The 144,179-nt window shown below is 50.0% G+C and overlaps 1 protein-coding gene across 1 annotated transcript; it reads right to left on the minus strand.

Annotated features, from left to right (window-relative positions):
- Nucleotides 1–16,565: 16,565 nt before the first annotated feature.
- Nucleotides 16,566–97,212, minus strand: TSPEAR (thrombospondin type laminin G domain and EAR repeats). Its single transcript, XM_054040270.1, has 12 exons — nucleotides 96,986–97,212; nucleotides 80,788–81,008; nucleotides 80,279–80,517; nucleotides 78,202–78,292; nucleotides 69,323–69,479; nucleotides 65,182–65,313; nucleotides 53,431–53,663; nucleotides 36,594–36,780; nucleotides 28,007–28,236; nucleotides 23,713–23,900; nucleotides 19,331–19,432; nucleotides 16,566–17,890 (listed from the first exon to the last, which is right to left on the minus strand). Exons 1-12 carry the CDS (start codon nucleotides 97,077–97,079, stop codon nucleotides 17,737–17,739), a joined length of 2,028 nt encoding a protein of 675 aa, XP_053896245.1. The 5' UTR covers nucleotides 97,080–97,212; the 3' UTR covers nucleotides 16,566–17,736.
- Nucleotides 97,213–144,179: the final 46,967 nt, after the last annotated feature.

Here is a 144,179-nt window from a genome sequence, read left to right on the forward strand (position 1 = left end):
TACTGACCGTCTGTCTGCGGGGATAGCAAGTTATTGACCAGCTGTCTGTCTGGACAGTTTAGCTAGTTACTGTCTGTCTGTCTGGGGTGGGGAGGGGGAGCTAGTTACTGTCTGTCTTGGGGGGGTTAGCTAGTTTCTGTCTGTCTCGGGGGGAGGAGGGTTAGCTAGTTACTGTCTGTCTGGGGGGTGGGCAGTGCCGGCTCCAGGCACCAGCTTCTCAAGCAGGTGCTTGGGGCAGCCGCTCTGGAGGGGGCGGCACGTCCAGGTATTCGGTGGTAATTCGGCGGACGGTCCCTCACTCCACCTGGGAGCGAAGGACCTCCCGCCAAATTGCCGCCGCAGATCGCGATCGCGGCTTTTTTTGTTTGTTTGTTTGTTTTGTTTCGGCTGCTTGGGGCAGCCAAAACCCTGGAGCCAGCCCTGGGGGTGGGTTAGCTAGTTACTGTCTGTCTGGGGGGTGGGTTAGCTAGTTACTGTCTGTCTGGGGGGCGGGTTAGCTAGTTACTGTCTGCCTGTCTGTCTGGGGGGTGGGTTAGCTAGTTACTGTCTGTACAGGCTTTCTGGATGTAAAGTACAATAGGGGGCCTGTGGTGTTGTTGTTTGGTTTCACTCTGGGTGTGCAAGTTCCTGTTTCCACACTTGCAGTTTTCTTCTCCCCCCAGCAGTGCTGTGCATAGGGAGCCAGTGCAGGAAGCCGGCTCATCCCCTCCTGTGGACACTATCCCAGGAGAGGCTCTGGGAGAAGGACTCTCCCCAAGGCAGCTGTGGATAATGAGAGATGGTTGGGCTACAAAGGGAATAGCCGGCCCTCACCCCTGCCTATAGCTTTATTAGATTCTCGGTCACATCCCCAATGAACTAACGATGGAACAAACTAACAATGAGTGTGCGTGCTGCAGAAATAGGGGGCGACCCTGATTCCCTTCCATTGCCTCTGTTGAGGGAAAGATGGCTGTTCTGATGGTGTTCACGCTCCACTACAGCGATGGATGGCTTTGGTTAGCGAGCAGACCATGCGGAAAAGGGGCAATTCTCTTACATTCCCACCCAAGTGCCTCCTCTGCTCCGCGTACAGCACCTCAGGCAGGCACCAAAATGCTGTTGCTTTTCTAACCTTCCCTTTCTCAATAAAGTCATACTGAATTGCCGAGCTGCTCGGGTCTCGTCGTGTCACGTCATGTGTAGGAACGAGGATGGGCCTTGTGGGACCTGGAAGGGACAGGGGCACAATGGCCCAGGGTACGGTAAAGCAAAAAAGCCTGAAGTTTGCTGTGCAGTGTCTTTTAAAGTGTTTCAGACACTGAGCTGTAGTTGGCTCAATGGAGCAGAGCTGAAAGAGTGCATTTCTTCAATCTAAGACACATGCTCAGCCTGGAATCGATCCCTGGGAAAGGCAACCATGAAGTACTCACGAAGGAGTTTTTGCTGTAGAATGGTGTGCATTTGTAACCTTAGCAATGGCTGCTTGTAGCAATATTTAGCACCAGGTTAGCATGCACAGGCAGTCCGGCAGCTGGCATTCAGGTGCCGTGGTTTCAAATATAAATGACGACGGTGTTTGTTAGATTTTATGAAGCCATGAGGAGAGAGAGTCTCTTGTCTCAACAAGGGTGACCTGGAAAGGCGTGTAAAGAAAGAGTTGGCCTTGCCAGCCAATACGCGCGGTTGAGCGAGAGGAAAGAAGAGCTGGTGACGCAAGAGGAAGGAATAAAAGCAAGAGGGAGCAAGAACAAGACAAAGGTTTGAAAGAATGCAAACCCAAGGAAAGGAACTGTGAAGAAAAATGGAAGGCCTTTAATAATGGGGATTAGCTGCGCAAAGCATTAGAATTTCACTAGTTTGTATGCACACCCAAGACCCCCTTGCTTATTTGTAAATATTATCACTGCAGGAGACTCTAGTGGCCTCTGCCTGGGTCAGGGCCCCATTGTGCCAGGCACTGTACAAACATATAGAAGAGACACTTCCAGCTTCAATTAGCTTACTGTCTAAATGAGCAAAGAAACACACACAGCTAATGACTGCTGCTGCCTCACACCATAGGCTTCATTCATTCCCCGGTGGGCGTTTAGTTGTGCTGAGAACACTTCGGGCCTCCGTTGTGTGTGAATAGCACTACCAGAACAAACTAGCACCAAAGCAGCAGCAGCTGAACAGAGCAGCATGCTGGTCAAGCTTTATTTTGCTACAGTGATTAAGGCTTTGTAATCTCAGATCTCCTTATGGGGCTGATCCAAAACTCATTGGAGTCTTTCCATTCACCTCAATGGGCTTTAGATCTGGAGCTAAAAATCAGCCTGCTATTAAATGTTCTGTGCCAAGCAGCTGGATGTCTACTGATTATGGGGCAGGCGGGTTACTGAAGCGTGAAAAAAGAAAGTTCTGTGGAAGTGAACATAAGAACAGCCGTACCGGGTCAGACCAAAGGTCCGTCTAGCCCAGTATCCTATCTACCGACAGTGGCCAATGCCAGGTGTCCCTGAGGGAGTGAACCTAACAGGTAATGATCAAGTGATCTTTCTCCTGCCATCCATCTCCACCCTCTGACAGACAGAGGCTACGGACACCATTCCTTACCCGTCCTGGCTAATAGCCATTAATGGCCTTAATCTCCATGAATTTATCCAGTTCTCTTTTAAACGCTGTTATAATCCTAGTCTTCACAACCTCCACAGGCAAGGAGTTCCACAAGTTGACTGTGCGCTGCGTGAAGAACTTCCTTGTATTTGTTTTAAACCTGCTGCCTATTAATTTCATTTGATGACCCCTAGTTCTTGTATTATGGGAATAAGTAAATCACTTTTCCTTATCTACTTTCTCCACATCACTCATAATTTTATATACCTCTATCTTATCCCCCTTAGTCTCCTCTTTTCCAAGCTGAAAAGTCCTAGCCTCCTTAATCTCTCCTCATATGGGACCCTCTCCAAACTCCTAATCATTTTAGTTGCCCTTCTCTGAACCTTTTCTAGTGCCAGTATATCTTTTTTGAGATGAGGAGACCACATCTGTACGCAGTATTCAAGATGTGGGTGTACCATCGATTTATATAAGGGCAATAATATATTTTCCATCTTATTCTCTATCCCCTTTTTAATGATTCCTAACATCCTATTTGCTTTTTTGACCGCCTCTGCACACTGTGTGGACATCTTCAGAGAACTACCACGATGACTCCAAGATCTTTTTCCTGATTTGTTGTAGCTAAATTAGCCCCCATCATATTATATGTATAGTTGGGGTTATTTTTTCCAATGTGCATTACTTTACATTTATCCACATTAAATTTCATTTGCCATTTTGTTGCCCAATCACTTAGTTTTGTGAGATCTTTTTGAAGTTCTTTACAGTCTGCTTTGGTCTTAACTATCTTGAGCAGTTTAGTATCATCTGCAAACTTTGCCACCTCACTTTATACCCCTTTCTCCAGATCATTTATGAATAAGTTGAATAGGATTGGTCCAAGGACTGACCCTTGGGGAACACCACTTGTTACCCCTCTCCATTCTGAGAATTTACCATTAATTCCTACCCTTTGTTCCCTGTCTTTTAACCAGTTCTCAATCCATGAAAGGACCTTCCCTTTTATCCCATGACAACTTAATTTACATAAGAGCCTTTGCTGAGGGACCTTGTCAAAGGCTTTCTGGAAATCTAAATACACTATGTCCACTGGATCTCCCTTGTCCACATGTTTGTTGACCCCTTCAAAGAACTCTAATAGATTAGTAAGACACGATTTCCCTTTAGAGAAACCATGTTGACTTTTGCCCAACAATTTATGTTCTTCTATGTGTCTGACGATTTTATTCTTTACTATTGTTTCGACTAATTTGCCTGGTACCGACGTTAGATTTACCGGTCTGTAATTGCCGGGGTCACCTCTAGAGCCCTTTTTAAATATTGGCTTTACATTAGCTAACTTCCAGTCATTGGGTACAGAAGCTGATTTAAAGGACAGGTTACAAACCCTAGTTAATAGTGCCGCAATTTCACATTTGAGTTCTTTCAGAACTCTTGGGTGAATGTCATCTGGTCCCGGTGACTTGTTAATGTTAAGTTTATCAATTAATTCCAAAACCTCCTCTTGTGACACTTCAATCCATGACAGTTCCTCAGATTTGTCACCTACAAAAGCTGGCTCAGGTTTGGGAATCTCCCTAACATCCTCAGCCGTGAAAACTGAAGCAAAGAATTTGTTTAGTTTCTCCGCAATGACTTTATCGTCTTTAAGCGCTCCCTTTGTATCTCCATCATCAAGTGGCCCCACTGGTTGTTTAGCAGGCTTCCTGCTTCTGATGTACTTAAAAAACATTTTATTACCTTTGGAGTTTTTGGCTAGCTGTTCTTCAAACTCCTCTTTGGCTTTTCTTATTACATTTTTACACTTAAGTTGGCAGTGTTTATGCTCCTTCCTATTTACCTCGCTAGGATTTGACTTCCACTTTTTAAAGGAAATCCTTTTATCTCTTACTGCTTCTTTTACATGGTTGTTAAGCCACGGTGGCTCTTTTTTAGTTTTTTTACCATGTTTCTTAATTTGGGGTATACATTTAAGTTGGGGCTCTATTATGGTGTCTTTAAAAAGCGCCCATGCAGCTTGCAGGGATTTCACTTTAGTCACTGTACCTTTTAATTTCTGTTTAACTAACCCCTCATTTTTGCATAGTTCCTCTTTTTGAAATTAAATGCCACGGTGTTGGGCTGTGTAAGCAGTGCTGCCAATTATTAAGGTTGCCTGATACTTCCCGTTACAAGACCCTGTTTTCACTTCTTTATAACTTTGCCAAACTTCAGCTATTAGGCGTGAAATCTTCCTTGCCAAGGCTGCTGCGTGTCTGCCTCAGGCTGAATTTCTTTGGAAAATTTCAGCCAAAACAGTTCAGCCATTCCCAAGAACAAGCTTTGAGAAAAATGTGTTGTTTTGCCTATATTAAAAGCAATCCGGTGAGCTTTTGTTAGAACGGCTCTAGCATTTCAAAGTGCTGACCACACACTGTGTGCACCAGCCTCACAGAGTGACTGAGCATGCTTCAGCCCACAGCTACAGGGCCGATAGGCCTTTTTCTGTAATTGCTGCTTCCAGCTGCGGTAGGATGGGGCCGGGCATAGGAACTGAGGGCAGGGAGTCTCTCAATGAACCCTCCTGATGGCCCCCAGGCAATGTGGAGGAAGCCATCTGATTTGAATGCAGAAAGGACAAAAACCAGATCAGGGGGAGAAAAGTAGCTTGGGACAAGAAGTCTGGTGAGACTGAGACTGAGACTGGAGGGGGAGAGAGAAACTGGGACTGACTGCACAAGGAGACTGGGAGTTTGAATATTAACACCCAGTCACAGCTGCTTTCTTTACTCTTACTGTATCGTAGGTATAAAGGGGTCAGGGCTTTGAATACAGGGTCACCAAGAGGAGACATTTGAGACATACAGAGCTAGGGGCTAGTGCACTGGGCGCAGGGCCGGCTCCAGGGTTTTTGCCGCCCCAAGCAGTGCAAAAAAAAAAAAAAAAAAAAAAAAAAGCCGCGATCGCGATCTGCAGCGGCAATTCGGCGGAAGGTCCTTCGCTCAGAGCGGGAGTGAGGGACCGTCCACCGAATTGCCGCCGAATAGCTGGACGTGCCGCCCCTCTCCGGAGTGGCCGCCCCGAGCACCTGCTTGGCCTGCTGCTGGCCCAGCCAGTTCTGGGCATTGCTTTATAGCTCTGGACACATTCCCTTTCCTCTCCCTGATCCCAGCAAGCCGTGGCTCAGTGCAGCACCCCCAGCTGGGAATACACAAGGCAGGCCAACCACCCACCCCTCCCGCTCTCCTCACATGTCAGCAAGCCACTGACCCCACAATTGGACTATTTCTCTGGCAGCTCGGTGTTGCTAGGCAATGCTTTAGCCCCTCCTTCTTCTTCTGGTTTGGGCCAGTGATCATCTTGACTAGCCTCTTACGCTGTCTAGCTGCGTAGGTCCTTCTATGGCTCCTCTCCGAAGTGTGTGAGCGTCTCATACACATTGAGGGATTCATCAGCACAAACCTCCTTCTCATTCCACTGCAAGATTCAAAGGCTCATCGAGAGGATAGCAGCATCCTGCCTTCAGAAGGCCATTAACCCAGGATATATGGGGGCACGGCCCTCTAGGGGGAATTTTCAAGACAGCAAGGTCAGGGGAGAAGGAGCAGAATATGTTAGACTAATAGCAGCAAGACAGCACAAGTACTGAGAAGGACACAAATATAGTTGATTAATCAGTTTAACAACTGTAGTTCCAGTACATTACAGCTTCTGCATTCTTCTATCTATCCGTCCATCCAAGATTTTAGTGCCCAGCTTACGATGGGGCATAATCAATATATTCTGGATCAGGCACATTTTTCTCTGCGTGTCAAACCATATTTCCATATCTCACAGCACAGGCCGTTACCCAGCAGTTGTCTATTTTCCTTATCTTGCCTTTCCATCTACGTGGGGCCGATTTAGGGCTGTTGTTCTTGGCTCACAGTAATGGAGAGAAAATCAGATTGTCTGTTTCCACCAAGAGGAGGAAATTAAATGGAGGAATCAGTGAACTCCTGCAGCTGAACCCACTTTACACACCATCTACGGCTTTGCTAAGGGAATTTGTTCTCCGACAAATTGCAAACTCTGTCCCCGTCACAAAGCGTCAAGAGCTGCAGCCCTGTACTAAACGGAGGCTCAGATACATTGTTTCTGCAAGTGAGGTGGAAATGGTTTGTATTCTAACAGAGAGGGAACTGGTGTTTTCATGGATTTCCAAAATGTCCTCCCCCACCCACACAGTTATCACTGCGGCAGTGCCTTCCCGGGGGCTGGGAGTTTTGTAATACTCCAGCTTCATACAGAAATTGTATGAAATAGGCTTGCTGGAGGAGTTGTTTTTCCTTACAGCAGTGCTTAGGTTCATTACATTTTTCATTACATCAGTGCCTTGGCTAAGATCCAGTTCCCATTGTGCTAGGGGCTGCACAGACACCTAGTGAGAGATGGTCCCTGCAGAGAGGCAGGACATGGTTTGCCCAAGGTCCACAAAGCAGATCAGCAGCAGCACCTGTAGAGTACCCCGGAGCCCTGACTGCCAGGTCAGTGCTGTATGCGCAAGGGTCTAGACCATGCTGTGTGTGCCAAGTATGTACATAACCCTCAGTCCAGCAGAGATCTCCGAGTGTGTGAGTAGTCCCAGTCTGGAAAAGGAAGAACCAGTTCCCCCATGGGGGAAGGGATGGTGTCCTATGTGGGCGTGGTGATGGGGACACTAAGGTGTTTTGCCAAGCAGGGTTCAGTGAGAGCCCTCTCACAGATCACCCAGCAGCTGCAAGAAATATGGCACTGGATGGAGACAAAGGGTGGTCAGCTTCCCTAGGCTTCCCTCAGACTCTGCTTGGGAGAGACAGACCAGGGTGCTAGGAAGGGGGGATGGAACCATTTGGGGGTCATTCCCTGGGGTGCGCTGAGAACTGTTCCACTGGAGAGTTGCCAATTCTGAGCAATGAGCTAAGCCTGGCCCCGCAGTTGAGACAGCGAGGGTGGAGCAGCTATCCCTGGGCTCCCACCCACTACAGAGGTGCCAGGAACCCTCATGTCACCACAGCATCCGACTCGTGTGTGAAACTGGCAGAACTGTGCAATGACCCCCCCTGCATGCATCCCATGTTCGGAAGGACCATGGGACCTCCAGGTCTAAGCCTAGACTGCCTGAGCCAAAGGTCAATTAGTTTACTCAGAAACCTCTCTATACAGCCCCACCCCTAGAGTGGGCCAGAAATTCATGCCATGTTATACACTCAAAGCAGCTTGTCCTGAGCATCGGAGACCCACTGCAGTTCAACTCCCTGTCCAGGCCACTACTCACAAGGACAGCCCTGGGGGGCCACCTGCAGGGATTGAACCTGGGGCCTCAGCATCTGAACCCACCACTGCTCAAGGGGGTGCCTCTGAAACAGGGTTCTCACAGGTCCTGTACCACCCTGTACCAGCTCTCCCTGGTGGATGCTCACCAGACTACTGTACCCAGACCTACCCGCTGATCCCACATGCTCTGGCTTGCAGGGTCTGGGCAGACCAAGAGCCTTGCTTATTTCCTCCATATTGAGGACCCCCCCCCCCCCCGTGCAGCTTGTAACTCATGCACCTCTCACCCTCTGGGCAACCGTGAGCCCTGGCAGCCACAAGCCCTGAGAAATAAAACGGAACAAGTGCTGCTGATGCATCTAACAAAAATTGTGAGCAAGAGATTCCACCACTTTCCAGCTCACGTGTATGAAGTGAACACTCATACACGTTGGACACTCAACTAAATAGCAGTCCAGTTGCCCTACCTCCTGGGGCCGTAGCCTGCACTCAGGGCCCTATTGCACGAGGTGCTGTATAAACCCAGAGGACAGTCTCTGCTCCAGAGAGCTGCCAATCAACCTAAGCAAGAGAGCCAAAGGATGGATGGATTGTTATCCCCCATTGTACGGCTGGGGAACTGATGCCAAAGGGATAGGTGAGTAGCCCCAGGCCCCACGGGCAGACTGTGGCAGCCTTGCCAAAGAGATAATGGCAGGGCTTGGGCACCAATTGGGCTGGCAGGAACTGGGTGGGGCAAGGGCATGGCAGGACAGTGCTGTGTCACCCTGTGCCACTATAGCTTTTCTTTCTTCTTCGGCAACAGGGAAACCCCCACATGGCCTGAAGATTGTTCCCACATCAAAACCAGTCACATTTCCAAGGCCGAGTGACAGGCGATGAGAGAAGGGAGTGTTCCGCCTGCTCCCAGCCCCTGGTCCCAACTGGAAACAGCCCACTGCCCAGTCCAGCAGGAACCACACAGCTCTGTTGTGGGCTGCTGTGCTCAGCTCCCCACCCCAGGCCGCTCCTTGGCACTGCGTCACCATGGCCCAGAGCTCAGAGGTATCCATGGAAGTTAGGTGCCAAAAGGCCTTTGAGCGTCTGGGCTTGAGTCCCTGACGGTGCAGTGCTCTGCAGCACGCCCAAGCATGGTTCCCAGGGACCCAGGAGAGTCATTCCAGCAGGTTCCCCTCCTCCCTGTCACTGCTATACTGCCACACAGACTCCTATGGCTCTGCAGCCCTGCTGCCCCCAGACTCCTCTCCTGCTTGCTCCTTCGCTATCCACTATGGGACGCTCCGGTGACCAGCCAGGGGCCCTTCACAGGGCCATGACTGGCCAGCGATGAGGCAGCTTCTCAGGCTGGCCTTTGCGGGTTAGATTCTCCTCCAGGGATGTATGCATGAGAAAACAGCTCAGCCACTGCCGATGGGGCCGTCCTGGGCTCTTGACCGCCTTGGAGGCTGAGTCCTTCCAGCAGCCGTGTGGTTTGGAGCACCCTAGATGCAATCATAGCCACATGCCTACACACCACACTTCCATGTGCAGGGACAGACCGAGCTGTTGGCGTTTAGCGTAGCTGGAGCTCTGCTGCACTCCGACAGCTGTCCACACCTAGGGTCCGGGCCCCTTCAGCCCACCTAGCTGGCTGGGGTCCACTAGCACCACTTGGGCTCCTGGATGCACACCCGCGCTGTGTGGCACTGAAAGAGTTACACCGGTTTGTAATGCCCACGGTGCTCCACAGCCACTCAGTCTCCTTCATTCCAGCAGCCGTCCCCAGGGGCTGTGTAAGAAGCTTGCATTGAGGCAGTCGACACCAGCGGCCACTGGGGCATGTGCCTAGAGCCGCCGGGCTGTGATACTCACACAGGCTCTGTCACAGAGAGAAGGGTGCCTGGGATGCGGCCAAACCTGTCTCCTCATTAGTAGAGCAGCTGCTTTAGAGATGCACGCTGGAGCCAGGGGCTCCAGGCTGCTCACTAGTCCGCTCCAAACACACCAAGTTTCTGCTCAGAACAGGACCAGGAACTTCACCACACTAGGTCCTGGCAGCCAGTCCTTGGCCATCCACTGGTCATTGTTAGCACGGCTTGTTCCCTCTCCGGAGCGAGGACTGTAATGAGTGCACCAGGCACCATTCTGTGCCATTCACACTTGGGTGGAATGTTGCTGGGCCGCTCCTCAGCTGGCATAGGCTGGCACAGCCCCAATGGAGGTGTAGCCCAATAACTGTCCTCTTGGCTGCGGGCTGGAGGCAGCCTCACACATGCTCTGTTAGCAGAGGCATCCATCTGCCAGCTGAGTGAACCACGTAGGCAGCCTGCCTCTTAATGCAACTCTTTTACCAGTGCCCATGCAGATCCCACAGCTCATCTCTGGCATCTCATATGCAAAGTCCCTGAAATTTCTGCTCGTCTCTCACCCTAGCTGGGGTCACTTGTCTTCTGAGAGCTTGATCATACATGGGCCCAGCATGTTCCCTGCGCCTGCATTGCCACCTTCTGGGAACAATACGGCATATGCCCAGTTAATGCCTGGGCGTGAGCATGTGGCAGCTCATTGGAGGGTACCCTGAACTGCACACTACCATAGTGAGCTCCATATGACCATACCATACAACCCCTCGACCAAGCAAAAAAGAGGAAAAAAGAAAACCTCAGCCAGCCAATTATCAGCAGAGCTCAAACAACCGTCCAATCAGAGAGAGCAGAGAAAAAAAGTGGACCAGCTGAGAGCCCCCTGCAAGTTGTGCTTGCTCTGGGTGCCTGCCCTTGCTTGCCCACCCCTGGCTAGGGTCCTGCACACCGGGGGCTTTGCTGGAGAGGTCCACAGTGGGAGTGTGTCTGGCTAAGCTGGTTTGGCACATGTGGAACCCAGCCCCCCATTCCAGAGCGCTCTCAGCTCCGCTCCTCCCCAGCACGGAGGAGGGTTTGCCCACCTGGCCACTGGCTAGTACTTAATAGCATCATCCCTTCGCACTCACAGGGCAGAACATGCCAGAGCCAGGCTCATAAGACTTGCAAATCAGCTCAGGCTGAGGGCCCCTTAGGCCAGTGTCCCATCTGTGCTGGTGGTCAGTGCCGGCTGCGTACGAGGAAGGCACAAGAACCACTTTAACAGGCAACTGGGGACTAACCTGAGCAGTGAGCAAGCGTCTTGCTGAACTCAGGCAGGGCGAGGCTGGTTTCTCACCTGTACCAGGCCTGGATTAATCAATGGGCACTCACTGCCCGTGCTCAGGGCTCCCATCTAATGTCCCCGGACTGCTGGGGAAAAACAGTAACCCAAGTGGTGCTGTGACCCCAGGGCGCCACTCACTCCGATTTAGCCCAGCACCCCATGAGTGGTGCAGGGTTCTGTGGGTGCAGGGCTATGGGAGTGTGGGATGGGCCGTGGGCGCTAGTGGAGGGGGGCCAGGCAGGGGCAGCCCCAGTCTGGGACTGGAGCAGAGAGCTGAGGCGGTGGTGAGTGGTCAGAAGTGGTGGTGGGGGGTGTTGGGAGGCTGTAGCGTGAGGGGTTGGAGGCGTGATGGGATGGGGGCTGTTGGGGGGCTGTGGAGTGGGGGGTTGTGGTGTGAGGGGGTGGTGGAGTGGTGGGGGTGATTGGGGGATATTGGGGGGCTGTGGAGTGGTGAAGTTGGAGGTGTGGTGGTGAGTGGGGGACGTTGGGAGGCTGTGGAGTGGGGGGTTGGAGGAGTGGTGGGGTGGGGATGTTGGGGGCCTGTGGAGTGGGGGTTTGGAGGTGTGAGGGGGTGGTAGAGTGGTGGGGGTGAGTGGGGGATGTTGGGGGGCTGTGGAGTGGGGGGACTGGGGTGCGAGAAGGGTGCTGGGGTGAGTTCTGGAGGCTGTGGGGAGAATTGGGATGTTGGGGGCAGATGGAGCATTGTGGGGGTAATGGAAGAGGTTGGGTGGGTTGTTGGGGGCTGGGGACTGGGGTTGCAGGGTTGGGTTGCTGGGTTGGGTTGGGGGGCTGTCAGGGTAAATGGGGCTGAGGGAGATTGTTGGGGTATATGGGCTGGGAGGGCATGCAGGAGTGCAAGAGAGGGGTGGCTGGGCCAAACCTGAGCGGTGCTGTGCCCTGGTGCTCGCCCCCTCCTCCCCAACCATAACCACTAACCCTCCAAAGGCTCACACCGGCTGGTAGGGGCTGGCACGGGCATCCCAATGACATTCTGCCTAGACATTCCCTGTGGGGACCCCAATTTTCATAGCACACAGAGCCCCGCATTTATTTACCCTGGGCCTGCCTGCAGCAGGAGGGGTTCTCGCTCTTATCCATTCAGCCCTAGCAACATAGCTGTACTGGCTCTCAGTCTACATGGACACAGCCTCCCTGCATGCTACGCTGTAGCCAAAATACCCCCAGGCGCAGGGCCGGCTTTAGGCCAATTCCACCAATTCCCCCGAATCGGGCCCCGCGCCTAAGAGGGCCCCGCGCTCAGTGGCAGGGCCGCCCAGAGTGGGGGGCAAGTGGCAGAGAATCCCTTCCCTGGCTAGTGGCACCTTTTTAATTTTTACTCACCTGGCGGCGCTCTGGCTCTTTGGCGGCACTTTGGTGGCAGGTCCTTCAGTGCCGCCGAAGACCCGGAGCGAGTGAAAGACCCGCTGCCAAAGACTAGGAGCGCCGCCTGGTGAGTACAAACCCCACGTGTTTTTTTTACGTGTTTGTTTTTTTAGTCATCCCTGTCGGGGCCCCGTCGAAACTGTTCGAATCGGGCCCCACACTTCCTAAAGCCGGCCCTGCCCAGGCGGCACTGAGACGGCAGGAACAGCTGGTGGCAGCTACCTGCCAAAGCAGTCGGGGGAGAGACAGTCTGGCCTAGTGCTGAGGGCACAGGGCTGGAGCCTGAAGGGCTGCGTTCTAGTCCCAGCTGTGCCGATCCCCTGGAGCACATCACCCACCTGTCCATCCCTCTGCACCTGCCACCCCGGGGCCAGCTCGACCCTGAGGCTGGAGAGCGTTCATGGGGGGCAGCTGCAGTTCAGGGGGTGGCTTGAGGTTCTAGATCCTACGTCATCCCATATAGATTCTGGACAGGGACGCGACCAGAAGGCGCCTATGGAGGGGGCCCAGGACTCTCCCTCCCCTGCCCTGGTCCAGCTCTTGCCCCACATTCTCTCCCAGCCCCTCCCCTCACTGGCACTCTCCCCCTGTCCCCAGAGCCAAAATCACTCCCCTCCTGCTGCCCCACACCCAGCTCTGAGCTCCCCCCTGCACCGAGCCCTGTGCCACGCCCAGACCTGAGCGCAAGGGAGGCAGTCAGCCTGAAGAGCATCACCCCCAACAGCAGCCAGGCAGTTCTGGGAGCCCCCAACCCAGCCACCTTCTGCACCTCTGCTTCCCCGGGAAGCACCAAAAGCTGGACCCACCCCTCCCAGGGGCTGGGGGGTCCTGGTGCCCCCGCCCCACTTCTCCCCAAGGTCTGGGAGTGGCCACAGGTGCCAGGACTGCAAAGAGGGGTGGGGGAAGCAGGCATGAGGGGGGTTGCAACGCCACTCAATTTTGGCCTAGCTGCCCCGAGTGGCTGGCCAAATTTCCAGCTCCTGTCAGGGGTCAATGTGGGGGGGAGCCCTCTACCCCCTCCCCTTTGTTACATCCCTGCCTCTATAACAATTTAGCTAGTGCATGTTCTGGGCAACTCATCTTCAGGACCCAGCATCTAATTGCAACAGACTTCTAAAACCTGGAGTCAGACAAACTGCTAGTTGCAGCCGCAGCTGCTTGTCATAGTCGTAGTTTACATGTAGCAATGAAATAGCCCCATGCGGCGCTACGACCCAGAAGGTGGGAAAATAACCAATGCAAAACCAAGGGAAAACATGTCTGAGCTTTTTTTTTTTTTACTGTCTGAGCAAGGCAAAAGCGTCAGGCTTTTATGGTGAGCTGAACCCAAACCGTTCCCTTGGATTCGATTTGCGTCTGCTAATTGAATCGTCTCGTCCCCGTGGCAGGACTGTAAAATACAGTCTGGCCATTTGTCAGGGGCGGGAAGGGAAGATGAAATATAACCAGGGCACTGAGCTTTGGCGCCAGTTGAAACGGCTGCATGAGTTGTTCTGGGATGGTAATTGGAGGTGGGGGAAGGACAGGTGGGGAGTGTGCTGTGGGGAGCAGTGGGCGGTGGGCACAGTGGGCCGCACGCTTTGAGGACAGTCCTTTCTCAGCTGGAGCATTCGAAATGTTCTTTGCAGCTGGCTGGAAAGCACGGCTCTAAACCAGACATTACTGCTTAGGAAAGCCTGACTCAGCCACTCGGTGACACATTGGGATCCAGCCGCGCCCAGCCTCCTGGCCATCTCTGCTCTCCTCCCTTTCCCAGGCGATACAGACATAGTTGAGGGGAGGATAGAGCTCAGGGACTGAACCAGAGTGATCCCTCTCCTCATGTGGTAGCCCTTAGGAGGCTGGAGTTTCCAGGCAGAGAAGCATTCAAAGGAGCAGACTGGGGAGATATTCCAGCTTTGTCGATGGGTGTCTGATCCCTGGGAAGAAGACAGGGTAGGATTATAGGCTAAGGCCATGTCCACACTACAGCTGCTAAGCACAGGTCTGGTGCTGTGGCTGTGCTGTTATAGCACCATAGACTTGTCCTATCCCCATCCATGCAGTTACTCCACCTCTCCGAGAGGCAGGAGCTAGGTCAATGGAAGAATCCTTCCATCAACTGAACTGTGTCTACATGAGTGGCTAGGTCACCGGAACTACCGCGCACCACGTTTCACTGCCCTGCGCGCTGTAGCTAGGTTGATCTAATTTCTAAAAGTAGCCCAGGTCTAGGCAAGAGAGGGGGGAACCAGTCGCTGGCTGGGTTTGGGGCGTATGAAGGGGAAATGGAAAAGAATCAATGTGGGGCCAGTTTTAGTGGGCGTGGAATCACATGGCAGCGTGTGAAGGCAAGGCAGGCACTTGGCAGTGGGGCCCTAGCTAAGATGGCAGTGGGTTTCCAGGCTCTAGCAGTGCCACCAGCAGCAGTGGTCCTATCACTCATTATACACACCCTGAGCACCGGGCAGAATGGGTATCACAGCTATTCTGGAGCAAGCCAGGCAGCTGGGACAGGGCTGGGGCTACCAGGAGAGATCTGGAGCTGAGAGCTGGTCTAGTCAAGGCTCATTCTCTCAGCGCGATTTCCCACAGCCATTGTCGGCTGTGTGCTAAAGGCCGAGTGCTGCAGGCAGGACGAGGAGCTGCGAGAAACAGACGTAACCCTGCCAAGAGCCCTCCATCCTCAGCCGGCTGAAATAGCCCTGCAGTCGGGGGTGCTGGGTGCTGGCTGGGGGCACAGGAGAAGGCGTTTGTACTTGTGATGTGAGCGAGGCAGGGGCAGGGTCTCTGAGCCAAAAGCCGCATTCACCTCCCCACTGTGCCCCAGCAGCATGAAATACACGCTCCGGTTTAGATTCCAAAGCCGGCAGCTAAGGGGAGGGCTGGGTTTGGCTGTGAAGCACAAATGGGTTTTTCCTCAGTCTTTGTCCGTTGTCTTCTGCCCATGCACTGGGGGCCCGGGGGCCGGCACAGCCCCTTCTGCCCATGCACTGGGGGCCCGGGGGCCGGCACAGCCCCTTCTGCCCATGCACTAGGAGGCCGGGGGCTGGCACAGCCCCTTCTGCTCACACACTGGGGTTTGGGGACTGGCACAGCCCCTTCTGCTCACACACTGGGGTTTGGGGACTCGCACAGCCCCTTCTGCTCACACACTGGGGTTTGGGGACTGGCACAGCCCCTTCTGCCCATGCACTGGGGGTTTGGGGACTCGCACAGCCCCTTCTGCTCACACACTGGGGTTTGGGGACTCGCACAGCCCCTTCTGCTCACACACTGGGGTTTGGGGACTGGCACAGCCCCTTCTGCCCACACATTGGGGGCTTAGGTGCCAGCACAGCCCCTTCTGCTCATGCACTGGGGGCCCAGGACCTGGCACAGCCTCTTCTCCCCATGCACTGAGGGCTGGGGGGCTGGCACAGCCCCTTCTGCCTGAGCACTAGGGGCCCAGGGACCAGCACAGCCCCTTCTGCCCGAGCACTGGGAACCCAGAGGCCGGCACAGCCCCTTCTGCCCATGAACTGGGGACCCGGGGCCCGGCACAGCCCCTTCTGCTCATGCACTAGGAGCCCGGGGGCTGGCACAGCCCCTTCTGCTCACACACTGGGGCTTAGGGGCTGGCACAGCCTCTTCTGCTCATGCACTGGGGGCCCAGGACCTGGTACAGCCTCTTCTCCCCATGCACTGGGGTCCCGGGGCCTGCCACAGCCCCTTCTGCTGGAGCACTAGGGACCCAGGGGCTGGCACAGCCCCTTCTGCCCTGCACTAGGGGTCTAGGGGCCCGCACAGCCCTTTCTGCCCATGCACTAGGGGTCCAAGGGCCCCTTCTTATTTAGTCTTGCCCCATATTTTCTGCAGTATTTGTCCCCTTGTCAGGACTCCATCAGAATCTCTGTTCCTGGTGCTCCCGTCTCTCTAGGGGAATCCCCCCTTGGGGCACACTGGGGCTCCCCCAGAAGCACTCCCCAATGTGGGGGAGGACAATGGTCTTATGTTCATACAGGGCTTCTTCCCAAATCATCTCCAAGTGGTTCCATGCAGCCCCCCTGGAGGAAACAGGCCCGTTGTCAGAGCACTTAGTGCTGATGCCCGGGGGTGGCTCATTAGAGTGCAGCTTCTTTCCCCTCTAGCTCACACCTCAATTGTCTCCTCATGCTCCCCTCATATGCCCCTGCCGCCCGCATGCCCCCTCTCCTGGTGCTCAGCCTTCCAGAGTTGCTGCTTGGTGCACCAGGGGAGCCGGGGCAGGCTGGCTGGAGCTGTGATTAATAATGGTGATAACTCCGTGCATGCTCAGGGTTCAAAGGGGGCTCTGTCTCTGAGCCTACGGTGTGGTAGACCTCTGGTTGGCTAAGCAGAGGACCCCAAAGAAGGACGAGAAAAACAGGACAAAATTGCAACTGGAGCATTTTGCAATGTTTCCTCTGTGACTGTGAGTGAATATCTCACTAAAACAATTAAACAGATGCTTCCATGGGAAAATGACTTCGCCAGATTGGGGGGCAAGGGGCCAATGGTGCGAGGGTGATTTCCACCAGCTGAGGATCTGCCCTGCTACTCTAATGACTAAAATCCCTCTAAGTGCAAATCTCAGTGCAGCCGTAACTGTGGAACTGCCACCACTGCCTCCATCATTGTAAGTGATAAATCATTACATCTCCAATATACCTATTGATTTCTGCAATATAAACACGTCACTTACAGGAAATGACTGGAAACAACAACAACAATGGGAGGAGGTTAGACAGACACTGCACGCCACCTCAGGATTACAGGCAGGTGGACATGGAAACAAGAATCTATACACCTTGGAGGACATGGGCAGCATTACCAGAGGACATAACCATGCAAGGCTTGTGCATCAGACCAATCCAATGGAGGCTGGACATGCCTCAGAGCTGGTGTTCTCACCCACTGGGGTCTGCTGCAGAGTGAGCTAACAGATGGCTGCCTAGGATGGGTTTGAACGTAGAACTAGATTGTGCCCTCGGACCATCTCCACTGCTGCATGTTATCCAAGCTCAGAACGGCACCAGCCTGACAGCCGCCATCTGGCTCAAGCCGTAGCTGGGCTTGCATGGTGCCCCGGCCAGCTCCTGGATCGAGGAATGGGAAAGGTGCCATAGAACCACTTTCCCTGTCTGTCCAGGTCCTGCGCAGAGCACAGCTCAACCAACCCCAGGGATTTGGCGCTGAGGCTCTTCTTGTCTCGGCTTCAGACTTTCCCAGCAATCCTGAGTTGGCGTATTTCCTGCAGGGGGATAATTCTAACCTGGGCCGAGCCAGACAAGTTGCTTCTTTGCCTGGGTTTGCTCCGCTCCTGGCAGCAAACAGACATCACTGAATAGCTGATCAGACTGTTTTCAGCTTCAGCACCTTGGAGAGTGGTTCCCTGGCACTCGAGTACATGAGGTAGGAGCCCGCCATTGTGTGAAACGCTTCCCAGTCTCGACAGCCAAACGTCGGAAGATGATGAACCGCTACGAAGCCTTCATACCCTTGCCACCTGCAGCACAGAGGATATGCGTTAATACTCACAGCCTGGGTTTGCATCTCCAATGGGCACCTCCCCACGCTAGTGACTCTGAAGGGCTGTCTATGCTGCAGTCAGCGGTGGGACTGCAGCAGGTGTAGATGCACCCGAGCTAGCTCTGACCTAGCTAGTTCCAATAACAGCAGCAGTGAAGCCGCTGCAGCATGGGCCGAGCTACCTAAATCAAAGCTAGTTCAGGTATGTCCACACGTGCTGCAGTCACACCTCTGACTGCAGCCTAGACAAACCATTGCTAGTTCAAACTGACAGAAATGTTGTCCCGCAAAGATACATTGGCTAGATAGAGAAATGCCCCTCCCAGCCCCCATCACTCCATTGCAAGCTTCCTTATCTGGAAGGGTTGCGACTGGAACAGAACTAGAGGAAGAGCTCGCTGCTTGAGGCTTGGTGCTATAGTAGGCCTCTCCCCGTCAGGGATGTTTTGTGTAGTAGCAGACACTGGATTCATTCCCAGTCTGAATAGCTTCATAGCTCTGCCCCCCCTACAGACAATGAGGCACTGATGACTGGTCATGAGATACTGAACCTTTTCCCTCTAGGCTGGTGGTTGAAAAGTCACCCAGTAGTGACCTAGAATGATCACCTGATGGCTGGGTGTGGTGGCTTATGGGAAATGGATTTGGTGGCCTCAGTCCAGGCCCTAGTGAACAGGGTCAGCACCACCCCACAGGTCACTGAGAGCAGGTGGGCAGGCTCAGCAAAGGTCAACGGGCAGCCCAGCCATGGAGACTCTCGCCCTGGTGGTGGCACCTCCCGGTCAGGATTGCAGTGGGGCAGCACACAGAGCTCGCAGGGCTGCTGCCCATACTGCACTGGTCCCCAGCCTGACAGAGGCCTGCAGGATGCTCGCTCGGGTACATTTTACCAGTTCTGCATCCACTGTGAAAAGCCTGCGGAGAAAGGCCTCTGCATGGGGTCCCCTCTAATCACTGTCCGTGGGCACTGAACCCAACACATCTATTGGCCACAAGAGAGCAGTGGAAGGTGCTGTGTCTCTCCTTCTCTCCCTGCCTCCTCCTTTGGGTCCATTGCCTTGTTTTGCTACTTTTGGCTGAAATAGCCCAGCTCTGCATGGGTTAGAAAGATGCTTGCTTTGTACTAGGGCCCATTCAGAGGTATGGATCTGCAATCAGGTAATGAGAGTAGAAGGAAAGGGTGGAATAACTTCCCCTGTACATTTCCTGCTTGCTCTGCTTCTGGGCCACCTGCCCCCATGCAGAGCAGCCCAGATCCTGAGGAGGCAGAGCAGGGTGACAGGATGAAGTGAATCACTCCAGCCTTCTAAGCCGTCTCTCTCTGCATTTCCTCTGGCCCTTGACTGCAGACAATTGACAGTGCCTCTCCAACTGCCTGTGGCTCTAAGATGGGGCCATGCTGCTCGGGCATCATTACCTGTATATAATACTGTTCACAGAGAAGGTGAATCCATCAAAGGAGTTTGCTACCACCAGAAAATAATCTTCTCCCACTGAAAAGAATTCCCAGTCCAGAGCACTGTGATAGGGAGCAAGCACACAGATGGGTCATTAGAACCATCCCTAGAGAGGCTCACCAGGTCCCTTCGGGGCACCAGTCTGCATCCGGCCCAGGGCAGCACAGAGACACAAAGCTGTTACCATCTGCTGGCCATTTCCTGAGCTTTGTGATGAGTTGATGGCTCCAGTCCAGTTCCTAGTGTCCCCGGGAGAAAGGCCATGACCACAGCTGGCATGGCGTGGCCGCGGCAGCAGGAGGGGATGATGGGTATAAAGTACCCTCCTCCAAACAGGGTTGGTCACCCCAGATCAGGGTGGAGGCACATTGGTGGGACAGTTTGCTGTGCCACTGCCCACAATTCACCTGTTTTGTGGATAAATAGCTGCTAATTCAGCCCTTTCCACAAGCACTTCATTCATAGCAAGCCTGGCCTCCAGTAACAGCCAGCTATGGCCGGTCCATATGTGGGCGTGAGTTATACATGCCACAGAGTCATGTCAGCCCTGGCCAGGTGAAGCCTTGCCAACCCAGACAATGCGGGTCATTGCTGTGGCTATACTGTGACATCTAGCACCACAAGAGGTTAAGAGTTGAATGGATGACAACACCTTACCTCCTTTCAGCATGGTCAAATTGCACTGTAGTGTCCAGCCTCAGAGGAACTGATACAGGGAATGATTAGGGATCACAGCCAAGCTTTCCAATTGATATACGCTTGCTGCTAAATTCAGAACCACACATGACTGGGCTGGGCATTGAGGAAGACAGAACTGGGCCAATATGCTGTATACAGAAGAGGCAAAATCACCCCTCCCTTACAAGTGACTTACAAAAATTATGTCAGTTTGAGGGGAATGCAGCTCTTTCCACACAGAGGCAGGTTTTCCCCAAGCTGCCTTCAGTTATAATACATTTTGAAAAGAATCTTTTCAACAATTGATCCTCACACATTTTAGTTCCTATCATGTTCCAGAACCAGCTACCATTCAGCGAATTCCCAGCATGGGTCAGTGGAGAGGGAATGGGGTAGCCAGTGATTTTTTGTGAAGCTCCACATTTCTCAGCCAAGGTACAGTCGAGGTCCGGACTCCAGAGAAACATTTTTCACATCGCAATAACAATAATGATAAGAAGTAAATAACAAGATTTCGGGGTCCGTTCAAAAGCAGCTGGCGGTCTGGATTTGGCCTGCGGGCTGCCTATTGATTACCTCTGGGACAGGGCATGGGTGGGACACAACAGATATTGCTGGTGCTTGTTATCGGGCCTGATTTTAAGAAGTGCTGAGCAACCTCATCTCCCATTGACTTCTGTGGTGCTGGGCAGCCCGGACTATCAAGCCACTAAGCTTGCTGCCTCCGTTTCCCTATCTGTAAAGAGGGCTAAAGCCCTTAGCCAAGTGGCTTGAAACCAGTGGCTGAGAACAGCCAGACTGGCACTATTTGTTATTGCCACTCTCCAAGCTCCACCCTCAGAGGGATTGGCTGGCAGAGATTTCATGGAGCACCTCTCCGTGTGTCCTGCAGACAGCTCCAGAGAAGTCGACCTGAATGCTTTGCTCCGGGGAATGGAGTAGGACGCTGCCCGTGTACAGGCCAAAGCACCAAGGACTCACCCGCTTGCCTTTTCGGTAACGGCTGCTGGTTGAGAGAAGGAGCAGGATACAGCCAGCTACGGTGGGGGCCTGAAACACGCATCCTCGCTTTGGTCTTGGCTAAAAGAGGCATACTGCCTTTGAGCAGCTGAGGTCATGTTGGGCTAGGACCCCGTCTGAGCGGGCTGACAAACGATGGCCAAGTAGCTCACCTACGCCATGGTGCTGGTGGCACGGAAAGGCTGATTTCCCACAGGAGGAGGAGTTCAGTTAAAGACCTACCAAGGTGCAGGTGGCTCGCAGGTGTTACGCCAATGCAATGCTGGCAGCACTCATGAGGAAGGCTTGTTTGGGCTCAGTTTAAGACTGATGTGGAAGCAGCTGGCTGAGGGGAGAGCGGTCCTACCTGGCCCAGGGCTCTTACATTGCCAGCCAGGCTTTACGATGTATCCATCCCCCTACGGTCTGCACTCAGACCGAATGGGGAGAAGACTCCTTTCTGCTGAGCTACAAACGGCCTCTCGACACTCCCTTCTGTCCCCGGTCTCAGCACACACAAAGCTCCAGCACCAGGCCTTGAGGCTGCCTGATCGGGATCGGCACTCTGAAATCTACCCATGCCCTGCCAGCAGAAGGACCTGGGCCTCCCCACTAGCTCAGCCAGGAAGATCCACCTCAGCACAGAGAAATGTGTGGAGCAGAGCGAAGTGCCTGTATCTGGATGGGCCCTGGGTGTGGTGGGTCCCCACTGGGCACAGAGGGCCGGAGCAATGGACAGAGACAATGAAGGGGTGTTTTCTTTTGTTCTTGTCTGGCTTTGCTGGTGATACGGACTTTGTAACCGAGCTCTGCAAAGGACACTGGGCCTGGTTCTCCTCTGCCTTGCACCTTGGGCAGCCTGTTATATAGTGCAAAGGGGACATATAATGCAGCCACTGAAATCCAGTGTGGGGAGGGGAAAATTGGGCCCAAAGTGGGGGCGGGGGGGTTCCTCTAACCACCTTCTCCCAGTACTATGCTAGTAGAACTCCCAGAGAGTAACTATCTAGATAGCTTTCAAAGTAGCAGCCGTGTTAGTCTGTATCCGCAAAAAGAAGAACAGGAGTACTTGTGGCACCTTAGAGACTAACAAATTTATTTCAGCATAAGCTTTCATGGGCTACAGCTCTCTTCTTCAGATGCATAGAATAGAACACAGACAGAAGATATTATCACTTCAAAGTTTTTTCTTCTGCTGCTACTGATAGCTCATCTCAATTGATTGGCCTCTTACAATTGGTATGCGTACTTCCACCTTTTCATGTTCTCTGTATGTATAAATATCTTCTGTCTGTGTTCCATTCTATGCATCTGAAGAAGAGAGCTGTAGCCCACAAAAGCTTATGCTGAAATAAATTTGTTAGTCTCTAAGGTGCCACAAGTACTCCTGTTCTTTTATCTAGATAGCTGTTCAGCCTACGCTCCCAACTGCTAAACATCAGATAACCACTGTAGCCAGCTGTGTCCTCCTCTTACACAACATGGTTCATTGAAACAGGGCGGGAACAGACGCATTGGTGGAACCTTCATTGACAGACACGGGACTCTGCTTCTTCTGAGCACCACAGCCACCCCAGTCGTCAGTCTCCCTCCTTTGCTTGAATGGGAACATGCCTCAATTTCCAAATCTGGGGCCTGATCCTCAGCTGGCGTAAAGCAGCACAGCTATTGAAGTCCATGGAAGTTGGCTGTTTTAAGCGAGGTCAGGGTATGGGCCCTGGTGTTCCTACGTAGTGACTTCCTCTCGTCATGTTTCCCAAGGGGAGGGGGAGCGTAATCATAGGTGTAGTTTGGGGGGGCCTCTGGAGAGGCATAGGGGTCACATGCCATTCCTTCCCCCCTATTTCTGTGGGTGCTGAGCTACCCTGCAGGGCTTGCTCTGCTCGGCCTGGGGGGCAGGGAGAGAAGGGGCTTTGTCACTGCCCTCATTTCAGCCCCCCAGAAGGCATGGAGCAGGATTGAGTGAGCAGCTTTTCCTGGGTCCTAGTGCCCACCTCATTCCTCTACAACCATGAGTGCCAGTGGGGGGCAGGGGGGAGGGGACAGAGCAAGGGGGGGTGAGGAGAAGAGACAGTGGGAAAGGGAAGTCGGATGGGACGGGGGAAGAGAAGGGGAGAGGAAGAGGGAGGGGATGGGGAAGAAAAGGGGATACGGGAATGGACAGGGGGAAGCAGGAGCCCAGCATGTGATGTTCCCTGGGCAGCAGCAGCCCCAGCAAGGAGGCAATCGCAGCAGCAGTACAGCTGGGACCTCGCTGCAGCAGCCGGTGCCGGAGTGGCTGCCAGCAGCAACTGGGGCTCCCCCGTTATGCCGTCCTGTCCACCCCAGTACCAGCAGCCCAGGTACCACTGGGGGTGGAGGGAAGAGCCAGTGAACCAAGGGGACTGACTTCAGCATGCACATGTGTGTGCTTGTACATGGGTGTGCTTTGCCCCCCCAAATAGAGCAGTCAAACTACGTCTATGAGCGCAATTCCTGGCAGATTCGGATATTATGTGAATCCTTTGGTTAAATTCTCTGCCCTGTGCTATGCAGGAGGTCACGGTCCGTTCTGGTCTGAAAAAATCTACGAATATCTAACTCTGTGATCACTGGAAAGGACATTGAATTGGGAACTTTCTGGGACCCAGTACAGATGTTTTTGCACTGAAAAAAGAGTTGGTACCTGTAGGTGAGAAGATCCTGAAACTTGACAAACATCTGTGCCGTGATGTTCAGCTCATAGATGGAGGAGTTGATGGCGTAGTAGTTGTTCGGCACTACGGTTCCACTGTCGTAACTGTGACTGTTAGCCACAGCGAGGAAGATTCTGTCTCCAATGCGAAAGACCTCCCAGTCGGCAGCACCAAAAGTCTAGGATGAAGCGAAAAAGTGAACATGGGTAACATATCTTTAGATTGTAGTCAGGCTTTTCACACGGTCCTACATGACATTCTCATAAACAAACCAGGGAAATGGGGTCTAGATGAAATTACTATAAGGTGGGTGCCCAACTAGTTGAAAGACCATACTCAAGGAGTAGTTATCAATGGTTTGCTGTGGAGGATGTGCCTAGTGGGGTCCTGCAGGGGTCAATCCTGCATCTGGTATTAGTCAATATTTTCATTAATGACTCAGATAATGGACTGGAGAATGTGCTTATAAAATCTGTAGATGACACTGAGCTGGGAGGGGTTGCAAGCACTTTGCAGGACAGGATTCAAATTCAAAATGACCTTGCCGAATTGGAGAATTGGTCTGAAATCAGCAAGATGGAATTCAATAAAGACAAGTGCAAAATACTTTGCTTAGGAAGGAAAGATCAACTGCACAACTACAAAATGGGGAATAACTGGCCAGGTGGTAGTATTGCTGAAAAGGATTGGTGGTTGATAGTGGATCTCAAATTGATTATGAGTCAACAATGGATGCAGTTGCAAAAAAGACTAATATCATTATGGGGTGTATTAGCACGAGTGTCATATGTAGGACCCAGGAGATAATTGTCTCTCTCTACTTGTCACTGGTGAGGCCCCAGATGGATACTGTGTCCTGTTCTGGGTGCCACACTTAAGGAAAGATGTGGACAACTGGAGAGAGTCCAGAGGAGAGCAACAAAAATGATAAAAAGTTAAGAAAACCGAACTATGAAGAATGGTTAAAAAAACTGGGCATGTTTAGTCTTGAGAAAAGACAGCTCCGGGGAAACCCGATAAAAGTCTTCAGATATGTTAAAGGTTGTTATAAAAAGGAAGGCAATCAATTGTTCTCCATGTTCACTGAAGGTAGGACAAGGAGTAATGGGCTTAATCTCCAGCAAGAGATTTAGGTTAGATATTAGGAAAAACTTTCTAATTATAAGGGTAGTTAAGCTCTGGAATACGCTTCCAAGGGAGGTTGTAGAATCTCCATCCTTGGAGGTTTTTAAGAACAGGTTGGACAAACACCTGTGAGGGCTGGTCTAAGTTTACTTGGAACTGTGACAATACAGGGAAACTGGACTTGGTGACTTCTTGAGGTCCCTTCCAGCCCGACATTTCCATGATTCATGAATAATTTTTAATGGAGGTCTCAAACCTATTACACAGGTGTGCGTAGACCCGTGTTAGGCCACATTTCAGCAGAGCATTTAAGCACATGCTTTACTTCAAGTACCATGTGCATGCAGAACTGTAAGGGTACTTGGTTGAATAGGGATGGTTTACTGAATCAAGGCCTGAGAAACTGCATGGTGTTGCATGGGAGGACAAAGCATTGCACAGTGCGTCACCTCTCATCCCCAGCAGCTTCACACTGTGACGCTATTATACATGTATCAGGAACAGATGTCGTACGTGCTATTTCAGAGGTAGTGATCCAGAGGCTACAATTGTCACAAAATACTCTGACCAAAGCTGTGAAAGAGAAGAGATTTTGGCAGCTTCAGGGCAGGCTTTTGGGACACAGGTTCTCCTCCCCAACGCTAGCACAGTCTCTGGGTGACAACCTTTCCCCAACATGAAGCAGATAGGAAGCCCTACCTGTTAGAACGACACACTTAGGAAGATCAATGTCCAGGCAATTTGATTTTGAGGCCATAGTTTCCTTAGCTCTAGTTCTGAACTTTCTGTTCCTTTTGTTAGCCCCTGCTGCTTTAGGAAGGATAGGGATTTTCACAAATCTTAAGGGTAAATTTAAAAACCAAATTGGAAGTTTGCAATTTCCCATTAAAAAGAAATCAAGCTCTCCAGACATGGAGCAGTGTCTGAGAAATAGGACTGAAATGCATCTCCAACTTGTGAGAATGTACCTGCCACATTTCACTGGTTGCAATTTGGAGCTTGTTAAATACTCCTCTATGAAAGAGAGAACATACCCCAAGAGGGCAATCATGCCCTGCCAAAAACAACTTCCACACAGGAATTGGCTGTTATGGCCTGAAACAAGTCCTGCTGCTGGTAACTGGCGGAGAGCGGCAGTTTTCTGAATCCTCCAGTAGCTCTTTCCCATAGCAAAGTGTTCCAGTAAACCCAGATTTCCTCTCAGAACACTCGTTTCCCTGGCCCTCTGGGGACTTAAATCTCAGCACCATCATCGTGGATTTAAAAATCACAAGGAAGGGAGGGAAGGTGAAATTGTATAAATAATGAACCTTCCAAGGAGCCTTGAGCAGGGGTGTGGCAGCGCCATCAGGCGAATGATTTGCTGATTTCAGCCAGTTGTTTTCTCAGAAGGATACAGCAAGTGACCTCGGTGAGTCCCTTTCTTTTCTGGGCCCTGGCACTGTCTAATTAGGAACACAGGCTATTATTCAGTAGGCAGAACTTTTACTCTAGCTCCAGCGAGACCCCCGGTAGCTGCTGTCCTGGATGTCACCCTCGGAGAGCACAGGCTGCAGCTCTAAGGGCTGGGCGAGGAGAGCAGCCAAGCGTGGGTACTTGCTTTTCAAACGAGGACAATCTGGCAGATGAACACTCAGGAGCTGGGTCAAACCTATGCTGTGTTCTTGGTCTTGCTGTGAAGGCAGCTCCTGGAGATAGAAAGAAACTCCCAGCATTCAGCAGAGACTGCTCCAGTCAACGGGATGAGGGTGAAATTTAAGTCAATGGCAAAACTCCCACAGACTTCAGAGGGCTAGAGTTTCACCATCAGTGTCGGGTCCTGCTTGGCTAGCGGGCTGGGGATCACAGGGCCTGAGAGGGCAGAGGTGTGTATGGAGAGAAGGGCAGAGAGGTGGAACCGAACAGTTTGGTAGGGATGGGGAGAGCATTACGCTGCTGTCTCAACCAGGGCTGCTCTCTCCATCAGCCTGCCGAGCCCTGCTGCTCTGCTGATTTGGAGAGTGGCCTGCAAAGTGACTTGGGAGATCCCCACCCACCCAGCAATGTTTTCCTGGGCAAGATAATGCAGCAGGGGCTGTATAGGTCACTTTTTCTATATCCAGAGTGATTGGAAACTGCTGTGGAGAGTTTGGGCTTGTTTGTTGTTCACATGGTTTCTGCTGCATGTTTGAGTCAGCCCATGGCAGGATGCACGAGGAGCTGCTGTAAAGCTGTGAGGAAAGGCAGGCAGCATTCAAGGAGCTGCCTCCAGCTCTTCTCTTCTGCTGGTCTGTTCGGGTCTCGGCCTGTGAGCTCATCAGGGCATGGACATTGTCTTTCCAGCAGTCTCTAAAGTGCCTGCCACACTACTGGAACTGTACAGACAGCAAACATTAATATGTGCATTGACGAAAGCGGGTGTGTAATGGGGTTGGGGTTGAATCTGAGGTCATATAGTCCCTCTCCTTCCCCCCCCCCCCCCCCCGCCCAGCACTCTACTATTCCTCTCCCCTGCTGCCCCAAACCCCGTCCCAGGCTGGTGTCAGCTAGTGACACTGTCACTGCATATAAAAGAAACCTGAACTTGGCAAGTCTTTAGGGAAGAAAACCCCAGCAGTACCCCATGGGACTAGAGATACTTGTCTCTACACTTATTACCTAGCATTGTCTCGAATCCCTACAAGGCAGGAGACAGATTTCAGGCTATTACACTCAAGTAGCAAAAGACAAGAGAACAAAGCCAGGGAAGAGTGTAAGGTTTGTTAGAAGGAAGAAGCTTGATTAGTTTTCTATATTGATTTTTGTCTTCTGTGGCCGCGAAATAGGCTTCCGCAAGTTCCGCGATCAAAGGGGACACTCAGCAGCTTTCGCTTTTTTCACCAATTCACACACAAAGAGAGAGAGAGGCTGTTGGTCTGTCCCCAGGACATGAGACATGCACCTCCTCCTACAGCCAGATCCCACTGGCCCCAGGAGCCGCGCCTCCTCCTACAGCCAGATCCCACTGGCCCCAGGAGCCACGCCTCCTCCTAGAGCCAGATCCCAGTGACCTCCATGAGCCATGCACCTCCTCCTAGACCCAGATCCGGCTGGCCTCATTTAGCTGGGAAGTCCCATTAAAGTCACTGGATCTACTCAGTGCAAAAGGGAAGTCAAATCTGATTAATATCAACTTTTTACCGGGATTGACTGGAAGAGCTGAAAGGAGCCACCAAGCCAGATGTAGATGTGGGAGTCGATCTTCGTAGATGTGCCATTAAATGTGTTGGCCACGACCAGGAAAGAGTAAGGTCCAACAGTAAAAAATTCCCAGTCGTAGGCTCCAGAGGTAGGAATGGTCTGGTTGGCCTCGAAAAGTCCAGTCCTGGGGTTCCACCGATATATGACACTATTGATGTTGTGATTATCCCCTGGGAATGACAGAAACAGAAGAGGGCATTAGCAAACAGAATGCAGTCTGGTGATCAAAAGAAATGAGACAGTAACAGGACAGATTGAAGGAAATATATGAACGGGGGAAAGCAGCTAAGCTGTCTGTCCCTTAGGGACTAATTTCTTCCCAAGAAGTAAATGAATAGATGCTACAAATTCAATTCCCCTCAGCCAATGGCAGCATTAACCCAGCAAGGACAGCGAGGAGTAAGTAATACCTAAGTGGAAACCTCTCCTGGATATGTGGGGGCAATTCTAACAGTGCCTTGAGCCCTCTGCAGCTCAGTAGGGGTGCAGCTATAGAGTTTGGTGCATGGGCACCACTGAAATGTGGCACTTCAAAGGGAATGTCCCAGCTACTCCAGGCAGCTAGGGATGTACCATTCACCCTGGGTAACTGCCAGGTGAGACTGGACCAGTCTTGCTGTTTCCGAGAGACCTGAGGAAAGATTGCACAGGATGCATCAACAGAAAGGCAATCAGTTCCTCTCTGTGCGTGTACAGATACAGACACTACAGTGTAATCCTGCCTGTTCTCTCTCTCTCTCTCTCTCACACACACACACACACACACACCCAACTGGGATCTACCAGCTCTTACATCTAGGGGTGTGGCTACGCTTTGGGCTGGGGTGTGATTTCCAGCTCACAGAGACTAGCAGCTCTGCTAGTTCTCCCTCAGCTAGTGCACTGAAAATAGAATGCAGCTGGGCAGCGTGAGCTGTGGGAAGGGCTATCCACCCCACCTGTGTGCCCATCTGAGACCCTAGGCATGTACTTGGGGCAGCTAGACCGTCCTGCAGCTCATGCCAAGCTATCCCTATGCCACGGCACTCTCCTTAGGGCTGAGGGCAGCCAGACATAACACAGAGCAGCCCTGAGTCTGCTCTGAGTCATGCCAGGGGCTGGACAAGCCCCATCCTGACGCAAAGTTTGCTTAAAGTGGCCTTTGGACTCAGCTGAGCTGAGTGCCTCTGGGCTGCAGCCATGGCACTAGCCCCGTGTGAAAGCAAGAGAACTTCATGCCCAAATACCAAACCTGGTTCCAAAGCCCACCGCACAGGAGAAAAAAGTGAGAGGTGCTAGCGCTGTGACCAGGCATCGGGAGTGACACGCAGCTGTGTGCAATGGAGAACTGCTGTTTGGCCCAAACATTAACACTGGCTGCATTGCCAGCTTTCCCTTTCCCAGCAAAACACTTGAGAATAGAGCTTTCTACCCTCCCTTCCATCCTCCTCACCTCCCAAAGGAACATCCTGGGCAGCCTGATTTTTGGGCTTCTATTTCATCTCTCCTCTGTGGAGTTACCCAGCACCTTTCAGCTCGCACCCCCAGGGTCTCTTGGACCATAGTGCTGCCCGAACGTGTGAGTCACTCCAGCTTGCCTCTAGGACACAGCCTAATGCATACTAATGCATGCGTAAGGACTAGAGCTGGTCTGAAAAAATACAGCCTAACAGTGTTCCATCGCACATGCAGTTCCATCAAAATCTAAACATGTCACAAAATCATGTCGATTTCACCAACATTTCAGAGACAGGAAGAAAATAGTTCCAGCAATCCCAGTGTTCGGTCTCGGCATTTTCATAATGAAACATTTTCAGTTTTAACTTTTGAAATTACTTTTTTATGTTGTATTATATGATCTATTGTAATAGAAAATAAAAGTTGATCCTTTTGATTTTCATACTGTCATTGAGCTAAAACAAGTCTCTTTCCTGAATTTTCTTTTCTTACAAGTATGTGTGTAATGGAGGGCCCCTAGAAGTGCAGGGTTGATAGTTTTCATAGGCCACTGATTACCTCCTGTCAATATCTCCGATTGCTTTCTCTTGTGGTTCTGTGCGGGTCACACGGGATGGTTGGCTGTTTGCTTGATTTACACTGAGAAGGCTGAAATAAATCTTTCCATTTTATATTTGCAGCAGTGCAGCAATTCACACCTTCTCAGGCACATCAGTTTAAACCTGCATTTTTTATAGAATTTTTAATCGCTCATGTTTTAACTGCAAAGAAGTGGAGTTGTTGGCTGTACCGGTTACTTACTATAGAAGCATAAAAAGAGAGAGTGACAGATATACAAGAAAAAGAGGTCAAGGAGGTTTCAGTTATGGACATGATCATTTCTCAGGGGGAAATCAGATTTTAAATCATGATTGGAGGTCTTTCTAATAATATGCTCTAGCTGAATCGCAAGATATGGGCTGGATGCAGAAATCACTAAGACAAGCCTCTGGGCTATGGTATACAGGAGGTCAGACTACATGGTCTAACAGTTCCTTCTGACCTTCCAACCATTTCCTCACACCACCCTAATCCTTTAACAAACCTTGCTCTGTTCTATTACTAGTGGCACAACCACAAAGAAAAATGTGCTTTTCAGACAGACTCATCTATTTTCATGAAACTGATTAAACCAATGGCTAGTCACTCGTTTTGCTAGGGTTACCATACGTCCTCTTTTTCCCGGACATGTCCGGCTTTTCGGCACTCAAACCCCCGTCCGGGGGGAATTGCCAAAAAGCCGAACATGTCCGGGAAAATGGCGGCTCTGCTCCTCCCTGACTCTTCGGCTCTGCTCCTCCCCGACTCTTCGGCTCTGTTTAAGAGCCGGGCTGCCCGAGCGCTACCGGCTTTGGGCAGCCCCCGTGCCTCCGGACCCTGCGCCGCCGGAGCCCGGGAGGGGAAGTGCCCAGCTGGGGGCGCAGGGTCCAGAGGCATAGGGGCTGCCCAAAGCCCAAGCGCTACTGGCTTCACGGTTTGCTGGGCAGCCTCCAGACCCTGCGCCCCCGGCTGGGTGCTTCCCCTCCCGGGCTCCAGCTGCGCTGGGGAAGCGCCAGCTGGGGGCGCAGGGTCTGGGGGCTGCCCGGCAAACCCTGAAGCCGGTAGTCCTGGGGCAGCCCTTTCCCCCTGGCTGGGAGTGGGAGGGAGCGGAGTTAGGGTGGGGAAGGGGCGGGGCTAGGGGTGGGGAAATGGGCGGGGCTAGGGCCCGTGGAGGGTCCTCTTTTTTTATTTATTAGATATGGTAACCCTAGTTTTGCTTTACATGCAAAACCTTTGCCAAGCCTCTGAGTACAGTAACTCCTCTCTTAAAGTCATCCTGGTTAATATTGTTTCATTGTTACATTGCTGATCAATTGGAGAACAGGCTCATTTAAAGTTGCGCAATAACGTTGTTTGGCAACCGTCTGCTTTGTCCACTGCTTCCAGAAAGAGCAGCCCATTGCAGCTAGCTGGTGGGGGCTTGGAACCAGGGTGGACCAGCAGCCCACCTATCAGCTCCCCGCTCCCCTAAGTTCCCTGTGCAGAAGCCGCCCAGCAGGCTATCAATTCCTGGCAGTTCAGCTGTCCCTCCCCCCACTGCCATGTGCTGCTCCTGCCCTCTGCCTTGGAGCTGCTCCCGGGAGCCTGCTGTGTGTCGGGGAGAGAATAGGGGGGGCTAATGTCAGGGTGTCTCCTTCCCCCCTGCTCCTGCCCCCCATTTACCCCATCTCCATAGAGCGGGGGGGGACGGACACGACAGGGCTCAGGACGGAGGGCGCTTACTGGCAGCAGCTGCTGTCTCAACTTGCTGATCTACTTAAAAAGGCAATGTACTTAGAGTGCGGTCAGCGTACTTAAAGGGGCAATGCGCATCTCTCTCTCTCTCACACACACACAGACACACACACATACGGGGTGTGTTTCTCTGTCTGCCATGCTGTCTCCCCTCCCTCCATTTGTGCTGCCTTGTAGAGTGTGAGGCTACATTAACAACAATGGGTTAACCCTTGAGGGCTCAGCTGAATGCTAGTTCATCATTCAGCACTAAGGCATTCCCTGGGAAATATCCCACCCTCTAACTCCACCACCTCAACCAAGCTTCACAATCATCATTGCTGTGTACAGTATGAAATTGTTTGTTTAAAACTTATACTGTTTGTGTGTATATATATATATATTGTGACAAAGTTCCTCCTCTATCTTGGTGGGTCCTGCGCTTATTGGCGGATTTTTTTGCCTCAGAGATTCACCATGTGGGTTGGGGAACAACCCAGAGACCTTCCCCTTTGGAAGAACCCACAGTCCAGGTCAATTGGGAGGTTTGGGGGGAACCCGGGCCCGCCTTCTACTCCGGCTTCCAGCCCAGGGCCCTGTGGACTGCAGATGTCTATAGTCCCTCCTGTAACAGCTGCATGACAGCTACAACTCCCTGGGCTACTTCCCCATGGCTCCTCAGTCCTCCAGCAGCACACCCTCTCACTCTCAACTCCTTGTGCCTCTTGCTCCCAGCTCCTCACACTCGCACCACAAACTGAAGTGAGCTCCTTTTAAAACCCAGGTGCCCTGATTAGCCTGCCTTAATTGATTCTAGCAGCTTCTTAATTGGCTCCAGGTGTCCTAATTAGCCTGCCTGCCTTAACTGGTTCTAGCAGGTTCCTGATTACTCTAGTGCAGCCCCTGCTCTGGTCACTCAGGGAACAGAAAACTACTCATCCAGTGACCAGTATATTTGCCCTCTACCAGACTCCTGTACCCCACTGGTCTGGGTCTGTCACAATATATATATATATATATATATATTATATAAAATATAGTCTTTTGTCTGGTGAAATTTTTTTCCCTGGAACCTAACCCCCCTATTTATCATAGAATCAGAGAGTATCAGGGTTGGAAGGGACCTCAGGAGGTCATCTCGTCCAACACCTTGCTCAAAGCAGGACCAACACTAACTAATTCATCCAAGCCAGGGCTTTCTCAAGCCTGACCTTAAAAACATTAATTCTTATGGGGAAATTGGATTTGCTTAACATCGTTTTGCTTAAAGTCGCATTTTTCAGGAACAGAACTACAACGTTAAGCGAGGAGATATTGTATTACTTGCGGCCCTTTTGTGTTAAATAATTTGGATGCATTGTGGTTTTATACTAACATTCCCCTCTGGGTGGCAGCACACTGCAACTCTGTGGCTAGCCTCAGCATGTGGAATGAGTCCAAACTCCTGCATCCTGTTAGTACGGACACAAGCTAGCAGTCAGTGGGAGCTGAAGACCATCAGTGCTCAGTCCTGCAGGGTGCTGAGTACTTGGGACTCAGTCCAGGGGGACTTGACATTTGTGAAGAGTGCCACTGAAGCCAAGTCCCAGGCCCAGTCCCATTGAAGTTTAAAGGTAAGCACGTGTTTAAGTGCTTGGCTGGTGGTCAGCAACTCACAGGATCAAACATCCCCAGTGCTTTGGAAAACTAGCCCTTAGCTGATGACGTTTGGAGACGCGGCTGACACAAGGGGAAAGACCACACTGCTCTCAGAGGCCAAGAGAGAAGTGATGATGTGACAGCAACATGAACACTTTGGGGAAATAGTGTGTAAATAATGACGTTCACCCCATGCACAGCCAGCACAAAATCTGGGCACACAAGTCCCATGGAACCCCCATTCTGAGGAGTGAAGGGGTGCACAGTCATTATACCTAGAGACATTCCCCAGGGGAGGAGAATGATTGACAGCTGGAGTCTACCTATGGTAATTATCTGCTCCCGTTACCACAGCACCTGAGCACCTCCTAGTAGTTAACATATGTAGGGCAGGGCTGTTACGCTCACCTGACAGATGGGAAAACTGAGGCCCAGAGAGGCTAAGTGACTCGCCCAAAGTCCAACAGGCAGGCTGTGACAGCAGGGAACTGACCCCACATTTCCCACAGCTCAGTCTAACACCCTAACCACCAGACCTTGCACCTCCCTCACATTGTGACCATGATGGGAGGCCTTGAGGAATCCATCTGGGAAGCAGAGGCTTCCCCTGGGAATGAAACGGCATCCAAGGTCTCCTCCAACTCCTCAACGTCCCTGATTCCCCATTACAAACATGGGATCCATCGTTCAGATTCACCCTCCCATATTTGCTAGCTCTAGGTTTTCCATAGGCAACTGCTGTCTTTACTCCTGCAGCCCACAGAGCCTGTAGACTGGGCTCTCTCTCACCTGGCAGGTGTCTCTTACTATATCGCTCTCATTTTAGGACCCCACCAGGCCTTGCGTGTTGGTCAGACACAGGGCATAGAATTGTGACTACAGCACTCAGTGGAAGACCTGACTTCTATTCCTGGCTCTGCCAAGACCAGGCAAGGGACATCACTTCTCTGCGCCTTGGTTTCCCCACCCTTAAAATGTGGAGAATGATACCAGCTTCCTTTGTAAAGCACTTTGAGATCTACTGATGAAAAGTGCTGTATAAAGCCTAGCGAGCCATTACGGGAGATGCAGACTGTGTAAGAGGAAAGGTAATTTCAGAGACTATTTTAACCCATTGGGAAATCAAGTGTGTTTTCACTGCTCCCCAGTAGAAGTACTGTCTCTTTAAAACTCTTCTGAGGAGCCACATAATGCAGCCCATCCATTGAATCCATTGCAATATCCCTCCTGGCAGAACAAGCCTCTGATGGGGGTGGTAGGTGAGCTATTAGGGAGATATCACAATGCCCAGCCGGCTTGTATGGGGGTATCCAAATCCCCATTGGTAGATCATCACAGCTGCTGGTACAAAACGCCAGTGTGAACACGTGGAATGAAGTTAGGCCAGCATGGTATGCTCATGGCTGCTCCACATAGGATGGGGCTGGGGGTGGGGCATGCAAACACACTCGAATGAAGAAATGGCTCATGACTCGCAGTCCGAGCAGTCAATACAAGCAACAGTTAGTCAACTACCCCAGAGTATATAGCAAGAACATAAATGTACTCTGGAGAGTGTTACAAGGTAGCCCCTGTGCTCCCTATGGTTGCCCTAACTTGAGAGTTAAAGGGACACTTTTCTCTCAGGATGAGATGTGGCCAGGCTGACGATGCCCTTTTGATGCTGATACTTCACAATCATTAACGTCTGACAGATCAGCAGAAGGAACATCTTTAAAGGGCTGGTGTTTATAAGGCTCTTCTAGGTGCAGCAAAACACAATGTGGGTAACTCAACAGGTGAAAGATGCTTCGCCGGCCTGGTGTTTCAAAGACCCACTTGTACACTATCCGTTTTCTCCAGCATGAAGCAGGAACGCATGTCAAGGACCGCAGTAAGGCGAGTGGGATTGTGCCCTGCTATGGAACTGTGACAAACACGAGGATTAGCGAGAAGCAACAACTGCTGGGTGATTAGTGAGGAGTTTCATCAGAGTCCCTCTGAAGTGGAATCCTTCACTTTAACAGTGAGAAGGGAAATTGTAACTCAAATGTATCATTTCATATCTACAACCACTCCAGGATAAGAGGGAGAGGGATCTCTACAAGACAGAGATGCTGTTCCAGTGATGGGATAGAAGTGGACTCTGATGGAAGAGGTCACCTATGAATGACAAGGGATTAGGATCTCTTTGACCTAACAACCAAGGGAGCTCTGTTTGTGGATGGCTGGCAGGATTGGAAATTTCCCACATGGTAAAATGGATCATTGTGCACCTTCCTCCCAGCAATGACCACATTTTTTCCCATCACCACAGTTTGTTTGCTAACCGAAAATCACACCACCTTCTAGGAGGTGTTAGGGAGACTCATGATTAGTGGTTAAAGCACTGGAGCTGGAAGATCTGGTTTCTGTTTCTAAGCAACTGGCTTGTTGTGTGATTGTGGGCAAGACACTTAATCATGCTGAGCCTCGGTAAGATGGAGACAATATTTCTCTCTCTCCGAGTGATTTAATAATTTCTGCAGAGTGCTTTGCTATCTGTAAGTGGAAGGGGTAAGAAGGTTCTGCAGGTAAAAGAGAGGTTGTCTTATGGCCTTCATTTACATTAGCTGGGTCAGGCTAATTAATACCCCTGTCCCATGACAAGGATCAGTCTCCGCTGATTCCAGTAGCTACTGTTACGTCTTCTTCCACCCCCTTTCTCCTGACAAACAAATGGAAATGAATCACAATATCCAGCCAAAACCTGTCTCCAGTGCCCCCAAAGCACTGCTAGCTCCTGCCTTTGCTACAGACAGCACGCTGAGAATGCAAAAGGCTACTGTTTAAAACACTTTACTAGGCATCAGCCTTACCTGATACAAAAGCGTTTCCCCAGGGTTTGGATTTTATGGGTGAAATCCTTATCCTACTGAGATCACTGGCAGAACTCCCATTGATGGCACTGGGGCCAGGATCCCACCCCACATTCCTGCTGTGGAGGTGCCCGCACAATAATGGGGGGATTAACAACCCCTTGAGGTTGGTCCAGAACTTCCCCACCCTGAAAGGTGGCATTACAGGAAGGAGGGGTCCCTGAGTCCTCCTTCAACAGGCCCCAGCTGGCTGTCTCCCGCTAAACCACCTGCACTCAGCACCTACCGACCGAGCACTGCCAGGAAGAATAAGGGCGAGGTACCTTCTCTGTGGTTGGCAACCGCGAGGAAGGCCTCTCCCTCAATGTCAAAGGCCTCCCAGTCCCTAGCGCTGTGCGTGGCGATCCGCTGGTACGGGAAGAATTTCTCTGTTCTGTGGCTCCACTTGTAAATTACAGAGAACTGCTGACCCCTTTCATTCTGCTCAAAATTAGCCACTGCTAGGAAGATCTGAAAAATAACAAGCCAGGACATCTCAGTTTCTCCCCTTACAGGGAATGCTCAAGCGCAGGTGCAGTGAAAATGGGGCACGCTTTGGGACACAGGGCTGGGTGCGGCACATGGGCACCTCCCACTGGGTCACGGCAGGGCCTGGCAGCAGGGCTGCTATTGCTCCCTGGGGGGGCTGAAGGACAGTGCAGCTAAAGTGCACCCCCTGCTGGCCACACAGAGCAGCTCTCTCTTCCCCTTCCCGTCCCTGCGTCAGAGGGGAGGGAGAGGGAGGAGAGCCATGGAGGGAAGGGGTGGAAGAGAATGGACAGGGCATTCGGAGAGCTAGGAAGGCAGAGCAGAGCGGGTGAGCGTTGGGGCCCCTGTAAAGACTCTACCAAGGCTGCTTTGTGCCCCAACAGGGCCCTGTGGCACCAGCTGGAGGCATTCTGAGTCGGCCTAGTCTCAGTCTGCCCGTCTTTCCTTCCAGGTCCGTGAACCCAGGGCTCAGACTGGCCCTTGTCAATTATATCTTTGCTGTCTACTGGGTCCACGGGCGGAGGAGGGGAAGTGAGGTCTCCTGGTTAACAGTTACCACTGTATCACTCTGAAGGACACCCCAAATTCCTTGCAAGGTGATACTGCTCTGCACAGCTCTACCAGGTAACAGAAGAGCCCCCCACCCTCCGCCTTGACCCCAAATTCAAATAAAGCTTTTTTTCTGAGGTTCAGAAAAGCAACGTTCACTGGTTCCCCCCGCCTCTGAATCTGCAGCTTCTAGTTCGACCAATCAGACCCACGGCATCTGTCACTAGCTCAGATAAGCGTCCCTTCATTTTGGCACTCCCCTTAGCTAATACCAACTCCAAGCTGTCTAAGGTTAGCTTTTCAAAACCAGGCAAACCCGTGAAGCAGCCCATTCAAACGCTCGGCACTGCCACCAGCATCCGGCCTGCCATAGCACAGCTCTGACAGAAGCTTTCCTCACAGTCCTGGGCAACTCGACCAGAGTTAAGGGAATTGTCCCCAGGAAATCCTTTCCCACTGCAAGCAGCTCGGGGCAGGAACTGTCACTTACTATCTCTTTGCACGATATCTCGCACACGGGGCCCAACCTGGTTAGCCTCAAGGTGCTACCATGGCATAAATGTTTATGAAAATAAACAATAGTATTAACGCAGACAGCCCCCCAACCTGAAGCAAATACTCACCAGCAACCACACAACAAAAACACTAACCCAGGAACCTATCCTTGCAACAAAGCCCATTGCCAACTCTGTCCACATATCTATTTGGGGACACCATCATAGGACCTAATCACATCAGCCACACTATCAGAGGCTCTTTCTCCTGCACATCTACCAATGTGATATATGCCATCATGTGCCAGCAATGCCCCTCTGCCATGTACATTGGCCAAACTGGACAGTCTCTACGCAAAAGAATAAATGGACACAAATCTGACATCAGGAATCATAACATTCAAAAATCAGTAGGAGAACACTTCAGCCTCTCTGGTCACTCAGTAACAGACTTAAAGGTGTCAATTTTGCAACAGAAAAGCTTCAAAAACAGACTCCAACGAGAAACTGCTGAACTTGAATTAATATGCAAACTAGATACCATTAACTTAGGTTTGAATAGAGACTGGGAAAGGCTGAGTCATTGCACAGATTGAATCTATTTCCCCATGTTAAGTATCCTCACACCTCGTCAACTGTCTGAAATGGGCCATCTTGATTATCACTACAAAAGTTTTTTTTCTCCTGCTGATTATAGCTCATCTTAATTAATTAGCCTCTTAGAGTTGGTATGGCAACTTCCACCTTTTCATGTTCTGTATGTATATATATCTCCTTACTATATGTTCCATTCTATGCATCCGAAGAAGTGGGCTGTAGCCCACGAAAGCTTATGCTCAAATAAATTTGTTAGTCTCTAAGGTGCCACAAGTACTCCTGTTCTTTAAACAATAGTCTGTGGACTGATGGGGAATATTCTAAATGTAACCTGTCCTGCTTGGTTATGATTGGCCATATAAGTCACACAGTATTGCTTCTCTTCCCTGACTGGTTGAGCACAAAAGCCCTTCTAATATAAATACGTACACACATTTAAAATGTCCTTTCTGTGGCCACTCAGCATGCAACTTTGCCATTCTCTTTCTGCAAGCATTTTTGCCAGCTGAAGTCAATGGCTCCCATGTTTGTGGCAAGGAAGTACAAACAGGGCACGGAGGTGGTGGTGGTGGCAGAGAATTCATTTCAAAATTCAAACCCACGGGAGTGGAAATTGCTTTATGTTATTTGCCCAGCTCTAGCGCTGACTTTGCACCCCAATGGCACCCGCAGAGTATGCTTGGGTACCGTGCAATCCCGGTGGCTGACACGGCACCAGTCCGACATCCCTGTGGTAGAGGATAGACAGGAACATGGCTGTGGGCACCTCTTCCTTTCTGTTCCTGTTTTCCTGCTCTCCCCCCGTCTCTGTCATGTCCCTGGTTAGAAACCCATAGAATTCTACCATACAAGCAGGAATTCATTGGCCCGAACACCTTGCTAGTGTAGCATTTGGCCAATTAACTGTCTATATTAACATGCCACTTTGCCATAGACTTTTAGTTCTGCCTATATACAGTATTTCCTAAATCGTTACAGACAGGCCTAAATTTGGGGATGTCCAAAAATCCGCAGCTGAATTGCACATGGTATCTACTTGCCTGAATATGTGTGTGTATGCAAGTGTGTCTACCCCTTGCTCAATACACTCAATACACGAGTGTTTGTGTGATCACCAGCAGTGGGGTGCCTATGAGTATGTCTGCCACAACACCCACTGTCAGAGGAAGCTTGAACCACACTGGCTTTATGTAAAGGCTTTTCTGGGGTGCTCATAGAGCACCCCGTACACTTTAATGAATTTATCCTCACAGCACCTGAGCAAGGAGCAGTGAGGGCACTTAATAAACTCATTCTGTTTTGGAGCTATTCCAGACCTCAGGGACTAACCACTGGCTGTCCCCAGGACGAGAATGTAGCCCCCACAGGAAAGTGATATTATTCCCATAGGAAAATGAGGCATAAAGGAGCATCACACAGGGTGTTTTGTGGTAGAGCCGGGCACCTAATGTACAACTCCTGAGTCCATCTTTGGTGGGTCACCACCTCAGTCATAACACAGCTAGTTAACAATCCCACAAAGGCTCCGCCAGTTCTTAATTGCTCAGAAAGCACCCTGCCATGACAGCTATTGGCCTAGTGCTTCAGTATAGATCAGTGGTTCTCAACCTATTTACCGTTATGGACCGCATGTGCAACCCACAATGTGTTATCTGGGCTGCATCCAATACTGTTTGGGCCAGAGGATGTCACATGGGCTGCAGGCAGCTCTGTGCAGAATGGGCTGCAGGTTGACAACCACTGTTGTAGACACTACCTACGCTGATGGGAGGGGTTCTCCCGTTGCTGTAGGTATCCACCTCCGTGAGAGGCGGTAGCGAAGTTCCAGTGCTGTCTACACCAGGTTATTTTGGTCGGCACAGCTTCTCTCTTGGGGGTGTGGATTTTTCACCCCTCTGAGAGAAGTAGCTATGCCGATGTAAGTTCCCAGTATAGCCAAGCATAGCTCCAAACCACATGTCAAAGATTTGTCCTGGGTCTGGATAACTCAGTCTCTTTTCGGGGGTAAGCTGTACAGCACCATCAGAGCTGGACCGCCCAAGATGGCTGCTAATCATCGCCCTCCTTCTGTCCCTCTTCCCAGACATTCATTTGAGCTATAGTGTTGAATTGAGCCAAATAAACCTCCAACAGCTTTTAAGTTATTTGAGCTGGGACAGCCTGACCGCTCCCCTCTGGCCCTCTGCGCATTACAAACAGGGTAGCAAACTGTTGTAAATGTCCCCTGGCTGCCCAGTTCATCAGCCAGGCAACTGCCTTCTGCTGTGGTCAATGCCCCTTTGATTTCCTTCAGGGGACTGAATTGCTGCAACTCATCACAGTAGGCAAGTTCCAAATTGGCCAAAGCTTGTTTGGTCTACACTATCTCCTGGCAGAATTTCTGGCCTGTGGCAGTCAGGTTGTTGATCATCCTGTCAATCTGTTTGACCATTCCAGACTGGGTATGTCGCAGTTGGGTTTCCCAATCCATCTGGGCACTTGATAGTTGCTGTTTCAGAAGGGATCTCATCTCAGCGTGCAAGTCATCTCTGAACCCTTTCTGGGTATCCTCCAACTCTCGCTTTAGATCCTGCTTTAGGTCTCGTTTTAATTTGTGCTGGGGATTTTTGATTTCTGAAAGTAACTCCATCATTTGTTCCATCTTGGTTCAACAGGAACAGCAGCTCACAATCTCTCTAGTCTCCTTGGAAACTTGGTCCCGCTCCTACACGTGTGCTGCCCCTCTTTGATCCAAGCAGTTAGTCAAAGCTGGAAGGATACATCGATGGAGGCTCCTATTTTCTTTGCTGCCATCTTGTTTAGTTACAAGGAATGTACAAAGTCCTGCTTCTCCAAATACAGGAGGACCAAGAACAAAGGCAGTAGTTTCTTAGCTCACAGGCCCAAACCTCTTTAGCCAACAGACCCACGAGGTCTCTCTCTAGCTTTGCCAGTGAACTTAGGCTCCCTGCAGGGAGAACCATGTCAGTGTTGCTTCCCACAGGGCCCTGGACTGGGATATGTGGAGAGGGAAGGAACAGGGGTCCCCCTCGCACACCCACTTAAGGGCTGTTGCCCAGATGCAGGTGGAGAGCCGAAGATTCCAGATTAGGGTCAGGGACCAGCCCCTCTACCGTCCTAACAGAGAGCAAGGGGCTGGAAATTGGGTGTGCTAACTGCTAGGCTGCCTGGCTCTCCAAGCACCCTACCACCCTACCACAAAGCCTACAAATGACACACATCTGATCTGGAAGATCATAGGCTTAAAAGGACTGCAATTTTATTTTTAGCTGAACTTTGCTACAGAATGAAGGAAAAAAATAGCTTTCAGCAAAGCTCACTAACCCATCCAGTGCATGTGCCTCTCTCAGCAGGTTTGTTTAGAGTGAGCAGCCACTCAAAGGCACGCAACAGGGGATTCTGTTTCATCCTGCAGCAAGGATGGATTTAGGAAGAGAAAAATAATCGCCTGTTTGCAATCTGTATGCTAACGCATCCCTGATGGGATTGCTGTTGGAGTAGGTTAATGCAGGGGACAAACAACCTTGGCTGTTTTCTTTTAATAAAAGCTGTTATTTCTACTGTTAGAATATCTCCCATTGCAAAGATTTCCCCAGATACCAGGGAGAAGACAGAAAGTGCCTATGTAATCACAATGTTAATTTCCATCCAATACTTTACCTTTTCATTCTCCAATAGCTTTCCTCTCATAGGTTGTGTAGCTGTAACATACCCTGTTAAGAACCCTTGAATCAGTTATGTGGTAACTGACCCCTAATTGATTAGGATGCTCATATTGTTGGATTGTAATTTGCTGTCATGACTGAACCTCATGTGGGAAACAGCAGACATTTGGTGAATAATATCAGACTAACTTGATGTCTTTTTTTGGTGACATTACAAGTTTGGTTGATAAAGGTAGGCATCTGATTTGGTACCACATGACATTTTGATTAAAAAACTAGAACAATATAAAATCAACATGGCACACATTAAATAGATTAAAAACCGGCGAATAGATCTCAAAATATAGTTGTACACAGAGAATTGTCATTGAACAGGTGTGTTTCTAGAGGAGTCCCACAGGAATTGGTTCTTGGCAGGGGGGCTGGAATGGGGGGGCCAGGGGCTATGGCCCCTCCACTTTTAAAAGAGGGAGGCCTATGCCCTTCCGCCTTTTATCAGCCCTAAGGAAGAGCAACGGGGGGAGGGAAGAGACTGTGTACGGGAGCAGGGCTTCCGGGGAAGGGGTGGCGTGGGGGCAGGGGGGAAGGGGTGGCATGGGGGCAGGGGGAAGGGACGGCATGGGGGCAAGGGCTTGGGGAGAAGGGGCAGTGCAGAGGCAGGATCTCAGGGGGAAGGGGCAGTGCAGGGGGTGGAGCCTCAGGTGAAGGGTTGGCATGGGGGCAGGGCATCGGGGAAAGGGGAGGCGCAAATGCAGGGGCTCAACGGAAGGGGCAGTATGGGGGGTGGGCCACGGTTCAGGTGCCGGTGGCCCTCCCACTGTTTAGAAGCTTCCGCCACCCCTGGTTCTTGGCCCTATGCTATTTAACATTTTTATCAGTGACCTGGAAGAAAGCATAAAATCATCACTGATAAAGTTTGCAAATTACACAAAAATGGAGGGAGTGGTAAATAATGAGGAGGAGAGATCACTGATACGCAGCGATCTGGATCGCTTGGTACATTGTTTGCTTGCATCCAGTTTGTGTTGTAATATGGCTCAATGTAAATGTATACGTATAGGAACAAAGAATGCAGGCCATACTTACAGGATGGGGGACTCTCTCCTGGGAAGCAGTGACTCTGAAAAAGATTTGGGGGTCATGGTGGAGAATCAGCTGAATGTGAGCTCCCAGTGTGATGCTGTGGCCAAAAGGACCAATGTGATGCTGGGATGCAAAAACATCTATACTTGGCACTGCTGTGAGCATTGCTGCATCCTGAATCCAGGTCTGGTGCCCACAATTCAAGAGCGATGTTGAATCGTGAATGATTAAAGGATTAGAAACGTGCCTTATAGTGATAAGCTAAATAGCTTGAGCTCCTTGAGTCTAACAAAGAGCAGGTTAAGGGGTAACTTGATTACAGTCTATAAGCACCTACATGGGGAACAGATATTTATGATGACAGGTTTCAGAGTAACAGCCGTGTTAGTCTGTATCCGCAAAAAGAAGAACAGGAGTACTTGTGGCACCTTAGAGACTAACAAATTTATTAGAGCATAAGCTTTCGTGGACTACAGCCCACTTCTTCGGATGCATATAGAATGGAACATATATTGAGGAGATATATATACACACATACAGAGAGCATAAACAGGTGGGAGTTGTCTTACCAACTCTGAGAGGCCAATTAATTAAGAGAAAAAAAACTTTTGAAGTGATAATCAAGATAGCCCAGTACAGACAGTTTGATAAGAAGTGTGAGAGTACTTACAAGGGGAGATAGAGTCAATGTTTGTAATGGCTCAGCCATTCCCAGTCCTTATTCAACCCGGAGTTGATTGTGTCTAGTTTGCATATCAATTCTAGCTCTGCAGTCTCTCTTTGGAGTCTGTTTTTGAAGTTTTTCTGTTGTAATATAGCCACCCGCAGGTCTGTCACTGAATGACCAGACAGGTTAAAGTGTTCTCCCACTGGTTTTTGAGTATTTTGATTCCTGATGTCAGATTTGTGTCCATTAATTCTTTTGCGTAGAGACTGTCCGGTTTGGCCAATGTACATGGCAGAGGGGCATTGCTGGCACATGATGGCATATATCACATTGGTAGATGTGCAGGTGAACGAGCCCCTGATGGTATGGCTGATGTGATTAGGTCCTATGATGATGTCACTTGAATAGATATGTGGACAGAGTTGGCATCGGGGTTTGTTACAAGGATAGGTTCCTGGGTTAGTGGTTTTGTTCAGTGATGTGTGGTTGCTGGTGAGTATTTGCTTTAGGTTGGGGGGTTGTCTGTAAGCGAGGACAGGTCTGTCTCCCAAGATCTGTGAGAGTAAAGGATCATCTTTCAGGATAGGTTGTAGATCTCTGATGATGCGCTGGAGAGGTTTTAGTTGGGGGCTGAAGGTGACAGCTAGTGGTGTTCTGTTATTTTCTTTGTTGGGCCTGTCTTGTAGGAGGTGACTATTTATGATGGGCTCTTGAATCTAGCAGAGAAATGTGTAAAAAACTCCAGTGGCTGAAAGTTGAAGCCAGACAAATTCAGACGGGAAATAAGGCTTAATTTTTTAATAGTGATGGTAATTAAACCCTGGAACCAAAGATTTTGGCAGATTCTTCATCACTGGAAATTTTTAAATGAAGACAGACATTTTTTCTAAAAGCTCTGCTCTAGGAATTATTTTGGGAAAGTTTCCTGGCCTGTGTTATGCAGGAGGTCAGACTAGATGTTCCTACAGTGGTCCCGTCTGGCTTTGGAATCGCTGACAGTCATGCTTAGTCTGCATATGTGGGCAGGGCTGGATGATATCCAGAAGACACGGCCCCTCTATTAATATCTACCTAACAATGCAAAATATAGCGAGAAGCACTCTGTGATAGAAAAGATCTTAATGACAAGAGGTGGGAAAGTGAGAATCACTCGGGGTGAATATTGGGTTCTTTCTGTTCAATTCATTGTCTGCAGCTGAGGGAGGGTTTATTGAAAGTAAAAAACAAAATCCAACCCCCCATACTTTACTTGCAAGATAATTTACCTGTCAGTCCATGTGATGCTCAGAAGAACAGCATCTGTGGAATTCTACCTTGGTGGGGAAATACCTGGCTTCACCTGATAATGTCAAATCCCGTCTGGCTCTTTCTTCTTGCTCATGTGGGCAGAAGTCACTGTCACATAGGGGTTTGATCTAAAGCTCAGTGAAGTCACTGCAAAGCCTCCTCTTTGTTGGCTTCCTTGGGCACTGGATCTGATGCTACGACCATAAATCCAGCTCCTCACAACCAGACTAGTAGCAATCAGATTAGGAGCATTAACCTCGGAAATCCCCCTCAAACCATCTTGTTCAAGTGCCCCAGGTGTGCTGTCACCTCTCCCATTCTGCGTCACTCCCTCCACTTTGGGTGAAGGGGTGGTGAATGATGGGGCGGAAAGGCAGGGAGCTGGCTGCTAGGTTTTGTACAGCACAGATGGGAGAACTGCTGAACAGATAAATGAATACACCCTTTACCCAGAGGTCAGATTGTCCCATGAGCTGGTAAGGTAGGCTGTTGTCAGGGAGGCCTAGTAAAAATATTATTTGGCCTCTTGTAGATACTAGGCTACAGGTAGACTTAAAAAAATCAGCATTAACTTCCAAGGTCCGCACTTCAGAAACAACGGTGAAAACCAGGAGAGGACTCAGAGAAGAGCTACAAGAAAGATTCACGGTTATAAGAACATAAGAGTGGCTAGACTGGGTCAGACCAATCATCCATCTAGTTCTCTACCCTGTGTTCCTACCGTGGCCAGTGCCAGATGCGTCAGAGGGAATGAACAGAACAGGGCAATTATCAAGTGATCCATCCCAGTCTTCCAGTCCCAGCATCTGGGAAGCACACCTTCCTGAAGGCTGTTAAAAGCTGAAGGAGCTCAATCTCATTAGCTTATTGAAGAGAAGGTTCAGAGGCGACTTGATCATGGTCTACAAGTACTTAGAAGACGAGGAGCTTTCTGAGACTACCAGGCTTTGTAATCTAGCTGTCACGGGCAGAACAAGATCCACAGGCTGGATGTGGAAGTTAGAAAAATTCAAACTTGAAAAAATGCAGTTTGTTAACCGTGAAGAACCATTGGAGCATCTTACTGAGTTCCACAGGTTGACTGTGTGTTGGGTGAAGAAATACTTCCTTTTGTTTGTTTTAAACCTGCTGCCTATTAATTTCATTTGGTGACCCCTAGTTCTTGTGTTATGAGGAGGAGTAAATAACACTTCTTTATTTACTTTCTCCACACCAGTCATGATTTTATAGACCTCAATCATATCCCCCCTTAGTCATCTCTTTTCCAAGCTGAAAAGTCCCAATCTCATAATTAATCTCTCCTCATATGGAAACTGTTCCATACCCCTAATCATTTTTGTTGCCCTTTTCTGAACCTTTTCCAAGTCCAATATATCTTTTTTGAGATGGGGTGACCCCATCTGCACACAGTATTCAAGATGTGGGAGTTCCGTGGATTTATATAGAGGCAACATGGTATTTTCAGTCTTATTATCTATCCCTTTCCTAATGGCTCTCAACATAGCTTTTTTGACTGCTGCTGCACACTGAGTGGCTGTTTTCAGAGAACTAGCCACAATGACTCCAAGATTTCTTTCTTGAGTGGTACCAGTTAATTTAGACCCCTCATTGTATATGTATAGTTGGGATTATGTTTTCCAATGTGCATTATTTTGCATTTATCAGCATTGAATTTCATCTGCCATTTTGTTGCCCAGTCACCCAGTTTTGTGAGATCCCTTTGTAACTCTTCACAATCTGTTTTGGATTTAAGTGTTTGGAATAATTTAAATCAAATTCGGCGAATAGTTTCAGACAAAAAAAACCCTGATTTTGTTTCAGAAATGCCAACATGTTTTGTTTTGACATTTTCTAAGCGAACCACTTTGACATTTCATCTTGAAAAGACATTTTCAAACCAAAATGTCATTCTAAGTAACATTCAAAATGTTGCATTTGATCCACACAAAAAAGTTCAGCTTTTTAGCAAGAAAAAAAACAAACAAAAAAGAAATCAGTTTTGGTTTGAAGTGCACTGGGTTGGTTTTTTCTGATTTATTGGTTCAGCTACTGAACCAAAAAATCCATTGCTCACTCTAGTTTCCAAAATAAGGAAAAATAATTCCTTTTACTGCAAACTTTTCCTTTGATATAGCCCCGTTTATTTCCTTTGGTATAGCTCCTTGTATAGTCAGTATATCCCAAAGTCCCTTACAAGCAATAAGTTAGCTACTGGTACTCGTTCCAGAATAAGTGTATCCACATAGAGTGTTATTCATAGAATATAAGGCCAAATGGGACCATTAGAGCACCAAGTCTGACCTCCAGTATAACACAGGCCAGAGAATTTCACCCAGTTTTTCCTGAATGTGATTAAACCTGTGTCTGACCAGCTTTCAGAAAGGCAGCCAGGCTGGATTTGAAGATCGTGGGATAGACTGGATGGAGAATCCACCACTTCCCTTGGTAGTTAATGCCAGTGGTTAACCACTCTCATTGTCAACAACGTGTGCCTTGCTGCTCATTGAAACTTTGTCTGGCTTCAGCTTCCAGCCATTAATTCTTGCTATGCCATTTCCTGCTAGATTAAAGAGCCCCATGAAGGTCCTTAGACACTGTCATCTTCTGCTTGAAAAATTAAACAGATTGAGGTCTCTGGGAACATCTATACTGCAACCTCCCCCTGCCCCATTGCAGAAAGCCTCAAGGCCAGGTCAATTGGGCTTGTGGGGTTCACACTACAGGGCTCAATATAGCAGTGTAGACATTCCAGCCTGGGCTCAGAGATCCTCCCCGCTTGCTGGGCTTCAGAGCTCGGCTTCCAAATCTACGCTATTTTCTCCAGCCCTTGAATAATTTTTTGTGGCTCTTTTCTGCACCCTCTGCAATTTTTGAACATCCTTTTGAAAACATGAACACCAGAACTGGATGCAATATTCCAGTATTGTTCTCCCCGATGCCATGGATCAGTGTTTCCCAGATGGTGGGGTCCTGACATGCCAGTAGGTTGCAGGAAGGATCTAGATGGGTTGCATGTGCCTCAAAGGTGCTCTCACCCCACAGCCCATGCTCTCCCTTCCCCTGGGAGAGGCTTCATAACTTCTAATTTATATCAATTACTCTCTGTTTTCCATTTGTTATACACTGCCATTTTATTTCTAGGTACTGCCTTCACTAAACCAAGATGGGCTTTTAGTTAAAGTTGTCCTCTTTATTATGGAATCGTGGCTTTTTTTCCCCATCTAATAAATGCTTCTTAAAGAATTCCCACTTTTCATTCACATTTTTCTGTCTCAATGTTTCCTCCCAGTCAGTTTCGCTCCCAATTTTCCTCAGCTTTGGGGAAGTAGCCCCTTTGATGCCCCAAGTGTATATATCAACGATTGGGACGATCCTCTGTTTCCCCATGTTGAATGTAATCAGATCACATTCACTGGTCCTTAGGCAATGACCAATTTCCAGTCTAGTGATTAATTCATCTTTAGCCATCACAAGGAGGTCCAAATTAGAGTTACCTTATGTTGGGCGCTATACCTTTTGTGTCAAAAAATTATCATCTATAATTTTTTAGAAACTCTAAACATGTTTTACTGCTAGCTGCATGAGACCTCCAGCATATGTCTCCCAAACTGAAGTCCCCCGCAACAACAGTTTTTCTTTCCACATCTTACAGACAGTAAGGAGCTTAAGGAGTAACTCATCCTGTCCTCTGGTTGGATTTGGCAGTTTGGGAGAGATCCTCGCGAGCTCCCTCTTCTGGGCTTTGTTAGATAGCCCATTCAGCCAGAGGATGCAAGGTCCTGTGGTTCTGAGTTATCGATAACTCTAAAACAAGTAGTGGTGTCTTTAATGTAGAATGCCACCCCTCCACCTTCTTCCTGAGCACATTATAACCAATGATTTTAACATTCCAATACTGTGAATTGTCCCAGCAGGGTTAAGTCATGTCAATTATATCAAATTTATTCTCGGCAATGAGAATTTCCAGTTCCTTTTGCTTGTTACCCACACTCCTAGCATTGCTATATAAGCAATTGAAATTTGCTCATATTCTCTTCATGTTATTTGTCAGTGGTTCATGCCCAGCATTTTCTGCCATGAAAGACCACTGAGAAGATCACTTGGAAATTTACTGAAGTAGCTATCACAAGAGTAGACAAGCTCTACGTTTCCAGCCCCTGTGGTTGCAGAGAAAAGCTTGAACATGTAACTTGAATGCACCCGAGGCTCAGAAACCCAAAGGCAAATAAAAAGACCTCAATATTTATTTTAAAAATATCTCATGCTTTTTGGGGCCTGACTCATGATTTTTGAATACTTGGGGTGGCAGTACTGCATAAGGACATGGCATTTCTTCATCAGTTTGTTTGCCGTCAGGTTATAAGCAGCCTGCGGCGCATAAATCCTTTTGGGCTTGGCACTAAGCAAGCTGGAAATGATTCTGTAACACTCTTCCTGCACTTTAAGAAAACCGAGGCAATCCATGGATTCCAAGGCCAGAAGGGACACTTGTGATCATCCAGTCTAACCTCCTCTATAACACAGGCCAGAGACCTGCCCCCAAGTAATTCCTGTTTGAACTAGTTTTTTTTTTTTTTTAATCCAGTTGATTTTAAAATTGCCAGTGATGGAGAATCCACCCTGGTCCTTGGTAAATTGTGTCAGTGCTTACTTACCCCCACTGTTAAAAATGTGTGCCTCATTTCTAATCTGAAATTGTCTAGCTTCAACTTCCAGCCATTCGATCTTATTATCCCTTTCTCTGCTAGACTGAAAAGTTCATTATTAAATATTTGTTCCCCATATAGGTACTTACAGAGGGTGATCAAGTCAGCCCTGAACCTTCTCTTGGTTAAACTAAATAGATTGAACTCCTTGAGTCTATCACTATAAGGCAGGTTTTCTAATCTTTTAATCATTCTTGTGGCTCTTCTCAGACCCCTCTCCAACTGATCAACAAGACCATATCCCAAAAGCAACAATACATATTCCTTGATAAGTGATGATACCAGGTGCCTTTCAATGCATGTTCACTTTAAGAAAAATGGGATCACTGTGTCTTCTATGCAGGTTAAAGCTTCTAGCAACCCACGTGCAAAACTGGATGAGCTGCTGGCAAGAGGGCAGAGAATACAAGCAACAGAAAAGCTTGCATCAGCTTAAGACATGTGCTTTCAGTAGCAACCTAAAGGACTCTTCACTGACTTCCTCCTGTAACTTATATTTGACTATGTTTGGATCTCCTTTTGGAAGGTTGATACACTGTACTTGACAAGGCCAGTAGAAATACAGGTTTGCTCTAGGAAGGGCCCCAGAAATACAGCAGAAGTGAATATCTTCATAATTTTTAAAAGGACATTTTCAGAACCTATCCCAACTTTTCTTCCAGTAAGATGCTATTACATTTTCTGGACAGCTAGATCAACTATTTATTTTATTATTCCTATCACTAAGGCTTCCACAACTGAGACATCCAGTGTACCCAGAATTAACTGAAGAGTACATCCAGGATCCTTAAGAAAAAGGGGCCAGTTCTTTCCCTTGCACACTAGAAATTGGACAGGAGCAAGATCATGATGCAGGTGCTGTTGCAGTACCTGTTTACAATGGAATGAGAGTGGCAGAGAGGAAGAGGAGGAGAGGGAGGCACAGGCAGGCCACCGTGACTTTCATCCTCACCCTGGGATGGTGAATTCTGGCTCCACGGAGTTCTACACTTCAGCTGCACAAGGAGCTGGGATGTGATTGTTGGGGGGTTGGACTGGGAGGATTTGTGTATGGTCAGAGGAGATGAACAGAGGTTGGGGAGGTCATAAGCAGTGCACGTGTATAGTTTGGGGGGGGCTTTGTTTTCGACATGTGTTTCAATCATAGTACATTATGTCCATGAGTGTGAAAAGACATTTCTCAAGTGTTTGCAGACAGCCGGCTGGCTCTCTCACAAGTTGCGGGCCCAGCTCCCTACCTCTGCCTGCAGGCACCAGAGCAGAAGCCAGACAGCAACCGCCTGAGTACCACATTCCCAACAGCGGGATTCGAAGGGCCGGCTTAGCAAAAGAGCCCAGACCCAAATTTTCTCTGACTGGGGCCAGATTTTCAAAAAAGTTTGGCCCCCAGCAGGCTCCAGGGAGAGCCACAGAAGCTGCTGAGAACTTTTGAAGATTGTGTGGCTGAGCAGTGTTGGAAAATGCCCCTTCAGACAGGAAGCGCAAAGTGAGCGAGAGAACAAACACCCACCACAGCATCACCTGCACAGAGCTGCCAGCTCTCAGCCAAGAACAGCCCTGCTAACATTCCCTGGTGGACGCTTCCCTGGCTGAGTCTGTGGTCTCTGAACCCTGGGGCCCAGCTGTTATGGTGGGCATTGGTGCTGGTGAATTCCCGATGTGGTTCTCCTGCTCTCTCAATCTGCTAGGAAAGTGCTGCCGTTCTTCTACCAACGCTTCCCTCCCCAGATCAACATATATTTTCCTGAATCCGAATATTCATGATCATCATCCAAATGTCAGAACCTTCAGATCCAAACATCATCTAAATCCAAATGCGAGCCTCTTTGCCCATCCCCAACAGACAGCACGTGCGGACGGCAGAGCACGTAACATATGCATGCAGCCTGCACAGAAAGCTCCCATTAGGCCAGGAGCAAGGTGCCGAGCAGTGTGCAGAGCAAGAGGTCCGTGTGAAGGAGGTGGGGCTGAGATGTAATAACATAGGAATAATGCTACTACTGATCTGTATTCATTCACGAAGCTTGTATGTGACCAGGTCATGGGCAATGTGTACTTTAGGACTATATTAAATAGCAGAGGTAGCAGGAAGGGAACACAAATAGATAAGAAACCTCTGGGTAAACCCTTGCAAGGGGCCTGGACTAGTGAGCTAGGTTACACAGCTGTTTTGCCCAGGTTGGCACAGCTGGGTTGAAGGGACTGAAACAGATCAAAAGTGACTGCCGAGGAGGCAGTTGTCAGGGCCTGTTTGTGGAGAAACAGACTGACACAGAGACAGGCCCTGTGGGAGGGGTCTGTAGCAGCTGGTCCCTCCAACCGACCAATGTAAAGGCCTTTACTGTTTAAAATCCTCCAGCTGTGCTGTGTCCCTGCTGCTAAGAGGAAACAATTTGTTTTAAGAAGGCTGTTTGGTCACAGGGCACTGCAGCCCACAGCCCAGTCTAAGACTAGGATAGTCATGGGATTCCACACAGGGCAGGTGAAGGCATGAGGTCTGACACCAGGAGTGGGGTGCATTTGGGGAGACAAGAGCTGGGCCATGGGGGCAGCTGGCCCTGAACCATGACAGCCACACACAACATAAGGTGCGATTCCATTTACGAGTACATCAGAAAAGAGAAAGTGAGCTACAGCAGAAGCAATGTACAATGTACTGATTCTCCACTCCATCATCCACCACTTTTATGCTGGAAATAGACTGGACAATCCATGGAGTCACAACAGCATAAAACTAGTGCAGTGGAGAAGAGAATCTGGCTCCAGATCTAGTAAATGGAAGCACGTCCTGGCTAAGATTCTAGAAGGTTCATGTTACAGACATGGAGTTCTGCCCAGGTTTGGAAATCAATTTTACTTTTCTAGACAGTGGGGACTTTACATAGTTTTATGGAATCAAAGGGGCATGTGTCACACAACCCAGTTCTCAGGAAAGACAGTTATTAGACTGGGAAAGTCATACCCATTAGACTTATTAAAATCCATCCACGGTACAATTCTGCAGGATACATGACCCGCATGGGAACAGGACATTGCGACATTCACAAATATGATTTTAATAGAAAACTATTAATGTCTGAGCTGAGAGCAGACAGAGTCCACCAGAAATCAACAGCAACAAATTGTTGTTTTAGAGAGTCTTGAGAAGAAAATCATGGGCTTGGAGGCTTCATATAGACCTACATGCCATGAAGAATAGTAATTCAAGAAGGACTGACTGATGAGCTTTGAATGCTATGGAGAGACAAACAAGTATCTATTTCCTATGGAGTATCAGTAATCGATATCAGCTTAGCACAGAGTTTTGCTGCTTTGTACAATAGTAAAACAAAAAAAAGCAACATTCCCTTCCCAATCATCTATGTACAATTGCAAATTAGCCAAAGACATGGGGACAGCCCCATTATACCAGCACAACTCTGTTGAAATTAATGGAGCTACACCAGTTTACATCAGCTAAGAATCTAGCCCTAAAACATTAACCCTTTCAAGACTCAAATTTGGGTCAGCCCTTCAGAGAAGAAGCTGTCATCTAGCGTTTGCAATTTGACACAGTACCAAAGGAACCCTAAAAGCAGAATTACCTTTTTTCCTATGGTGAAATAGCACCAGGATTGAGCTTGGTAGGTGGGGATGTTTTGGTAAGACTGGAATTTCCCATCAGTCCATTTGTAGATAGCTGACCCAGGCGGAGTATACCGATTGGCTGTGGCTGCAAAAAACCCGACCTTTGGAATGACGAAGATCTCAATGCCCATGGTTTCAGAGTTGGTCATCAAGTTCTGATATTCTTCTACATAGTCCAGCCTCTCTTTGACTAGGAAATAACAAAAAAAAAGTATGGAAATGAAAAATAGATGCCTCCTTAATTCAACTGTGTTCCAAAGTTCAATGGAGGGCTATATTTTTGATTATTTCATATGCATGGCACTGAGTAGCCAAATTAAAAGCCCTGTGCTGAAGGGCTTAAAAAATCAAAGGGCAAGTTAATTTACTGTTGGGCTCTACCAGCACAGTCCAGCCCTAGGCATAGTGACATGACAAGTGATGGCCACAGAGAATGGACAGCATGGAACAGGAAGACAAGGGTTCCATAAACACAGCTCTGTGAGTGGAAGGATGTTACATGTATTGCAGAGGCCACTCTGCTTAAGGATGCAAAACAGTTTCCTTTGTACCTCCCTGTGCATAACACATATTGATCATTTTCCAACACATTCACCTCCAGAGCTGCATTCTGTATGTCTGGTCTCTGCCAGCAGGTGAATGGTTCTAGAAAGTTGGAGCAAAATCCCTTCAGGCATTTTCCCATTATGAGAGGGTAAAAACAAACAAACAAAACAAAACACACATTTTTTTAGTTTAAAAAAGGGTGGGGAAGGGGCACTGAACTTTGAATCTCATTGAGGAGACCATCGGAAGGAACCACCTGGAAGGGAGAAAAGCAGGTAATGCCATACCCTCTAGGGGAGAGCTGAGATCAGCTGGAGTTAAACCCTCTCCTCAGCACCCCAGACCCAGAACTGTGCAAAGGATTCCCCTTTCGGGGACACCAGAACCCCCACCTTCCTATCAGCCATAGGTGGAAGAAACTACTGGGAGGAGACAGCCAGAAACTCAGCTGGCAAGAGCTAAGCCTAGCAAAAAAAAATAATTGTGGTACTATCATGCCACAAACACGTCACCATCATATTGTTCACTCTGCTTGTATGTTATACTCCTTTCCCTTACCCTCCTCTCTTGTCTATCTAGATTGTAAGCGCCTCAAGGCAGTGTCCTGTTCTGGTGTCCCCCATTCAAGAAGGATGTTGATAAATTGGAGAGGGGTTCAGAGAAGAGCCATGAGAATGATTAAAGGATTAGAAAACCTGCCTTAGAGTGATAGCCTCAAGGAGCTCAATCTATCTAGTTTAACAAAGAGAAGGTTAAGGGGTGATGTGATCACAGTCTGTAAGTATCTATATGGGGAACAAATATCTAATAATGGGCTCTTCAGTTTAGTGGAGAAAGATCTAACACAATCAATGGCTGGAAGTTGAAGCGAGATAAATTCAGACTGGAAATAAGAGTGAGAATAATTAACCACTGGAACAATTTACCGAGGGTCATGGTGGATTCTCCATCACTGACAAATTTTAAATCAAGACTGGATGTTTTCTAAAGGCTCTGCCCTAGGGATTATTTGGAGGAGTTCCCTGGCCTGTGCTATACAGGAGATCAGACTATCACAATGGTTCTTTCTATCCTTGTAATCTGTGAATCTTAGGCAGGGAGAGTCTCTTACACTATGTATAGCGCCTAGCAAAACGGGGCCTGATCTTGGTTAGGGTCTTGGGTGCTACTGCAATACACATAAATAATAATCAACCTAAAAGCACATCCACAAGGAGTAGGAAGTGCATGATTTAGGCACCTGCAAAAGCTGAAAGATAAAATGGAGACGTTATGAAGGTTTGAAAATATTCCATAGCCCATGCACAGTAGAAAAGAGCTTTTAGACTGCAGGGTGGTAACCCAGTATTACCTCACCCAGCTTCTCTGTCATTAGCTTTTACACAGGCATTTCACACATGGATGTAGTATGCATGGACACACAGCTATTTAACTACCCACTGAAATGCCTCCTTCACCAAAAGAATTCAAAACATGCAAGCATAGGCACCGACTATAGCACCATTTCTCAAATGCGGCCACTGTGGCCTCATGTGGCCGCCAGGGGCTTTTCGTGCGCCAACGACAGCCTCCAGCCGGGGGGAGGGGCAAAGCATCAACCCCTCCCCATCCCTCCTTGTTGCTCCTGGATGCACCGCCCTGCACTGCCTCTGGAGAGAAGTGGGGCACAACACTCCAGGAGCAAGGTGAGTTCTTGACCCACCTTGGGGGAGGGGGCTTGGGCTGCAGGCTCCAGCAGCGAGACTTCAGGAACCTGGCTGTGCAGCCCCAGGCTCCGACTGCAGGGCAGCGAGTATTGACTCCCGCCCCCCCAGCTCTAGCCACACGGCCGTGGCGTCCAGCTGCAGGGTTTCAGCCTCTGGCCCCTGGTTCCAGCTGTGTGGCCACAGGTGTTGGCTCTCAGCTCCAGTCCCGGGCTCCAACCATGCAGTGACGGGCGCTGGCCACAGGCGCCGGCCCCAGGCGCCAACCCCCGGCCCCAGCCGCATGGCAGCGGACTCCAACCATAGGGTTTTGGGCGCTAACCCCTGGCTCTGGTGGCAGAGCTTCAGTCTGCCTCTGGCCCCCAGTTCTGGCCATGTGGTGGTGGGCACCGGCACCGGGCTCCAGCCACGTGGCCCTAGCCCCGGGTGGTGATCCCCTGCCCCAGCTGCACGGCAGCAGGCACCAAATCACAGCTCTGTTCCTGGGCCCCAGCCACGTAGTTGGTCCCAGGTGCCAACTCCTGGCCCTGGCCACACAGCAGCAAGCGCTGGCTCCAGCCACTCAACAGCGGGTGCTGACTCCTAGCTCCAGCACCCAGCTCCGAGCTCTGGCCATGTGGCGGCAGGCACTAGCCCTGGGTGCTGGCCCTAGCCCTGGGTGCTGGCCCATAGCTCCGGCTGCATGGCAGTGGGCTCTGATCCCTGTCTGTGGCCACACAGTTCCTGTCCCTAGCGCTGGGTTCGGGCACTGAGCCTTAGATGCATGGCAGCAGACCACCAGGCCCTGGCTCTGGCCCCACAACAGTGGGGCTCATCACCGACCCCCATTGTCCCTGCTGGCTCCCACAGCCCTGTATCCATTCCCACCCATTCCCCTGGACCCCACTGCCTTTCTGGCCTCACATCCACCCCTACCCCCATTATCACAGGCCCCCGCTGCCTCCCCTGGCCCCGTATTCATCCTCCCCCCACTAGAACCCTGTAGCCTCCCACTGCCCTGCATCCATCCCACCATCGCCTCTGGCCCCTGTTGCCTCCCCTCTTTTCCCCGCCATCCAGAGCTTGCTGAGAAAAGTGATATTAACAAACATGCAAGTATCACTTTTCACAGCAGACTTACTAGCTATGAAAAGTAATACCTGAATGTTTGTTAATATCACTTACAACTTTTCATAGCCTCCCAGGTAGCTACTAAGTGTACTGTGATATTAACAAATACACCTCTACCCTGATATAACACGACCCGATATAACACGAATTCGGATATAACACGATAAAGCAGTGCCCCGGGGGGGCGGGGCTGTGCAGGGCTACCCAGAGGATTCAGGGGGCCTGGAGCAAAGCAATATCGGGGGCCCCTTCCATAAAAAAAAAGTTGCAATACTATAGAATGCTATATTCTCGGGGGGCCCTTGCAGGGCCCGGGGCCTGGGGCAAATTGCCCCACTTGCCCCCCCGTCTGGGCAGCCCTGGGGCTGCACACACTGGTGGAACAAAGCAAGTTCGATATAACACGTTTTCACCTATAACGCGGTAAGATATTTTGGCTCCCGAGGAGAGTGTTATATCGAGTTAGAGGTGTATACAAATATCACTGTTCACAGCAAGCCCCAGGACCCGCTAAGCCCTGCATGGGGCGGGGAAAGGAGAGGAGAAGGGGGATCAGGGCGGCTCTAGGCACCAGCAAACCAAGCACGTGCTTGGGGCGGCACATTTTCAGGGGCGGCATTCTGGCCATTTTTTTTTTTTTTTTTTTTTGCTTTGGGCAGCAAAAGCCTAGAGCCGGCCCTGGCAGCAGCAGCACATCGTGCGCAGGGGGGTGCCCTGGGGCCGCTGCAGTTCGCGCCGTGGGGGAGCAACGCCCGCACCTTGTGACTGGGCTGGGCAGGCTCCGAGCGGGGGACACTCGGGCTGGGGGCCGCCCCGCGGGGCACATGGAGCCGCCTGCAGGTGCCACAGGATTGCCGCCCCCCAGCTGGGGCTGGGCGAAGCGGCCCAAGCTGCCCAGGAACTGCAGCAGGGCGCCCAGAAGCAGAAGCAGCAGCAGTGGGGCCATAGAGGGCGGAGCGCTGCTGTGCGGGGCCCACATCCCGCTCTCTGGGGCTCCGCTCCCTCTGGGGCTACCCTGCCTTGGCTCCTCAGCCCCCTGCTGGGGTGGTCCCCCGGCTCTGCCCTCCTGGGTCCTGGCCAGTCCTTGAGGTGGGAGCCCTGGCTGGAGGGACCCTGGGCTGAGGCACAGCCTGGGAGCCCCGCTGCTTACCCCGACCCTGCCAGCGCCGGAAGGGCTGGAGAAGAGGGGGGAGCGGGCGGAGTCAGCACTGGTGGGGGGGAGCCCAGGGCTGGGGCAGCAGGGGGTGCAGGTGGGGTGCGGGGGTGGATCCCAGCGCTGGGGCGGCAGGGGGTGCAGGTGCGGGAGGGAGAGCCCAGGGATGGGGTTGCAGGAGGTGCAGATGGAGGAAGGGAGAAGAGAGAGCCCAGGGCTGGGGCGGCGGAGGTGCAGGTGGGGGAGGGCACTGCTGTGGGGGGGGTGAGAGCCCAGGGCTGGCGTGGGGGGCAACCAAACATTTTTTTTGCTTGGGGCAGCAAAAACCTAGAGCCGGCCCTGAGGGGGATGCAGCATTATTTCTGTTATTGACTCTGCCAAAAAACCCTACAACTATAAATGACAATGATTTGGATGTAAATCTGTGCATATTTAATTGTTTTTCTTAAAGTTAATTAAGTATTTAGGAAAAAAGTGTCAGTGCAGCCACCAGTTAGAGTTGGTGGTTGCACTCTGAGGCCACCAAAAATTTTGTTGAGAGAACCCCTGGACTATAGGCTGGAGCACACTCAGAACAAAATTGTGGGTGCTCAGCACCCACCAGCCACAGCTGTTCAGCAGCTGGAGGACGCGCTGGGGCGGGGGGTGAAGAGCAGCAAGCAGGCGGGGCCTTGGGGAAGAGGTCGGAGTGGGCCAGGAAGAGACAGAGAGGGCGGAGCCTTGGGGAGGAGGCAGAGCAGGGGTGGGAAGAGGCGGAGCAGGGGTGGGGCCTTAGGGCAGGGCATGGGGGAGCACCCCCAGGGAGAAAAAAGAAAGCTTAGCATCTATGCATGCCAGGAATGTTAAAAGCTGCTTTCTCCTCAACCACAAGACTTCACTGAAATCACGCGGCTTAAAGGTGAGCGCAGAGAGGTTTTGAGTCTGCAGCTGAAGTTCCAGTCCCACCCCTATAACTGACCCTCTTTAATAATACTTTGTACATAGCATTTTGCAAGCATTATTTTTCACTTGCTCTTTAAAGCTCTTAACTGTGCAGACCCCAACTATATGTAAGACCTCTTTCATAATAGAACCTTTTAATACTTAATACATAGCATTGTTCAATCCTAGATCTCAACTTGCATTATAAAGGCAGGTGAGTCTCATTACAGTGATTGAACTTGCCTTCTTCACTCAAGTTCTTCACACACAACCCACCCACTCACACACAAACAGCTAATTGAGCTAGTTCTCCTGCAGGAGTGGAAGGCAGGAAGTAGATAAATGTTGCTGCCATTTCTAAATATTGAGAGGTGCTTTTATGCTGCAGTGATGGGGTCAAATCCAAGTCCAGTTTACAGATGGGTACACAGAATTGAAATTACTTCCCCAAAGCCATTTCATAACAGAGCTGGGAATAGAAACCAGGCGCTCTGAACCCTAGTCTGGTGCCCTATGCAATGCAGTTCTAGAGATGAATTTTCCTAGTGTCAAGCAGTTTTCAACCAGATGCTAAATAGGTGTGAAAGCCTGACCTTTGGTCTTTTAATATTCCGGTTGTCATATCATTTTATTTCTTTTGGAAACCAAAAACCAACAAAGACTAGTGCTGATGCAACATTAAGGTTGAGAAATCAGAAGTCAGGAAGTACAGAGTAAGAATAAAAGCCCATCCTTAGTTCTGACAACTTGTGTTTATGCCATAAAACATGATCCCTCTTTTTATCATTAGATATTATTTACCAATTAATATAAAATATAATAGAATGAAAACTGGGATTTCTGATCGGACTTGACTTACAATAAATAATAGTGCATAACTTCTTAAAACTTGGCTTGATTTTTAAGTCTCTATGCAATCTACAAAACAAACCAAGTTTGAAATTGGTTTAAAAATTATGAAAAAGTTTAAAGCTGAATGGTTCAAAACTCCAGACAGTTTCCTACTTGTATAAAGTTTTCTTAGCAGCTCATCCACAGAGCTGTACTGTTTTTTATCTCATAACCAGTTTCTAATTCCACACCTCAAACTGAGTGACTATAGACTTCTAAAGGGAAGATTCAGGCATAGAGCAGAGTGAAAAATCAGAATTTCCATTCTGGGGGAAATGACACAATTTCAACTTTTTCTTTTTTGCAGAATGAAAAGAATTTTGATTCAGAAATTTCAAAATGTCTTGTGACTATATCTGCAGTCATGTGACTCCCATGATGCACCATGCTTCTCAGGATCAGTCTTCACTGCAGAGTTAACTCAAATGATCTACACTTGAGTTACTCCTCTTGAGTTAGCTTAGCTTGAGTGAGAGTAGCTATGCTATGAAATGACACGCTAGCTTCTGTGTCCACATTGGTGCTGCACTCACTTGTGTATGGTGCTAAAACTTCTGGGGTCCCATCCTGTGGTTCTTTGCACTGCACTAAGGTCAGTTGCTGTATGAATCTTTCCCCAGTAAATTGTGGAGAACTTGTCTGTCCTTTTTGGGCAAACAGGGGAAATCGTGCGAAGGCTCTGGAGGACTAGCAGCACTTGAATGGCACTAGCCTGTATCCATACTACAGAATGGTCATGTTAGCAGCTAACTCAAGCTTTAGTCTCTTACCTCCTGACAGGCTAGACAACTGAAGTTAAAATCACCATCAGACTTGAGTAAAGGGGTTTTGTTTGTAGATGGAACTCGGGGCAACACTCAAGTTAGAACACGAGTTAACTGCAGTGAAGACAAGCACTAAATCAAAGAGGAGACCATGTTGCATCATGGGAGATGTAGTCCAGCCAGGGACCTGGAGAATAGGGAAGAATGGGGACATCAGACATCCAAACTACAACTCCCATGAAGCAGTGTGCCACCATAGGGAGATGAAATGTAAGGTTGAACTGACTTGAAAGAAACATTTCAGTTCAGCAAATCAAAATATTTCAGTTTGCATTGAACCATCCTGAAACAAAATAATCTGTTTTAATTTTCCATCAGAAAAAACTGAAAAATTTCACCCAGGAGTTGAAACTGCATTTTCTGTCCAAAAAACCCCACATTTGGATGGAAAAATTCTGACCAGCTCTAATCAGAACAAAAAAGGAGTAACCCACAGATTGGTGGATTATTAGCACCATCCAGAATGGCAATAGGAGAAGAAAACAATCCAATGAGCAGATGCTTGAGGGGTATCACCTAACACCAATAAAGGTCTGTATAAGTGGGGAAAGAGGCTGGGTGGTGCAATGGGATAATTCACTAGCTATTCCTTTCAGGAGATCCAGACAATCTAGAGATGGACCAGAGTCATAGAGCAGTGCCAGAGGATGGACCTACATCCCATACTGTGACGTTGCACTCTATATGTTTTATGGAAATATGCTTCTGAGTGTGAATATGATGTAACTGGAATATGCTTTATGCAAAAGGTCTCTTGTAAGGTATTATAACAAAGGTTATAACCTACTGACTATATTCCTCTTATTTGTATGCATGTAACATTCTTGCATATATACCTCCAGACCAGTGGCACTGCTATGGGCACCCGCATGGCCCCACAATATGCCAACATTTTTATGGCTGACCTGGAACAACGCTTCCTCAGCTCTCGTCCACTCACTCCCCTTCTCTACCTACGCTACATTGATGACATCTTCATCATCTGGACCCATGGGAAGGAGAACCTGGACGAATTCCACCATGATTTCAACAGCTTCCACCTCACCATCAACCTCAGCCTAGACCAATCTACACGGGAGGTCCACTTCCTAGACACCACAGTACAAATAAGCGATGGCCACGTTAACACCACCCTATACCAAAAACCCACCGACCGCTACGCCTACCTTCATGCCTTCAGCTTCCACCCCGGACACACCACACGATCCATCATCTACAGCCAAGTGCTGAGGTACAACCGCATCTGCTCCAACCCCTCAGAGAGAGACCAACACCTACAAGATCTTCACCAAGCATTCTCAAAACTACGATACCCACACAAGGAAATAGAGAAACAAATCAACAAAGCCAGACGTGTACCCAGAAGCCTCCTGCTACAAGACAGGCCCAGAAGAGAAACCAACAGAACTCCACTGGCCATCACCTACAGTCCTCAGCTTAAACCTCTCCAACGCATCATCAGTGATCTACAACCCATCCTGGACAATGATCCCTCACTTTCACAGACCTTGGGAGGCAGATCAGTCCTCGCCCACCAACAACCCGCCAACCGTAAGCATATTCTCACCAGCAACCACGCACCGCACCATAACAACTCTAACTCAGGAACCAACCCATGCAACAAACCTTGATGCCAACTCTGCCCACATATCTACACCAGCAACACCATCACAGGACCTAACCGGATCAGCTACAACATCACCGGCTCATTCACCTGCACGTCCACCAATGTTATATATGCCATCATGTGCCAGCTATGCCCCTCTGCTATGTATATTGGCCAAACTGGACAGTCACTACGCAAGAGGATAAATGGACACAAGTCAGATATCAGGAATGGCAATATACAAAAACCTGTAGGAGAACACTTCAACCTTCCTGGCCACACAATAGCAGATGTAAAGGTAGCCATCTTACAGAAAAAAAACGTCAGGACCAGACTCCAAAGAGAAACTGCTGAGCTCCAGTTCATTTGCAAATTTGACACCATCAGATCAGGATTAAACTAAGGATCACACACAAAGACTGTGAATGGCTATCCAACTACAGAAGCAGTTTCTCCTCCCTTGGTGTTCACACCTCAACTGCTAGCAGAGCACCTCACCCTCCCTGATTGAACTAACCTCGTTATCTCCATACTGATTTATACCTGCCTCTGGAAATTTCCATTACTTGCATCTGAAGAAGTGAGGTTCTTACCCACGAAAGCTTATGCTCCCAATACTTCTGTTAGTCTTAAAGGTGCCACAGGACCCTCTGTTGCTTTTTACAGATTCAGACTAACACGGCTACCCCTCTGATACTTGTAACATTCTTGTATCTGAAGCTAGAAATATGAAGTATAACTCCGAAGTCCTATTGTAATTATGCAAAGTGTGGGCTATTAATGGTGGTTTAGAATCTTGATGGCTCCCATTGACTAGGACAATTGGTTGTAAGTGGTTTATTTACCTGCAAGCTTTCCTGTGTACGTGTGGGCCCACCCAGGAAGAATGGAGACTAGGGGTCATACACTGGGCATGTGACCATGTCACATGATACCGGAATCCATCTTAATCATTGTACTTTTCCATTGATGAGGCGAGGGTGGAGACAAGCATAGACAAAAGATTCCCACCTTGTGCCAAAGCTATAAAAAAAATCCCTGCTTACCACCTGAGATGTCTGCTGGAACTAACAAGGACTGTACCAGGGGAAAGGATTGGGCCCAGACTAGGAAGGAGTCTAGTCTGTGAAAGAAGCTTGTTGGAACATCTCAGAGGGTGAGATATTACCTGTAATCAGTTTCTTAATGTATTAGGCTTAGACTTGCATGTTTTTGCTTTATTTTACTTGGTGACTTACTTTGTTCTGTCTGTTATTACTTGAAACAGTTTAAATCCTACATTTTATACTTAATAAAATCACTTGTTTATTAATAAACCCAGAGTAAGTGATTAATACCTGGGGGAGCAAACAGCTGTGCATCTCTCTCTATCAGTGTTATAGAGGCCAGACAATTGATGAATTTACCCTGTATAAGCTTTATACAGAGTAAAACAGATTTATCTGGGGTACTGGCTCCCAGAAAGGCTGAACACTGGCTGCTGGGAAAGTCCCTGTTAACTGAGAAGCTCCTGGGCTGAGTGAATCTCAGTTTCAGTGAACTGCAGAGAGGCATGGTCCAATCTCTGGGTCTGTGCTGGAGTGTCTAACTCAGCAAGACAGGAGTAGAGGGGTGCCTGTTCTGGCAGGAGGGTTGTTCTCAGTGGTATCCCAGCTCATAGAATGAGTCTCGAGGGGAGTCTCTGTGATCGAACCCATCACACATACAATGAAAAATGAGGGCAGGAGAGCAGTGAAAAGATCTTTCTGTACTTCTGCTGAGATCTCACACACCCACTAGCAAAGAACAACCCTGCACAAGAGACAAAGAGAGAAAACACCTCATCTTGCCATACTTACACCATTTGTTAATCATTATTATTCATATAACACCAAATATATGCTAGGTGCTGTCACGGTTCAGGGCAACTGTACCTGTGTTTCCCCTCAGTGGTACAGGAAGGGCCCCCAGCTCTCCAGCCATCCCCTCTCTTGGGTGGAGACCTGTGTCTCTTTTCTTCCTGAACAGGGTGTCTTCAGGCTGAACAGTTCCCAGCAATCACCGTGTTATTCCCAGGAAAAGACAATCTGTTAAGCACATCTGCTTGCTTTCTCTCCAGAGACTAATAGTGTTTGCTGATCACAATTAAGCTACCACACAGCTCTTCCTAAGCAAGCATGTTTATTCTTCGGGTAAAAGCACTCCAGAGAAAACATATTAAAAACAATAAGAGAACCTACGTGCATGCAGACAAGCTTACCAGAGGTCACCCCAACTCCACCATGGCAGGAGTTCTTCCATACCCCACAAAGTGGTCTCTGCTATGGTCAGAAGCCTCAGCTCAGAACTAGCACCCAGTCTTATGGGGCCTCAGATGGTCAAATCCTTCCAACCCTAAAGATTGGGGCCCTCTGTCGCCCAGAGGTCCTGTCCATTTGCTGGATCAGGGAGAAGGCCCTGAGTCATCTTTTTGTGAAGTCCTTTCTGTGTCTGTCAGTCCCTGGAGAATCCAGATTGTGTCTCTGAACTGCCCGCATGTAACAGGTGATCAACAGACAACAGTGCACCCCTCAGGGCGAAGCTTCAAAGACTGAATGTGTAGGTGGGGGGTTGCAATGTCCTCACCTCACGTATTTCCTAGGAGTTCCACTTCACACTTCTGGTCCCCAAAAAGTCCTTGGAAGTACCTAATCCATCCTAGAGATTGCATTAGTCAGTCTCCTGTAGAAGCTCCACAATAACACATCCACACTTGCATTTTTAATACAATAGACCCCAAGGTATTAAACTTAATTCAATAACATTTATCTTAATTCCATAAGGTGTGTCCAGGGGGGTGTCAGACCAGTCACTGGTGCTCCCAGATGAGAAGACTGAGTCTGAGCTCCATAGAACTTGCAATCTAAATCTCTACCACTAGGAGCAACAAAGTGAGCCATAACGGCAGAGCTGTCCACCAGTCACAGATCCCTTACCTTCTAGCATGGCGACCCAGGCACTCCCATCACATAGATAGAGCCCTTTCCGAGAAGCATTAAACCAGAACTGGGCCTTTTCATTCTTCGTGCAGGGAGGTCGGGATCCCAGAGTCAGTTTCATGTCAGCCTCTGAACACAAAACAAGAGCAAACAGGTCCCTTTAATGCCCTCGATACAATGAAAGATTAAATCGGACCATTAAAAATGGAGACCCACTGCACACTGCCCTGCCTGAGCATATAGCATAGGGTGGCCTGAATTGGATAGAGACTCCTACGGATCACAATGGGTTACATGGCTTAGGACCCACACCCCACAAAGCGCCTAAGCACACACTTAACTTTAAGTACATCAGCGTAATCCACTCATGTCAATTAGAGTACGACTGTGCTTAATGTCAAGCATGTGCTTTAGTGTTGTGCTGAATAGGGCCTTCACTCACGAGAAAGAGATCGCACGTCCACTTTGCAGGAGCAATAGCAAGGGCCCTGTTCCAAGACAAAGTCAGACTCAGCAGATATGCTGCAGAGCTCCAAGGGCCTAATCTATTCCATATCTGTTAAGGCCCAAGGTCCAGAAATTTGGAGATATCATACAAATGTACAAGCGCTTGATGTGCATATCGATTACTATGCATGGCCTCATTTCCATATGTTTTTAAAGTGGAAAAAACATTTCTTTTTTTAATTTTCTCCCTCTGCTCCGAGCTCTCCCCCAGTATCTGTTATTCTGTTACAGGGACAAGCAGCCTATTCAAGTCAGTCCTAGGGGATGTCTACACTTGGAGCTGGGGGTGTGATCCCCAGCTGTAGAAGACATACCCATGCTAGCTGAGATGGAGCACTAAAAGTAGAGGGTAGCCACGACAGTGGGATCAGCAGGAAGAGCGAGCTGCCCTGAGTATGTGCCTATGGTCTAGGGCATGTATGCACTCAAGGCGCTAACCTGTCGCACTGCTTGTGCCACCATGGCTAGTCTCTATTTTTAGCATGCTAGACTGATCAGTGCTTGTGCATGTATGTCTCATGCTGGTCGGGCGGAACTGCTCTCTCTCTATCCCCCCCCTTCTGGCTTACATCACCCGCTGCGGGCCACAGAGCGCTCTCAGATCCCCCTGCTCTCAGTGCCCGGCTCTCCTTTGCTCTCCAGCGACTCCCAAAACTCAGGCCTGATTCTCCTCACTCTTACACCGGTGCAAATCAGGGGTAACTCACTGACATCCAAGGAATCACACTGGCGTGAGCCAGAGGAGAATTGGGCATGGAGACTTACTAATGGATTCATCCCAGAATTCCAGAGTGAGCTCCCCACTCTATTCCCTTTGGGGAAACAAAGAGCCCAGACCCCACCATCCTTCTGCATGCTACAAGCCCTGGAAGATGCTGCGCTATGCTTAGAATGATAGTAAATAGCCTGGAGGGGAAATAGAACCACAGCAGTGCTTAGAATAACTGCATAGGGAGTAAAGCTGGGCTGTTTTCTGAGCAAGAGAGACCAGCCCAGACCTGTTTCCACAGAGCTCCACATAGCAATGCTCTAATGAGAATATTACTGTGCATTACAGGCATTATATCCCCAGGACAGCTCTCACTAGCTGATCTACAATTCTGAGGGCAGTGCCTTGCTCCCTAGCAATTCTCAGAAGTGGCCTTTGCAGACTGACATGTACCACAAAGATCAGACTCAGAAACGCAGCTTCTCTTGCTATTTCCAAGGGATAAAACCCGCTTCCTTATTGACAGGGCTCTGCAGAATTTGCCACCCAATCCACCCCTTGCCAGAACTGGACGCTAGCCTAAGCTTTCATGTTTAAAAAAAAAAAATTACGGTGGTAGCTATTATGGGAGGTTGTGGAATCTCCGTCTCTGGAGATATTTAAGGGTAGGTTAGATAAATGTCTACTAGGGATGGTCTAGGCAGTATTTGGTCCTGCCATGCGGGCAGGGGACTGGACTCGATGACCTCTCGAGGTCCCTTCCAGTCCTAGAATCTATGAATCTATGGGACCGACAAACACCTTCCACACAGGAACAGAATGCAAAACACAATAGTGCTGTCTGCCTGAGTCTGCAGACAGCTCAACACAATGGATATGAATGGCCTGAACTGTCTCCATGCTATTTAATGAGCTCTTCACGCTAAAGTCTAAGGAAGACTGAATGGTGGATTTATTTCAGGAGTGGGTCTCTGGACTGCTGTATGGGCCAACTCTCCTCCCTGCATCATCCCGCTGGGCCCTCTCTCCATATGCCCCATCCTAAAACTATTCATTAGTATCAACTCCTACCCAGACCGATAGATTAGACCAAATCAGTCATGTCTGGTAGGATTACCATATGTCCGGATTTCCCTGGACATGTCTGGCTTTTTGGTCCTCAAATCCCCATCCGGGGGGAATTTTCAAAAAGCCGAACATGTCCGGGACAATAGGGAGGCATAAGCCTGGATCCGCCCAGCCCCAGCACGACCCGCCGGATCCGCAGCACAGCCCAGCCGCCCCGGCTACATTGTAGCGAGCGCGGGCGGAGGGAGAGGGGGAGCACAGCCGCAGAAGGCGACGGAGGGGCCGCTACTGCCCCCGCAGGCCGGGCGGACCGCGTGCCCCAGCCGAGCTCACAGGACCACGGGGAGGCCGGGCCCAGCCAGCGGCTCAGGCTTCCCTCACGGGCGGGGACCCCCCGGCCACTGCGGGACCGTCCCTGCGTCCCCGTCGCCCCGCGCGGCTCAGAACCTGGCACCCCGGGAGCTGTTTCCAGCGGGGACAGACAGGCCGGGGAACGTGCTCAGCAGCAGCAGGAAGGAGGCTGCGGTGCGTGCTGGGGCTGCAGGGACCCGTGCCACCCTGGTCACCACTGAGTGTCCGAAGCCCCCACCAGGCAGAGGCTGCCGGGGGAGCGGGGGAGCAGGGCAGGCAGGGGGCGCAAAGGCTGCAGGGCGAGGAGGAGCAGGACAGGCAGGGGTATAGAGGCTGCAGGGGCAGGCGGGTGCAGGGGCAGGGCAGGCGGGGGGCGCAGAGGCTACAGGGGCGGGGAGGTGCAGGGGCTGCAGGGCAAGTGGGGAGCAGGGGTCGCAGAGGCTGCAGGGGTGGGGGGGTGCAGGGGCTGCAGGGCGAGTGGGGAGCAGGGGTCGCAGAGGCTGCAGGGCGAGTGGGGAGCAGGGGTCGCAGAGGCTGCAGGGCGAGTGGGGAGCAGGGGTCGCAGAGGCTGCAGGGCAAGGGGGGGTGCAGAGGCTGCAGGGCGAGTGGGGAGCAGGGAAGCACTTAGCAACCCCCAACCAAGATCAGAGTGGGAGGGAGGAGGGGGAATGCGGGGTGCTCAGAGGAGGGAGCAGAGTTGGGGCAGGGACTTTGGGGAAGGGGTTGGAATGGGGGCGGGGATGGGGTGGGGAAGGGGCGGAGTTGGGGCAGGGACAGGACCCCCGTGGAGTGTTCTCTTTTTTCAGTGTTGAAATATGGTAACCCTAATTTCTGGGCCAAGCCATTTTGGAGTTATGACAAGCCAAACAAAACCTTCAGAAGGAGAAAAAACCTTCGTTTTTAAGCCTTGTCTCTTTCAAAACCTTTGATCAACATGCCATTCACTTTTCAGAAAGATACCCTCCCTAAAGTCATCCAGGAAGCTCGTAGCAGAACAAGAACCTGGATCTTCTGCTGCCCAGGCCCCTCACCTTAGTCACTGTACTATCCTTCTTCTAAATATGCTACTGTTTTGAGATAAGATTCTTCCTATACTGTACTGACAGGAAATTGCTTAGGGAAATAGTTAACAGCAATATGCAAGATAATGTAAGTGGTGTTCTGGGAAAGGAGATGAGCTACAGCTATTCCTTCCAAGCTTGGCACAGGTACATGATAGGAAATACCCTCAAGATTGCTCTGTTCCATGACTGATTCTGCAAGTTTCCAAGAAAAGCAATAGGATAAAATCAATGGAAGACAAAAATTCCTTCCCCTGAGATGTGAAACGCTTTGCAACTCTTGCCTTCTTGCTATGCAGTCTGCTCACCGTGGTTGGCTTTCCCATCAGACTAGCATCAGGCTACGAGTGGTTAGAAAGCAGCAATAAGCTTCTGCTCTAATGTTCTGCTAATGCACGATGGTGAAGCACCTCATGAACTATATCTGTTGCATGTTACTGACCGTAAGGGTATTTCAGCACCTCATTGCTCGCTGGCTTCACTGGGAGATCCTGCAGTACTGGGGGGATGGAGAGCACTGCTAGCTTAAAGTTCATGTTAGTGCACATCCTTGAGGTAGCATCAGATCCTGGCAACAGGACTAGCTGTCTTAACAAGCCCTGAAAAGAGAGGAAGAAAAACTAGGGAGATCAAATCCATCAAGACTGCAGGTCATGGCGAATGACAGGTGATGGTCTGTGGTTTGAATTTCCCTTAAACTCCTGCAGTCCGAGTGGGTGTGATTCATGAACAAGGGTCAGAATTTAATGACACCATCTTAGCTTTCCAAGAAGTCCATCCACAGCAATTCTAGAGCCATCATCACATTAATGTCAATAATGGGACAATTAGCTTTAAGAAGACCTAACTGCCAAATTAGGTACCAAGAATGACCACAGGCAACTGTTCCCTTGCCTTTACAAAATCACTGACACTTCAAAAACCACATCAGTCCCATAGATAAGGGACAGTCAATATTTTTTCACACCTCTAAGATATTTCCTTAAAAACTTTTGACATTTTAACAAACTGCCTGAGTCACTTTCTATGTATCATGCAAGTCTGGGAAAATGAGAGGAAATGTTGGGTCATTTTACATTTCCCACGCTCAGAGCCGGATCCACAGCCCATTGAAATCAATGGGAGTTGCTTTGGATCAGGGAAGTAGGGGCCGATTTTTCAAAGGTGTTTAGGGACCTAAAGATGAACATAGCCATCTAGTGGTATTTTCAAAACACACCTATACATCTAGTGGTATTTTCAAACTCTCCTAACTTATGAGTTTCATAGAATCATAGAATATTAGGGTTGGAAGAGACCTCAGGAGGTCATCTAGTCCAATCCCCTGCTCAAAGCAGGACCAATTAAATCATTTCAGCCAGGGCTTTGTCAAGCCGGGCCTTAGAAACCTTCTAAGGATGGAGATTCCACGACCTCCCTAGGTAATCCATTCCAGTGCTTCATCACCCTCCTAGTAAAATAGTGTTTCCTAATATCCAACCTAGACCTCCCCCACTGCAACTTGAGACCATTACACCTTGTGCTGTCATCTACCACCACTGAGAACAGCCTAGCTCCATCCCCTATAGAACCCCCCTTCAGGTTGTTGAAGGCTGCTATCAAATCCCTCCTCACTCTTCCCTTCTGCAGATTAAATAACCCCAGTTCCCTCAGTCTCTCCTTATAAGTCACGTGCCCCAGCCCCCTAATCATTTCCACTGCCCTCCGCTGGACTCTCTCCAATTTGTCCACATCCATTCTATAGTGGGGGGACCAAAACTGGATGCAATACTCCAGGTGTGGCCTCATCAGTGCCGAATAGAGGGGAATAATCACTTCCCTCAATCTGCTGGCAATGCTCCTACTAATACAGCCCAATATGCCATTGGCCTTCTTGGCAATGAAGGCACACTGCTGACACATATCAAGCTTCTCGTCCACTTAATCCCCAGGTCCTTTTCTGCAGAACTGCTGCCTAGCCATTCGGTCCCTAGTCTGTAGCAGTGCATGGGATTCTTCCTTCCTAAGTGCAGGACTCTGCACTTGTCCTTGTTGAACCTCATCAGATTTCTTTTGGCCCAATCCTCCAATTTGTCTAGGTCACTCTGGACATTCACCATGCCCACTTCTCTCAGAAGACACACGGGTTAACCTGGTGTTTATGCCAACGGCTTGGCAAAGTAAAAGCAGCTTGAAATACAGGCCTGACCATGGCACGCAGAAGAAGGATTATGTCCTTGCTGCACCACCATATGAGCTCAGGTCCCTCCCTTTACTCACAGGGGATGGTAATTTACTGCTGGCATGTCTCAACAACAAATTGCTTCCCCGACTGTCACGTTATTGGTTTGAACTGGGACCGTATAGAACATGGTTGCAACCAAGGTCCTGTAGTGGCACCAAATCTTGTATGAAGGGGATGAAATTAGTTGTCTAAGACAAGGTTATGGTTTACTGGTTATGATTATGCTATCTATATGTGTGTATCAATTTTGTAGTTGAAGTTATGAATATTGGCTCTATACTGTCTGCTATGCTTCTGGGTGACATCCCAGACAAGTTGGTGTTAGCTCTGCCTAGCCTGCTTGATGGCCCATTAAGGACCATCAGCTATACAATTGACCCATTGAGAGAAGGCAGATATGCCTTGTGACTCAGCAAAGTATGCAAGGACTTGCCTATGTGACTGCAGACTCCATTTTGCTGTAATTTTCCACAGTAAGAACAAAGAGGTGTTCTTACACCGGGAAAAGACTATAAAAGGCTGATGTCTCATCTCCATCTTGTCTTCAATCCTGCTTCATACCTCTGGAGGAACTTTGCTACAAACTGAAGCCCTACACAAAGGACTGATGACCCATCCCAGCTGGGATGTACTCCAGAGACTTGATTTTGAACCTGCAGTTTATTCTATCACTGCTACAAGCCTGAACCAAGAACTTTGCCATTACTGTATGTAATTGATTCCATTTAACCAATCCTAGCTCTCATCTATATCTTTTTCCTTTTATGAATAAACATTTAGATTTTAGATTCTAAAGGATTGGCAACAGCATGATTTGTGGGTAAGATCTGATTTGTATATTGACCTGGGTCTGGGGCTTGGTCCTTTGGGATCAAGAGAACCTTTTTTCTTTTACTGGGGTGTTGGGTTTTCACAACCATTTGTCCCCATACGAGTGGCACTGGTGGTGATACTGGGAAAGTGGAGTGTCTAAGGGAATTGCTTGTGTGACTTGTGGTTAGCCAGTGGGGTGAGACCAATGTCCTCTTTGTCTGGCTGGTTTGGTTTGCCTTAGAGGTGGAAAAATCCCAGCCTGGGGCTGTAACTGCCCTGTTTAAAGCAATTTGTCCTGAATTGGCATTCTCAGTTGGGTCCCGCCAGAACAGCATCGTTACACTGACTCTCTGCACTGGCCAGAAAAGGGGAAGTGGAGTCAATGCTCTGCCCATTCCCAGTTTAGCCCCAACCATCTGCCCCGCTCACTCCTGCGCCTGGCCTCAGGGCCTGGACTCCTGTGTGGGGCAAAAGGCTGGCATTCATCTCCACAGGGATGCCCAGGCCAAGCCACTGCCCTGCCCTTCAAGGGCTGCTCTTAAACCATGTCACCCTCGAAGTGAGCTTGGGGCAGAGCCCCGGCGTGGGGATGGCGCTCAGACCTCTCCAAGGTCTTCCTCCTGGGAGCTGCCTAGCAGCACTCCGAGCCCAACCCAGCTCCTGAATGGCCTCTGTCCTCGGGGTCATGACTCTGTCAGCAAAGATGGGGGAGGCAGGCCCTGAAGTGCCGCCAGACCCTTGCACAAGCAGAGGGCCCAGCACAGCGAGGCCCCTTCACCCCTCCTGCAGCCTCACCAATACAGCCGAAGGCCCCTCATATCCAAGTTTCCCCCCTTAGTCCTCCCAAACTGCCAGCCTCTCCTCCGCCCCAAACCCCTTATCCTCCTTTCTCCCTCTTCCCCAGCCCCCTCATCCTCTCCTCCCCCTCCTACCAACCCCCCAAACCTCCCCCAAATACTCCCTTCCCCAACCAACCCTCCAAATTGTCCCTCCCTCAACCCCCAAATCCTCCCTGTCCCCACTCACCAACCCCCCAAATCTTACCTTCCCGCAACACCCTCATCCTCCCCTCCCCCCACCAACACCCTCATTTTCTGGAGGGGCCTATTTCCTGGAGCTCTGACAGCCCATCCAGAGGCAAGAACTTGGCATGTCCTGCAGGTGACTCAGCAATGGCACCCAACGGGGTGACTCTCGGTTGCTGGATTGTGTGTTCTAGAGCAGCAAGAAATGACTCCATTAGCAATCCTTTTCCTCCACAGCATGCTCCACATCTGAGCCCCTTCCACAACCTCCTTTGCAAGAGTTGCTCACAAAGTTCTCCACCTGTGCAGCCAGTAGTGGCAACTCAGTGGACTCCAGCTGATGGTTCTGACCCTGTGATCACAGGGGTGGCTGCAGGCCATTCTCTTGCTTTCAAGTTATCCATTATGTCGCATGCACGCTTCATTTCATATTTGTAGCCTGTGGCCTGGGGGAGGGAAGGTCTCCAGGGATAGATCACTGGGTGTGGACAGTATTGTATTTGTTGTTGCTGTTTCAGTGAAGGATGAGGCTGGTTTCAGGACAACCCATTTATCTAACTAGCAACAAGAGATGAGAGACAGGGGAAACAAATTACTGCCTAATGTTTTAACAACTTGCCTGGCTGCATAGCTGCCTCTGGAATAGGGCTGGGAGATATTGCATCTCCTAACTGTCAGGGTTGTTAAGCACTGGAACAAATTGCCTAGGGAGGTTCTGGAATTTCCATCACTGGAGATTTTTAAGAGCAGGTTAGACAAACACCTGTCAGGGATGGTCTAGAGATAATACTTAGTTCTGCAGGGGACTAGACTTGTGCAAGGGACTAAACTTGAAGTCTTGTCCAGTCCTACGATTCTATGATATGATAACTAATTTTCCAACAATATTCGCTCCCACATTTAAATTAACTCTCTTTGGCCACATTTGCTGCCCTATGCGCTTGCTTTCCGCAAAAACTCAACTGATTGAGATTTACTCACATCAAATGTTCAGAGAAACCCAATTTCAAAATTAAACAGGAGTGTTTGTGGGGAAACTAAATTTAAATCCCCACCCACAAGTATTTAGAGGTCCTTGCAATCTCATCCAGCCACAATACCATGTGACTTTCTGGCTACCACAGCTCAGATTTTAACAGGTGGTGAGTACTGAAATTCTCAGAGACACCTGCTCTCAATCAATTCAGAAGGTAAAAAATTAATCCAATACAACATTGACTGAATAAATGTGGATAACTAATACATTCAAGGGAAATCACCAGGGCTCACAGATATTCACCAAGCAGCAGACACACTAAATCTGGATGCATTTGTTGTGAATTATTTGCTCTGCTCTCCCAAGGAGCTCACCATCAAGTTCCTGAGAGAGGGTGAAGCTGAGAGCAGAAGTGTTGCAGTTTTTAATACTGTGAAATAAACCCCCTCCCCAGTAGTCTAGGCCATGCATGTAGTGCCTAGCTGCTAGACTGAATCCGTCCCGCCACACTTGGCTCTGACACTCGTATGTACAAAGAGCTCCCACACCCTCCTAGGCTTTCACAGCTGAATAAGCTGCATGGGGGCTGGAATGAAAATGAGGTTTTCCCCCAGCTGATTAGATGCTCATATAGCAACCCCAGGCACATTGGATCATTTCTCTGCCAATGCACCTGAATCTGGCCCTGCAGCCCATCCCCTTATACCAGCCTTGATGCTCTCAGTGGTTGAGGCGGTCAGTTATGCTGGAGTTATGTGTGGTGGAGAAGCTAAATGAATTCTTTGTATGGGTCTTGTAGCAAAGTGATGACTCACTGGCACAGCACCTCCTGCTGGTCGTCCAGGGAAACAGCTCAACTTCAGAGCACCCTCTGCTGGACGGTGTGTCACCTGCCACTGGCCCCGTGTCCTCCCAGACCCCACTGCCCTTGACCTCAGTGTTCTGCCCCAGCAGTACCCCCATGCTCTGGGTCTCCCCTCCCAGGGGAAACCTCTATCCCCACCTTGCCTCAGTGGCTACTGCCAGTCATCATCTAGCCCCCACTCACTGGGGCAGACTGCAGTCTATAAACCACTCATCACTGGCAAGGGGGGTTTGGACCTGCTGCCTTTCCCTGCAGCCCAGTACCTCTCTAGGCCTTCCTGTCAAGCCAAGCCTGGGAGGTCACCAGGCCTGAGCTCCCCAGCTCAGACTGCCCCTTCCCCAGCACTGCTCTGTGCATGGTACCTGAGCGCCCAGGCAGCTAGGTCCATCTCTCTCCAGAGCTAGAGAGGGACTCCTCAGCTCCTGGCCCCCAGCCCTCTTATCAGGGCCCTATTTGAGCTGGCCACAGCTGTGGCTACTTCCCCAATCAGCCTAACTTGGCTGCTTTTAACCCCTGTTCTGCAGGAGTGGGGCAGCTGCCCTATTACAGTCTTCACTGCAGAGGATGTGAGGAAGATTCCCACACTTAAGCCATTCTTTTTAGGTGGCAAATCTGAGGAACTGTCCCAGACTGATAAACAGCAACTATCACAAGACTAGCAACAAAATCACGAGAACTGGCACCATTGCATATGTTTGGGTTTAAACTTGTCACAGAGGGGTTTGTAACTTAAACGCGACCTGTGCCGGAAAGCCCCAGGGTGAAACTGACTAGCTGCTTTTCACAACCCAAGCTGAGAGAAATGTAAAGACTGCACAAACAGCATAAATGGGGAAAGATCAATTAGATTTTTAAAATCCCTTTAATCGGATGCTATTGTGCCATGTCCTGGGCATGCTTTGGTGCAGCAGAGAGCCAGTCAAAGTCAAGCAGGGGATTGGTACCTACACTCAGCCCCACCCCCTGCTCAGGGGCATGTTCCATGCTGACTCTCTCCCCTGGCAATGGGAGAGGGCATCAAGATGGCAATGCCCATGCACAGTGTTTCCACAGCTCTATAGGGGAGCGCTTTCCTCTGTGGTTCTCAGTTAGCTGGGAACATTCATGGGCGGTGCAGTCTAAGACAGGGTGGTCAATAGCTGCAGCTGTTGGGCAGGAATGGGGGGTGGTACCCAGGAGGGCCCTCCTCTGTGGTGATCGGGATGGGCACAATGTCTATCCCCACACCAGTGACCGGCTCCCTGAATCCCCCAAACTCCAGGAGAGTCCTTATCATTTGACGTGAGGATTCGTTGCTCTCTGTGTTTTGAGCACAGATGCAGCAGCGCCCAAACACTCACAGGACTGGGTGAGTTGCTCCAGAGCCAGCTAACATGTTTTCCCTGCTCCTGCCTGCCAAGTGATATGCACTTGGGATTTCTCTCCTCCTGCTTTGCTACTAGTCCAAGCAAGGAAACATTCTTTAAAAAGCAACAATGTTCTTACCCACCCATCATTTACTCAACCCCAAAACACAAAACTCTTTTGAAAAAAAGAAACAAAAGCTACATCAGACACATGGATCAGTCTCCAGTATAAGACCCATGCACCTGTCATTTCACTATCAATCACGACAATTATATCCTTCACCTATTAAACTACGTAGAAAACTTTATTCTCAAAGAAATTGTAAGTACTTTGACAAAACAAAATTTGGTGGCCAGTTAATAAATACATTTAATGGACATTACTTTCCTGTTTGGCAACACCTTTTAAATGAAAATTATTTAGAGACCAAAACAGAGACAACAAAACCCCACCAAACCATTGGCCAGAGTGAAAGCTGTTCTCTTGTGATGAAATTGGTCTGATATTCTATAAGAATAATGTGGTTGTTGATCACATGGGCAGTGGAAGGTTTATTATTATAATTATTGGTATTATTGATAAAGATTTATATTGTGGTAACACTCAAAGGCCCCATTCCTACTCGGGGCCTCTTGGCACAAACCATGTAAGTAATAAACATGCATCAGTGCTCCATTGTACTGGGTGCTGTATAAACACAGAATAAAAAGTCAGTCCCTGCCCCAAAGAGCTTCCAATCTAAGTACAAGATGAGAGACAAAAGACAGATACAGATAGATTTCCCTATCTAGTCACTTCATTGATCTTAAGTGCTTGCATTTGGTAACTAACATGATCGGTGACATACTCTGTTTTCATTCAGCAAGGGTAACCTGCTGTGAAACAAAGTAACAGGCAACTGAATCATGCTTGAATTTTTGTTGGCCTTGCTGTTCCAAAAACAAGGGTAATCTGGTATCTGCCATTGTCTTTAAGGGAGAAGCTGAGTGCACCATCCAAAAATAGCTGAAAAGAGCAGTACCCCAGTCTTGCAGAAAGAACCACATGAGTAAATCCATGTGCCCAATGCTCATAATGGTACCACTGGAACTCCACACTGGCACAGCAGTCTGCCCGCATGCTATCAGTTGCAGGACCGGGGTCTACCCTATTAAGAAGTGACCCCAGATTTTCCAGGTTTGTTCTGCCACATTGGTCATGCTGCCTCCCATCTGAATTCCATACAGGGGGCAAAGACTGCATGGGAAGAAGCACATGGTCTTGGCTCAGAAATGTGCTCGTGTTTGCAGCCATAAATCAGCAGGGAACAGAAGCAGCCATGTGAATCTCTATCAAAATTCTGTAATTGCCACAATGGTGAATGGAGAAGCCACAACAGTGCAGATCAGCACTGTCCGTCCTGGCTCCAATCCTACAGGGTTTGCTCACATTAGCAGAGCCATCCAGAGAATTTGTGATAAGGCCTTGCACCCTCAGGGGAATCCAAAGACTCTGCAAATAACTAAAGGGTTTCCCAGGACTGGCCGCTGTGCAGTGATCCCGACATCTCTTTACGGTGTATTGTGCAGGCGGGGGCTGTGGTTACTGGACGGATGCCTGGGCTTGTGAATAAAGAGCTGGAATGAAACCCAGTGTAGATACTATCAGGACAGTGACCGGAGGCCAATGTGGCTGGGAGCCAATATGTGCTCAGGAACTGCCGTGGCCATTAGATGCTGTTTAAGGGAAAGAGTCAATAGAGGCCAGCGTACCAGGGAGCTCCTAAGCCTTTTTCAGATGGAGGAGTTTTAAACCGGGGTCCCCTCCCCCTGCCTTTGGGAGCTCGGCTTAGAAATGTGCAGCCATCTTTCCCAAAGGACAGCCCGGCACTCTGTGCTACCTGGGGCCAGTCTTCCTGAGAGGAGAGTGTGTCTCAAACCCATGATGCTTCTGGCCCAGAGATGGTGGCAAACCTGCACTGCCACTGCTAACTTATCTCGCTGGAGCCCAGGTAAACCAGAGCCTGCCCTGTGTCTGATAATCGTGTTCTCAGAGCACACCAAGCCAATCCCACGCCACGAGTGACACTTACCGTGAATAGCCCTTTCCTTCTCCTCCTGCTCCCAATATAAAACCTGGATCCCTTCACGGACAAGGATGCGGGGAAGGGTGTATCCACCACCCTGGAGGGATTACAATAAGAGGCACATGAGCACAGAGCAGCTAACTTCATGGCATCCACCGGTGACTGGAGAGACCAACCCTGGGCCTGCCTGGCCTAAGGAGATTCGTGTAATTACAGTGCTCAGGTGCTAGGAAGACAAATGGAAACACAGGCATTGCCAGACTAGTTCAGACCAATGCTCATCTAGCCTGGGGTCCTGCCTCGGACAGTGGCTAGGATGGCTATTCATATTTGGACTCCTACTAAAAGATGATGATGATGATTTCATGTGGCAGAGAGTTCCAGAAGGTAATTCTGTGATGGGCACTAAAGTCTTTCCTTTTCTCGGTTACAAACATGCTGCCTTTGGATTTTAGGGAAGAACCGGGTCTCACAGGCTGCGTTGACTCTGACCTGGACAGAACATCCGGCGGCTTTTCAGATGACAAGTCCCCTACCCAGGTCTTCAGCGAGATCACTTAAGCTGAGACTGTTTCTGCTGCCCTTCATATCTGCTTACCAAATCCTCCCTCCCCATTTGTAACACTGTGGATGCCTCAGATTATTCCCTTCCCTCCAGGGAAGGCACCCGCTCCCCCAGACCTTCCACCTGGGGTCAGTACCTTCCTCCTGAGCCAGCCAAGCTACAAGTGAGCCCCTCCCCCCCAATAATGCCCCTCCTCAAAGGGGGAGCCAATGGTGGACCCTTCTCACACTAAAGTCACCAGACAGCAGAGCCAAGCAGCCTATGGACTGCGAGCAGCCAGTTTGGTGATTATTATGTAGCATTTATACTGCAATAGCACCCAAAGGCCCTTCTCCCCAGCTGATCCATCTTGCCCTGGGCACTGAACAAACTCTGGAGCTGGGCAATACACATTTTGTAGGGGTTGCAAAAATATTGGAAAGAAAATGAACAGTTTGTGTTTTGTCCAATGTTTCACTTGATTTCAGGTTTTCATTTTAATATGAAAAATTGCAAAATGAAAATGGAAAATTTTCATTTTATTTAGAAAAAAATCATTTTTATTCCAAAAATATTTCAGTTTTAGGAGGGCTCCCCTTTTTCCCACACTTTTACTCCCCCTCCCTTTTTTTCGGAGGGGGGGACTTTCCCCACTATTTCCAAATGAACATTTAGATTTTTTTCCCCAAAGAAGTCCTTGAAAACAGGCATTTCAGGTAAAAAAAAAAAAGTAATTTTTCAGTGAAACCCTGTTTTTGACTGGCTTTTTGGTGACATTTTTCCAGCCAGCCCCAACACAGCTCAGAGCACCAGATCCTTGGGCCTGAAACACAGACAAGACAAACAACAATAGAGAAGTGGAGCATTGTGGGGGAATGAGATAAAAGCAAGGAGACACCTTCCTTTCTCCATTCCCTACCTCCCCATTCCCAAAACATCTCCTCCACCCCCACCCGGCTTACCCTGCCAATGCTGCCCCAGTGCACCCTCCTGCTGCCCTGCCCACCTCATGGCACCCGTCCAGAGTGACTGACGGCCTCTAGCCCAGCATGATGGGACTCCAGCCAGCTCTGTTCTTTGTAACTCCATGGCAGAATGGCACAGAAAAGAGGATACCTGGATTGTCTCAGTGCTCCCGCCCCTGAGGAGACCTTTGTGGAATTCCTCTTGGGGCAGGCAGGTCACCCCCAGTACCAAGGAGCCTGGCTCCAAACTTGGGAAAGAGAGCTGAGTCCTCCAAAAACTTACTGACATTGCTGGGTATCCTCTGAGAATGCCAGGCTGGTGAGAGCTGGAGCAAGATGCTGCTTTCCAGGACTCCCTGCCTGAGGGCCAGGGACAGGACATAGAGTTCTGTCCTTTGTGCAGCATTGGGAAGCATCCAGGTTCTCTGCTTTGTTACGTGTGCCAGGGTGAGCTGGCAGGAGTAGACAGAGCAACAGCAAAGCCTGCAGAGCACCCACATCTGAAAAGCTTTCACCTCCCCCCAGCCAGCCCTACACCCAGGAGGTCCCCCTGAATTGCACTTACTATACATACACGTCAATGGGGATACTGCAGTCCACAGTCAGGGAGAAGAATTGCCCAGACACGGCCAAGACAAGCGTGTGCCACTGATTGTCAGTTAAGGAGATGCCTTGGAAGGTGACCTGGGTCTGCCAGCCATTGGAGAGCTCTCTGCTCCAGAAGAGGAAGTGGAGTTTGTTCAGCGAGTACCTGAGCCCAACCAGCACCGTGTTGCTCTCCTCCTTCATCACAGTGAAGATGTACTCATTTTTCTGAAAGAGCAGGGAAAGGGTTAGTTCTGAGGTCAGCATTTGGGGCGTGGAGGCTGTCCATGGACGACTATACATTCAAACCTTTTTTCTCATTGACTGCACTGGAGAACTGGGAGCTCACAGGCAGGAATGATGAGCTTGTGGTTGAGACACTGGAGTGCAACTCTGGTCTGGATATGGGCTTGGGTCCTAACCATTCACCAAAGGGGAGGGGCATCCACACCCAGGGCCCTGGTGCAGGCCCTTCTCCATGGCATGGTTGGTGTTTACCTTTGGTGGGACGCTGAGGACCCTCAGGGTGATGATGATGGAGAATTCCTCTGGGAAGAGGTCACAGTAGAGGAAAATCTGGGAAGCCGGGAAGCTCAAGGCATGGCGTGCTGATGCAGAGAACTGAAACCCACGTGCCCCCTGCACTTGGAGCATCCGAATCCCACTTCTCACACCACTAGTCGGAACCACTTCCGAGAGAATATCCAGGGGGCGCAGGTCTGTGCCAGAGAAATCACAGAGCCACGTCACTAAGGTTGCTCACCACCCTTACCAATGGCATGAAGATTATCAGTAGGGCTGAGCTAATAATGGATTTTTCCATTTGGGTACCGAACCAGAAACAAAAACTGGTTAATTCCAAACCATTTTTTTTTATTCTAATAAAAATTCATGTTGAATCAACTGAAATATTTTGGGTTGATTCAAAATGATTTTTGAGTTTTTCATTTCAAATTGGCTGTTTTCAGGTGTTTTTCACCCTTTGTGGGGGGGGGGCAGGGGGGGAGTGTTTTAATTGACCAAATTTGAATTCAAAATACCTGTTTCAAATGAAAAGGCCAAACAAGCTGTTTCTAAATGGCCAACGTGAAACCTGTCAACTTTTTCAAAAAGAAAGTTCATTTTTTTCCCCTCAGCCAAAAACCATTTGTTGAATTTGGCCCAAATTCACAAATAGTTTGGGAGCCCTGAAAAATGCTTTTTGTGACCAGAAGATCGATTCAGCTAAATAAGTAACTAAAACCACCCAGCTGGAATCACCAACAAATGGGAGGGAGGGAAAGGGGAGGATGATGGATCAGATGCAGGGGGAGGGGAGGTAACATACAAAATGCCCAATAGCACAGCTGCCACGCCATGTGCACATGCCATACCAGAGCCATGCCCCGGACTGACCAGTCAGTTCCACCCACCTGCTTCCCCTCCCCCTGCTCCACTTCAACCCTCAATTTGCTGTGTCATTTTGGATGTAGGCTGTGCGCTCCTCTGGGCAGATGTGCCTGCGGTTGCTTTTGGGAGGTGCCTCCCACATTGCGGGGGCTCAGAAAGGACCCTAGCCAAGCACTCATCACGACATGCACAGATGGCTCACGCTCACCCCACGCTGCTGCATGGTGTCAGCGCTGTAGCATCACTGGTTTGAGATGGCTGGATTCCTTATGAGCGGTGACACCCACTCACTTCTACAGCCCTGGACAGGGATTTGTTTGATGCCCTGTATTCTGAAGAGATCACAGAGTTCAAGGACGGAAGGGGCCAGCAGATCATAATCTGACCTGTAAAGCACAAGCCCCCATCACCACCCAGCCACAGTGCTTGAAGTGGGGAAAGGGCACAAGGGATTGCAGACCTGGCCAAAAAAAAACAGAGTTTCAATTGAGCTAGGGGGTTCCGGGGGACACTTCCAGCACCATCTTACCAAAGCTGCTGCTCCAACATTCTGAGAGGGGCCCCCAAACTTTGGGCATGGTTCAGCCACCTGCACACCAAACCCAACAACCTGAATTAGCCCAAAAGATTACAGTCCAAAGGAGACTAAACTATTGTGTGCCACAGGCAGAGAACAGAGAGACTGGGTGCACCAATGCCTGAGACCCTTGCACTGGCAGGAATGATTCAGTGAGAGATATCCAGATAATCCTGACAAGTGACCCGCACCCACACACTGCAAAGGAAGGTGAAACCCCCCGAAGTCACTGCCAATCTGACCTGGGGGAAAATTCCTTCTCGACCCCACATGGCAATCAGTTAGACCCTGAGCATGTGAGCAAGTCCCAGCCAGCCACGCATCAGAGAGAGAATGCCCAGTGCCATCTCAGAGCCCTGGCCCCCCCTGCTAGTGTCCCATCTCCAGCCATGGCCATCCCTGATACTTAGGAGATAACCCCTCCCCTCAAAAAAATACATTGGGAGGAGGAGTTTCCTACCTCACCACAAAGGATTAAGAATTCTTTTTAACTCCTGGGACTGGTCAATGAAGCGGCGCCAGTTCACTCTGCATGGGAAACAATATCTGTATCCCTCTGCCTGTAAAGCCATCCCGGCTTGGAACCCGGAGTTCAGCTGTGCTTGGAGGGATAGAAAAATCACTGCTAATACATTTCAGATAATTATCTCCCCCCTACGCACTGGGGCCAAGGATCAGCCCATGACCCACTTCAGTCTCTGCTGGCACAGATGCCCTGCTGGTAGAGAGTCCACCATGGAGAGGGGTGTTGATGGAAAGTGGCTTCTCCCTTCCCTCCACTGTGGGACCTGCATCAGAGTGGTCAGGGAAGCTCTGATCTAGCATGTCTTTCCCATGGATCCCTGGCCGTAAACTAATGCTGCCCACACCATTCAGAATCTCCAAGAGGGAAAGTCAAGCTCAGCTTCACCTCTGATTGGTGATATCCACGTACATGGACAGCTGACAAACTGTATTTGTCATGTGCCTTTGAGTACTGCCCCTGCACTCTGCCCATCTTCCACGGGACTCACTCCGACAGCCCAAACCTGCGAGATGCTTCAGACAACTGCTTAAAAAAACATTTCTTTCCTTCTTCAGCCCCCTACTCCCACTCTTCAGGGGAGAGGGCATTTCCTTCCCCTCCCCACCCCAGGGAAAAAATGACCCTGCTCTGAATTGCAGGGCAGTCGCTGCTCAGTCCTGTGCCAGGGACAGGTTAAAGAGCCAGTAGCTCTCAACCCATCAGGCCAGCTTCCCGCTGAGACATAGTACTTGATTGCCAGCCCTGCTATGGCCCAGGAGATTGGCCCTTGCAATCCTGGCATTATAACGGCTACTTTACGGATTGCTCGGTGGCGTTGCATTGAATCTGTGTGCTGCAGGCAACATGCCCAATGACTAGACCAATCAATGACTAAGCCAATTAAGCATGCCTTGGGGTGGCGGGGAGCCAGATCTAGAATCCTGGCCCTTCTCTTCCAAAACTACTGGTCACTGTCACGCGAGCCAAAAGCCATCTCCCTTCAATGGGTCACATATCCTCGCTGCCACTAGGGGGCAACACACACCTAGTATAACATAGTCTTCCACGTATGGTACTGAGGTGCCTGGCTTTACATGACTCCTGGAAGCACAGAACACCTTGGGGACGACTGCGCCAGCCCAAACTCCTGCTGGTAAATGCTTTGTACAACACTACCTCACCCACTGCGTGTCTGGCAGGCAGAGAGATGGACAGAGGCGATGCGGGTGCGGATCCCGATATAGTTTTAGGCTAGAAATCATCCTTAACCAGAGCCTGCATCTGCATCTGGGGAAGTTCAGGTCTGGATTTACGCTACAATTTAGGCTGGAGGCTCAAGCAGCATTGGGGTTTGGGTGCAGAATCAAGGTCATGAAAGCCTCGGGAGCCATTCCCACAGGGATTCAGTCAAAAGGGGGAAGTCCTGGGAGCTGTACCGCTCTCATGAAGTTTCAGAGACCCAGAATCCCACAAAGGGCTCTGAACATTTCTGCATATGAACTGAGACCGAAGTCGTAGGGGCAGGGTTGTATCTGCGGCTCAAAATCCAAATGGCCCTGGAATTTGAAACAGCTTGCTTTGGAGGGTCCAGGTTTTTTGGCTCATCCCTAATCATGCATCCACCCACCCACCCGGCCATAGGACATCGTTGTTAAAGAACTGACATCTACTCGGAGAAGAAAGCAACGCACATGTGGCCTCAGGGTATTCCCCCCCGCCCAGAAAAACTCAGCGAGCAGACAGCCTTTGATTGGGTACAGCTGGGAAGTACAGACATCAGCCTGGCCACTCACAACCTGTCTGCAGCGCTTCAAACCCATGCCAGCAATGCTGAATTGTAGCCAGTTAAGAGCACCCGCCGTCTGATCTCTTCACAAATATCGTGCTGTGGAGCAACTGCGAAGGAGCAAACTTTGCCCGGGTGCTTCACCTATTAACCGGCATCCGCATCACATCGGTCCAATTTTTCTTAATTGCTGTCGGTGTCCCTGACAACATTCTTTGTATAACAAAGGCAGATCAGACCAGAGTGTTTGCACTGGTTGTGCACTTGAGTAAAGATCTGTTCGTTGCACAGAATCTGGTGCATTGATGTTCCTCCCACCCTCAGCTACACCCATGCTTTTAAGGTGACGATACCTTTCAGCAGAACTGTGCTAGACAGCTAGCTTGCCTGGCTTTGGTATCTACTGGCTCCTGCTTGTAGGAGAAGATATTATTATTATTTGTATTACTGTAATGCCATGGAGCCCGCATCATGGCCAAGGACCCCATTGTGCTAGGCACTGTACAAACTCAGAACAAAGAGACCGTCCCACCCCAAAGAGCTTACTAGAACCTGCTTCGGGAACACCCAGAATTCAATGTGAGATTCTCCAGGTGTCTGTAGCAGGTGAATATTTTCTACCTGCAATGGGGCAGATTCTGATCCCCTTACTCCTGGGGAGTAGCACCTTGCTGCTCAGAGAGCAGGCTCACTAAACGCAGTTGAGTATGACGCTACTCCGTGTGAGTCTCCATGCATTTCCAGTGGGCCAGCACCATGAGATCAGAGTGAAATAAAAGGCCCCAGGCACTCGGGAAACCTAAACCTCATCTGTGGAGCAGCTGGGCTGGCTGGCAGCACTCTGTGGCACCAAGGAAATGATCCTGGATACCATTCCAGGCTCAATTTCTCACCATTCTGGGACGCAGCCATTCTTGTTGCTTTGGGGTTTGTCGGCTCCGTGCTGTAGCCTCCCTTTGAACCGGTTACATTTTAGGGAATGAAATTCACATTTTTCTTACAAATTTGTCCTGCGTTCCATAATCCAATTAAACAGAGAAGTTCCCAGGTTCCTAGTGGAGCACCCAATATTTAGTTGGGTTATGAGTGAACACATTATTTGTTGAATGTCACCTCTTCTTCTGCTGGTAAAAGGTTAGCAAACAAATCACAGGGTTTTTGATTGCATGCATTACACCAAACTCCTTGCTCATTTCTTCCTGGCTATTTTCCTTATATGAAGAGCTCATGAACACTCAGTTGGAAATAATCTGCATTTGAATTTGGAATATGGCTCCACGATGGTTAATATCGTAAGTCACAGGCTATTATTTCTGCCCCCTAATTTATGTAATGAGACATCAAATGTACAATTCAAACAAATTACAATTCAAAATTCCCTTTTAGCCAAAATGCGTGCATTCAAGCTTAACATTTGCTTTTAGCTGCTATTTCTGCTAAGCCTTGGCTGCTTAAATGTTCATGGCAAGCCAGCTGCGAAGGGTCATGAACAAGGCTGAAATTGAATTTGTGTTTGAATTCAAATCAATGATTGTGGGAAAGTCTCTCCCCGTCCACTCCCTGAATTTACTCAGCTCTACCTAGCTATCATCAAATTCCAGCCCTTCCCCATAGCCTCTGGTCTGGGAGGGTCACACAGTTAGGTACACTTTTCTTCCAGAGAACAATGGCTGTCTCTCTATGGGTAGGCCTGTGTTGCAGTCACACGGTATGCAGCTGGAGTAGATCTACCTGAGCTAGCTCACATATGGCTAGCAGTGCAGAGAGCACTCTTCAGCGTGGGCTGTATGAACCTGCTCAGACCCCTGGCTAATTACTTGGTGGTTAGCTAGGGTTACCATATTTTGTGCCTCCAAATGGAGGACACTCCACAGGGCCCCGGCCCCGCCCCCAGCCCCACCCCCGCCCCCTCCCCAAAGTCTCCGCCCCCTCCCCTGCTTCCCGCGAACATTTAATTCGCGGGAAGCCTGAAGCAGGTAAGGGGGGGGGGAGATGGGGGGAAGAGGTGCGGCCCAGGCTGGCCCCCCCCAGCGGCTCCAGCCTGGGTCGGCTCGGGCCCTGGGGTGCCAGCCCCGGCCGACCACCCCCGGCCCGCCCAGCACTGCCGGCCGGCCCCCGGCGGCCCGGCGCACCCCCTGGCCCCGGACCGGCTCCCGGCCCGGCGCACCCCCGCGGCTCCCGGCCCGGCGCACCCCCCAGCCCTCCGCACCCCGCGGCTCCGCGGCCCGGCGCACCCCCGCGGCTCCGCGGCCCCGGCCCGGCGCACCCCTGCGGCCCGGCGCACCCCCGCGGCTCCGCGGCCCCGGCCCGGCCCGGCGCACCCCCGCGGCCCGGCGCACCCCTGCGGCCCCCCGGCCCGGCGCACCCCCCGGCCCCGCGATCCCGGCCCGGCCCCCCGGCCCGGCGCACCCCCGCGGCTCCGCGACCCCGGCCCCCCGGCCCGGCGCACCCCCTCGGCTCCGCGACCCCGGCCCGGCGCATCCCCGCGGCTCCCCGGCCCGGCGCACCCCCGCGGCTCCGCGGCCCGGTGCACCCCCCGGCCCCGCGACCCCAGCCCGGCTCCCGGCCCGGCTCCGCGGCCCGGCGCGGCCCCGCGGACCCCCCAGCGGCCCGGCCCAGCGCACCCCCCAGTGGCCCAGCCCCTCGGGCCCGGACCGGCTCCCGGCACCGCGCCCCCTGCTCCCCGCCCGGCCCCGCGCCGCGACCCCGGCCCGGCCCCGGCCAAAGAGGCCCCGGCCGAGCCCTCCCTCCCTCCCGATTTTCCCGGACATGCCCGGCTTTTGGGGATTTCCCCCCGGACGGGGATTTGAGCCCCCAAAAGCCGGACATGTCCGGGAAAATCCGGACGTATGGTAACCCTATGGTTAGCCTGTACTGAAGCCTGTTCTCCACTGCTCCAGGCCCTGAGCCAGCTAGCTGTCTATGCCTGCTGCAGTCACACCCTCAGAAATACACTCCAGCTCAACCAACATTATGGGCTCCATGCAGTAATCACTGGGTGATACTCTCTGGTCTGTGTTACACAGGCAGTCAGACTAGATGATCTGATGGTCCCTTCTGACCTTAACATCTGTGTAACTATGAATCGGTGCTAAGGGCTGGATCCTCCACTGCCTTGCAGTTGTTTAGTCATTGAGACTTGGACAAGTAAAACACTATCCAATCAGAATTCTCTACCACCCGGGGGATAGCATTTTGTGACCCATGCACAGCTGATGGTATCTTACACCACTACTGAACACGACCCAGAGACTTCAGCAGGATCTGTAGTCTCTTACAACAGATTTGGATTTGCTCTGTTTCCTTGGGGAACCCATGGAGCTTTGCAGAACAAGTAGAAAAGAGGTGCCATGTGAAATGATTCTGCAGTAGGATTGCCAAATTTGTAATATTTAAAAACTAGACTCTCTAGCAGGAGTGCCGGAACCTTCCCTGCCCTGCATCTTCCCCCCGAGGCCCAGCCTCTGCCTCCAAGGCCCCACCCCCATTCACTCTTCTTTCCCATCACTCACTGCTCTTGCCCCACTTCCCCCCCCCCCTACACAGGTGAGGAGGAACTTGCCTGTGGAGCCGGGGCTGGGAGCTGCAGCCACCCAACACAGGTAGGAGGTGTCCCCAGCTGAGTAGGGGCTGGCGTGGATGATGACCAGCACCTCACCACCTCCCCCACCCACAGTAACTGAACTTTGGGTGTCCAGTCAGTAGATCTAACCAGACACTGTCAGGTCCCCTTTTCAACCAGACTTTCCAGTCGAAAACCGGACACCTGGCCACCCCACCCCCTCTGCAGGCAAGAAATGAGCTGAGCAGAAAATGGAGGTGTTAGAACAACAGATTAGGAGCCACACCAGTGCGAGCCTGCAGAGTATCGTTCCAGAGCCCAGCACCACAAGGATGGGTGGGTGGGGCAGCGCCACATCTTTCCTGAGCCTTGGCAACGGGGGCCTATCAGCTCAGCCTTGGCCAATGCCAAGATCCTGGAGGGTCCTGATGCTTTGCTTGGATCTAATAACTGGCAATCCAGCCTGCAATGGCATCTCATGTTTTGCTGCTTGTTGCCCAAAGCGTTTCACTGCTTGCTGCATTAGCAGTGAGGCAGCTTTGACTTCGCTGCACAGTCTGACCTAACAGTAGGGTGGGCTCAACAATGACCTAACTCAGGGGTTCTCAAACTTCATTGCGCCGCAACCCCCTTCTACACAACCCCAGGAGGGGGGACCGAGGCCTGAGCCTGCCTGATTACTGCCACCCCAGGTAGGGGGCCAAAGCCCTGCTGTCTGGGGGCGTGGGGGGGGGAGGGGAAACCAAAGCCCTCAGGCTTCGGCCCCAGACAGTGGGGCTCAGGCTAAGTCAGCCCTGACAACCCCATTAAAATGGGGTCCCAACCCACAGTTTGAGAACCACTGACCTAACTTAACTCCCACTGAAGTCAATAGTAAAATGCCCGCTGACTTCAACAGGACTAAAGCTAGGCCAATACAGAAGATCCCAACCGAATACATGCACCAACTTTGTATGTGTCGGAGACTGTGACAGGCCCGCTGACGGGGTGGGGGGGGAGAAAGGGGACAATTGCCCAGCGGCCCAGGCAATTTAAAAGGGCCCAGGGGGCCCCCAGCCACCGCCAGCAGCACAGCAGGGCGAAGGCAGGCTTCCTACCTGCCCTTGCTCTGTGCTGCTTCCGGAAGTGGCCGGCACGTCCCTGCAGTCCCTGGGGACAGGGTCTCTGCGCGCTGCCCCCACCCCGAGCACCAACTCCGCAGCTTCCATTGGCCAGCACCAACCCCCTGCCTCAGCCCAGAGCCTGCACCTCGCACCAAAACTCCTCCCAAAGCCCGACCCCTCACCCTTTCCCACACCCAAACTCCCTCCCAGAACCTGCACCCCATACCCCGACCCCCAGCCTGGTGAAAGTGAGTGAGGGTGGGAGGAGTGAGCGACGGAGGGAGGGGAGATGGAGTGAGCAGGGGCGGGGCCTCAGAGAAGGGGTGAGACAGGGGCATGGTTTCAGGGAAGGTGTGGGATAGGGGTCAGGTCAAGGGTCTTTGGGTTTGCGCAATTGGGCAACCCCACCAGACGGGCATGTGGAAGCCCTGGCCGTGCCAGAAGAGCAGGCCCAACAGGGGAGCTGGCAGCTCGGTGGGCACCAGCCAGCACAGACGCAGCACCGCCCAAATGTCAGGCGGGCCACTTCCGTGCGGGCGCAACTTGTGCACGTGTGGGAGACCCATTGACTATTCTGTCCTGGGGCCCAGAATTTCTGTCAGCAGTGGGCCTGGGCTGTGATGTTCTCCTGTGGCCAGCTAACTCTCAGCAGAGGGTGAGCTTCTTTGGCTTACGTGGGAGACATCTGTACTTCTGAAGAACTAGAGGCCTAGAACTAGAGGGTTCCCAGCTCTGTATGGATTTACATTGCCATCAGCTGGTAGCAGCTCATAGATTCTTTCCCTAATCACAGCTGCCTTGTGCAGATGAATCATCTGAAGTTCATTTCCCACAGGGCTATGCATCTGGAATGAAGAGTTTCATAAGTTGTATTAATGGGAGCTGTTCTTGCACCCAAGCTTTCCATAGCTTGCAGTCAGATTTTAATATGATGGAGAGCCACCATCCCTTCAAGTTGATCTTCAATTAAAACCAAAGACAAGGATTTGTGTTTTGGTTCAGCTCCCACATTACAGGCACTGTTAATTATTAAAACACAGCTGGTGATTACACAAAACCTCATTAATGATTAGAGCAGCAGCTGGGGTGGTTTAGAGCAGTTTGTCAGTGTAAAGATCTTGAAATCTGGCTGCTTTCATGTCTTGGAATCTGGGGAGCTACCTCTTACCTTTGGCAAAAAGAAACACTATTCTCCCCAGGGTGGAAGCACTGCACAGATAAGAAAAAAAAGTCTGAATGCTCTTACAAGAAAATAGGTGCATTTCAGTGCATAAGGGATTGGCTGAATGTGTTATTGTATTTAGAGCTGTGCTTGCCAATGCAGACAGCAAATATTGCCTGCACTCAAACCAGTCTGGTCATTTTTGTGAGACAAGGTGGGTGAAGTAATGTTTTTTACTGAACATTTTTGTCTCTCTCATCAGCAGAAGTTGGTCCAATAAAAGATATGACCTCACACACCTTGTCTCTATGATCATAGGACTGACACAGCTACCCCTACACTGCATACAGCCATGGTCATTTTTGTGAGTAGAATAGAACTACAAGTCACTGAAAGAGGCTGTCTTATTTGTATTACAATGACCTCTCGTGGCCTCAGTCCTGGCTCAGGGCCTCATTGTGCTAGGCACAGCACAAACATGTAACAGCGAGATTGTCAGCTCTTTAGGGTACCGACAATCAAAGTGTTACAGCTGCCCAGAAAACAGAATTTCCATCCCAGGGGAAATTCAAAACTTTCCAAATTGGTTTTTGGTCCAAATCGGGAGGAAAAGTTTAAATTTGGAAAATTTCCTAGAATGGAAATTCCAAAACCTTTTGATTTGGAAAGATTAAAATGACCTTATTGAAAGGTTTCATTTTTATAATATTAAATATTTTGCACACAAAATAATTGCATGAAAAGAACATTAGTAAGGTTGTGAAGTCAACAGATAGGAAATGCCATAATTAATGTTGTCCATGCAACCTGAATGTGGCCCCCTTGTGTGTGTGCATTATGATATGGTCTTTAATGACATAATCACATAGTCTTTTTTTCCACAGGACACCTGCCTCATTCAGTGCACAGGATGGATGGTGCTCACTTAATGAGCAGCCATTCAATATTTGTATTCTCCTTGTTGTTCAGGGTGTGACCCCAGAACTTATTTATTGCAAACTATTCAAACCATTTTCTAAAGGCAGAATTATTAATCTCCTCGTGGTCTTTTCTATGGCCCTCATCACTATAGTATCCAAGTGCTTCATAGCTTATTATAACAACAGCCCTGTGAAATGACGGGGGGGGGGGGGTATTATCCCCAGTTTACAGCTGAGAAACTGAGGCACAGAGTGATTAAGGTCAAAAGTTTCCACTAATTTGGGGGGCTCAATTTGAGACACCTAGGAATTCTGTGGCAGAGGCAGACACAGAATCCAGTTCTCCAGGGCAGCATTCAACTGCCTGAACTTGAGATCCTCCTTTTCTCTACCTGCAAACCCCTGCCTCGTTCACTAATCACCTTTCAGTCTCTGCAACAAATGAGACAGGGCCTACAGACAAAAGCTTCATTCACTACACCGCCATGACTTATCCCCAGAGCAACTCCATCCTGTGCCCTGAATGAGGTAGGGGTCCTGTGGAAAAAATAGGAGGTGATCATGTAATTTAAAACTGTCTCATAATGCATATACCCCAGAGGGCCAAATTAAGTTTGCAAAGGCAAACTTAAAGTTGACCCTAGCTACCTTAATCAGGTGCTTTTAACATAGTTGTTTTGTGGGTAATTTCCTAGATTTTTAACAAAGCAAACTGAAAAACAGAAATTCCATCTTGTGGCATCATATTGATTAATCAGCAGGGTTGGAACCGTTAGATCCACGGCACAGAGCTCTGCTGCTTGAGCTAACAGAGTACCTGAGAGAAGTAGTAGGTTGTTATCCTCTGTGTTGACCAGCATAAAAGGGGGCAAGACACGCACTTTGACATCTGGATGCCAGTAGGTTTCACAACCAATCCCAGTTCATAGGCGTCTGAGGTTCTATTTCATGCTCCGGAGAGGAGTGTTCTCTTCTGCTCATTTTCCCCTTCTGCCCTGTCCCCTCCAATCTGTCCCTGTCCCAGTCCTGGCTCTTCCCCACCACTGGCTCCTTCTTTCAGTCCCATTATCCTTGCCTACCCAGGACCAGTCTCCACTCTCAGGCTTCACATCCCAATCCCATTCCCCTTGTCCAGCTGGTCCCAGTTCCCCGCTCACAACTCTTGGCTCAATCAGTCTTTCCTCTCCCCCACCACTGGCTCCCAGTCCCAGACTCCCTCCTTGGGCTCCTCATCCAATCTCAGCCTCCCCGCACCATCCCTTCCCTGGCTTTTGGCCCAGGCAGTCCCATTCCCCCCGACCCTCCATCTCCTTGTCAAATGCCAGTTTTTTCAGAACAATTGTTTGGCAGGAATGCTACAGTCTGGACTAAATTTGCGTAAGGGCCAGGGAGGAATCTGGGGCCAGAGAAAGACAGTCACCTTCCCTAGACCAGCCAGCATCCAGGGGGCTGGGGCAGGCACTTGGATATGGAGGAGCCAGGTTCAAGGGCCTGGTCTGAATCAGGGATCGCTGGCTCTTGTACCTGGGTCCCACACAGCCCAGGTGAGTGCCTGAATCACAGGACTATTGGCTCGGCTCAGCTCATGCTTCCGTCCTAACAAAGAACAAGAAAACCTGAAATCGCAGAAACATTCACGGGCCAGGAAACCCAGTTCCCAGCCTGCCTTGAGTGCCCCAGAGCTGCCCAACCGGGAGCTCAAACCACCATGAGACAGACCAAGAAGAGAGCCGGCTAAGCGTTTCTAGAGGTATATCTAGGAAACCCCATGTCCTTTGCGCTCTGATTCACCCTTTATGCACTGTTCCTCCTCTTTCCTCCCCCAGTTGGGGCATTTCAGACCAAAAATGCAAGATGCAACAGAAGCTGGGTGCAGAACCGGCCTCCAGGAAGGGTACCGCCAGCACCACTCCCAGCCCTCGGGGTGCCAGCTCCTTGCCCTGCTCCCGCCACTCCAAGCAGTGTCCCTTGCCTCCCGCGGGTGTCACTCCAGCTCACTCTTCTGAGCGCCACCCCTCAGAGCTCCCATGCCCTTCCCTTGGCCTAGGCATGGGCCCCAGCCCAGCTGCAGGGCAGGTCCTGCAGGCGGGGGATACCACCCTGTGTTGAAGTTCTCACTGGTCACAGCGCTACAGTGAGTGGGTGTGGCCTTGGGCTGCTAGGCCTCCTCCCCCAGTTGAGATGCACACCTGCCTCCATGGGCCATCAAATCCCCTGAGAGCTGAGTGACATAACATTGGCATAAAAATGGTCTCCTCCCAACCCCCTCCCCATCTCTGCCCCTCCCGCCCTTCGGGGTCTCCGTCCCATATGCAGAAGTAGAGCTGTGAAGAAGGTTCTGTGAATGGGATCCCCCAGCAGCTCCCCCGCATCCTAGGGGCAGCACTAGAACGGCACCTGGGGCACAGCAAGCTCACCAGAAGATGCTCTCCGAATTACAGTGCTACCAGCCTGCCCCAGCACCACTGCAACTCTGTCCCTGTTCTCTCTCCTTTATCCCCACCCCACTTTGTTCTTTGCTCCCACTCCCAGCTGTCATTTTGGGGGCAATCTCTTCAATTAGAAACATCCACCCAGCAATATTGCAATATGAATTGGGTCGTGTTACCCATTCCCTGCAAGGACGCTGGCGCTGTCTGGGCAGGGCCTGGGTATTGAGGGCTGCTTTCCTTACCTTTCCGTTCTTAGTGTTTTCATTTAGACTTTGTGTTAAGCGTGTCACGAATCCGCTCAGAGAGCACACTGTGAATGCAGCCGCCACTCCTTGCTTTAGCTGCCAGAGCAGCAGGGACAGAACTGACTCCAATTCCAAGATGATCATGAAGCAAGAGCGTGCACCTGGTCCTGAGCAGCAGGAATGGAGCCTAACCCTGGCTCTGACACCGACGTCTCTGTGACCTCGGGCAAAACACTCAATCTCTGCCTCAGTTTCCCCAGCTGTGAAGTGAGGATAATAGCACGTACTTAGGTACCTCCCGGGGCTGTTGGGAGGGGTGTTCGGTGCCTGCAAAGTACTTAAAGATGATAAACACTCTGCACTGTTATTACGCAGCAGGCTCAGGCTTGTGGGCTCACCATGAGCCCTGACTCTCCCCTTGCAGAGATGACTAACTCCAGCAGAGCCACGGCAAAGGAGCCCAGGGACAGCCTGTCCAGAAAGGGATTCAAACCTCTTCCCGGTGTGTGAACTTGATCCAGCGCATATGGGCTCAATGGCATGGGCCTGCCATGGGCACACGGCTCAAGCCCTGCCTCATATAGGACCTACAATGCACGGCAGATCAGAATCCACTGTGGCGTTTACAAGGGTGTTGCCACTAAACTTTTGGGCCCAGCAGTGTCTTGCAGGTCTGTGCAGAGTCCGAAGAGTGAGAGCCACCATTCGCCAGGGCTACACTCACCTAACGTAGCAGCAAGACACAATCTGCTGCTGCCCCTCCCTCCAGACCCCCAGCACCCCAATGTCAGCCTGGCTGCACCCAACACTGTAAACCCAGCATGCACATGAAGCAAGGCGGCGATGGGGTTTCGGGCTGAGCTGCTGGCAGTCCCCGGCTGTGGGACGGCGATAGGCAGACATCATCACCTGCACCTGCCCTGCTGCCCCACACCCAGCTCAGGGGCAGGGGCACTGCTGGGGCCTGGCTGCATGGGGACACATCGCTAAGCGGCCCCACTAGTTAATTAGCTGTGGCTGCTGTGCAGCAGAAATGCTCGGCCTTCCCTTTGCCCACTGGCTCCCCACGGCAGGTCTCCTGCCAGGAGGGCTAGGGACCACCCTGAGCACAAAGCACTGCCAGTCCTGCTCCCACCCCACTGCCCATCCTCCATCATCATGGCCAGTCCCCATCACCGACTCGCCTCCCTGCGCCCCCGTTCCACTCAGCAGTCTTTCCTTTCCCCAGCTCCCAGCCACAGGCCCCATCTTGGCTCCATCACAGTGCTGGTTCAGATCCCCCTCTCCACACTCCGTCCCTCTGCCCCCCAGCAGCATCCAGCCAGAGTCCCCGTCCCACCCTGCATACCCCTCCACACAATCCTCCCCACCTGCCTGAGTCCTGATCCCCCCCAGCTGTATTCCCCTGCAGCTCTCCTCCCGCACATGGGCAGCCAATCTTGTCCCTGCCACGCTGTATTCATGGGTTTCTGCAAGCAGAGGACGCCACTGGAGGCAGGAGAACAAGGTGGCAGCCCCACAAGGGCCACTCCTCCTCCTCTACCATGTGCTATATATTGCCCACTCTTCCCCCCCTTCCATGCCCCCATCCAGCCTGCCCACTCCCAGCAGCCATGGCCCTACCAGGAACTCTGTCTTTGTCAGCTGTCACCTTGCAGCATGGGACTACAGAGTCCCTGGGGAGATTTGCTGATGAGAGAAATTGGAACTAGCCCCTACTGGAAAGATGGGTGAAGGGCTAGGGCCTTGGGAGACCCAGCTTTCATTCTCACCTTAGCCATGGGCTTCCCGGGTGACCTTGCTAAGTGATATCATCCGCCCTGTGTCATGGTTCCCTGCCTACTAAATGGGGACCAAACACCCCGGGAGGCAGGGACTGCAAGGATCAAGTCCCATTAATGATGGCGATGCTCAGAGGGCCAGATGAGCACCCAGATCGGTTGCTATGACGACAGTTCAGGATAGAGGACATTTGGGCTGGGTTCTGAAATGGTTCTAGCTGGCCCAAACAAAGCCCTTGTCACCGTCAATAGCTCCACGCCCATTTTACACCAGCAAATCCAGGCGGCTGGCAGTTGCCTCCGTCCCATGCTTACAACCCTTGCACATTCCCCCTACAGCAATACAGGCCACAGAGACAACAGTATATCCTGGCAGATTAAATCCATGTAACTATTGGCCACCTCTTCTGCAGCCCCCTGCCAATGGCAGCTGTAATACTCCAGGCCCGGACTGCCTGATTTCCTTCCTTATTTTTAGTGGAGGTTGTTGGATGAATGGCAGGGCACATGCTATTCATCACAATACTTGGCATGGTGACGAAGCCAGCTCGTTAGCAGAGAAATCAGGTCATCTTTAATAAATTGCAGAGCCAAAAGCCCACAAGCAGACCCAGCAGTTCACTTAATTCTGGCTCAGTCAGATGCCCCGCCCGCTTTTACAAATTTCCATCCATAGGTTACGGCATAGGGATTTTTTTTCACCAAAAACTCCAAGTGCCATTGAATTGAGGTTGCCAACCGTTGTGACTGGAAGCCAAGCTAAAGCAAAGCAAACTGTCCAGAGGGGCAGCACAAGATCCTCGAGGGAGAAGGAAACAAACCTAGCTGTGCCTCTGAGCGCGGATTAGGCCACTTTGCCGGATCAAATTCCCGGGCAAACAGGACTCGTGGGCTCTCATGGCAGACCCAAAATATCTGGCATGTCCGCCAGCTTCATTTGACCCTATGTCAGAGTCAGCGCTGAAGGGTGAGGGCCGGAGGACATTGTCAATGGCTGAGTCATGCTGGGTGTAGTTCCACATCAGGGTCCCTGGACTGCAGCTGAGGCTCTTCCAGAGGAGGAATGTTTGACACGTTTGTGATTATCTCCCAGATTTGGAAGGGCAGCGTTGAGTGCAGAGGTTGGAAGGTGGGTTGCAAGCTCCTCCACACCCCGTTCCGCCCCCCCCAGCAAGATGGCTAATAATTGCTTATCAAACAACTTGTACTAACCCCAATGACAAGCTGCTCCTACCTGTGCAATGTCGCCATGACGTCCCTCCGCTGGCCAGGTAGCTGGTGAACCCTGAGGGCAGGAGCACAGCCCAGACCACCAGCAAAGCAGACATCGGGGGGCCTTCTTCACCGGCTCCATGCACAGGAACACTCCTGCCCTCCTGTCTTCAGACCCCGGGCAGGTGGCACTCTGCTCAGGAATCCGCTACAATTTCTCATAGCCAGCTCACATGACAACCACTTCTGGAGACCTCCTCATCCTGGATGCAGACACCCTCCACCCCTCCAGGGCACTTCCGGGAGCAGGACTCTGCCAAGGCTCTCACTGTAGCAGCCTCACAGCTTCAACTGCTCCTCTGAGAGCTGGCCACGCAGCCTGCCCCTCCGCTTTGCTTCTCCTCACGGCCACACGTGCCGGCTGAGCCCCGTCTCTGCCTGGCCTCTTAGCCGGCATTAGGTAGAGGAAAGGTTTCCAGAAGGAAGCACAAAAATCAGCACTGCAGTGGGAGGCTCAGAAAAGAGGACGCATAGGAACTGTCTGCTTTAACTGGCACATGTGGTCGGTGAGCCTCGGAGAAGCCAGTGCCCCATCCCGAAGGAGAACAGACTTTCCCCCAGCAGCCACAAAAGCAACTCTAGCTGGAGCCTGTCTTTGCAGACATTTAAAGGAGAAGTCAGTTGTCAAGAGGAGGAGTCCCACCGCCTTGGAGAGCTTTGTATCTTTTGCCCAGCCCTCTTGAGGTTGTTTCTTTTTGTTTGTTTTCGGTGGGGGGGGCTGGGAATCTTCGGTAGAGGAATTTCCCTCTCCAGAGAAATCAGAGAGGGAATCAAATGGGAACAAGGCGAAGACACGGCTTTGCGCACCTGAGTGCTTTAGTGTCTACACTGCCGATAGCATGCATTTTAGCACACAAGGGTGTGGGTGGGGGTGGGGGTGAGCCCATATATTTAATTACACCCCTCTTTTGTGCAAAAAGGTTTTGTTTTAATGATTCCTGGCAAGGCAGTGCTGCACAGCTGCTGCTGGGATCCCCTTTGAATATTATTATAGCTCAAGGAAATAACTGCCTGCCTAAATGCCAGACAGCAAAACCTGATCTGCTAGAAGGGAAGCACTTGAAGAGAGTGTCGCTTTAGAAACTCTGGAGGTAAAAATATTCAAACAGACTGAGCAATGGAAAATCTCCTCGAATGTAGCAAGCTCCATTTGGTTTCTGTAGCCACACACACAAAAAAGAAGAAGGAAAAAAAAGGGACTTCTATTCTTAGAACAATGCAGTTAGCATCCTCCAAGTTCCCCTACAAGACAAGTTACAAAATGGAAAACTGCTGTCCAGAAAGAACTGCCAAGAAGTTTCAGTTAAAACTTGGGTTTGATCTCTTTTTTAAAGAACTCAAGACGACAACTTAATGATGGGCTTCTTTGTGGGGCCTAATCTGGCCAAGTGCTGTGCGTGAGGGCACGGACTCCCCCAATGGGGCACTCGCACAGAGTCAGGACCACAGAGGGACTTAATGATGATTTTAATGCACTTAAGGCAACTCAGCTGACACTTCCTCCTTTTCCTTTGTTCTTGCCATTTAAAGTTCTTTATATCATTCAACTCGCATTTGTTTTTTTAATTACATGAACGTAAAAGATTAAATATGGACCCTGGCATAGTGCTTGCAGGAGATCTCAAAGTGCTTTATAAAGGGGGTCAGCAGCATTTTACAGGTGGGGAAACTGAGGCACAGAAGGGGAAGTGACTTGCCCAAGGTCACCCAGCAGGCCAGTGGCAAAGCCAGATCTAGAACCCAAGTCTCCTGAGTCCCCATTCAGTGTGCTATCCACTATGCCATACTGCCTCAAGCCAATGGCATCAAAGACAGGTACCTAAAGTTAGGTGCCGCAAACACACACAGGCACTCTCATTCGGCCTTATTCCTATTTACACTAAGGCTGCTCACTGGGTGTAAGTGTAATTTACTCATTTTAAGGCCCTTTCCTACTGCCAGCAAGGGGTCTTAGTCTAAATGAAAATCTGGCCGAGTGAGTTCAGTGGGACTACTTATGTGTGTGAAGTTAAGCATGTGGTAAGTGTTTGTAGGATCAGGGCCTTAATCCTTAGGCAGCTCTTACGTGGCCTGATTTTCAGGCATATCAGCATGTAGCATCTTCCATTGAAGCCACAGGCTGGTTTAGGCCATCGCTGACGATTTTCCATAAAGACATAGATCAGCCAAATCTACATATTTGTCTACCTGGTGCCTGTGCCAGCCACTTGGGTCGCTTAACACCTGCATTCAAATCCAATCATCAACAACGGAACAGTGACATTATCCTTGTTAGTCCGACAGTGAGATTGGAGGAAGCAAATTCTCAGAGGCTGAATCAGAGCTGGGCTCCAGTCTCGGATCATGATTAGCACCAGCTGCTTCAGAGGAAGGGGCAAGTACCTCCACTGAGCAATTATGGAATGACCAGTTCCTCCTTCCCCCCCCTCAGCAGAGCTTGGAGTATCCTGTCCTCATTTTTTTTAAACTCTGTTTAATGTAACTATAGACAACCCCTCATCCATATAAACAGACGGTCCTTTTTCTTGAGTCCTGCTTAGCTCTTGAGATCTTGTGGCAATGAATTCCACAGGTTTCTTGTGTGGGGAAAAGTAATTCCTTTTATCTATAATGCAGTTTGACCGAGTGTTTCTTTCTCCACCACTTCTGCAAAGGCCTAGAGAGATTGGGTGAGTTCTGCCATGTGTAATTGCCAGACTGACACAATTTATACTAGCTGAATAAGAGCACTCACAGATGGATCCTTCTGTGTATAAAATAGGCTAGGAAGTATGTTTCCTTATTCATATCTAAGGCTGATGGTAGTCCATGGCACAGGAAATTCAAGCTAGCCTACACACTGCTTGCATTTTTCTGAGAAAACAGCTGATATTTGTCAGGACTGCTGAAATCTCTGAATTCGCCCCAGACAGCGCTCAGGTAACAAACTATGCAAGGCCAGGAGCGCCATCTGCTTTTTTGCCGCCCTAGGCGGCGGAAGGTCCCGCCCCCGAAATACTGCCGACGATCGGGGCGGCCGAAGATCCGGCCACCGCAGTCGTCACCCCCCAAATGTTAGTGCCCTAGACGACTGCCTAGGTCACCTAATGGGTTGCATCAGCCCTGTGCAAGGCTCTTATACAAGCCTTGCAAATGATGCCAGCAGGGAACATGGTGATGGGAGGCAGCTCTGCAACTGGAAGCAATACGTGGTAAATTATTAATCCCTTTGGCATTCTGGATGCCCCACGATTAGTCAGGAGGAAATGCTTTGCATGTATCAGTGTGGCTTGAGATTACAAACCCTGGCCTTCAGAGACAGGGGCACAGTACAGGAGCAGAGAGCTCAGGCACACTCGAGTTTGATTCCACCAAGTCGCAAAGTTGGTCACTGTGGTATGGGAGAGATTCTCCAAATTCCCTTTAGGTTAGCAGACCGTGCACTGAGCTGGGAAGGTTCCAACCTCACCTCTGAGCTGTTTATATTTCAGTGCAATTCCTAGCCCAGCTCATTGGCCAAGGCTTCAGACACCGACCCTCCAAGGCAGTCTAATCACAGCTTCCATTTTATAAATAAGGTAAGAGCAACTGCATGACCTCAGCTGATGCAGAGGTGAGAACAGAACCTGCAAGAGGAAAAGCGTAAGTCTCATGCACACCATGCTGAGCATCTCAAATGCCATGTGTCCTGAGCTGCCCTGTCTGCACAGGACATTCCCCTTCTGAGCCAGGCTGAAAATGCTAGTCCCCCAACTCCTATTGTTATCTAACAAATAGCTCATGACACTGGCAAAGTGTGTGCCGCTGCCCTCCCTTGCGGCTGGCCCATGTGGATTCGAACACTGGCTGTTTAGCTCGGGTCAACACTGAGGGGCTGGGGCAGGTGGCCCTGGGGAGGGCTGGCTGTTGCTCCTGGGAGGCGTCCCTTGGACAGGGATGGAGGAGCAGCAGGCAGGCTGCTCTCCCTGCAGAAAGCCCAGCTCAGATCCCCATGCATCCAGCCCTGTCCCCAAAACAGCAGCTCACCCCTCCACACAGTCCCTACGTGCACCTGTGCCCTTGCCTGGGACCCCGAAGTCCAGCATCACATGGCCCTCATTACCATCAGCACTGGCCACGGGCTAGTGCCAGGGCCCTGGAGACTGCCCCCTTTGTCCAGCTGCTGCAGGTTGGTTATTCCACAGTTATAGTCAGCTTCTCTGAGGGCTGGTCCACACTAAGCCCCCAGTTCAAACTAAGATACGCAACTTCAGCTACATGAATAACGTAGCTGAAGTCGAAGTATCTTAGTTCGAACTTAAAAGTACTTACTGCGGGTCCACACGCAGCAGGCAGGCTCCCCCGTCGACTCTGCCTACTCCTCTCGCAGAGCAGGATTACCGGCGTTGACAGCGAGCACTTCCGGGATCGATTTATCGCATCTAGACAAGACTTGATAAATCTAGACAAGACTCGATAAATCGATCCCAGAAGATCAATTGCTTGCCGCCGAACCAGTGGGTAAGTATAGACGTACCCTTAGTCTCCATCCATCCCACGAACTGGGGCTGCATGACCTATGTTGCCCCCTAGTGATCACCCAGGTGTGGTGCTGCTGGGGTCCTGCAGGCAAGCTCCCCTTCTACAGAGAACCTCATACCAGCAAGTCCTTCTACACCAGGGGTAGGCAACCTATGGCACATGTGCCAAAGGCGGCACGCGAGCTGATTTTCAGTTGCATCCACACTGCCTGGGTCCTGGCCACTGGTCTGGGGGTTCTGCATTTTAATTTAATTTTAAATGAAGCTTCTTAAACATTTTATAAACCTTATTTACTTTACATACAACAATCGTTTAGTTATATATTATAGACTTATAGAAAGAGACCTTCTAAAAATGTTAAAATGTATTACTGGCACACGAAACCTTAAATTAGAGTGAATAAATGAAGACTCGGCACACCCTTCTGAAAGGTTGCCAACCCCTGTTCTACACGCAGGCTATGGCCACCTGGGCAGGCCGTTGCTGATAGCTGAGCAGGTCTCTGCTCAAGTGCCCAGCTTCATTTCCTCTCCTTCCTGGATCCAGACTGGATCCTGGGCCTGGCTGCACAGCGCTCGGCAACACAAAGCCTCCCACAGAGGGGGGTAGGGATGCAAGACAAATGCAGCCTCCCCACCCCCAGAGCCAGTGCAGCCCTGAGGGTACAGCAGGGTGTCAGGCCTAGGGCATGTGTGCATTTAGAGCACCTACAGGGGAAGCTATCCTGGAAGGGCACCCAGGAAGCCTCAGCTGCTCCCTGCAGTAGAACCTCGGGGGGGGGAGGGGTCAGTCTAAGCACTGCCTACGCTGCCAGGAGGGTCCATGCTCAGAGATACTGGCCCACTGGAGCAGTGATGTGCCATGTGCACCAGCCACATTTCTGTGCATGAAGGGAGCCCTTGAGTGGAACGGTCCTCAGCAGGTTGCATGTGTTTGATGCTGTTGTGACTGGCAATGGGTATGAGAAATTGCTCGCTCCACATGCCAGCTGTGGGGGAGAGGGGAGGCACATTCCAGGGGCCAAGGGAGCTGATGACTAGCACAGCAGCAGACTGAGAAAATGCCAAGCTCTGTTTATCAGCATAAAGGGCAATAAAAGAGGCTGTTAATGGAGCACTCTGCTCTTTGACTGCTTGTCATTATCATGGAGTCCTGGCCTGGCCTCTGTCATTAGATGTTTCAGTTTTGTTGCCATTGCTGTAAGACAGGCAAACCAAATTGATCATTAAGAAAGGGTGGGACTTTCAAAGGTGGTTTGGGGAGTTCAATGAGACACCAATGGGAATTGTGTCTTCAAATCCCTTGGGAAATCCTGGCCTGGCACTGTTAGCATGCCTGACATGGAGGAGTTTGCTTACGCTTGTTGCTCCAACCTCAGTGGCATCGTTCATATGGTTGGGGAACTAGACCACAGTGTTCAATAAGAAACAGGGATCCATATTTTTGCATGATGTCAAAGCAATAAGATACTATGTACAATATACTTCTGGGGGAGGCCTTGGATGGTGGCTTCTGATCAGGACCAGGAGTGCGCTGGCATTTTCAGTCAGGACAATGCGTTTCTCCTGCCAATGATTCTTTGCTATTTGTCACATCGCAAGGCATCCTTCTGCCCTGTCCATTTTCAGTCTTGATTTGATTGCTGATAGTGGAAAGAGTTCTTTCACCATGAAGCATATCACTTAGGCCTGGTCTACACTATAAGTTTAGTTTGAATTTAGCAGCGTTAAATCGAATTAACCTTGCACCAATTCACACAACGAAGCCCTTTACTTCGAAATAAAGGCCTCTTAAAATCGATTTCTGTACTCCTCCCCGACGAGGGGAATAGCGTCAAAATCGACATTGCCATTTCGAATTAGGGTTAGTGTGGCCGCAATTCAACGGTATTGGCCTCAGTGAGCTATCCCACAGTGCACCATTGTGACCACTCTGGACAGCAATCTGAACTCTGATGCACTGGCCAGGTAGACAGGAAAAGCCCCGCAAACTTTTGAACTTCATTTCCTGTTTGCCCAACGTGGAGAGCACAGGTGACCACACATCACTCATCAGCACAGGTAACCATGCAGTCCGAGAATCGAAAAAGAGCACCAGCATGGACCGTACGGGAAGTACTGGATCTGATCGCTATATGGGGAGAGGATTCTGTGCTAGCAGAACTACATTCCAAAGACGAAATGCCAAAACATTTGAAAAAATCTCCACGGGCATGATGCCACAATAGGGACTCAGAGCAGTGCCGCGTGAAAGTCAAGGAGCTCAGACAAGCCTACCAGAAAACCAAGAAAGCAAACGGAAGGTCCGGGGCAGAGCCGCAGACATACTGCTTCTACACTGAGCTGCATGCAATTCTGGGGGGAGGGGTCGCCACCACTACCCGACCCCTGACCGTGGATTCCGAGGAGGGGTAATCTCAGCCATGCCTGAGGATTCTGCAGATGGGGAAGATGAGGAGGAGGAGGAGGAGGACGAGCTTGAGGAGAGCACACAGCACTCGGTTCTCCCCAACAGCCAGGATCTTTTTCTCAGCCTGACTGAAGTACCTTCCCAACCCCCAGACAATGAGGCCATGGAAGGGACCTCCGGTGAGTGTACCTTTGTAAATATAAAACATGGTTTAAAAGCAAGCATTTTTTAATGATTAATTTGCCCTGAGGACTTGGGATGCATTCGTGGCCAGTACAGCTACTGGAAAAGTCTGTTAACGTGTCTGGGGATGGAGTGGAAATCCTCCAGGGACATCTCCATGAAGTTCCCCTGGAGGTACTCCAAAAGCCTTTCCAGAAGGTTTCTGGGCAGTGCAGCCTTATTCCGTCCTCCATGGTAGGACACTTGACCACGCCATGCTAGTAGCAAGTAATCTGGTATCATTGCATGACAAAGCCTGGCAGCGTATGGTCCCGGTGTTTGCTGGCATTCAAGCAACATCCGTTCTTTATCTCGCTGTGTTATCCTCAGGAGAGTGATATCATTCATTGTAACTGGTTGAAATATGGGAATTTAATTAAGGGGACAGAGGGGGCCATTCCTACTGGGCTGTTTGCTGGTGGCTGAAAAGAAATCCTTCCCTGCAGTTAGCCAAGCGGGGGGGCTGAGGGGGAGGAGGATCATTGGCACTGAGCTTTTCGTGTTTGGCTAGCAGGGATCTTCCCTGATACCAGCCACGTGGTGTGGGGAGGGATAAAGCGATCATCCCAGGGAATTGGATGGGGGGGAGGGGTTAGTTTGGTTTCTGACGCTGCACGTTAACAGGAAAACTGCAGCACTCAACGGGCTTTGCTTGGTATGTGGGAAAAGAGGGCGCTGCTTTTCTGAAGGCTACAGAAGCCGAAAGACAATGGCTTACCATGGCCGCATGCAAGCCGAATTCTGTTGCCCGGACCTGCGTCTATGCTCTCTAACACCAAAGCCGCAGGCACTCAATATTAAGATGCAAAATGCGATCTTGTACCGAAATCACATGTGCTATGTAATGTGAATAGTGTTGTTCACCGTGAAAGAGTATAAACATTGTTCTGTAAAATGTATCTTTTTAAATACTTCTCTACCTTTTTTCCCTCCCTCCTGCAGCTGCAAATTTTTCAAGCCTCCCTCCTCCATCCCGAAGGTTATCTCAGATAAGGCAGCGAAAAAAAAGGACGCGAGACAAAATGTTCTCTGAAATCATGGAATCCATCCACAATGAAAGAGCTCATCTGAATGAGTGGAAGGACACCGTATCAAAGTACAGGAAAGATGCCAGTGAATGTGAGGCCATGAGGGACGCTCGAGATGAGAGGTGGCAGGCTGCAACGCTGGGGCTGCTGCGTGATCAAACGGACATGCTCTGGCATCTGGTGGAGCTTCAGGAACGGCAGCAGGATCACAGAGTGCCGCTGCAGCCGCTGTGTAACCTTCCTCCCCCCTTACCATGTTCCATAGCCTCCTCACCCAGACGTGTAAGAACGCTGGGGGTGGGGAGGCTCCTTGCACCCTCCCACTTCACCCCAGTGGACAGCCCAAGCAAAAGGCTGTCATTACTTTGAACTTTTTTAGTGGCCTTTTCCTTCCCTCCTATCCTCCTCCCAAACCCCACCCAGGCTACCTTGTCAGTTCTCTCCCTATGTTTATAATCAATTAATAAAGAATACATGATTTTTAAATGATAGTGACTTTATTTCCTTTGAAAGCAGGCTGTGATCGAAGGGAGGAGGGTGGTTTGCTTACAGGGAATGAGTCAATCAAGGGTGTGGGTTTTCAACAAACAGAACTTTCACACCATAGCCTGGCCAGTCATGAAACTGGTTTTCAAAGCTTCTCTGATGCGCAGCGCTTCCTGGTGTGCTCTTCTAATCACCCTGGAGTCTGGCTGCGCGTAATCAGCGGCCAGGCAATTTGCCTCAGCCTCCCACCCCGCCATAAATGTCTCCCCCTTACTCTCACAGAGATTGTGGAGCACACAGCAAGCAGCAATAACAATGGGAATATTGGTTTGGCTGAGGTCTGAGCGAGTCAGTAACATGCGCCAGCGACCCTTTAAACGTCCAAATGCACATTCTACCACCATTCTGCACTTGCTCAGCCTGTAGTTGAACAGCTCCTGACTACTGTCCAGGCTTCCTGTGTATGGCTTCATGAGCCATGGCATTAAGGGGTTGGCTGGGTCCCCAAGGATAACTATAGGCATTTGAACATCCCCAATGGTTATTTTCTGGTCTGGGAAGTAAATCTCTTGCTGCAGCCATTTAAACAGAGTAGTATTCTTGAAGACGCGAGCATCATGAACCCTTCCCGACCATCCCACGTTGATGTTGATGAAACGTCCCTTGTGATCCACCAGTGCTTGCAGCACCATTGAAAAGTACCCCTTGCGGTTTATGTACTGGCTGCCCTGGTGCTCCGGTGCCAAGATAGGGATATGGGTTCCATCTATCACCCCACCACAGTTAGGGAATCCCATTGCAGCAAAGCCATCCACTACGACCTGCACATTTCCCAGAGTCACTACCTTTGGTAGCAGCAGCTCAGTGATTGCTTTGGCTGCTTGCAGCACAGCAGCCCCCACAGTAGATTTGCCCACTCCAAATTGATTCCCGACTGACCGGTAGCTGTCTGGCATTGCAAGCGAGGGCTATCACCACTCGCTTCTCAACTGTGAGGGCTGCTCTCATCCTGGTATTCTGGTGCTTCAGGGCAGGGGAAAGCAAGTCACAAAGTTCCATGAAAGTGCCCTTACACATGCGAAAGTTTCTCGGCCACTGGGAATCGTCCCACACCTGCATCACTATGCAGTCCCACCAATCTGTGCTTGTTTCCCGGGCCCAGAATTGGCATTCCACAGCTATAACCTGCCCATTAACAGCATGATCTCCAAAGCGCCGGGGCCCGCGGTTTGATAGAATTCCATGTCCATGTCCTCATCACTCTCATCGCCGCGCTGCCATAGCCTACTCCTCCTCGCCTGGTTTTGCAGGTTCTGGTTCAGCATAAACTGCACGATAACGCGCGAGGTGTTTACAATGTTCATGACTGCTGTCTTGAGCTGAGCAGGCTCCATGCTTGCCATGGTATGGCATCTGCACTGTTCACCCAGGAAAAAAGGTGTGAAACGGTTGTCTGCTGTTGCTAGGGTGACCAGATGTCCCGATTTTATAGGGACAGTCCTGATTTTTGGGTCTTTTTCTTATATAGGTTCCTATTACCCCCACCCCCTGTCCTGATTTTTCACATTTGCTATCTGGTCACCCTAGCTGTTGCTTTCCCAAAGGGAGGGGGAGGATGTACCCAGAACCACCCGTGACAATGTTTTTGGCCCCATCAGGCATTGGGATCTCAACCCAGAATTCCAATGGGTGGAGGAGACTGCGGAAACTATGGGATAGCTATGGGATAGCTACCCACAGTGCAACACTCCGGAAGTCGACACTAGCCTCAGTGCATGGACGCACACCGCCAAATTAATGTGCTTAGTGTGGCCGCATACACTCGACTCTATAAAATCGGTTACCAAAAATCGAATTCTGTAAATTCGGAGTAATCCCGTAATGTAGACATACCATATCTAACACCTGGCTGCACCGCCCTACCACAGCCTCTCTCTCAGTCAGGGCTTTGTCAGGGGACACACGGGGGCAAGTCCTACCATTGCTTGCTGTTAAACCCATAGACATCACTTCAACAGCTGGGGTGCGCAGTCGAATCTGGGCCACAGAAGTTCTAGTCCAGCCCCCCAGCTAGAACCACAGCCATCTATTTACTCCCATGGGAGTGCTGACTCTCGTGGAGTAATCACATGAACCCTAGCACCTCCCAGGCCTTCCTAGACTCCGCCTCACAGCAGCTCGGTGAGGTAGGGAAGGAGAACTAGCCCTATTTTACCTACTGGGAACCGAACCCCAGAGAGGGTCAGTGACCAGCCCAAGGTCCCAGAGCAGGTCATAAGCAAAGCTGGGAATAGAAGCCAGCTCTCCCAAGGCCCAGTCCAGGCTGTTCTGGTGTGGAAATCTGTGTCCCGGTGACATCCTGAGCGTTAGCAGATCCTGCCATGTGTCAGTGCCATCCAGCCCTGGGGTTGGCTGCATCCTGGCTCTGTCTGCCGCGGTGTTCTCAGTACAGCCAGCAGCACAGCCTGAGGAGCTGGGGAAGCCCAGGAACAAGAAGGGGGCACTTCTGAGTATGGCCAGGCCTGTTCTCCCTCAGCTGACTGAGCCTCTGCTTTCCAAAGTGCAGACACTTTACACTGGCAGGGCTGTCAAAGCGCCATGGGACGAGGTGGTGATAAAGCCAGGCCACACGGGGGGGTGCTGCCGGCTCCTCCCCCATGGGTGACTCGTGGAAGGGACCCTACACAGTTTTAGAGGTGGGGCAGGCCAGGGTAGACCAGGCAGTAATTGCACTCTGGTGCATCAATCACCAGCATACCAGGCCAAGTTCCAGGTTGGCCTCTAGGTGGTTAGAAGCTAATAGAGTTTTGATCTGTATTAACTCCACTGGGGAATCCCTCCATCACCCATTGAGTAGCTGCAGCAGGAGCCAGCAAACGGCAGAGTGGCTCCCATAGGAGGCCCAGAAAAGAGCCATGCAGAGGGGTAGCCAATGCTGTCTATACAGACTGGCCTCTGCATCCTCTCCCCCCAAGCCTCACTGCAATGCTGCACCCAAGAGAACCTCCCTAAATGCGCCATGCCTTCCACATTGCCGGGGGAAGTCAGCTGGGAAAGGCCAAGCGCAATTGCTCAACCTGCCAGTGCTGGAGATGGACGTGCCTGGGGATTGCAAACCAGCTGTAAACTGCCCCTGCACGACTGCATGAGCTGTTCAGCACTGCTCGAAGGGGGCTGGGGGGGAAGCCAGCTGAGAGCTGATGGTTGCTGTGCAGGTGTCATTTTCAAAGCAAATGCAGGGCAGCTTCCGCACCAGCTGGGAAACCTCAGGTACAGAAAGAAGCCTTGACAAAGCAAGATGCGTTTTCATTTGGTTGTATAAATTACAGCAAGAAAGGCTCCAAATCATTTCTTGTAGCTGCTAGCATGGCTCCAGGGAGGGGACTGGAACAAAGATCCTTAGAAGACTCAGGAGGCAAGAGCCCAAACAGGTGAAGATGACGAATAACAGGTGCTTCCTACTTCAGACCGCACAGACGACGACATTTTAGATAAATAAACTCTCGGAACCTGATTTTCAGTCACACTAACCCCACTACATCGCTCCAGGCATGCAACGGGCCATAACGGGGGGGGGGGGGGGTTGAATTACAATTCCAACCGGTGTAATGGAAAGGGGCTGGAGTGAAAATGAGAATTGGGCCCTAAGTCTCTTACATTAAATTTAAAACATGCCCCTTATTGTTCAAAAGGATTGTATTTCCCTCACACTGCGTGGGATGCCATGTGTGCAAAGCTCATTAAAAGTACCAGAGCCTGCAGTGAGATGTATTGAAATACCCTCCATGGCCTGATTCTCTGCTCACACTGGTCTAAATCAGGTGTAATGCCACTGAAGTCACAGTGACCCTGTGGTCACAGAGAGAAGCAGCAAGTCATGCTGCTTGTTCAAAGGGGAGGGATTAAAATGTCCTTCCATGGGGCTGAGATCTGCCCTAGGATTCTTGTAGGTCATGAATGAATTACTCTAATGAAACAAGCCAAACGAGGGGAATCACCAGATGGTATGATCAACTTGCATTGCACCTCTGCCAGTTCATGAACTTTCCTGGAGCCACACATAGCTCGTTAGTGCTTGATTGATAGATCAGCCCGGGTCCTTATAAGTCAGGCAATAAGGCCAACGTTTGCACCAGAAACAGCCTTCCCATAGCTGCTCTCCAGCAGGGCTAGTTTGATCATCAAACATAAAACAATACGTGGGTCTTACTCTGTAATACCTGTAATCTGTGCCTATCCTCCTGTTGGCCTGCATGGGCGATTGTGGGAAGACCAGCCTTGCGATCCAGTCTGCTGAGGTCAGAATTACATATTCTAGGCTCAATCATTCCTCTAGATCTGCAAGTTACCACAGACCTTGTCATCCCATCATGGTGCCACCTAGACCCCTGTCGCTGTCCCTAGACCCAGAGGGATCCGTGCTAGGAAGGGAGGCAGCCAGAGAGGTAGGGCCAGGGAAGGCACCGTCTCAGGCTATAACACTGTACTAGAGCCCCCTATGCACCAGGAACCCCTATTTTCAGAGGGGTCCGGGGCACCGCTAGCTGGGGTAGCTCTGGGAGAGCAGTAGAGGGCACAGGACCTAGCCCAGAGGCCTTCTGAGCAGCAGCTCTCAGGCTTGTGTGGGTCCCGGGAATGGGGATGGTTTGAGGGGCTCGGCCCCCAAGCTGCTTCAGTGAGGCACAAACCCAGCTCCCTCTCTCCAATGGGCTGAAGGGAACCTTGTGAAGATTTCTCCTCATAGGCCCTGTCCTGTGCTTGGCCCCCTATGGGGGTGACCAGCCCTGCTGTTCCCATTTCACAGTAAACCATGCTGCCGGGCTGGCTCCTAAGTACTAACTTTAGCCCTATTGATCTCTGAACACCCCCCCTTTCTCCCCCCCCCACATCCCACATGCCGTACTGGCCTCGGCCCAGCCGATCAGCTCCTCAGCTTGCGCAGCCTGTGCTGCGGCCAAGAGTCACATCCACTTCTGTGCCTTTGTTCTCAGCAGAAGCCATTTAACCCTGTTCCCCTAGTACAAGACACACCTGCTCTGTACAACCCGGCCTCTGGGTGCTTTCAATACCTTCCATGCCCCTTCTTTAAAAAGAACAGGTGAGATCCTGGCCCCAGTGAAGTCAGCGACAAACCACCCAAGAGTTCCCCAAACAGATTTCTGCTTCCTAGTCTTTTTGCCTAGCCCTGTCCCAGCAGAAACTGTCTTTAATCTGCAAAACAGAGCATTGCACTTCACTACAGCATGTCCAGCTTTCCCTAGCAGTTCTGTAGGAGGCAGTTGGCTAAAGGCTCAGTCCTGCAAGGTGCTGAGTGCTCTTTGTGCCTATTGAAAATCCTAGGATCAAGGGTCCTCCGTACCTGCCTGGACTGGACCTTTATCCCTTTGGTTTGCTTTCACCATTGGATCAGATTTCTGCCCCTCATTCTCGCCAGTTGAAGAAGCGGCTGCAAAGTTCAGGCATTGTTGGACCAAATGCTCAGGCAAAAACAGCCGTTTGGCCACACAAGTGGTTGAATGACTAACCTCCAGCCTGCAGAGTGCAAATCAGCTTGGCATCTTCATTTTCTTTTATTCCTAGTCCACGATGCCCAAAGCATCGTTAAACACAGATCCGCTTGCAGTGTTTGGGATAAAGAGACCGTACGCAGTGAGACACAGATGCAGTTTATCTTGGGAATGTCAGTTTCTTTTTATTACTATTTACCATTTATATTGCAGTGGTGCCTATCCACCAACCAGGTTGGGGCCCTATTGTGCCAGGCACTGTACAAACATGTGTTACATTAGAGTCCCTGTCTCCAAGACATTGCAGTCTAAAAGAGGAGACATCATGGGTGATGAGACAAACAGGCAGATCAGAGTGTGGAGCAGGCGAGAGAGGGTAACAAAAATAACAGGCTAGGCACCCTTCTTAGCCAGTTCTTAGATTGGCTTAAAGGCAAAACCCCACCCAACTGTTTAGTGCAATTCCTGAGCTCTGTGCCTCGGCCACTGGCATAGTTAGGAGTGGACTCTGGATGGGAAATTTTTGCACCAATAAATACGTGAATGGTGGGGGGGACATTGGAATTTTCTTTAACATGGTATCTTTTTTGCAAGGTTTATTGCCATAAGGAAAAAAAATATGGGAAAGTTTGTGAAAATATTGATAAGACCAGGAGTGGGGAGGGCAGAGAGACCCTACTAGAGAAGGTAAAATCTTCACACTGCAAACGTTTCCACCAGAATCACAAGCAGTGAAGCATTTACATGTAGCTGGATAGGGTCATATCTCCCCCAAGCTGCAGGTCAACTCCTGTCAATTTCCTATTGGCCAGCAGTAAGGGCAGCATGAAGGCCAGCAGCATACTGACAAGAAGTGGAAAATGACACTTCTGACATGATGTAAACCCCTGAAGTCTCCTTCTCCTATGTATCTAACAGCAGCATTTGCCTAGGCTCTTTTCTGACTCCTATCACCATCCTTCCTCCCCAAAGAAGCAGTAATTATATGTTATCAATACGCTCAATTTAACAGGTGTGAGACCATGATCTGCACTGCCTGTGTGTGGATAACAAGCACATGCTACAGCCACATGCGTGTCAGACACATACTGATCCAAAGCCCTACGGAGTCACTGAAAAAACTCCCATTCAGCAGCAGGCTTTGGATCAGAGCCACAGGCTGTGCCAGATACACGTGAGCCAGGAGTAGCGATACTGCCCATCTGCAAAGCTCCTTATTGGACCAGACTGAGATGTCCAGGTTCTGTTATTTCCAAGCTGTGTTTTGCAGAAGGCTGCCAGGGTGACAAAGTGTCCTTTGAAAGATATATTATTTGCTTTTCACCTCAGTTAAAAAAATCTGTCTTGTAAAAGCAATAAACTGAGCTCCCGAAGCCAAACACAAGAATGCTGAGGCTTGGTTCCCCGTTTCTCATGAAGAGCACTGCCCACACATGTTCCTGGCCCTTCTCCTGCATGCTGACTCGCTAATGATTTATAAAACACAGCCTTTGCACATTGTGGGAAGAGGTTGTGGCTGACAGAGAACATGGTGCAATCGGTGTTGAGAGACAGGGAAGAATTACAGATGTGTAAACTTTCCTTCTGTCAGGAGCTACAATCTGAATTAACATGCAGGCCAGGGCAGGGTTAATCTTTTGTGGGCCCTGCACCAAACATATTTGTGGGCCCTCATGGGGGCAATGTATCATGGCACAGGGAGGTCAGTCCCCGGAGTGAGGGGCCAGCCAGGGGCAATGGGGCATGGCATGGCGGGGGTGGACCCGCTCTGCCCAGTGTGAGGGCACTATTTACAAACTGGCAGTCGCCAGATGCACACTAGCCCACCTGGTGCTGTGCTGCCAGCATGCCCTTTCCCCTTGGGGGCAGAACCATGCCACGCCACACAGCCCCCCCCCCCGGACCCGCTATGCCCAGCACCCCTGCCCACAAATGCACAGTGTCCTGCACACCACCACCCCTGTCCAGCACCCCACAGAGAACCCCCACTCCCTATCACTCCAACACACACAGATCTCCTCCACCCCCCATTGCCCTTCCCCACAGTGCCTCACAGACCCCCCAACTGCCCACCACCCCAACACACACAGATCTCCCCCACCCCAACTGCCCAGTACCCTTCCCCACAGCCCCACCACAACTACAGAACACCCCCCCCCAGGCCCCACTGCTCAGCATCCCAAAACACACAAACCTCCCCCCTGCCCAGCGCCTGAGCCTTCTACCTCCTCACAGCCCAGCATCCCACTCACCCCTGGACCTGCTGAGCCCACCACCCATCCCATCCCAGCGCTAGGGGGCAGGACAGCTGAAGCTCGGGAGCACAGAGCAACCCCATCCCCTGGGACCCTACCCAGGCCTACCCGCCTGGTGCTGGTGGTGCCTGTGGCAGGGGAGGCATTTCCTTGCATGGGATGGCGGGGGAGGCAGCCGCCAACTCCCTCAGCCCACTGCTTTCACAAAGCGAGAGGGAGAGGCGGGCCCCGCCCCTAGGTAGCCAGAAGCGGACAGTCATCCGCCCGGAGTGGCAGCAGCTGAAGGCTCCTCTCCATCCCCGTCTCTGCCAGTGGCTGCCAGTCAGTGATGGGGGCAGAGAGAGCCCTCAGCTGGCTGAGAGGAGCAAGAAGTGGGCAGGGGGAGGGATCAGGGGGTATGGAGGAGCCGGCAGGTGGGGCCAGGGGCAGAGAGAAGCCCTGGGCCGGCTGAGATGAGCAAGCGGTGGTGGGGGAGGAGCCAGCTGCTCCGGGTGCAGCACAAGTGGAGTGGGCTAACCTGGTACTGATGCAAGCCTAAGGGTTCCCTGTATTGAAATCCAAGAAAAAAGGGCTGGGTGAATGGCCACGGAAGGAGTGCTGTACACTGCTAAGCACGTCATCTTAGGATAAAACCTGCCCTTGGGGTTTTGTTGGCTCCGGATTTGAGTGCTGAGGGTTAGAGCTCTCAGTAATGAAGACTAGCCTCTGTCTACAAAGCCAGGGAGATCCCCCTCTGAAAGGTTTGCAAGACACAGCTTGCTTGGAAGCTTATTTAGTACTTGACCTGGGCACTGCCAGGGGTGGCTGCTTGCACTGAAAGGGGGTGTTACTAATGTAACCCCCAAGGAGATTACATAGATTCCTGGAGCTCTGTCTGCTGGCAGCTCAGGGAGGAGGAGCCAAGGAAAACTCAGAATCTGCCCAGCAACCAATAGGGAGTGAGATGCCCCTCCCAGGGAGTTCAGGAAAGGGGAGAAGCCATTTTGGAGGGATCTGGGGTCAGCCAGGGCACGGGCAGGATTGGTTGTGTGGGGAGCTGGTGAGTCCCAGGCCTGCATGCAGGGTTCCCCCTGAGAACTGAACTCTAGGGACCTGACAGCAGATCCCTCAGCTGGGTTTTTCCTTCCCCACTGATGATTCCCAATTTGTAGTGTTTGCTGGGAAATTTCCCCAGCCAGGCTGAGTTTGCCCTCCAGCTCCCTAGGTGAGGCCAGTCACCACATGGTCAGCTCTGCTCTGGCTCCTAGTCCAGAGAAGCTGCCTGCGGAGTGCGTGATTGGAGGCTGGGCTAGGAGGCTCCAGTTTGGATGTCAGTTTAGTTGTATAACCTACACCTTGAGCCCTGCACCCCTTTGTGGTGAGGGGAAATCCTGGGACCAACACAGCCTGATTCCTGCGTGAGGAGGATCCTTGACAGCAGATAGCAGCCCCTCTGCAGGGACTGAGGAGTCCAGCATCATCTTCAAACCTGAAGATCATTCATGGAGTTCGTGAGTGCACCATCTTTTACCCTGTTTCCCCGAAAATAAGACATCCTCCGAAAATAAGGCCTACTTACAGTTTTGCCTCTCGTTGTAATATAAGGCATCCCCCCGATAATAAGACCTCCCCGATAATAAGGCATCCACCGATAATAAGGCATTTTTCATTTCTGAAAAATAAGACATCCCCTGAAAATAAGACCTAGCGCATCTTTGGGAGCAAAAATTAATATAAGACACTGTCTTATTTTCGGGGAAACAGGGTAGTTAGTTATTCAGGGAATTTGGTTTGGGGACCCCTACTCCCTGAACTGTGTCCTTAAGCCAGGGAGTAAGGGTTTGAGGATTTTATAACCTGCTGCATATTATACCTGTGGAGCGATTTACCACTTCCTCCCACTTGTGAGTCCTTTGGGCTGTACTGAACCCAGTCAGCCACACTGCTAAACCACAGCTGAGAAGAATTTTATAAGTCATCAAGGGCCCCAGCAAAGTACACGTACCAACAGGACACTAATTTTACAGTTGTTACATCAAGTCCTGAGTATTTTCAGTGTGGGCACCGGTGACCCTAAAAATAGTGATTCACCCCGTTATGTTCTATTTGTCTCCTGTTTGATATAATTATTGTGTTGCATATATTTTTATGTGTTTGTGTTATTTCTTGGAAATCTCCAACTCTCTAGCAAGTAAATGGGGATTACTCTGTAGTTAGAATTCTTTGTCCAAGCTGCCCTGGTGACCCTGCCAGGAAGGAGCGAGGGTGGTGGAGGCACCGCCAAATAATTTCATAGGGAAAAAAGATACACCCTGCTGAGTGGGTGGCGGGATCCAAAAGAACCCAGACCTGTCCATCAAAACCTATAAGTGGATTTCCATTAAAGGAGGTAACCAGGTGGAGAGGGGCGCTACACTAACACGAAGTCCTGAAGGCTAACATAGGGGAAAGGCAGCCTGAGTTGTTCTGTTTTTCCTGAGCAGAGTCACTAACCCTCCACTGAAGTGAGTGAAAGGTGGAACAGTATAAAACTGACACTCCTGTTAATACACCCCAGAATGTTAGCCCTTTTTGCATTTCATGACTGACCCCTGGGGGTCACAGTACAACCAACCCCCAGGGCTCGGTCATGAAATGCAAAAAGGGCTAACATTCTGGGGTGTATTAACAGGAGTGTCATATGTAAGACAGGGTGTCAAGTATCAGGGGGTAGCCGTGTTAGTCTGTATCTACAAAAACAACAAGGAGTCTGGTGGCACCTTAAAGACTAACAGATTTATTTGGGCATAAGCTTTCGTGAGTAAAAACCTCACTTCTTCAGATGCAGTGAGGTTTTTACTCACGAAAGCTTATGCCCAAATAAATCTGTTAGTCTTTAAGGTGCCACCAGACTCCTTGTTGTTTATGTAAGACAGGGGTAATTGCTCCACTCTACTAGGCACTGGGAGGCTTCCGTGGGCATAGTGTTTAATTCCAGGCACCACAATTTAGGAAAGATGTGGACAATTGGAGAGAGTCCTGAGCAGAGCAATAAATGACCAAAGGTTTAGAAAAACCTGACCTATGAGGAAAGGTTAAAAAAACTGGGCATGTTTAGTCTTGAGAAAAAGGACAGAGGAGAGTCCCTGATAACAGTCTTCTAATATGTGAAGGGCTGTTCAAGAGAGAATGGGGATCAATTGTTCTCCACCTCCACTGAAGGCAGGAGAAAAAGTAATGGGCTTAATTTGCAGCAAGACAGGTTTAGGTTAGAGATCAGGAAAAGCTGTCCAACGCTCCCGGTAGTTAACTCTGGAACAGGCTTCCAAGGGAGGTTGTGGAATCCCTGTCACTGGAGGTTTAAGAACAAACACGGACCAGATTGGTCTACATTTACTTGATCCTGCCTTAGCGCAGAGGGCTGGGCCTACATCTCTCATTCTATGACATGGTCATAGACATGTGATTTTTTTAAGGTCACAAAGGTTGGTTCTTTCCCTTCACCCTCTGGTCTCTGAGCCTTCAGGTTGCAGTCAGGTCATGGTTTTAAGCTTTGCTGAGCAACCACAAGAGCCAGACGCTTCCTTTGTCTTTGCAATGGAAGCTGCGATTCTCCCACATTGACAGCAGCTTTAAAGGGGAAAACGCACACAAGCTATCACAAGACTCGTGACAAAAATCACAAGTAAGCAAGACTGCAGCCGTTCACACAGCCACCGCACTTCAGCATTCTAATACTGTACACCTTTTACTGCTACAGGCCTTTACTGCTACCCTGTTTATTACTGGGTTTATTCAATAAACTCCACATTGCTTGCACCAGAGTAAGTGTAATGAACTGGCTGTCAGGTCAAATCAAATAACTGACAGTGTGTCTCCTCACTGTACCTTCTGGATACCAGCCTTCGGACAGAGCCTCTCTCTTATCTCATCACCAGCGTCTAGACAGCCATGGACCTCCAAGAGAATAGGTTCTCAGACATTTTGGAAGTGTCAGAGGATATCTTCTCTGACAATAAGTGAACCATGGTAGTTAGTTAATTTCCACCATTAATTTTTAAGATCACCTAGGCAACTGCTGAATATTGGTTATATTACAGAAGCCCCTGGTGTCCCCAGTGAAGTTCAGTGCTCTCTCACAAAATGCATGGGCACAACGGACAGCTGCTACCATGACAATCTGAGTAGACAAGGCAGAAAAATGGTGGTAGGAGGAATTGAGGCCCAGGGAACAGAAGTGATTTGGCTCAAGGTCACAGAACAAGACAGTGGTGGTGCTGGGAACACAACCCAGGTTTTCTGACTCTCAGCACAGTGCTCTACCCACTAGACTACGCTCCTCTGCAGAAATATGCTACATTTAAACCTTAAACACCTCATGAAACAAACATCAACTGCAGACATGGCTTTCTGCAGTGTGGAAATCCTGTTGTTAAAGTTAGACCTGGGAAAAGATCTAGCAAGAGAAACCTCCTCTTCCTTCTGCCTCTAGCACCGAATGAGCTCCCAGATTGCAGAGACCTTTGCCCTGCTAATAGGCTAATTTTCTTTTGCTCAGAAGGAACAGTTAGTTAAATGTTGGCTGGGTCATATTATCTAGGAGGCCTTGATGACAGGGGATCCTCTTGTCTGAAGCTACAGCAAAGCCCAGAAGTTACAATTCCCTTTGTCTAGACCAGGGGCGGGCAAACTTTTTGGCCCGAGGGCCGCATCGGGTTTCAGAAATTGTATGGAGGGCTGGTTATGGGAGGCTGTGCCTCCCCAAACAGCCAGGCGTGGTCTAGTCCCCACCCCCTATCTGACCCCCACTGCTTTTCGCCCCCTGACGGCCCCCCGCGGGACCCCTGCCCCATCCACCCCCCAAGCTCTCTGTCCCCTGACCGCCCCCGGACTCCCCGCCCCAACTGCTCCCCACTGCCTCATCCAACCCCCCCTCTCCTTCCCGACGGACCCTCCAGGACCCCTGCCCCATCCAACCACCTCTTCTCCCTGACCGCCCTCACTGCCGTTCTAGTGAAGTCAAGTGAATTTCCCCATTGCCAGCAAGCCAGAATTTGGCCCCCAGATTCTCAGTTAGAGTGTATTTTCCTTGATAATTCATTGCCTTAAAAGGTGCTGTCCCATTTTCCACAGCCAGGGCTTCGGCCTAAGGTTGTGGTACACAAGGCAGAAGCTGTCTGGGCTTCTCACACTCATAAGATTCTCGGTGACACTCTCAACTCTTGCTAACCTCTCTCCATACAAAGCAGAGAGGATTTATCTCATCTCCTAGGCAAACAGGAATCTACACCGAGTTTTCAGTGAGCTCTCTTTGACCCGAGGGCATTTAACACCATCCAAGAAATCGCTGCATTTACACGCAAATGAACAATTCCCTCAGATACTGGCAGGTTGCAGGTGCACTGAGGAGTACAGTCTGAAAGAGACTAAATATTTCCAATTAGACACAATACCTGCATGTAAATACAGATAAGCCTCTTTGTCACAAATACATGAAACAGCTTCAGTGGGTTTGTTTTGTCCATGACATTAACTCTGCCCTGGCTATTGGATCTGTCCCAGGGCTCGTTTCATTGTGCTGCTCAGGCCCCAAGCGATAAATGCAAAGAACACAGTGAGCTCAGGTAGCTTCCTCATCTACCTACATGGCTCCCATCATCAGAGCACCTGACAATCTAACCTACTCCACCTCACACCACCCAGAGAGCAGGGCAGGGCTGTTATCCCCATTGTACAGATGGGGAACTGAGGCACAGAGAAGCTAAGTGCCAAGGGCAAGAGCAGGCTGTGGCAAAGAACAGAATTGAACCTGGGACTCAAGTCCTAGGCTAATGCCCTAATTACCAGGCCATCCTTCCTCTGCAGCCTGCCTGACTGGCAGGGGATCTCAGTTACACTAAGGCCCCTTTATACCACCCTGGCAGAATAAGAGGGCTGTAGCATGGGCTTATATTACATTGCACTGCCAGAGAGGATCAGGGTCCATAACTCCCAGTGAGGTGACTAAGCTGGTAACAGAGTTGAACTCACCTGGCTGCATCCTGGATCTGCTGTGAAAAGCAGCAGCCAGCAGAGAGAGTGACAGTTGGTCATCCCTCGGTGACGTTCTGCCCCCTGGTTCAGGTGAAGGGGAGTGAGGCAAAGGATCCTTGTGCCTCATGCAAGTCCTGGCTGTGGAAACCTGGTGAGATTTGTTGAAGGGGTCCAGCAAGCCATGCACCATCCACTGCTTTCACCAAGAAACAGGAAGTTGTCACAAGCAGGGATGGCAAAGGGACTCATTTGAATGCTGTATTCCTTTCCCAGAGGCTTATTTTTAAACTGGTTCCAGTGTTATTAAAACACACACACCAGATGGCCACTTCCATTCTGCTACAATGCACTTGCAGCGAAAGTTTGTTCTTTTCCTTACTAGCTGACTCCTGATCATTTTGGATCTGATGCTTATTCCTCTTCATCCAGGGCCTGCCATGTCGCTTACTCCTTTGAGTAACCTTCACTCCAGCAGTTAGTAAATCCATGACACTACTCCCATGAGTAAGGCTTTGGAGGATCAGGCTTTTGCAATGACTCTGCTGTGTCTGTTTCTCTTTTGGTTTGATGATGAAACGAAGCGCTGCTTTAACACATCTGTTTCTGGGGAAATCGGTCAGTTGCTAAGTGGAACCCCTAGGGCTTGGAAGCATATCCATTTACAGAGCGATAATGCACACAGCCACAAGGGAAGTGGAATGCTGGAATAACTCAGTCTATGTTCGCTTCTGTGTCAGTGCCTAGCTGTAATGGGTGAGAGCAGGCACCAACTCCTTGTATACATTAGGCCAGTTAACAGTGAGATTCAAGAGAGATGGGCCTTTCCCTGGGCCTGGACGATGGCTACAGAGCTTACTCTTGTCAGAGACAAGAATGGCCAAGGGACTAACACGTTCAGAACTAAACAAATGCATCTCTGTGACTAAATCTTGCCTCAGGAGCTCTACACATACACACCCCACCCACAAACACGCCGTATAACAATCCAGCTGTTTCTCTTCCTACATTAGAGCCTATGTTACAATCAAATACTTGTGAGACATACTTGTAGCGATGAGAGACATAGGAGCCAAGATAAAATAAGATTAAGAGATGTGGGAAAAGGGTCATAGTTACAGGCAATGCCTTGTTTCTTTCCTGTTTGTTCCACTGAAAACCCCATTGAAAGACCTGGGCTCCTAAATCACTCGGTGCTTATTAAACTCACCCCCTTAGGGAATATCATGGAATGAAACATAGGCGTGCACACGGGGTGTACCGGGTGTGCCCGAGCACACCCTATTGCAGAGGTGGGCAAATGGCCCCCCTCTCCAGGTGCGGCAAGCCGCGGGGTCTGCGCTCCCCGGCGGAGCGCAGCAAGCTGCCGGCCCCTCCCCTGCCTTCCTCCCTCCCCATGAGTCCTGCTGCCGCGTGTGCAGTGCTTTGGGAGCCGGGGCTGCATGCGCTCCCGCGGGGCAGCATTTGGCTCAGCGGGGAGGCTAGGAGCCTCATCTCATGCCATAGTAAGGAGTCTGGGGCCAGGGGGGTTGGATAAGGGATGGGGGGAGTCAGGGGACAGGGAGCATGGGGGGTTGGATGGAGCATGAGAGTCCCGGGGTCTGTCAGGGGGCAGGGGGGTAGATAGGGGTCAGGGGACAGGGAGCAAGGAGGGTCCTGGGGGGGGGGCAGTTAGGGTGGGGGGGCCTCTGGAGAGGGTGGTCAGGGGACAAGGAGCTGGGGGGGGGATTGGATGAGTTGGGAGTTCGGGGAGGGGGCTGTCAGGAGGCAGGGGTGTGGAGAGGGGTTGGGAGAGGCAGGGAGCAGAGAGGGTTGGATGGGTTGGGAGTTCTGGGGTCCTGTCAGGGGACAGGGAGCAGTTGGATAGGCGTGGGAGTGGATAAGGGTCGGGGCAGTCAGGGGATAGGTAGGGGGTAGGGTCCTAGGGGGGTAGTCAGGGGACAAGGAGCAGGGAGGCTTAGATAGGGGGTGGGGTCCCGGGGGGCAGTTAGGGGCAGGGGTCCCAGTAGAGGGTAGTCAAGGGACAAGGAGCGGGGAGGGTTGGGGGTTCTGAGGGTGGCAGTCAGGGGGCAGGAAGTAGGAGGGAGTGGATGGGGCGGGGCTCCCTGGGTGCACACCCTAATAAAATGGGCTGCGCACACCTATGGAATGAAATAAGATCTGCCAGTCATTTGGATGACTGAGCGAATTTGTTCATGATGCCAAAGGCCTTGGCTACACTGGCGCTATACAATGCTGCAATTTGCTGCGCTCAGGGGCGTGAAAAAACACCCCCCTGAGCACAGCGAGTACAGTGCTGTAAAGCACCAGTGTAATCAGTGCCTGCAGCGCTGCACCTCGCTCGCAGCACTGCACGCTACTCCCCTTGGAGAGGTGGAGTACGTACAGCGCTGCGAGAGCTCTCTCGCAGCGCTGGCGGCGCGACTACACTCGCGCTTCACAGTGCTGCTGCGGCAAGCGCTGCTGTGGCGGCTCTGTGAAGTCCCGAGTGTAGCCAAGGCCTATGAGCAGCACCTCTATGCATTGGCCCTTAGCTATCCCAATGGTTTCATTTTTGCCCCCACCTTGGTCAACAAGAAAATGCACACTTGCTCATTGCCGGGGGAACGTTCCATGCCTGCCTATCGTCCCAGGGATATACCAGATTCATTTTCTCACAATGACAGAGGGGGAAATAGATTTTTTGTCTGCACAATTTTAAACAAGGAAACACGGCCTTCCCACCATTTATTGATTAGTGCCTCATTTTTACAGATGGCTGTCACAATTATCAAACTTCAATATGCCCAGGAAACGGACATCCCAAATATAGCATGCCAGTTTTCTGGAGATATTGAAGATGTCAGGAATACTGGGCAATGATCTAGCAATGTGCCAGTTTGGCACAGACATTAAATAGCTATCTATGGAGCTATTGGTTTGTGATTCCAAAGTCCAATCAATGCATAAAAGGAAGGATATTTGTTAAGACTCCACAACAGGCAGGGGTGAAAGTAACTTAAGGGACTTACCGGTACGCAGGGCCGGGGTCCTGAGCAAGGGGGTGGGATCTCAGGTAGAAGGGGTGGGGCCTTTAAATCTCCAGGTCCTTTAAATCACCGCTGCTACCCTGGGGCTCCAGCAGTGATTTAAAGGGCCTAGGGCTCCAGCAACGGCAGCCAGGAGTCCCGGGCCCTTTAAACCACTGCCGGAGCCCCATGGTACCGGTAGCTGCAGCTGCTGCTGGGAGCTCTGAGCCCTTTAAATCACTGCCGCAGCCCCGGGGCTCCAGCAGCGGAGCTTTGGCAGTGATTTAAAGGGCCAGGGCTCCGGCCGCTGCCGGGAGCCCAGGGCCCTTTTAAATTTTCAGCCTGGGGAAGCTGCCCCCTGCTGGGAGGGTCGGCTATGTTCCAGCTCTTGCCGGTACGCAGTACCAGACCGGACCATTTTCATCTCTGAAAACAGGGAAAAAAATAAATCACTCTTCAGCATCCATTCTTGAATTTGGCCCCCTACGTTGTAGCAGGGATTACAAGAGACTTTGGGTTAATCTTTCATTGTGGGAGATGCAGGGCTACATTAACTCTGCCTAAAAGGAGAGGAAGAGCTCAGAAACGTCTTTCTCCAGTATCGCTTTTTTGCATGTGGCACAGCTGGATTCCAGCACAAAAGGGGATGAGCAAAGCCACCTGGAGTACCAGAGAGCATGTGAAGGAGAAGAAAAGAACAGGTTATTTGAGGTGAACCTGGCATTTTTCCTCCCTTTTATAGATTGCATTTAATTCACATCAAACAGAATGTGGCCTTTGTTCCTGATGGAGTCGCACGTCAGTAAATAGAGGCCTTGCCTCACAAAGAGCAGGAGATCAATAGACAGGGGGACTGTGTGTGAGGATGATGAGCAATCCCTTGATCACACCCTGAGCCCAGCTCTAATTATAACCCTTCTTCCAGGAGATGCAGCAATGCAGCAAAGGGAAGCCTCCTCCCATCTTTTAAAGCCTTTGAAGTCAGGCCTTTCAGAAATACCTGGGAGGCTGCCCAGGCCTCTTTGCGCTGTTAATTGCAGTGTGCATTGCAGGAGGGAGAAGGGGCTTCAGCCAGTCCTTTTTTGCAGCTGGAGCGAGTGGTGCTGTAAGTTACAATGCAGATCTCCATCAGACGAAAGACCTGTACTTCTGCTCAATGATAATCTCACCAGAATTTGAGCAATGCACTCTGGTTGCAAGGCTGTGTTAATGGCAGGTTAAGTGCCTTCCTCCCCAGGAGGGCTATCCATTTACCTGGAGTGGACTGGTTGCCCTATAGTGACCTCTTCCATCACTGCACCTGGGCTCATTGGCACATTCCTTTTTTCCATTCTCATAGGCCAAATTATGCCACTGAAGTCAGTGGGGTGTTCTGCTTAAGAGGAAATGGCCCTTTGCAGCCCCATGAAACCGCCTGCTGTTGTCAGACGTATGTATCCTTTACGTGCTCACAGCTAAATCCTGTACGTCCCTCTGGAAATCATTGCTACAGCCCTTTGCGAGGCTTCACCTTGCTGCCTTTTCTGCCTCTCATTTTCCTTGGAGTTTCTAAGTGGCTCTTTTTCATTGTGGCACTTTCGCAAAGGCACAAGTTAGGGAGCATGTGAGGGCAGGGGGTGCACCCAATCAATACGAGCTCTGCTTGATCCAGGCAGCATATGTACCACAGGCAGCAAGGCAGAACCAAGCAGCAATTCACACCCCACCATGGGCATAGACGCCGACTCCGTGGGTGCTCCGGGGCTGGAGCACTCACGGGGAAAAATTGGTGGGTGCTCTGCACCCACTGGCAGCCAAGCTCCCCACCCCACCCCAGCTCACCTCCGCTCCGCCTCCTCCTCTGAGCGCGCCGCGTCCCCACTTCTCCTCTCAGTGCTTGCCGCTGCAAAACAGCTGTTTCGTGGAGTAACAAGCTCCAGGAGGGAAGAGGGAGGAGCGGGAACGCAGTGTGCTCAGGGGAGGAGGCAAGGAAGAGGTGGGGCTGGGGCGGGGATTTGGGGAAGGAGTCCAATAGGGTCAGAGAGGGGGCGGAGACTTTGGGGAAGGGGTTGGAATGTGGGCGGGGCAGAGATGGAGTCGGGTGGGCGCCTGGGGGTTGAGCACCCACCGGCACCAGGAGAAGTTGGCACCTATGGTCATGGAGGCAGGAGAATGGAGGATGGGAGCAACCCTAGGGTGACCATATGTCCCATTTTGGCTAAGACAGTCCCTTTTTTAAGCCCTGTCCTGAGTCTTTTGGCAAAACTGGACATTTGTCCCATTGCTCTTGCCAATGGATCACCTGGCAAGAGCAAACTAGACAAATTCCCAGTTGTGCCAAAAAAGTGGGGTGCAGCCCCTAGCGGGGTGGGGAGGAATGTGTGGGGGGAGGTGAGTGACAACACCAGACCTGTGTGGGAAGGGGAAAGAGGGGGGTGCCATGGGCTGGCCCCATACCGTATACCATTTTCCCTTTGGGAAAATATGGTCATCCTAAGCAACCCCTAAAGTTCACACTTAGCAGCAGAGAAATGGGACTAGGTTTTGTGATGGTTAAGGACAAAGGGCAAGTTTCCCAATCTTCATCCTGAGTGGAACACTGCACCCTGGCATTGGCCCTGTCCACGCAAACACAAGCCAATGGCTAGGACTCCTTCCTGAATATGTAACCTCCAGGGTCCCACTTTAGATATTATCACAACAACACATACTGTGTACAGCACTGACATTAGAGCTAACAAGAATGCAAGCACTGATCTGATTAGGGTTGGTGGGTGCCAGCTGGGAGACCCTGCTGTTCAAAACCAAAGACTCCTGGGGCTCGGAGCTATCTTCCCTATTAGTCTGTGGTACAACTTCACTGAGCTCTAGAAATGTGTATCAGTGTCCGCATCATAAAGCCTTTGGTATGGAAGCAGTGCTTGTGGTGTAGAAAGGGCAGAGGAACAAATACATTTGTTCCAGAACATACCCTACTGGCATCTCTTTTGGGAATATATTTGCCCAAGAAAACCCTGCTCAGAATAATCACACTGGAAACAGGAAGGTTCCTACTTTTTACCCAGCTGCAGTACAAGGAGGGGTTGACCTGAGTGCCCTGGCATACACTGGACAGATCTACCCTGGACATTTTAGTTGTGTTTAAATGTGTTAATTACCACCATTGCAAATTCTAGTGTAATGGAATGCTGTAACACTGTTGTAATAGAATGCTAAAGTGTATTATACCATTCAGCCACTAGGTAGCCTGATGTGTGAGATACCTTATTTAAAACAAACTTCAGCCATACATGGCAGAGCATTAAAGGATCTTATGGGGAATGTATCTGGGGTATATGAGCAAGCTCTGTGACCAATTCATATCTGGTACAGAAGAATACAACATGGTGTCAGAAGTAAACCAAGAACAGAAACAGAAGAAAAACAGCAACAAACATTGCAGACAGAAGGTTTGCAGGATCTCATCAACATGCCACTCTTCAATGCCCCAGAGAACTTCAGCTTTCACAAACCTTCACAATGAACAGACTGGAAGCCGTAGTTTGCAATATTTCAAATTGCAAGCAAACTCCACAAAGAAACTAGGAGATATACAGGTATCTTCTTTAATTTACGCTCTGGGGAAGCAAGAGGAGCATATCTTTAAATCCTTTGACTTTACTGAAGACAGTAACAAAGATGACCATGAAAGGGTTCTGGCTATGTTTGATGCATACTTTATACATCAGAGAAGTGAAGTGTTTTATGATAGGGCATGTGTTCAGAGAATTCAAGAACCAGGGGGAAATGTTGAATGTTTGATAAGAACACTGCATACATTGTCTGAAAACTGATTTTAGGAATGCAAAACATGAATATCAAAGACAGGCTGGTTATTGGGTTAACAGATAAGTACCTTTCACAGCAGCTACTAGCGAAGAAAGTTTTAACCCTAACCACAGCTACACAGAGAGCAAACCAAAACAGTTAGAATTAGCCAAACAGAACAATAGGCAGAGGTATCTTGAAAAATCTGAAGCTAGCTTAGAAATTATAAACAGATATTTGAGTGATAAGTCGTCATCATAAAACCCCTGAGGCAAGGAGAAAGAACTTCCAGGCTAAGAGAGTAATTCTAGCCTACATGTTCAAGGTGTGGAAAAAATCATATCCACAGAGATGATGCATGTCTAGCCAGAGGCTCATTGTGTAATATTTTGCAGCTGTTTGCCACACCAAAGCAGTCAGGGAGTTGACTCATATTACAGACCATCAGGAGCCATTGTTTCTGGGATCTATCACATTTGAAGACACAGACTGCTTGGAGAGTGAAACTAAAAGTTCAAGGCAAGACTACTGACTTTAAAATTGACTCAGAAGCTGAGGTCACAGTCATCTCAGAAGGGACTTACCATCACCTTCAACCCCTCCCAGAGCTGTTCAACCCACCTGACACAGCTCTGACTAGCCCTGGATGTATTCTGAACTGCATGGGCCAGTTCACCACAGAAAACTTCCAGAGACAAAAAACTTTGCATTCAGAGTGCATGTTATCAAAAGATCAAAGAACAATAAACCTTCTGAGCTGTAGAATGGCAGCCATGATGGGCCTAGTGAGAAAGGTGGAAGAACTCTGAGGATATTGGACATTTGAAAGGAGATCCAGTACAAGAGACAATGCTGAACCATACAGTGTACAAACACCTCTATCAGACAGACCTTGGAAGTGACTAGCTGCAGATTTATGTGACTTCAGAGGACACCATTAAGTTGTTGTCATGGACTATTTCCCCAGGAATATAGAAATAGTGTACTTGAAAGACATAATGTGTCAGTGTTAGAGAAACTGAAGTGTGCTTTTGTTTACTTCGGTATTCCAGAACAACTAATGACGGACAATGGACCACAATTCACTGTGGCAGAATTTAAGTCACTGTGAATGAAATATGATTTTGATCATATTACTAGCAGTCTGTGTTATACACAAGCAAATGGAGAGTCTGAGAGAGCTGTACAGACAGCAAAGAATATCCTATAGCAGGTGTGGCCAACCTGAGCCTGAGAAGGAGCCAAAATTTACCAACGTACATTGCCAAAGAGCCACAGTAATATCTCAGCAGCCCCCCCATCAACTCCCTGCCCCCACTCCCAGCGCCTCCCACCCACCAGCAGCCTCGCCGATCAGTGCCTCCCCCTCCCTCCCCACATCTCCTGATCAGCTGTTTCGTGGCGTGCAGGAGGCTCTTTGGGGGAGAGGGGGAGGCAGGAGCAAGAGCATGGCATTCACCTCGAACTGGATGGAGAAAAAGGATGGACAACTCCAGCTGTTATAATGAAAAAGACTTCAGCACCCAGGTTGAGTGTGTGATGCTGCACTCTATATAATTTTATAAAAATATGCTAATGAGTGCAAATATAATGCAACTGGAATATGCTTCATGCAAAAGGTCTCTTGTAAGGTATTATTACAAAGCTGATAATTTACTAAGTATGGTTATTTTATTTGTATAAATGTATTATTTTTGTATCTAAAACTAGAAATATGAAATATAACTCTAAGGTTCTATTGTAGTTATGCAAAGTGTGGGCCATTAATGGTGGTTTGAAATTTTGATGACTTTCATTAACCAGAACAATTAACTGTAGATGGCTCTGTTTTACTTGTAAGTTTGTCTGTATATGTGTGTGCTGGCAAGTGGGTAACAAAGTCTTTAGGTAACATGTAATCATTTTACCTAATCTAAAATTCATTTTTAACCTGGTGTTTTTTCATTTAGAAGGAGGGGTGGGAACCCAGAGGGACAAAGGATTTCCACCTTATGCAAAAAATATATAAGTGGGTAAAACAAAACAAAGAAGGGGCCATCATAAAAAATCCCCTAGCTACCACCTAAGCTGAAACAAGGGCTGTACCAGGGAAAAGAATTGTGCCCAGACTAGGAAGGCATCCAGTCTGTGAAAGAAACTGATTAAAACATCTCTAAGGGTGAGATTTTGTCTGTATTCACTTTTCTTACTGTATTAAACAAACTGGTGTGTTCTATTTTATTTTACTTGGTAATTCACTTTGTTCTGTCTGTTACTACTTGAAGCCATTTAAATCCTACTTTCTGTATTTAATAAAATCACTTTACTTATTAATTAACCCAGAGTACGTATTAATACCCAGGGGAAGCAAACAGCTGTGCACATCTCTCTATCAGTGCTATAAAGGGAAAACAGGGTAAAACAAATTTATTTGGGGTTTAAACCCCATTAAAAGTGTTAAAGACAAAAACACTTAAGTTGCTTTCAGTTAACTCTGCAGCTTTGGGGCATGTGGTTCAGACCTTGGGTCTGTGTTGAAGCAGACTGGCATGTCTGGCTCAACAAAACAGGGTGCTGAAGTCCCAAGCTGGTAGAAAAAGCAGGGTCAAAAGTAGTCTTGGCACATCAGTTGGCAGTTCCCAAGGGGGGTTCTGTAATCCAACCCATCACAGAGTGGTCGAGACCAATCACAGAGAGTTAGAAACCATTTACACCTCCATTTTTTTCCTCAGAAAGAACAATCAGAGCACACTCCACAGATGGCAGATGCAGAACAAGATGATAACTCTGTGACAGTACCTCCCATAAGGCTTAGAATGTGTTTTATGCTACATATGCCATGTAACATATCTCAAATGTTATGATCTACTGAATGTATTAATCCTATTTGCATGCATGTATCATTTTTGTATTTGAAGTTATGAATGTTGGCTGTGTACTGGCTTGATTTCTAAATAACCTTAGTAGAGCATTTGGTCAGTTCCTGGAGAAAGGAATGTTGAAATTAAGTACCTAATCAAGAAACACTTAAAGGACAATGGATCTTGGAATGCTCCAATCCACATAAGAAGTCTACTTGAGGACGTTCAAGGTAGCATGTAAACAATGGATGCTACCTGTAAAAACTGTGTCATACATGGACATGTGACTTGCCCAGGTGACTCCTAAACTCCATCCTGGAGATGGACTTTGCATAAGAGTGAGGAGCGGGTTTCCACCCATAAGAGAGTCTATTTAAACCCCTGGGAGACCTCCATTTTGTCTTCAGCTGGCTAAAGAGGGAGCCTCTCCACCCTCCAGGATACTTGAAAGAAACTGGAACAAAAAACAGTAACTACAGAGGGTGTGAGTGATTGCTGGACCTAGGCTAAAGGGAGATTAGTCTGTAAAAGGGAGCATTCTGGAACCGGTGAGGATCTTATCTGTATTTAGTTTGATTAGACATAGATTTGTGCATTTTATTTTATTTTGCTTTGTGGCTTACTTTGTTCTGTCTGTTACTACTTGGAACCACTTAAATCCTACTTTCTGTATTTAATAAAATCACTTTCTACTTAGTAATTAACTCAAAGTATGTATTAATACCTGGGGGAGCAAACAACTGTGCATCTCTCTCTGTCAGTGTTAGAGGGCGAACAATTTATGAGTTTACCCTGTATAAGCTTTATACAGGGTAAACCGGATTTATTTGGGTTTAGACCCCATTGGGAGTTGGCCATCTGAGTGTTAGAGACAGGAACACTTCAGTTAGCTGCTTTCAGGTAAACCTGCAGCTTTGGGCCAAGTAATTCAGACCCTGGATCTTTGTTGGAGCAGACGGGAATGTCTGGCTCAGCAAGACAGGGTGCTGGGGTCCCGAGCTGGCAGGTTAAGCAGGGATAGAAGTAGTCTTGGCACATCGGGTGGCAGCTCCCAGGAGGTTTGTGTGATCCAACCCATCACAAACTCCTCAAGGATTCCAAACCAACCACAGCTGGTTGCTGCAACTACTGGACAGCCAGATGACCAAAGTGCTATGTGTTCAGGTCATGAAATTAGAAAACCAGTACAATTCAGAGACACTTAGCAGACTGATCCATACTGAACTTCAAAGACAGCATGATAGTGTAAATATTGTAAAGGGGAGAAATATAGACCATAAAGGGAGGAGATGTAATGGAATGCTAATCTATATTCTACTGTTCAGCCACTAGGGTGGTGCAGTTTGTGAAATACCTGATTTAAACGAACCTCAGCCATACCTGGCAGAGCATTAAAGGATCTTACAGTGAACACAGCTGGAATGTATAAGCCAGAACACAACAACTGAGACAGAAGTGGAGCTGCTTTGTAATAATTTGTGAATACTCTAGATTAACCTGGTTATTGGGATGTTACTGTCTGAATATATTGCTTTAGATTAATAGATATTTAAACTAAATCAATATTTTGGCCCAAACAACAAGTTTTTACTTTTCAATTCACCAAAAGTTTTGAAAATTTTTGTTTTGGACTTGACTCAAAACAGGTATTGTTGGGTTTGGGGTTTTGTTTTTTTTTTTTGCAGGGAGGGTGGGGGAACTGGCAGAGAGCCCCAAAAAAACACTCACCAGCTCTGTGCACAACTCCAGCTTTCTCCCTGTCACAGGGTGGGGAGTACAACTATTCCCTTCAGGTACCTGAGCAGCTCTGGAGAAAGGTGACTTGATGACATGTATCAGTACCTTCTCAGGGAGAAAATACCAGGTACTTAAGGGCTCTTTAATCTCGCCGAGAAAGGCAGAACGAGAACCAAGACTGGAAGTTAAAACCAGACAAATTCAAATTAGAAATGAAAGACTTACGGATTTTCAACAGATGGAGAATCCACCAGTTCCAATGGTTAATCGCCATCTCTTGGAGTCTTCAGATCCAGACCTTTCCAGGCCTTTCTGGAAGAGGCTTTAGCCAAAACATTAGTTATTGGGCTCAACACAGGGGTAACAGGTCAATGGCCTGCTCTGATATGCAGAAGGTCAGACTAGATCAGGGGTGGGCAAACTTTTTGGCCTGAGGGCCACATCAGGGTTCCAAGACTGTATGGAGGGCAGGGTAGGCTATGCCATGCCTCCCCAAACAGCCTGGCTCCCCACCCCCTATCCGGTCCCTCCCACTTCCTGCCTCCTGACTGCCCCCCTCAGAGCTCCCCACCCATCCAACCCCCCTGCTCCTTGTCCCCTGACTGCCCCCCCAGGACCCTACCCCCTATCCAATCCCCCCGCTTCCTGTCCCCTGACTGCCTTGACCCCCATCCACACCCCTGCCCCCTGACAGGTCCCCCGGGACTCCCATGCCTAACCAACCCCCCCCATTCCCTGTCCCCTGACTGACCCCCCCCAGAACCTCCATGCCATCTAGCCGCCCCATCTGCCCCCTGGGACCTCCTGCCCCTTATCCAACCCCCCCCCACTCCCTTACCATGCCGCTCAGAGCAGGGTGTCTGGCAGCTGCGCCACCCGGCTGGAGCCAGCCACGCCGCCGTGCTGCCTGGCAGGAGCAGGACGGCCCAGAGGATTCAGGGGGGCTGGGGCAAAGCAATTTCAGGGGCTCCTTCCATAAAAACAGTTGCAATACTGTAGAATACTATATTCTCGGGGGGCCTCTGCGGGGCCCAGGGCAAATTGCCCCACTTGTCCCCCCCCCTCCCCCGGGTGGCCCTGGGCAGGAGCTCGCAGCCCCGCCACCCAGAGTGCTGGAGACACAGCGAGCTGAGGCTGCGGGGGAGAGGGGACAGCAGGGGAGGACCCAGGGCCTAGCCTCCCTGGCTGGGAGCTCAAGAGCTGGGCAGGATGGTCCCATGGGCCGGATGTGGCCCGCAGGCCGTAGTTTGCCCACCTCTGGACTAGCTGGTCTAATGAGCCCTGCCCTAGCCTCGCCCCTGCCACTCCCCCATCCACTCCCTCCCACTGCCCACCCCCTGACTGCCCCCCTCAGAACCCCCAACCCCCCCTGCTTCTTGTCCCCTGACTGCCCCCTCCTGAGAACCCCCCACCCTAACTGTCCCCCTAGGACCCTGACTGCCCCAACCCTTATCCACTCGCATGGGTGGCAGGTTTGTAGAAATTTTGGTGGTGCCCAGAACCCCCCCCACACACACCTGCCTAAGGCTCTGGGAGGGGGGTTGGGTGGGGGGAGGAGGTCTGGGGTGCAGGTCCTGGGCTGGGGATTAGGGTGCAGGAGGGGTGCAGGATCTGGGATAGAGTTTGGGTGCTAGGTGCAGGCTCTGGGCTGGGACAGGGGGTGGGTGTGCAGGAGGGGGTGAGGGGTGCAGGCTCTGGGATGGAGTTTGGGGGTGGGAGGCAGTGCAAAGGGAGGGGGTGCAGGCTTTGGGAGGGAGTTTAAGGGGGAGGGGATTTGGGAGGGAGTTTGGGGATAGGAGGAGGTGCAGGGGTGAGGGCTGTGGGTCTGAGGATGAGGGGTTCATGATGCAGGAGGGGGGTCAGGGATGGAATTGAGGATTAGGGTGCAGGGGGATGAGGGGTTTGGGGCTTTGGAGAGGCTCAGGGCTAGGGTGGAAGGGCGGGATAAGGGCAGCCTGCCTTGCCATTAGTGGATGGGGGGGGCACTAGGACCCTGGGGCAGCAGACAGCAGTTGCTGCCGGGAGCAAGGTGTAGGAATGTGCTACTCCGGGCTGCAGGGAGCAGGGGAGGGGCTCTGGCTGCTGGAGGCCAATGGGAGCAGCTCAATCAGGCCCAGCCGCCCAATCACTACGCCGCACTTTTCATGGGAGGGAGGGAAGAGGGAAAAATCCCGGACCTTTTAACTTTGTTACCAATTCCTCCTGGATGGCTATTTAAAGACGCAAAAGCTGGACATGTCCGGGGAAAATACGGACGGATGGTAACCCTAGCCTGTACCTAGCTGACTGCGGCTGGGTGTTAATTCTGTGAGTGCGCTGCCCAGAACCCTTGCTGCCAGCACGTTTCATAAATGAATCCAAGTAAGTGAGCCAATAACTCACTGAGGGACCCACTGTGCCAGCAGAACCTGGCCCACAAATAAGATGGAGAGCGCACTGACAAAAGTGCACCAAGCCTGCAGTCGCACAGCCACTGGATCCACGGCCTTTCCCATCACTGCCTCTAATTCCCCTCTTCTGTCTAACCAGCACCCCACACCCGCACCCCCAGCCAGCACACCAGGCCAACGCATGCCAGGAGAAGGGAGTTTCCTTTCTACAGCTATCCCAGAGGAGGTGGCAGGGAGAGTGGCAAGGGCAGATAAATGCACCGCATGCTCTATCCCTCCCAAGTGTTGCCCAGCCACAGGGACAGGCCACACACCTCTGAGGCCCCCCACCCTCAGCAGGACAGCAGGCCAGGAGCAAGGTCACCCTGTACTTTTCCCTCCTGGCTACTGCAAGCTACTGAGCTGACAGCAAAGACTTCCTCCTTCCCCACTCATTGCTGCCACACTGGGCCTCTCCCCAAGTGGAGCTGCTGGACCTGCCGATCAATTCCTGCCCTGACGAACCCATGGTCTTGGATCTCCCAGAGGCCGACACCAGGACCCAGGTAGGCCCTGAAGGGGAGTGTGGAAGTAGCCCGGGGGCAGCCAACCCCAGTCTGGCTGCAGCACTGCCAGAGCCTATGTCAGTGGGTGTTGCGACCAGGATCCCCACTGACAGCAGCGGGTCTTCTGCCACTGCTAGGGCCCCGGGCTGGGACGCAGTGGAGTGGGAGGGCCTGCGTCCCCCCTGCCACCCAACCCGTGGGTGGCAGTCTCCCCCTCTCCCAGGCCTTTTGAGGCTTGGGGCCCACTATTGTTGCTCAGCCCTGACTGAGGGCCTGAGCTCCGGACTTCGCATTATGAGCAGGGCTGGCCTTACCATGTTCTTCCGGTTACAGCAAGAGCTGCCGGACGAATTTCCCTAGCTCACTGGTATGTAGTGAGCTGGTGTGGCTCCCCGCTGCCCCAGAGAGGGTCAAGCCCCGGCAAGCTCTTGTACAGGCCTATTAATAGCCGTTGTGGATGGGTTGCATCGATACGTTGGTGAAGATGGAGACAAAGAGTAGATAGGTGGATAGATTCATCTCGCCATTTTAGAGGCAATTACCTTTTTATAGGGCATTGGTCAGAAATCCTTCCTCTTATGCCCAAATTTCATCCTTCCCCACAGAAATGTTAGGGTACACTTACCCCATAGGCTAGTATGTATGTGCGTTTGGATGACAGGTATGTGCGCACTTGTGGTGTACTTGTTAAGTGTGTGGGTACAACTTTGAAAAATCCCCTTTGCCATCCTTCACTGTCTATTGGGTCTAGGTAAAGGTCTCTAGACATGTCTGTGGGTGTTTTATCTATTTGGGTCATCTTTACTTTTCTGGGTAAAGGGTCCCAAAATATGCTAACTTTGCCTTAGCTTAACATACAGGGTTTTGGCCTGTAGGTCTCCTGCATTACAGCCAAACTTATTTTTAATATAAATCTATAAACCTATTACACCAAATACTCAAATTTATAAGAAAAGATACATCTATGCGAGCAAGCAGATTAATCCTTAGGGCTACGAGTGCCCCTCTCCAAAGCTCCAGGCAACATCCCTTAGCCTAGGACACCAGCACTCCAAAGGTGGCAGCAGGGAGAGGTGGAGGGACCACGCTACAGCACAAGCGGTGGAGAGCGCCTGGTGTCAGAAAGCTAGACAGGGCCCATGTCAGAGAGAGGGATGGGGCAGAGGAGAAATGGCTCTTCCCGCTCATGTGCCCCAGAGTCCCAGCTGCTCATGGTGCTGGGGAGAAACACTGTATCTGGGATTCCACTGCAAGGAGTGAGTGACCATCTCCAAGTTCATAGGTGCTGACTCCATGGGTGCTCTGGGACTAGAGGACTCACGGGGGGAAATTGGTGGGTGCTCTGCACCCACTGGCATCTCCCCTACTCACCCCCATACCCCAGCTCACCTCCGCCCCCTCTCCTGAGCGCGCTGCTGCATCCTGCTTCTCCCCCCTCCCTCCCAGCGCTTCTGCCATGAAACAGCTGTTTCGTGCAGCAAGCGCTGGGAGAGAGGGGGGAGGAGGAGGAACGTGGCGCACTCAGAGAAGAGGCGGGGCTAGGACGGGGATTTGGGGAGGGGTCCAATAGGGGCAGGGATGGGGCGGAATTGGGAGGGGGGCACGAGCACCCATTGGCGGCGAAGGAAAGTTGGCGCCTGGGCCTCCAACAGTTACAGAGACCCTCCACAGAGCCTTCATTGGAGGCATTCTGCTAGCTCGGACAAGGGCCACCTACTCAGAAACCATGCACTCTGTTCCCAACGGCACGGACAGCAATCATGCTTCCCCAGCAGCGTGTGCACCCATTTTCCTTGTCCTTTTTGCAGTCACAACAATACTCATGAAACAGCTTCACCAGTACATCCCCCCTAAGCCCTATGTGATTCAGCTAGGAGCCCAAGACGCAGACCTTGAGACATATTGAGAAGAGGATTTAAATTCCTGAATAAGAAGGCAGCAGGTTAGCAGATGACAGATGGTCCCACAGCCAGGATGGGAGCTGGAGGACTCACTGCTTTTCTCCCTGAACTCCTTCCCCAGATGCAGGAACTCTAACCCTAGGTTGGGGAGCTCTACCCATAGAAACCCTATCCCTAACTCCAAGAGTCCTACCCATAGGAAATCTAACTCTAGGGCAGGGGGTCCTATCCATAGGAACCCAAACCCTAGCCCAAAGTCCCCTACCCATAGGAACCCTAATCCTAGCATGGGGTGCCCTACCTATATCCTACCCATGGTGCCTATTCCCTGAATGCAGCACTCCCAGGTAATTATCTGAAAGTGGTGGTGGACAATGGAGAGGGTCAGTTCTGCCAGGGAGGAACCTGGAGACTCAGAGTGAACGTTAACCAATTAGCAACATCCCCCAGACAGGTGAAGTCACTAAATGTTACTCTGCCTATCTCACAAACAGAAGCTACTTCTTCCTCTACATGCTGAGCTAGAGATTCAGGCACAAGGTAAAAAGAACAGGAGTACTTGTGGCACCTTAGAGACTAACAAATTTATTAGAGCATAAGCTTTCGTGGACTACAGCCCACTTCTTCGGATGCATATAGAATGGAACATATATTGAGGAGATATATATACACACATACAGAGAGCATAAACAGGTGGGAGTTGTCTTACCAACTCTGAGAGGCCAATTAATTAAGAGAAAAAAAAAAAAAAACTTTTGAAGTGATAATCAAGCTAGGCCAGTACAGACAGTTTGATAATAGGTGTGAGAGTACTTACAAGGGGAGATAGAGTCAATGTTTGTAATGGCTCAGCCATTCCCAGTCCTTATTCAAACCGGAGTTGATTGTGTCTAGTTTGCATATCAATTCTAGCTCTGCAGTCTCTCTTTGGAGTCTGTTTTTGAAGTTTTTCTGTTGTAATATAGCCACCCGCAGGTCTGTCACTGAATGACCAGACAGGTTAAAGTGTTCTCCCACTGGTTTTTGAGTATTTTGATTCCTGATGTCAGATTTGTGTCCATTAATTCTTTTGCGTAGAGACTGTCCGGTTTGGCCAATGTACATGGCAGAGGGGCATTGCTGGCACATGATGGCATATATCACATTGGTAGATGTGCAGGTGAATGAGCCCTTGATGGTATGGCTGATGTGATTAGGTCCTATGATGATGTCACTTGAATAGATATGTGGACAGAGTTGGCATCGGGGTTTGTTACAAGGATAGGTTCCTGGGTTAGTGGTTTTGTTCAGTGATGTGTGGTTGCTGGTGAGTATTTGCTTTAGGTTGGGGGGTTGTCTGTAAGCGAGGACAGGTCTGTCTCCCAAGATCTGTGAGAGTAAAGGATCATCTTTCAGGATAGGTTGTAGATCTCTGATGATGCGCTGGAGAGGTTTTAGTTGGGGGCTGAAGGTGACAGCTAGTGGTGTTCTGTTATTTTCTTTGTTGGGCCTGTCTTGTAGGAGGTGACTTCTGGGTACTTGTCTGGCTCTGTCAATCTGTGTTTTCACTTCAGCAGGTGGGTATTGTAGTTTTAAGAATGCTTGATAGAGATCTTGTAGGTGCTTGTCTCTATCCGAGGGATTGGAGCAAATGCGGTTATATCTTAGAGCTTGGCTGTAGACAATGGATCGTGTGGTGTGTCCTGGATGGAAGCTGGAGGCATGTAGGTAAGTGTAGCGGTCAGTAGGTTTCCGGTATAGGGTGGTATTGATGTGACCATCGCTGTCTTATCTCGGGGCCTCTCCTTTTGTCCCTCCAGACCCATGAATATGATACAGTTCTGCGGTGACCTAGAATCCTACTTTCGACGTCTCCGACTCAAAGAATATTTCCAACATACCTCTGAACAGCATACTAACCCACAGAATCCTCCCTACCAGCACTACAAAAAAAAGGATTCTGCATGGACTCCTCCGGACGGTCGAAACAACAGACTGGATTTCTACATAGATTGCTTCCGTCGACGTGCAAAGGCTGAAATTGTGGAAAAGCAACATCACTTGCCACATAACCTCAGCCATGCTGAACACAACGCCATCTACAGCCTCAGAAACAACCCTGACATCATAATCAAAAAGGCTGACAAAGGAGGTGCTGTCGTCATCATGAATAAATTGGAATATGACCAGGAGGCTGCTAGACAGCTCTCTAACACCACATTCTACAGGCCATTATCCTCTGATCCCACTGAGGATTACCTAAAGAAACTACACCATCTGCTAAAAAAACTCCCTGACAAAGCACAGGAACAAATCCGTACAGACACATGCCTAGAACCCCGACCAGGGGTATTCTATTTGCTACCCAAGATCCATAAACCTGGATATCCTGGACGCCCCATCATCTCAGGCATTGGCACCCTAACATCAGGCGTGTCTGGTTATGTAGACTCTGTCCTAAGACCCTACGCTACCAGCACTCCCAGCTATCTTCGAGACACCACTGACTTCCTGAGGAAACTACAATCCATCGGTGATCTTCCAGAAAACACCATCCTGGCCACTATGGACGTAGAAGCCCTCTACACCAATATTCCACACAAAGATGGACTACAAGCTATCAGGAACAGTATCCCCGATAATGTCACAGCTAACCTGGTGGCTGAACTTTGTGATTTTGTCCTCACCCACAACTATTTCACATTTGGGGACAATATATACCTTCAAGTCAGCGGCACTGCTATGGGTACCCGCATGGCCCCACAATATGCCAACATTTTTATGGCTGACTTAGAACAACGCTTCCTTAGCTCTCGTCCCCTAACGCCCCTACTCTACTTGCGCTACATTGATGACATCTTCATCATCTGGACCCATGGAAAAGAAGCCCTTGAGGAATTTCACCATGATTTCAATAATTTCCATCCCACCATCAACCTCAGCCTAGATCAATCCACACAAGCGGTCCATTTCCTGGACACTACTGTGCTAATAAGCGATGGTCACATCAATACCACCCTATACCGGAAACCTACTGACCGCTACACTTACCTACATGCCTCCAGCTTCCATCCAGGACACACCACACGATCCATTGTCTACAGCCAAGCTCTAAGATATAACCGCATTTGCTCCAATCCCTCGGATAGAGACAAGCACCTACAAGATCTCTATCAAGCATTCTTAAAACTACAATACCCACCTGCTGAAGTGAAAAAACAGATTGACAGAGCCAAACGAGTACCCAGAAGTCACCTCCTACAAGACAGGCCCAACAAAGAAAATAACAGAACACCACTAGCTGTCACCTTCAGCCCCCAACTAAAACCTCTCCAGCGCATCATCAGAGATCTACAACCTATCCTGAAAGATGATCCTTTACTCTCACAGATCTTGGGAGACAGACCTGTCCTCGCTTACAGACAACCCCCCAACCTAAAGCAAATACTCACCAGCAACCACACATCACTGAACAAAACCACTAACCCAGGAACCTATCCTTGTAACAAACCCCGATGCCAACTCTGTCCACATATCTATTCAAGTGACATCATCATAGGACCTAATCACATCAGCCATACCATCAGGGGCTCATTCACCTGCACATCTACCAATGTGATATATGCCATCATGTGCCAGCAATGCCCCTCTGCCATGTACATTGGCCAAACCGGACAGTCTCTACGCAAAAGAATTAATGGACACAAATCTGACATCAGGAATCAAAATACTCAAAAACCAGTGGGAGAACACTTTAACCTGTCTGGTCATTCAGTGACAGACCTGCAGGTGGCTATATTACAACAGAAAAACTTCAAAAACAGACTCCAAAGAGAGACTGCAGAGCTAGAATTGATATGCAAACTAGACACAATCAACTCCGGTTTGAATAAGGACTGGGAATGGCTGAGCCATTACAAACATTGACTCTATCTCCCCTTGTAAGTACTCTCACACCTATTATCAAACTGTCTGTACTGGCCTAGCTTGATTATCACTTCAAAAGTTTTTTTTTTTTTCTCTCTTAATTAATTGGCCTCTCAGAGTTGGTAAGACAACTCCCACCTGTTTATGCTCTCTGTATGTGTGTATATATATCTCCTCAATATATGTTCCATTCTATATGCATCCGAAGAAGTGGGCTGTAGTCCACGAAAGCTTATGCTCTAATAAATTTGTTAGTCTCTAAGGTGCCACAAGTACTCCTGTTCTTCTTTTTGCGGATACAGACTAACACGGCTGTTACTCTGAAACCAGGCACAAGGTAATCTGCTTCACTGACCCTGAAGACAGACCTGTTTATTGCAGACACAGTCAAACAACCCCAGATTCGCAGGAAGTTTCTGAAGTCATAAAACGATGTAAAGCAAGCTTAACTCCGCAGAGATCTAGAAAGATGAACACCATGTCAGCTCAGGACTTTACGCTCTTTATAAATTAAAGCACCCCCAAATCACTGAACAAAATACAAGGCTCAGCATACATAAATACACAAGCAATGCCCAATGGCACAGAGAACAGCTTATGGGTTGGTGGCTGAGTCTAATGATTAACCTGTAATTAGCCTATGATTTTTAAAGTAAATTTGAGGTCTGACTGACCTGTGCTAGAGGGAAAAACAAGGAGTCTCCTTCCTTGGAGGTTTTTAAGGCCCGGCTTGACAAAGCCCTGGCTGGGATGATTTAGTTGGGAATTGGTCCTGCTTTGAGCAGGGGGTTCGACTAGATGACCTCCTGAGGTCCCTTCCAACCCTGATATTCTATGATCATTATTAAGTCTCAGCCAAATGACAGCAGCTGAGATTCAAGTATCCCCGTAAGTTCCATTTCCATGAGAAGGGCTTCGCCAGACATGTTAGGTGGGTGTGTTTGTGGTCCCACCACGCTGCAGGCTGAGTGTACCCTGGGTGCACATCCATGGCTGCTCTGGGCCCAGCTTCACTGCATCTTTTCTGAATTTGGAATGTGAGCTCTTCAAGGCAGGAGCCTGCGCAATACATCAGGTCTGGGGGCATATAGCATGCTTTGCGGGTCTAAAAGACACACTGGAGTCAGAGATCCTCCTTCACAATGCAAGATGCATCATTGCTGGGGGCGGGGGGTGGGAGGAGGACAGGAGGCTTGTGCCACATCCCAGTTATTCACTGATAAAAGGACAACTTGTCTGACCTCAGTGACTAAACCAAAGCAGAATGTACCTGAGGCCAAAGGCTGACACTCGCTCAGTCAGAAGGAAGAGACATATTAGTCCCAATTCCTGAACATGCGGGCTTCTCATCAGCCTGACACCCTGAGAACCCAGAGGCTAAATGAGAGTGGGGGCTGGGCTTCTAAATGAGCTCCCTCCCACACCCTCTCCTATCCCCTCACCTGGATCCCAGCAGATGGATCTTCCTCAGAAGCATTAAGGCTACCTTCATTCTGTTCAACGATCAGAGTTTCATGCTGGAGGAAGCCTCCCAAGTTGGCATCAGTGGTGAGATCCCAGCCCTGGTGAAGGGGGTGGCAAAACATAAGAACATAAGAATGGCCATACTGAGTCAGACCAAAGGTCCATTTAGCCCAGTATCCTGTCTTCCGACAATGGTCAATGCCAGATGCCTCAGAGGGAATGAGCAAAACAAGTAATCATCAAGTGATCCATCCCCTGTTGCCCAGTCCCAGCTTCTGGCAAACAGAGGCTAGGGACACCATCCCTGCCCATTCTGGCTAATAGCCACTGATGGGCCTATCCTCCATTAACTTATCTAGTTCTTTTTTGAACCCAGTTATAGTGTTGGCCTTCACAACATCCCTTGGCAACGAGTTCTACAGACTAACTGTGCGTTGTGTGAAAAAATACTTCCTTTTGTTTGTTTTAAACCTGCTGCCTATTAATTTCATTTGGTGACCCCTAGTTCTTGTGTTATGAGAAGGAGTAAATAACATTTCCTTATTTACTTTCTCCACACCAGTCATGATTTTATAGACCTCTATCATATCTCCCCTTAGTTATCTCTTTTCCAAGCTGAAGAGTCCCAGTCTTATTAATCTCTCCTCATATGGAAGTTGTTTCATACCCCTAATCATTTTTGCAGTCCTTTTCTGAACCTTTTCCAATTCCAATAGATCTTTTTTTGAGATGGGCAACCACATCTTCACACAGTATTCCAGATGTGGGTGTACCATGGATTTATATAGAGGCAATATGATATTTTCTGTCTTATTATCTATCCCTTTCTTAATGATTCCCAACATTCTGTTCACTTTTGACTGTCACTGCACATGGAGTGGATGTTTTCAGAGAACTATCTGAGTGCAAGAGTTCACCCTTAGTAACAACCAACCGTGCACCATCTGATGCTGTTCAGGATGGGATAAGAGGCCTGCCACCCCTACTCATTTAGCCAGAGCCAGTCTTCCTGCCTGGGCAGCAATAGCTCACAGGGACACCGTGGTGTGGGACTCTCCAGGTAGAGAACCCCACTCCCACCACAGAGTGCCGACGGAGGCACCGCTCCACTGCTTTGGCAGGGAAAGTTAGAACTTTAGCTAGCTCCAGTCAAGGAGCTCGCCCCAAGGAAGCTGGTGACAACTGGCCTAACAGGTTCATGGGCAAGTTAACCTATCTAAACTCAGCCCAAACTCCTCACAATGAGGGGCTCCATTCAGGATGCTCCTAGAGGATGGAACGGAATGGCCTGGGTACAACTGGCAAGAGAAAAGCTTTGCGGAGTTAAAAGCAATTGTTGTAGGAGCACCAGGATAGAAATAGGATAGGAAAGAGCCAATGCAAACTTGGATGGGCTGGCAGCAGCAGTTTGGTAACTGCTCTTCTTTGTCAAGAAGGGGTATGTGCTGGAAAGTCCACAGGAGGATGAAGAGAGCGTTAAGCAGCAATGCCGCATAGGGTGCGACTGAAGGCAGAATCTGAACGGCTTTCTTCTCTGCCTTTACTTTCTATTTGCTTTTCTCATTGTTGCCCCCATCTTTTCATAATCGCCAGTGATATCTGTCCTTAGGCTTTTCAATCCTAACACACACAACAGGTCTATCCTGCAAAGCAAGATTTCTCCATGGTCTAATTTATGTCACTCACCGCTGCTCAGGCCAGTTTTGCTAACAGCTCATGGAGACTGATTGATTTATTGGCTGAACCGACAAATAAAGTGAGAACAGAGACACCTGGTGCAGCAGCAAGAAAGGAAAGCATCCTGCCTGATCCCAGCCACAAAACACATTTTCAGACACTAAGAACATGAATTAGCCATTAGATAGACACATTCTTGAAGCAGCCAAATAGCTGTCCCTGTCTGTAATTACCCGCTGGGAGTGCTGAACCATATATCAGTGGGCTCTAATTGACTTGTCTCCGATCAGTCAGATAATCCTTGTTTACTCCAGGGAATTTCTACCACATCCCTGGTTTCCCCAGGCCTGACTGCCCTGCAGAACTCACAAGCTGTAAGGCTCTCTTGCCTCGCAGAACTCTGGAGCTCTACAAATGCCCCGGCACCAGCTGCCCTGCCCTGCAGAGCTCAGCCATCATCCACAACACTCTTATTTACCCTCCATGTCTCCTTGCAAAGCAGACACGGTAAAGCCAAGAATCAGGCCCGCTGAGGAATGTTACAAAAAAAAAAAAAGGTGATTCTGAAGCAATGATAACTGAATTATTTTTACAACCAATTTTCATCTTAATTTCAAAGATATTCCTAAAGTACCTGGAAAATCAGCACCCAAATCTGAACCAGCCCTGAAAGCAGCCACACTAGAGCACTAAACTGGAATACCCTAAAGGAAACATACCAGCATTTTTTGCTGTGCAGGGTTATAATGGAATCCTGGCTGCAACTCAAACACCTTGACCAGTTTTCTATCTACTGTTCTGATGGATGGTGGGGGAAACCACACTGAAGTTGATAGGTGTGAGAGCCACCCTCAGTAAGGATAATGCAAGAAGCAGTTAAGCTCCGATTTAGAGTAAGAAAGCTGGGCTAATATCAGTCACTGCTCAAATCACAGGTCACATGCAAGGCCAGTCCGAAACTGAGCTATGTGGGCAGAAAGGTTGGCAGGGTATCGTCTGAGGAAGTCTGTGTCTCAGAGCAGAAGCAGCCAGAGAGCAGGATGAGAAAAACAGCCAGAAAGCTGAGCTGATAGCAAGTGAGGCACAGGAAACAGGGCCCTGAGAAGAGGTGAAGAGAGGGAGCTTTGGGGGCAGAGTGCTGGCTGGAAAAAGGCTTGGAGCTATGAGCAAACAACGCTGCTTCCTGTTTAGTTCCTACTGTGTTCAGAGAAATATCGTTGTAAATAGAATCGCACAAAAGAAATACCTGACTCCTGCATCAATTTCTCCTCCTAACGTAAACAACCCACAAGACCCCGAATACTAGTTAACCACTCAGGTCAAGAGGAATGACAATACTGTGCAGATTTCTATCATGCAGATTTAGGAAGGAAGTGAGAAGCCACAGTCTGAGATTTTAGGGTATCCATGATCATAGACACCAGGTTCTTCTGGGCCCAGGGGGTGCTCAACCCCTCGCTCCACCCCAGGTGTGAGGGTTCCAGCTGGGGATACAGGCTCTGGTGTG

The sequence above is a fragment of the Malaclemys terrapin genome, chromosome 9, assembly GCF_027887155.1.
Source record: "Malaclemys terrapin pileata isolate rMalTer1 chromosome 9, rMalTer1.hap1, whole genome shotgun sequence".
NCBI classification, from domain to species: domain Eukaryota; kingdom Metazoa; phylum Chordata; order Testudines; family Emydidae; genus Malaclemys; species Malaclemys terrapin.

Bases quoted from the DNA above. Each gene is read 5' to 3' on its own strand.
- TSPEAR (XM_054040270.1), bottom strand. From the start codon at position 97,079: ATGTCTGCTTTGCTGGTGGTCTGGGCTGTGCTCCTGCCCTCAGGGTTC. The intron at 36,781-53,430 runs GTAATTCTGCTT...GTTATTTTTCAG, and splicing joins ATTTCACCATAGGAAAAAAG to ATCTTCCTAGCAGTGGCTAA. The intron at 19,433-23,712 runs GTACCAACTCTT...TCCCTATCACAG, and splicing joins CAGGATCTTCTCACCTACAG to TGCTCTGGACTGGGAATTCT.